Raw genomic sequence first — 117030 nt, 5'->3', positions numbered from 1 at the left:
CGGGTTGAGGGTCAGAAGGTTGTGAGTTAATAATAATAATAATAATAATAATAATAATAATGGCATTTATTAAGCGCTTACTATGTGCAAAGCACTGCACTGCAAGGTACCGTTCTAAGCACTGGAGACGTTACAAGGTGATCAGGTTGTCCCACGGGGGGCTCACAGTCTTCATCCCCATTTTCCAGATGAGGGAACTGAGGCCCAGAGAGGTTAGGGAAGCAGCGTGGCTCAGTGGAAGGAGCCCGGGCTTTGGAGTCAGAGGTCGGGGGTTCAAATCCCGGCTCCGCCCCTTGTCAGCTGTGTGACTTTGGGCAAGTCACTTCACTGCTCTGGGCCTCAGTTCCCTCATCTGTAAAATGGGGGTGAAGACTGTGAGCCCCAAGTGGGACAACCTGATCACCTTGTATCTACCCCAGTGCTTAGAACAGTGCTTGGCACATAGTAAGCGCTTAAATACCAACATTATTATTTATTATTAAGTGACTTGCCCAAAGTCACCCAGCTGACAATGGGCAGAGCCAGGATTTAAACCCATAACCTCTGACTCCAAAGCCCGGGCTCTTTCCATTGAGCCACGCTGCTTCTCCATTATCATTGAGAATTATTATTACTCATTATTGGAATAATGAGTTCCAATCGTCGCTCCGCCACTTGTCCGCTGTGGGACCGGGGGCGAGTCACTTCACTTCTCTGGGCCTCAGTTTACCTCTTCCGCCCAATGGGGATCGAGAGGGTGAGCCCCTTGTGGGACAAGGACTGGGTTCAACCCGATTTGCTTGCATCTACCCCAGTGCCGGGCCTATAAGAGGCGTTTAACGCTTAGCGTTAGTTGTACTAAGCGTTCAGGGGCTTAGTACAGTGCTCTGCACTCAGCGCTCAGTAAATACGATTGAATGAAAGTTTAACCAAGATCATCATTATTTTTGTTGTTATTGTTATCCACTCCCTGGTCTCCTCGGCCCCAGCCGCCCCCATCCCCTCCGACGGTGGGAGAGCGGGCCGCAGACGAGACGGAACCGGAGCCGGGACCTGAACCCTGCCCACGTGAGTCCGGAAACTTCCCAGCCGCTGGAATCCAGGACCCAGCCGATCCCGGGAGATGGTCTCGAAAGCGCAGCCGTCGGGGTGACCTCGGCTCCGTGGGCGAGGTCATCCGCGTGAGTAGGTCCCGGGGCGCATCCCCGAACCGGGAGCTGGGCGGAGCAGAGTGCCAGGTTCGCCGGTCTTCAATCGTGTTTATTGAGCGCTTACTGTGTGCAGAGCACTGTACTAAGCGCTTGGGAAGTCCAAGTTGGCAACATATAGAGACGGTCCCTACCCAGCGGTGGGCTCACAGTCTAGGATGCCCTGGCAGGTTGCTAGGCAACGTCCAGTTCTCACCACCAGTGTCTGGGGTCGGTTTTTTCAATCAATCAATCAATCAATCATATTTATTGAATGCTTACTATGTGCAGAGCACTGTACTAAGCGCCTGGGAAGTACAAGTTGGCAACATATAGAGACAGTCCCTACCCAGCAGTGGGCTCACAGTCTAGGATGCCCTGGCAGGTTGCTAGGCAACGTCCAGTTCTCGCCACCGGTGTCTGGGGGTGGTTTTTTCAATCAATCAATCAATCATATTTATTGAGCGCTTACTGTGTGCAGAGCACTGTTCTAAGCGCTTGGGAAGTACAAGTTGGCAACATATAGCGACAGTCCCTACCCGACAGCGGGCTCACAGTCTGAAAGGGGGAGACAGAGAACAAAACCAAACACACTAACAAAATAAAATAAATAGAATAGATATGTACAAGTAAAATAAATAAATAGAGTAATAAATATCATCATCAATCGTATTTATTGAGCGCTTACTATGTGCAGAGCACTGTACTAAGCGCCTGGGAAGTACAAATTGGCAACATATAGAGACAGTCCCTACCCGACAGCGGGCTCACAGTCTAAAAGGGGGAGACAGAACAAAACCAAACATACTAACAAAATAAAATAAATAGAATAGATATGTACAAGTAAAATAGAGTAATAAATATCATCATCAATCGTATTTATTGAGCGCTTACTATGTGCAGAGCACTGTACTAAGCGCTTGGGAAGTACAAATTGGCAACATATAGAGACAGTCTCTACCCAACAGTGGGCTCACAGTCTAAAAGGGGGAGACAGAACAAAACCAAACATACTAACAAAATAAAATAAATAGAATAGATATGTACAAATAAAATAAATATAAATATGTACAAACATATATACATATATACAGGTGCTGTGGGGAAGGGAAGGCGGTAAGATGGGGGGGATGGGGAGGTGATGGACAGCCTTGAAGCTGAGGGTGAGGAGTTTCTGCCTGATGCGCAGATTGACTGGTAGCCACTGGAGATTTTTTCCCCCACTTCGGCTCACCCCCAAACTGTAGGGATTGTGGGCAGACGTTGCCAATTTGTACTTCCCAAGCTCTTCGTCCAGTGCTCTGCACATGGTAAGCGCTCAATAAGTACGAATGACAGAGAGGGGCTGTGGAGAGCCTAAGCCAGAGCCAGAGGCCGGAGGATGAGGGGAGGGACAGAAGAGGAGGAGGAAGAAGAGGGCAAGGACAGTAGTGGCCTTTACTGAGCGCCTGCTCGGTGTATTAGGTTCTCAGAAAGTACAGAATAACAGCCAAACCACTTCCTGCCCACAGGGAGCTCGGACTTTAATGCGGAAGACAAAGGTGAAAACGTTTCCAGTTAGAGTGATGACAAATTAGGACGGACGTCGGGGCCTGTCAGGGAGGCCGTCGATCAATAATTGAGTGCTGGAGTGGGCTGATAATAATAATATTGATGGCATTTATTAAGCGCTTACTATGTGCAAAGCACTGTTCTAAGTGCCGGGGGGGGGGGATACAAGGTGATCAGGTTGTCCCACGGGGGGCTCACAGTCTTCATCCCCGTTTTACAGACGAGGTAAATGAGGCCCAGAGAAGTGACTTGTCCAAAGTCACCCAGCTGACAATTGGCGGAGCCGGGATTTGAACCCATAACCGCCGACTACAAAGCCCGGGCTCGTTCCACCGAGCCACGCTGCTTCTCTGATATCCAGGAAGGCTTCCTGGAGGAGGTGGGATTTCAGGGGGGCTTTGAACGCCGGGAGGACTGGAGGGTCTGTCGGACCGGAGGACGGAAGTGGGTGAAGTGGCGGGAGGGAGGAGAGGGAAGGTGGCGGGGAGAGCGGAGTGGGGCTGGACGGTGGATTAGACTGTGAGCCCACTGTTGGGTAGGGACTGTCTCTATATGTTGCCAATTTGTACTTCCCAAGCGCTCCGTACAGTGCTCTGCACACAGTAAGCGCTCAATAAATACGATTGATGATGACGATTGATGATGATGGATTTGGGAGGACGGGAGACCGGAGGAGATGGGGCCCGGTGGCAGACAACCCCGAGGTCGGCAGGACGCGGAGGGTTGGGAGGAGAGGAGGGTGAGAGTCCGGCCGACGGTTCGGAGGGACGTAATGGGCGGCTGTGGCCACGTACGGTCTCGATTGGCGTGTGGAGGCTGGAGTCCGGAATACCGGCGAGGACGTTAACGCAATATGGCGATCGTGGCGATGCAGAGTTTCGGCCGGAGTGGGGGCATTTGGGTTGAGTGGAAGGGACAGAACCGATGGATGTTGTGCGGGACGCCAGAGCAGCAGCGGGGCCTAAGAGCTGAGGCCTGGGCGTCAGAAGGATCTGAGTTCTAATCCCATCTCCGCCACTTGTCTGCTGGGCGGCTTTGGGCAAGTGACTTCACTTCTCTGTGCCCCTGTTAAGTCTTCTTAAGGCTGTGCGCTCCACGGACTATGTCCGACCTGATGATCTCGTATCTGCCTCAGTGCTTAGGTTCATCGTAAGCCCTCAAGAGATACTATTAAATTTTTAAAAAGTACCTAGTGGGCCCGGAAGTCAGAAGGACCTGGATTCTAACTCTGCTCCGTCCCTTCTCTGCTGTGTGACTTCGGGCGATTCACGTCACTACTCCGGGCCTCAGTTCCCTAATCTGTAAAACGGGAATAAAGACTCTGAGCCCCACGTGGGACGGGGACTGTGTCCAACCTGACAGTGCTCTGCACACAGAAAGCGCTCAGTAAATATGATTGAATGAATGAATATCCACCCCAGCACTTAGTACAGTGCCTGACATATATTAAGTGCGTAACATATACAATTATTATTATTAAGGGGCACTGGAGGGGCGAGGATGGGGGGGGACAGAGAGGAGGACGGGGAGGGGGCAGGGCTGAGGGTATGTGGGGGTCTTCCCTCGAACCAGGACCCCCATTCATTCATTCATTCATTCATTCATTCATTCACTCAATCACATCGCGTGCTTACTGTGTGCAGAGCACTGTACTAAGTTAAGCGCTTGGGAAGTACAAATTGGCAACATATAGAGACGGTCCCTACCCTATATATGTATATATGTTTGTACGTATTTATTACTCTATTTGTACTTATTTATTCTATTTTATCTTGTCAGTATGTTTTGTTTTGTTGTCTGTCTCCCCCTCCTAGACTGTGAGCCCGCTGTTGGGTAGGGACCGTCTCTATATGTTGCCAACTTGTCCTTCCCAAGCGCTTAGTACAGTGCTCTGCACACAGTAAGCGCTCAATAAATACGATTGAACGAATGAATCCAATTACAGGCTCACAGTTTGGAATCCAACTTTCCGCGGGGTTTAATGTGTCAAAAAGGGGAAGCAAGTGTGGCTTAACGGAAAGAGCCCGGGGCCGATTAGGGCACCTGTGTCTGTTTATTGCTATATTGCACTTCCCCAAGAGCTTAGTTATGATAATAATTATGGCACTTAAGTGCTTACTACGTAGCCGGCACTGTTCTAAGTACCGGGGTAGATACAACCTAATCAGGTTGGACACAGCCCCTGTCCCACATGGGGCTCACGGTCTCCATCCCCATTTTCCAGATGAAGGAACTGAGGCCCAGCGACGCGAATTGACTTGCCCAAGGGCACACAGCAGACATATATGTTGCCAACTTGTACTTCCCAAGCGCTTAGTACAGTGCTCTGCACACAGTAAGCACTCAATAAATACGATTGAATGAATGAATGAATCAGGTTGGACACAGCCCATCCCACATGAGGCTCACGGTCTCGATCCCCATTTTCCAGATAAGGGAACTGAGGCCCAGCGACGCGAATTGATTTGCCCAAGGGCACAGCAGACATTTTTGTTGCCAACTTGTACTTCCCAAGCGCTTAGTACAGTGCTCTGCACACAGTAAGCGCTCAATAAATACGATTGAATGAATGAATGAATCAGGTTGGACACAGTCCATCCCACATGGGGCTCAGTCTTGATCCCCATTTTCCAGATGAGGGAACTGAGGCCCAGTGATGCGAATTGGCTTGCCCAAGGGCACACAGCAGACATATATGTTGCCAACTTGTACTTCCCAAGCGCTTAGTACAGTGCTCTGCACACAGTAAGCGCTCAATAAATACCATTGAAGGCAGAAGTAAGTGCTCAATAAATATGATTGAATAAATGAATATGGCAGAGCGGGGATCAGAACCCAGGTCCTTCTGACTTCTCGTTCTGGGCTCTATCCACCGAACCACACTGCTTCTCTTCTTCGCAGACCAGAAGGGGTGAGAAGGGGAAGAAAAACAAAAAGGCCCATACACCAGCGCTGCTTGTTTTATTTTTCTTCTTTTATTTTGACGTTTTCTGCACAAATATTTTTTATATCTGAGTAAAAACAGAAAATAATCGATTTTATGTAAAATTGCCCCCCCGCAAAAAATGCAAAAGAACCACAAAGAAATACATAATTGTTATTACGAGACTATAAGTGTCTTTATTTAAAGATTAAAAACGTATGCAAAAGTTCTTCCCGGTTTTACAAAAGTTGGGGCCGGGACTGGCCCAAGCCCGGGCCCCGCGGATGATTTTATTTACACCTTTGAGGTCTGAAGCTGTCCAGTTAGTCACAAAATTCCTCCGGCCCCTCCAAACCAGCCCGGCCTTCAGCTCTCCAGTGGGTCAAGATGGGCTTTTGCCCCCCGGCCGAACGCGGAGGGCTCGGGTCTCCTTGGAGAGCGCACCTAGTTATTAAATACGGGGGGGATGAAGGGGTCTTGGGCTACTGGCGGTGCCTTATTTACAGGGGAGGAGGGGTCTTGGCTTGTTTGTCCGGAGACGGGCCGGGGCCTGTGGGCCTCGTGAGAGGGTCCGGGTTTGACCCCCGCTGGGTGTGGGAGGGGGGCCTTTACTTTTGGGGGACGCGTTCGCGGCACTCTCCGCACCCCATCTCCCACGCTTCGGCCCTCTAGCTTTCTTCGGACCTCGTGAGCGGACGGCACCAGGAATTCATTCCTCCCGCCAGCTTGCACCCAAAAAACGTTGTCGCCCCCACGTTTTGCTGCATTGGGGCTCTGCTAGAGGATTTCTTGACTGAAAGAGACCCCCTGACCTCCTGGAAGGGAGAGGCGGGGGGCCCCCCTGCTTTTCTAGAATTTGATTCCGCTTTCTGTTAGACCACGAACCCCCTCCCTGTGGGAAAAGGGCCAAAGGGACGTGCCGCCGTCTGCTCTGGACCTTCGAACCCCCTCCCTGTGGGAAAAGGGCCAAAGGGAAGTCTGCTCTGGACCTTCGGCCGAAAGCAGTTCTGGGGGACGATGGAAGGATTTTCGGCTGCTTTCTTGGGCGGTACGGAAGAAACTGGGACCGGGTGCCGGCTCGCGTCCAGATGGACGTCGGGCCACGCTTCCGTTTTCCTGGCACCCGTGACCATTTTTTCAGATCGTAGAAGGAACGGGAATCGGAAGCCCAAGTGGGGATCTGGCCCGTGCCCATCCTCACCTCCCTGTGGGCATTTCCGTCTCCCTCCCTGCCGGGTTGGGATCAGAACCGAGGCGGGAGTTGCCCGGCCTGCCCCGGTTGGCACCGGGAGGGGCCGGGGGGGGGAGTACCGATCCAGCCCCCCTGCCCTTTGAGGTATAGCTTTCTCCAGGCTCGAGTTCTCGGGGAGCGCTTTAACGACCCCGTCGCCGTCCGAGAAGGAAACGTCTCCGTCGCCGGTTGCGATTCCGGGCCCGGTGGGCGTGCCTGCCCTCTGTCTCGGGGAGGGGGGGGGGGTTTTGAGAGCGAGGGGGTCGCGTCTTGGGCCGGTGGGTCCCCAGGACGTCCCGTCCCGGGTGTTCGGGGAGCGGATGGGCCAGAGGCGGAGGACGCCAGAGCCGCCGGGACCGCGTCGGTGAGGGAATGTTTCGGTGCGCTCCGGTAGCCCGTGGTGATCGTCCCGTGGCCCTGAGGTGCGGGCCGCCGCCCCTGCCCGAGGTCCCCTTCCCCAGAAGTCACCTGCCCGCTGGGTTGGGAGGAGGAGGGACCCAGGGGGGCGGCGCTGCCGGAGGGGGGTGGGAGCGGGACTACTCTTTGTCCGCCTGCAGCGAGGCCGTGGCCAGGGCCATGGCGGCCACGGGCTGGGCGATGCCGTGCAGCTGCATCTTGGCCAGTTTCTTCTGCTCGCACTCGGTGACCAGCCGGTTCAGCTCGGCCGCGCTGTACCCGATGAGCGTCTTCAGGTCGCAGACGAACTTGTACACGAACCTCTTGCCTTGCACTTTGCAGATCATGTCCCCGTCGTAGTAATACCTTCGGGGACACGGAGGGAGGGAGGGAGGGAGGGAAGGCCGGCCGAGGTCAGGGCGGGCTCACCCCCGGGCCTCCGCGAAACGTCGCGTTCCCGCCTGGCCTTGTCGGTTGACTCCGGTTCTTGTTTCGGGGTGGGGATGGGAGAAAAGATTGGCGAGAGGAGTCGAGGACGGAGGCCACGAGGAAAAATAATGGGGGTCGGCGTGGGCGCGGGCAAGGAAACGATCCTAAGCCGTTGGCGTTTGCGTGATGGGGGGTGGGCTCTCTTGGCTGCCAGAGCTCGGGCAGAGCAGCGAGCGCCCAACGCCCGCTTGCTCCCAAGCCGTCAATGGGCCAGGCCCGCTAATAATAATAATAATAATAATTCTGGTACTCGTTAAGCACTTATTGAGGGCCGAGCACTGTTCTAAGGGCTGAGGTAGGTACATTCTCTGGGCTGGGCCAAATACGATTCATTTAATCGTATTTATTGAGCGCTTGCTGCGTGCAGAGCACGGTACTAAGCGCTTGGGAAGTCCAAGTTGGCAACATACAGAGACGGTCCCTACCCAACAATGGGCAGGTCACCCGACTCTCCCGTGGGCCGCTTTATAGGCGCCTCCCGGCTCATCCGTCAGAGCTCAGGGGAGGGGTCCCAGGCCCGGGGCGCCTTACCTCAGAGCGCGGCTGAGCTTCTCGTAGTTCATGGTGGGCTTGTTTTTGCGCTGGCCCCACTTCTGGGCCACCAGCTCGGGCTGGTTGAGCTTGAACTCCCCTTCGTCGCCCACCCAAGAGATGCAGTCCCGGGCGTCCTTGTCCGTCAGGAGCTCCAGCAGGAACTGCCACAGCTGGATCTGACCATTGTTCCCTGTCGGGGAAGGGGCCGGCGCGAGGATAGTCCCGTAACCGCCGGCCAAGGACGCGGTCCGCAGGCCGAGCTCTGCCCGGACACCTCGAGCCTCAGTTTCCCCGCTCTCTGAGATGGGGAGCGGATCCTGACGCCCATCGTCCTCATCATTGGTATTTATTGAGAGCTTATTCAGGGCAAGGCCCTGGACCAAGCACCTGGGGCCAGATATCACAACAGGCTTGGTAGGCACGTTCCCTGCCCACAACGAGCTTATGCTAACGATTATAATCATGGGTTTTGTCAAGCGCTTACTCTGGGCCGAGCACCGTGCTGAGCGCTGAGGGCGAGACAGGCGAATCGGGTTGGACAAAATTCCCGTCCCACACGGGGCTCGCCGTCCTCACCCCCATTTTACGATGAGGTCACCGAGGCCCAGAGAAGTGAAGTGACTCGCCCGCGGTCACCGGAACGACAGGTGGCCGAGCCGGGATTAGAACCCAGGTCCTTCTGACTCCCAGGGAGGGGCCCTAGCCACCGGGCCACGCTGCTTCTCCGGAAAGGGGGGAGCAGGCATTTAATATAAAACAATTTCTCCCTCCCTCTTAGACCGGGAGCCTCGTGTGGGACGAAGACCGTCTGAGCCGATGATCCTAAATTTGCCCCGGCGCTTAGCGAACGGTAGGCCCTTCTTCCCTAACCCGACGACGATTCTTTATTATTGCCGTCCCGGGGGTGCCGAGAGAGGGGCCTGGAGCGAGGAGGGGAGGATACCTGTGCGGTTCCCGGGGGAACTCCTGTCCTCCCCTGAGATTCTCGGGGCCCTCTGCACCTTAGCTGCTTTGGCGCTGCTGTTGATGACTTTGATGGTGGTGGGGGTGGCGGGCTGGACTGAGGCGGGGATAATCTGCACGGCTGTGGAGGAGAGGACACCGGGAGTGAGGGACAGGGCCTCCTTCCTACGGGGCCGCGTCGGAAGGAAGCCGGCCCCTCCCAGGGCTCGCTCGGGTGACCCTGTCCCCGGGTAAAAGGGTCGCTCGATGCCAAGGGACTCGCCTCTAAACTTTTAAAACGAAACCAGAGAGCACTGAGAGCCGGAGGAGGGTATAAAGGTAGTCGTAACTGTGGTCTGTGGTGTTTGTTGAGCGCTTACTATAGGCCCGGCACTGTACTAAGTGCTGGGATGGATCCAGGACCATCAGATTCCCACGGGGGGCTCGCGAAGTAGGAGGGAGAACGGAGATCGAATCTCCATCTTTCCCGTGAGGGAACTGAGGTAGAGAGGGGCGGAGTGATTGACCCAAGGCCACGCAGCGTCTGAGTGGAGCCGGGATTAGAACTCAAGTCCTCCGGGTCCCTGGCCCAGGATCTTTCCCTGAGGCCAGGCTGCTTCCCGGCTGACGAGACGCCCCGCATCCCCTCGATGACTCGGGAACCGGGCCGAGACAAACGCCTCCGCTCTTCCCCGAGCGACTGAAGAGGAGGGTCGGTAGCGGCCGGGATCAAAATGAGGCGTCTCCTCCGTCAGATGACCAAGCCGGCCCATCGGGAAGCCCGCCCGCCGCCCCTCCGGGGGGGCTCGCGTACTCACGCTGATCGATCGTGACCGTGGCGATCTCCCCCGTGTGCTCTTGGCTAGCCAGCACGTCTGCCGACGAGAAGAACAAGAACGAGTTCCCCGATGGCCCTAAGCGGGCCGAGCAGGCCGGCGGCCACCTCGCTCGGCTTGGGGCCTCGGAGAGCCGCCCCTCCCGGAGCCACGAGGGCTCCCACTCCTCGTCCCTCCCGACTCACGGGGCTCAAGCCCGGGAGGTGGGAGCCGTCCCTTCCGGAGACGAGGAGGGGGTCGTCGTGATGGGTCAACGGCCGCCCGAGGGGGAAGGTATTCCAAAGCGGGAAAGAGGAAGCGGGCCCCCTCCCCGCCCGCGACTTAGGAGGGTACCGGGCCTTGGGCCTAGAATCGTTGGTGGGGGGAAACGCGCCCACCCGCAGCGCCTGAGGGCCCCCGCTGAAGGCCCCAAGCCGAAATGTCTGCCTGGTGACTTCCCTTCCCCGGCGGGCGGCCCGCGAACGGGAGTTAGCGCTCGTCACGGGGAGGCCCCCGCTTTGGGAGGCCGGGAGCGGCGGCTCTCCGGGGTCCGCCGGCCGCCCCGGGACGACGGCGGGGGGCTGTGTACATTTACGCAGGAGCTCCAGGTGGCTCCAGAGGATCTCTCCGCGGGGGACGCGCTGGAAGAAGTCCTCCTGGTTGAGGCTACACAGCTCGCGGCCGGGCACGCTCAGCGTGTTGAGGTCGATGTCCGTCATGCTGAACTCCTTCATCACCCAGACCACCCAGTGGAGGACCTGGTCCGTCGACCACTGGACCGGATCTGGTGCGGAGGGAGAGAGGGGCGGGGACGGCACCCCGTTGGGGCAGGGCTCCCCGCCGGGCACCGCGGTCCCCCTCCGCCCCCCCCGACCGACGGTGGTGGTCCCCCGGGGCTCCAGCAGCCTTCTACAGGAAGCAGCGTGGCTCAGTGGAAAGAGCCCGGGCTTTGGAGTCAGAGGTCACGGGTTCAAATCCCGGCTCTGCCAACTGTCAGCTGTGTGACTTTGGGCCAGTCACTTAATTCCTCTGGGCCTCGGTTACCTCATCTGTAAAATGGGGATGAAGACTGTGAGTCCCCCGAGGGACAACCTGATCGCCTTGTATCCTCCCCAGCGCTTAGAACAGTGCTTTGCACATAGTAAGCGCTTAACAAATGCCATTATTATTATTATTATTATTATTATTATTATTATTATTATTACAGGAGTTGGCCGATAATAACGACGGTACCTATTAAGTGCTTACTACATGCCAAGCACTGTTCTAGGCACTGGGGTGGATGTATCAATCACGTTGGACACATCCCCAGTCCCGCATGGGGCTCACAGTCTTCGGCCCCATTTTACGGATGAGGGAACTGAGGCCCACAGAATAGTAATGATTGTGACATTTGTTAAGCACTTGCTATGTGCCAGGCGCTGCCCTAAGCACTAGGGTAGATACTCTCCCTGACCTACGTAAGCAGGGACACTCTTAATCCCCATTTTATAGATGAGGCAACTGAGGCCCAGAGAAGCGAACTGACTTGCCCCAGGTCGCAGCTCAGTGGAAAGAGCCCGGGCTTTGGAGTCAGAGGTAATGGGTTCAAATCCCGGCTGCGCCAATTGTCAGCTGTGGGACTTTGGGCGAGTCACTTCACGTCTCTATGCTTCAGTTCCCTCATCTGTAAAATGGGGATGAAGACTGAGCCCCCCGTGGGGCAACCTGATCACCTTGTCTCCTCCCCAGCGCTTAGAACAGTGCTTTGCACATAGTAAGCGCTTAATAAATGCCATTATTAATTAATTATTAATTAATTGAAAAGTGGCAGAACTGGGTTTAGAACCCAGGGCATTCTGAGTCTCAGGCCCGGGCTCCACCCACAAAACCACACTGATGCCTGAGGGCCCACCGCCCCGCCAGGTGAGGAGCATTTCGTCACCCTTTCTCCCTCTTTTTCTCCCTCTTTTTCTCCTTCCTCTTCAGGTTTACGAGCCAAATGGGAGGAAACTGGAGAAACCCACGAGAAAGGGCCGTGCCCAGGGGGCTTCCCGGGGCCGAAGAACGGTCCCTCCCCGCCCCACGGAGAGGCCCGTTACCGTAAGGGATGCCCAGTCGCTCCTGCTCCTTCCGGTAGCCTTCCAGGGCCGCCGCCCATCGGGTCACCTGCTCGGAGGTCTCGTCCGAGATGGTGGTGATGTGCTTGGTGCCGTCCAAGGTGATCACCTGGGCCTCCTCCACCAGGTGGGCCTCGGCCTCCGTCTGGTGGGCGTCGGGGTCGATGACCACCTCCACCGTCTCCACGGGCTTCACGATCTCAAGGATGTTCAGCTTCGGCTCTATCCCTAAACGCGGGGAGGAGGGAAAGAAATCAGGCCCGCCCGGCCGGCCGCCGGAACCCCGAAACGGTCCGGTCTGGAGGGAGAGAGTTGGGGCGATCCACCCGGAGGAGCCGGGGAGGGCTCGTGCCTCGCTGGACGCCTGGGAGGCTATAAAAGGTAGGGTTTGGCTTACAATCTCCGCTGCCCTTGGAGAAATTTCCACAGTCAACCCTGTTGGTCTGCCCTCAAACTCTCCCCTTGAGAATCTTTTAGGGCTTCGCAGAAAAACCCAGCGCAGATCTGGCCGCGTTGAAAGGGATTATCGGCCACCACCTTGGCCCGCTCTCCTGCGACGGTAAGCTGCCCAGCCTCCTCACTGAGAAACCCAGAGAGCCAGAGGTTGGGACTGACCGGCGAGGGCCGGGCAGAAACGAAACGGGAACCCCTTCCCAGCTCGCTTCCTTTTCCGTCTTGGATTTTTCCTTTCTGCCCTAGTACTCGTGAACCAAGGATGTTCTCTCAAATGGTATTGTGCCTGGAGTCACTTTCCTAGACGTCATGCCGACTCTGTCAGGAGTGACCCAAGTTTAGGACCCTGACCTTGAAGTTTCAGAGGGGTTAAGCCTGTGGTCGGGAGGCACCCCTCGCCCCGACTCACCCAGGCTTCCCTCTCCTTTCGGCCCCGATGGCTTTTTTCCTCCCCTGGCCCCTCGTCTATCTCCCCTCCGCGATTCTTGCGGACGAACGGACGGCGGTCTACCCTAAGGGGGTCTTGAAGGGAGAAACGCTTTCAAAACGCGATGAAAATTCAGGTTCTTTGAAAGAACGGACCCATGGAGAGCCAGGCAGCAGCTGCTTGGCAAGAATTTGCTCCCTGGAGAAATGCTACGAGGATAACGTCTCTAAAACCCGGCGAGAGATGATGCCGGGGGAAGAGGAGGGCGGAACCGGGAGACGGTGACCAGCCACGCTCCCACGTTTGGGGGAGGTCATCGGGGCCTCGACGAGGCCAATCCCGTTAGTCATTTGAAAGGCGGCAGGGAGCTCCGGGACCCTAACGTGGCTGTGAACGGACGCATCCCGGCCCTCGCTCCGCACGGCAGAAGGGACCCGATGCCGACGTTTCAGCCGCATCGCTTGCTAGAAGCCGGCGTTTAGCGGCTGGCCGCCGAGAAGGATCAGAAGAGCGTCAGGGAAGCAGGCCACGGCCGCTGGCTCGTCCCAGGTTTCGGCCGGACCAAGCTGCGAGCCGCCTTCAAATGCTTTCCGACCTTCTAGGGCCATCTTGAATTTCCTCAGGTGGGACGGAAGCCACGCGCTCTTTCGCACCGCCCTCGCCCCCACGGAAACCGGGCCGACACGGTGCGGGGAACGTCCCGCTGTCCGGTGAAGCGGCAATCTCCAAAACTTGCCGGGCGGGGAGGAGGGGGCCGGGAATGGGTGTGATAATAGAACGATAATAGTTACGATACCTGTTAAGCGCTTACCAAGTGCCCAGTTCTGTTCCGAGCGCCGGGGCAGATACAAGTCAATCAGGTTGGAGGCGGTCCCCGTCCCACGGGGGGGTTCACGTCTAATTAACGCGACACGGTGTTGGTTTCTCGGCTCCTGCGCTTACCTTGCCTGGAGATGACCTGCACGCTGAGCTGCACCGTTCCATCGGTCTTCACGCCCTGGTCGAATAGGCTGCGGTCCGGGTCCAGCTGGAGCCAAAGACAGGACAGACATCGTTTGAGCCTCGCGGGGCTGAAGTTTCCCACGGACCTCCAAGTGAGGATGACGACTGACGAGGTGAATTTTCTTTTAATGGTATTTAAGCGCTTACCATAGGCCGGGCACTATACTAAGTGCTGGGGTAGGGAATGATCATTATTAGGGTATTTGTTAAGCGCTTACTCTGCATCAGGCCCTGTCCTAAGCACTGGGTTAGATGGAAGCAATTCGGGCTGGACACAGAGAAGAAGTGAGGTGACTTGTTCAAGTTCACACGAGAGGCAGAGCAGGGATTCAAACGCAGGCCCGGGCTCTGGCTGCTAGGTCAATCAATCAATCAATCAATCGTATTTATTGAGTGCTTACTGTACCAAGCGCTTGGGAAGTACAAACTGGCAACATATAGAGACAGTCCCGACCCAACAGTGGGCTCACAGTCTAAAAGGTCATTGATTCAGTCGTATATATTGAGCGCTTACTGTGTGCAGAGCGCTGTACTAAGCGCTTGGGAAGTGCAAGCTGGCAACGTATAGAGACGGTCCCTACCCAACAGTGGGCTCACAGTCTAGAAGGTCGCGCCGCTTTCTTCCTGCCCTCTTTATTCAAAGGCCCTGGGCACTGACTTGGCGTGGAAGGTTGTGGCCGCTGAGAAGGGAGAAGCAGCCTGGAGAAAAGCTACAAGGATAACGTCTCTATGTCACACGGGTCAGCTGCGTGACCTTGGGCAAGTCACTTCACTTCTTGTGCCTCAGTTTCCTCAACTGTATAATGGAGATTACGACCGTGAGCCTTATACGGGACAGGGACTGTGCAACAATAATAATTGTGGTATTTAAGTGCTAACTTGGGGTCAGGCACTGTACTAAGCGCGGGGGTAGATACAAGATAATCGGGTTGGACACAGTCCCTGTCCCATATAAGGCTCAAGGTCTTAATCCCCCGTCCCACTTTATTTGTACCCATCCTCAGCACTTCTCTCTTGGCGAAGCAGCGTAGCTCAAAGAGCCCGGGCTTTGGAGTCAGGGGTCATGAGTTCAAATCCTGGCTCTGCCAATTGTCAGCTGTGTGACTTTGGGCAAGTCACTTAGCTTCTCTGTGCCTCAGTTACCTCATCTGTCAAATGGGGATGAAGACTGTGAGCCCCCTGAGGGACAACCTGATCACCTTGTAACCTTCCCCAGCGCTTAGAACAGTGCTTTGCACATAGTAAGCGCTTAATAAATGCCATTATTATTATTATTATTCTGTATGTGAATTGTACATTCAGTTATTTCTTCTAGACTGTGAGCCCGCTGTTGGATAGGGACAATCTCTAAATGTTGCCAACTTGTACTTCCCAAGCGCTTAGTCCAGTGCTCTGCACACAGTAAGCGCTCAATAAATACGATTGAATGAATTTTACAGATGAGGGAACTGAGCCCCACAGAAGTAAAGTTGACTTGCTCAAGGTCACAGAGCAGACAAGTGACAGAGCAGGGATTAGAACCCACGACCTTCTGACATGATGATAATGATGGCATTTATTAAGCGCTTACTATGTGCAAAGCACTGCTCTAAGCGCTGGGGAGGTAACAAGGTGACCAGGTTGTCCCACGGGGGGCTCACAGTCTTCATCCCCATTTTACAGATGAGGGAACTGAGGCACAGAGAATAATAATAATGACATTTATTAAGCGCTTACTATGTGCAAAGCACTGTTCTAAGCGCTGGGGAGGTAACAAGGTGATCAGGTTGTCCCACGGGGGGCTCTCAGTCTTCATCCCCATTTTCCAGATGAGGGAACAGGCACAGAGAAGTTAAGTGACTTGCCCAAAGTCACACAGCTGGCAATTGGCGGAGCTGGGATTTGAACCCATGACCTCTGCCTCCAAAGCCCGGGCTCTTTCCACTGAGCCACGCCGAGCTCTAGCCATGACACCCTTCGGCTCGTATCTACCCCACACGTGTACAGTGTCTGGCACATAAGAAATCCTACCACTGGGATTATCCTCCATCCCAGAGCCCCATCTGTGCAGCTTTCTCTCGTCACACACGAGTTCCTGGGGAAGAACTGATAACCCCCTCACCCCCTCCCGGGAATTCCTGCTGCGGCGGCGCTTGTTTATCACTTCCATCTCCCCAGGGATTGGTCCCGACGGAGGACTTGCTGCGGGCCTGATTTCCCAGAACCGGCGGAAACTGGAGAGCGGGCAGGTCCGGTCGGATTCCGCCCGGGATTTCTCCCCTCGGGGGATCTCCGGCGGCCACGTCTCGCTCGGAATTACCGGCTCTAACCGGACACCTGACCAGAGAGGGACCCTTTTCGGGACAGGTCTGGAGGGTTGGGGGCGGGAGGAAAAGGTTAAGCCGGACCGAAATTCCTTTATGACCGCTCAAATGATCGCTGGGATCCCATTCAAAGGCGTGGGACTCCTCCAGATACTCTCCGGCGGGGGCGGCCCTTCCCTCCCCCGCCTCGTCTTTCGGGAATTACCTGGATCATCATCATTTGTACTTCCCAAGCGCTTAGTACAGTGCTCTGCACATAGTAAGCGCTCAATAAATACGATTGATTGATTGATTGATTGATCAATCGTATTTATTGAGCGCTTACTATGTGCACAGCACGGTACTAAGCGCTTGGGAAGTACCAATTGGCAACATATAGAGACAGTCCCTACCCAACAGTGGGCTCACAGTCTAAAAGGGGGATATTTACAGATATCTGGATCTGTAAAGGGGGATATAGCGGGATATAAAGGGGGATATAAAAGGGGGATATAAAACCTGGATATCCTGCAGGCAGATCTCGTGGGCCTCCAACGAACACTGGAGCCTCGGCTCTAGCAGTTTCTTGAGATTGCCGACGGGTTCGTTGATGTCAATGGCCTGACTCACAAACTCGGCCGTGGCGTACGTCTGCTCCACGATGCTGGAGGGCAAACGACAGGACGGTTCGATCAGTCGGGGCCGTTTACCGAGCGCTCACCGTATGCGGAGCACTGAGCCGAGGGCGGTACAGTAGGGTCGGCAGACGCGAGCGCCGCTCGCAGCGAGGGGTTTCCAAGCCCAGGGTTAGCGGAGCAAGCGGCCGTCTCCCCCAGACTCGAGAGGCAGGCCGGGTTTTGCGGGTGACACGAAGTTTGGGGACTAAAAAAAAAATAAATCCAGGGTGGGGGGCAACTAGAAACAGCCACTCTGGATCTTCCGCTGCCCCGTCGGTTGTACGATACTCAACACGGAACTCGGTGGGGATTTTTCTGTTCTTGTCCGTCGAACAGGTGAGCTCCAGTTTCATCAGAGAGACCACCCCCGCCGTGATCCACAGGCTTTTTAGAAGGACGCGAGAGGTATTTACTGAGTGCTTACGACGGGCAGAGCACTGTACTAAGCGCTTGGGAGAGCGCGACGCAACCGCCACCAAAAGCAAGTAAGAAGGGCGCTCTCCTGGCTATTCCGTTTTTTTCATTTTTGTCTGACGGCATTCCCTCGTTTAATGCGATACGATCCCGCCCCGTCGACACTGGGATTGTTTCCCTCATCCTTTTTCTCTGATAATAATAATAATAATAATAATAATAAGGTAGGTATTTGTTAAGCACTTACTATGTGCAAAGCTATGTATTTGTTAAGCTTACTATGTTCTAAGCGCTGGGGGGAATACAAGGAGATGAGGTTGCCCCGTGTGGGGCTCACAGTCTTCATCCCCATTTTACAGATGAGGGAACTGAGGCGCAGAGAAGTGAAGTGACTTGCCCGAGGTCACACAGCAGACATGTGGGGGGGGGGGGGGGCGGGATTCGAACCCGTGACCTGTGACTCCCAAGCCCGCACTCTTTCCACTGAGCCACGCTGCTTCTCTAAGCATCATTCTCATGTCTGCAGAACGAAAAACCAACCTAAAGATAAAAAAAAATCAAGGGCCCTCACCGCAACCCAGCCATTTTCCTCTAATGTTTCGGCCGCAGGAATCGTCCAACTGGGAAGTCTGGAAGCATTTAGCGGTGCTTTTCCATGGGAAAAATGGCCTCTCGGCAACCCACTAAATGCACGCTGCTTGGAATATTAAATTACTCTCGAAATAAGCAAGGGAGCCTGGATGAGCAGTAGCTACCGCTAGCCTCTCGGCTTCTCGGGGCAGGTCCCAGCGGGAGCGGTGGGACGTCGGCGTGGCTCAGTGGAAAGAGCCCGGGCTTTGGGGTCCGAGGTCACGGGTTCAAATCCCGGCTCCGCCACCTGTCAGCTGGGTGACTTTGGGCAAGTCGCTTCACTTCTCTGGGCCTCAGTTCCCCCATCTGCAAAATGGGGATTAAGACCGCGAGCCCCCCGTGGGACCACCTGATCGCCCTGTAACCTCCCCGGCGCTTAGAACAGTGCTTTGCACGTAGTAAGCGCTTAATAAATGCCATCCTTATTATTATCAGGGGGAGGGAGACGCTACTTCAGTGCTTACTCTGTGCCAGCCCCTGGGGTAGATGCACGTTAATCAGGTTGGACGCTCTCCCTGTCCCACATGAGGCTCACGCTTTTAAGGTCACAGAGCATCATCATCATCATCAATCGTATTTATTGAGCGCTTACTATGTGCAGAGCACTGTACTAAGCGCTTGGGAAGTACAAGTTGGCAACATAGAGAGACAGTCCCTACCCAACGGCGGGCTCGCAGTCTAAAAGGGGGAGACAGAGAACAAAACCAAACATACTAACAAAATAAAATAAATAGAATAGATAGGTACAAGTAAAATAAATAAATAGAGTAATAAATCTGTACAAACCTATATACATCTATACAGGTGCTGTGGGGAAGGGAAGGAGGTAAGATGGGGGGGATGGAGAGGGGCAAGTGGCTGAGCCGGGATTAGAAACCAGGTCCTTCTGACTCTCAGGCCCTGGAAGAAGGGCCTGGGCTGCCCACGCCTCAGGGGACTCAGTCAGTCGGTCAGTTGTATTTATTGAGCGCTTACTTTGTGCAGAGCACTGTACTACGCACTTGGGAAAGGACAACAGAACAATAAACGGGCATATTCCCTGCCCACAAAGAGTTTACAATCCACGCTCCAAATAAGGAGAAGCAGCGTGGCTCAGTGGAAAGAGCACGGACTTTGGAGTCAGAGGTCATGGGTTCAAATCCCAGCTCCGCCAACTGCCAGCTGGGTGACTTTGGGCAACTTCGCTTCTGTGTGCCTCAGTTCCCTCATCTGGAAAATGGGGATTAAGACTGTGAGCCCCATATGGGACCACCTGATTACCTTGTTTGTTTGTTGTTGTTGTTACCTGATTACCTGATTACCCCCAGTGCTTAGAACGGTGCTTGGCACGTAGTAAGCGCTTAACAAATGCCATTATTATTTTTATTATTAAGGGGGACTCATTTCCCTCCATCTTATTCATTCATATTTATTGAGCACCTACTGTGTGCGGAGCACTGTACGACTCTCGGCCAGAAGCCGAGCGGAGCAGTCATTCATTCATTCATTCAATCGTATTTATTCACTCAATCGTATTTATTGAGCGCTTACTGTGTGCTGGGCACTGTACTAAGCGCTTGGGATACAAGAAGGTGTTGTACTACGGTTAATATAATAAAGATAACAAGAATTATATTAATCAATCGTATTTATTGAGCGCTTACTGTGTGCAGAGCACTGTACTAAGCGCTTGGGAAGTACAAGCTGGCAACGTATAGAGTCACCCTTAGGTCTGCTGAGTCCTGGCCCAAACACCCACCTCCTCCTTTTGTTACACTGTCATCTCCAAAGGGTTTAGTACAGCGCTCTGCACACGGGAGGTGTCCAATAAATACCACAGATTGAGCCAGAACTGCCCTTAAAGAAGACTTCAAGTCCCCAAATGGCCAAGTCTACTCTACTATCAATCAATCAATCAATCAATCGTATTTATTGAGCGCTTACTAGGTGCAGAGCACTGTACTAAGCGCTTGGGAAGTACAAATTGGCATCACATAGAGACAGTCCCGACCCAACAGTGGGCTCACAGTCTAAAAGGGGGGGACAGAGAACAGAACCAAACATACCAACAAAATAAAATAAGTAGGATAGAAATGTACAAGTAAAATAAATAAATAAATAAATAAATAGAGTAATAAATATGTACAACCATAATATGTAAATATGTACAACTCTACTAAAACCTCCCGCTTAGCAGGGAGAAAGTGGCTTGCGGCCGGGATTCGGCGCTTTCACCGTCGCGGCCCGGGTTCGATTCCCCGTCGGGGAAACTCATTTTGGACAAGGAGCCTGGCTCAGTGGAAAGAGCCCGGGCTAGGGAGTCCGAGGTCATGGGTTCTAATCCCGACTCTGCCACGTGGCAGCTGTGCGACTTTGGGCAAGTCCCTTAACTTAGGAGAAGCAGCGTGGCTCACTGGAAAGAGCCCGGGCTTTGGAGTCAGAGGTCATGGGTTCGAATCCCGGCTCCGCCACATGTCTGCTGTGTGACCTTGGGCAAGCCACTTCACTTCTCTGAGCCTCAGTTACCTCATCTGTAAAATGGGGATTAAGACTGTCAGCCCCACGTGGGACAACTTGATCACCTTAGAACAGTGCTCTGCACATAGTAAGCGCTTAACAAATGCCATCATCATTATTATTATTATTATTATTATTATTATTCTCTGGGCCTCCGTTCCCTCATCTGTCAAATGGGGATTAAGACTGTGAGCCCCGCGTGGGTCAACCTCTGTATCGATCCTGGCGCTTGGAACAGTGCTTGGCACATAGTAAGCGCTTAACAAATGCCACCGTCATTATTATTATTGTTCAAAAGAGAGCTTGCCGCCGCGTCTTACCTTTCCTCCGTGCATTCCTGTTTCTCCGTCCCGTCGATCTCAATTTCTATCAGCTCCTCCGCTTCTCGCTTACTCATGGCTGAAAATTCCCCCGGGATGAATCCTGCAAGATACATTCTGAAATGAAAGCCGGCCGTCACCCTGGTGGCACAGAATTAAAAGAAAAGGTTCCCTAAACATTCCCTAAAAGCCCCAGAGTGGTCCACTTCTGGAGGGGAAAAAAAAAACCCCAAAAAACCCAACTCCACCGCAGCTGTATCTACAGTGGTCCTGAATCCTATCTGGGAAAGTTCTTTTAAAAAAAAAACAAGAAAGAAGTTTCCAGTAAGCGCTCAAAACTCTTCCCCTAAGAGTTTTACACTGCCCTTGAGAGGTTTACAATCTAATTTAAAATGGGGAAATGGAGGGTGGTTGTTGGGGGGGCGGGGGAGGGAAATAATCAATCAATCAATCAATCAATCGTATTTATTGAGCGCTTACTATGTGCAGAGCACTGTACTAAGCGCTTGGGAAGTACAAATTGGCAACACACAGAGACAGTCCCTACCCAACAGTGGGCTCACAGTCTAAAAGAAGCAGCATGGCTCAGTGGAAAGAGCACGGGCTTTGGAGTCAGAGGTCATGGGTTCGAATCCCAACTCCGCCACATGTCTGCTGTGTGATCTTGGGCAAGTCACTTAACTTCTCTGGGCCTCAGTTACCTCATCTGTAAAATGTGGATTAAGACTGTGAGCCCCCCCGTGGGACAACCTGATCACCATGTATCCTCCCCAGTGCTTAGAACAGTGCTTTGCACATAGTAAGCGCTTAACAAATGCCAATTATTATTATTATTATTATTATAAAAGGGGGAGACAGAGAACAGAACCAAACATACCAACAAAATAAAATAAATAGGATAGAAATGTACAAGTAAAATAAATAAATAAATAAATAAATAAATAGAGTAATAAATATGTACGGGAATGTGTGGACACACCCCGTTGCTAAAATGTAAAATGAATTAAAAGTGTGTGAAGGCAGAGAAAATTGCCTCCCTGGGAGGTACTAAAGACCCCCCCCCTTTTTTTTTAAGTACCAGAGAACACAAGAAGTTCACTTGAAGTTTCCCACCTCTTTTTCTTTTATAAGATATTTGTTAAGTATTTACTATGGGCGAGGCACTGTACTAAGCGCTGGGGTAGACACAAGGTCATCAGGCTGAACCCAGGCGGGCGGGGCTCCCAGTCTTTATCCCCATTTTGCAGATGGAGGAACTGAGGCCCAGAGAAGTGAATTATAATAATAATGATAATGGCATTTATTAAGCGCTTACTAAGTGCAAAAGCACCGTTCTAAGTGATTTGTGTAAGGTCACACGGAAGAGAAGTGGCGGAGCCGGGATTAGAACCCAGGTCCTCCTCCAACTAGGCCACACCCGTGGCACACAGTAAGCGCTTCACAAGTACCATAATTATTATTATTATTGTAATTAGCAAATGGACGTTGAATTCCCATTGGGAATAGGCCTTGGAGTCGGAAGGACCCGGGTTCTAATCCCAGCTCCGCCACGTGCCTGCTGTGTGACCTTGGGTAAGTCACTCACCTCACCGGGACTCAGTGACCTCATCTGTAAAATGGGGATTAAGGGGGTGAGCTGGTTGTGGGCAGGGAGTGTGTCTGGTGTGTCCACCCCAGGTCTTGGTACAGTGTCTGGTTTAACCAAAACCACAGTTTTTTATTGTTGCATTGTACTCTCCCAAGCACTTAGTACAGTGCTTTGCGCATACTACGCGCTCAATAAACAGAATTGATTAATTTGTATCTACCCTAGTGCTTGGCACGGTGCTTGGCACATAGTAAGCCCTTAGCAAATACTTCAATTATTATGATTATTTGACAGAAGAGGAAGCCCTGCATCGGAGAAGCAGTCGAAAAAGCCTGGGCTTGGGAGTCAGAGGACGCGGGTTCTAATCCCTGCTCCGCCACTTGTCTGCTGTGTGACCTTGGGCAAGCCGCTTCACTTCTCTGGGCCTCAGTTCCCTCATCTGTCAAATGGGGATGAAGACTGTGAGCCCCACGTGGGACAACCTGATTATCTCAACTACCCAAGCGCCTAGGGCAGTGCTTGGCACATAGTAAGCACTTAATACTATTATTATTATTATTATTAACAGGCTTACAGTCTATAAGATTATTGTTGTTATTAATACCATAATTATTATTATTATTATTGTTATTAAAATGGGGGTGGAGGCCGTGAGCCCCATGTGGGACAACCTGATTTCCTCATATCTACCCCAGGGCTTAGCAAAGTGCTTGGCACATAGTAAGCACTTAACAAATACCATCATTATTATTGTTATTATGACCAGGCTTACAGTCTATAGGAGTATTATTATCCATAATAACATAATAATAGTCATTATTAAAATAGGGATGGAGGCCGAGAGCCCCACGTGGGGACAACCTGATTTCCTCCTATCTACCACAGCTCTTAGAACAGTGCTTAGCATATAGTAAGGGCTTAAACACCATCACTATTATTATCATTATCAAGCTTACAGTCTATAGGATTATTACTAATAATAACAATAATTATTATTAAAATGGGGATGGAGGCCGAGAGCCCCATGTGGGACCACCTGATTTCCTATCATCTACCCCAGCGCTTAGAACAGTGCTTAGCACATAGTAAGGGCTTAAACACCATCACTATTATTATTATTATTACAGGTTTACAGTCTATAGGATTATTATTAATAATAACATAATTGTTATTAAAATGGGGAGGGAGGCCAAGAGCCCCACGTGGGACCACCTGATTTCCTATCTACCCCGGCGCTCAGAACAGTGCTTAGCACATAGTAAGGGCTTAAACACCATCCCTATTATTATTATTACAGGTTTACAGTCTATAGGATTATTATTAATAATAACAAATTATTATTAAAATGGGGAGGGAGGCCGAGAGCCCCACGTGGGGACCACCTGATTTCCTATCTACCCCAGCGCTCAGAACAGTGCTTAGCACATAGTAAGGGCTTAAACACCATCACTATTATTATTATTACAGGTTTACAGTCGATAGGATTATTATTAATAATCATATAATGATTATTATTAAAATGGGGGTAGAGGCCGAGCGCCCCACGTGGGACCACCTGATTTCCTCCTATCTACCCCAGCGCTCAGAACAGTGCTTAGCACATAGTAAGGGCTTAAACACCATCACTATTATTATTATTACAGGTTCACAGTCTACAGGATTGTTATTAATAATAACATGATTATTATTAAAATGGGGAGGGAGGCCGAGAGCCCCACGTGGGACCACCTGATTTCCTCCTATCTACCCCAGTGCTCAGAACAGTGCTTAGCACATAGGAAGGGCTTAAACACCATCACTATTATTATAGGTTTACAGTCTATAGGATTACTATTATTAATAATAAAATAATTATTAAAATGGGGGTGGAGGCCGAGAGCCCCACGTGGGACCACCTGATTTCCTATCTACCCCAGCGCTCAGAACAATGCTTAGCACATAGTAAGGGCTTAAACACCATCTCTATTATTATAGGTTTACAGTCCATAGGGTTACTATTATTAATAATAACATAATGATTATTATTAATTAAAATGGGGAGGGAGGCCGAGAGCCCCACGTGGGACCGCCTGCTTTCCTCCTATCTACCCCAGCGCTTGGCACATAGTAAGGGCTTAATGGCTACCATTATTATTATTATTATTATTAACAGGCTCCCAGTGTAGTTATTATTATTAATATTATTATTAATACCATAATAACTATCATTGCAACAGGGATAGAGGCCGTGAGGCGCCCAGAGGACAAGGACTGCGTCCATCCCGCTGGGTGTTTCGGGCGGGGCCCTAGCACACTCGGTCGGTCCTATTTAGTGAGCGCTGACTCTGTGCTGAGCACCCCGTAGGCGCTCACTACACAGCAGGACGGTGACCACGACTGAGCCGGGCCTCCAACCCGCCGCCTTGTAGCCGACCGGGCGACGCGCGCATGCGCCTGCCCCCGTCCCCTCCGCGCGCATGCGCCCCGTTCTCTCTCCGCGCTCTGCCGCGTGTAGACGGCCCCACTCCGCCGCGCGCATGCGTCTCTTTCCCTCTCCACACCCCCCCCCACCGCGCGCAAGCGCCCGCCACCGTCTCCGCCGCGCGCATGCGCCCATATATCTCGCTTGCTCTCTGCCGCGCGCATGCGCCGCGTTCTCTCTCCGCGCTCTGCCGCGTGCAGACGGCCCCACTCCGCCGCGCGCATGCGTCTCTCTTTCCCTCTCCACCCCCCCCACCGCGCGCATGCGCCCATCTCTCTCTCTCTCTCTCTCTCTCTCTCTCTCTCTCTGCCGCGCGCATGCGTCTTTCTCTCTCCCCTTCCATCTCTCTCGCCCCGCCTCCCCTTCTCCGCCGCGCGCATGCGTCTTTCTCTCTCCCCTTCCATATCCATATCTTTATTTCATTTTATTTTGTTGGTATGTTTGGTTCTGTTCTCTGTCTCCCCCTTTTAGACTGTGAGCCCACTGTTGGGTAGGGACTGTCTCTATGTGATGCCAACTTGTACTTCCCAAGCGCTTAGTACAGTGCTCTGCACATAGTAAGCGCTCAATAAATACGATTGATTGATTGATCTCTATCGCCCCTCCACCGAGCGCATGCGCTGCCCCCCTCGCTCGGCCTCTGCCGCGCGCGTGCGCCTCCCGCTCTCTGCCACGCGCATGCGCTTCTCTCTCTCTCTCTCTCTCTCCTCGCTCTCCCGCGCGCATGCGCCTCCCGTTCGCCGCCGCGCAAATGCACCGCCCCTCCCTCCTTCCCCTTCTCTCTCTCTGTCTCTCTCTGTCTGTGTCTCTCTCTCCCCGCCGCGCGCATGCGCCCAGCTGGGGTTGGGGTCCGACGCCCTCTTCTCCCCCCCCCCCCACCGCGCATGCGGGGAGGGCGCGCGCGGGGACCGGAAATAGGAAGCGCCGGGCAGGCGGGTGGGGGGCGCAGGGAGGGAGGGTGGCGCGCGCCGCCGGCCCCCCCACCAACTCCAGCGCGTGCGCGTGCGCGCTCCCGCGGTCCCTCCCCCCCCCCGCCCTTCCCCCTCTTCCCCCTCCACCGGCCGCTCCCTCCCTTCCTCCCTCCCTCCCGGCTGTCCAGAAACGGAAATGGGAGTCGCTGCGGCGGGGACCAGCGGAAACAAAACAGAGCAGCCCGCGGGGCGGAAGGGCGGCCCCACCTACCCGCGCGGCCCCCGTCGTCGCCCCGGCTCCGGCTCCCCTCGGCGTCCTCCTCCTCCTCCTCCTCCGCCTATCCGCTCCGCTCCGCTCCGCTGCGGGGAGGCGCGGCCCCGGGTCCCTTCCCGCGGGATCGACGGACACCGCCCGCTCTCCCTCCCTCCCAGCCTCCCCCGGGCCCGGGACTACGACTCCCAGAAGCCCCCGCGGGCGCGCCCCCCCCCCCCCGCTCGGCCCCGAGGAGCGATCGCGGCGCCACTGCGCAGGCGCCGGGAGGAACCCGGAAGCGGTTCTGCGTCACTTCCTGGGCGGCTCCCTCCCCTTGACTGCTGTGTCCGCTGAGGGACGCGGGGGGAGTCCGCCGCCGTCCCACAATGCCCCGCGCGTTGGGCGGGGTGGGCGGGTCTATCCCCCACCGGAAGTCCCTCGGAGCTGCCAATCAAGGAGGGCACGACGACTTGGCCGCCCAAGGTGACTCCCTGACCCCGCGCGCGGACCCCGGCCCGCCTCCTCCTCCTCCTCATAATAATAATAATAATAATAACAATAATCATGGTATTTATTAAGCGCTTACTATGCACAAAGCACTGTTCTAAGCGCTGGGGAGGTAGCAAGGTGATGAGGTGGTCCCATGGGGGGCTCCCAGTCTTCATCCCCATTTTCTAGATGAGGTGACTGAGGCCCAGAGAAGTGAAGCGACTTGCCCAGAGTCACACAGCTGGTAATTGGCGGAGCCGGGATTCGAACCCATAATAATAACAATAATAATGGCATTTATTAAGCGCTTACTATTATGAAAATCACTGTTCTAAGCGCTGGGGAGGTTACAAGGCGATCAGGTGGCCCCACGGGGGGCTCCCAGTCTTCATCCCCATTTTACAGCTGAAGGAACTGAGGCCCAGTGAAGTGACTCGCCCAAAGTCACACAGCTGACACTCGGTGGAGCCGGGATTCGAACCCATAATAATAATAATGGAATTTATGAAGCGCTTACTACGTGCAGAGCACTGTTCTAAGCGCTGGGGAGGTTGCAAGGTGATCAGGTTGCCCCACGGGGGGCTCACAGTCTTCATCCTCATTTTACAGATGAGGGAACTGAGGCACAGAGAAGTTAAGTGACTTGCCCAAAGTCACACAGCTGACAAGTGGCGGAGCTGGGATTCGAACCCATAATAATATTAATAATTATTAATAGGCCTTCCCAGACTGAGCCCCCTCCTTCCTCTCCCCCTCCTTCCCCTCTCCATCCCCCCCGCCTTACCTCCTTCCCTTCCCCACAGCAACTGTATATATGTGTATATGTTTGTATGGGTTTATTACTCTATTTTATATGTACATATTTATTCTATTTCTTTTATTTTGTTAATATGTTTTGTTCTCTGTCTCCCCCTTCTAGACTGTGAGCCCGCTGTTGGGTAGGGACCGTCTCTATATGCTGCCAACTTGTACTTCCCAAGTGCTTAGTACAGTGCTCTGCACACAGTAAGCGCTCAATAAATACGATTGAATAAATGAATGAATTAATAATGGCATTTATTAAGTGCTTACCATGTGCAAAGCACTGTTCTAAGCACTGGGGAGGTTACAAGGTGATCAGGTTGTCCCACAGGGGGCTCACAGTCTTCATCCCCATTTTACAGATGAGGTCACTGAGGCCCAGAGAAGTGAAGTGACTCGCCCAAAGTCACCCAGCTGACAAGTGGTGGAGCCGGGATTCGAACCCATGAACTCTGACTCCCAAGCCTGGGCTCTTTCCACAGAGCCATGCTGCATCATCATCATCGGGGTCCCTTTTTCAGCACCTGCTGTGTGCCAGGCACTGTGTTAAGCTCTGGAGTGATGAGGGTATTTGTTAAGCACCTACTCTGTGCCAAGCACTGTTCCAGGCACTGGGGAGATACAAGGTGATCAGGTTGTCCCACGTGGGGCTCACTGTCTTCATCCCCCTTTTACAGATGAGGGAACTGAGGCCCACAGAAGTGAAGTGACTTACCCAAACCCACCCAGCTGACAATTGAAGAAGCAGCGTGGCTCGGTGGAAAGAGCCCGGGCTTTGGAGTCAGAGGTCATGGGTTCAAATCCCGGCTCTGCCACTTGTCAGCTGTGTGACTTTGGGGGCTCTCTGGGTCTCAGTTCCCTCATCTGTAAAATGGGGATGAAGACTTGGAGCCCCCCCACCGTGGGACAACCTGATCACCTTGTAAACTCCCCAGCACTCAGAACAGTGCTTTGCACATAGTAAGCACTTAATAAAATGCCGTCATCGTTATTATTATGTTTCGCCGGGGCTGGGAGGAAGGGTCTGGTTATGGCCAAGGTCGCCCGTCCGGTCACTCCAAGGCCGGCTAAACCCGGACCAATTATTCAGTGGCCCTGACCAAATGTGGAACTGTACTAAGCGCTCACCTGGGCTGGTTTTGCCTAAGGAGTCCACACAGTCACACCCTTTCCCTCCCACCTGGGAGGCTAGTGACTCCTTCCAGTTGGCTAACCGTGGTATTCAGCGCTTCCTTCGTTACGACCAGGGACCGGGGCTGCTGTTGTATTTTACTCTCCCAAGTGCTTAGTACGGTGCTCTGTACGGAGATTGACTTCCCAAGCGCTTAGTACAGTGCTCTGCACACAGTAAGCGCTCAATAAATACGATTGAGCGAATGAATTCCCGTATTGGAAAGCATCAGGGTAGGTAGAAAGTTGACAGATCACTTGAAGCTCACGATGTTAAAGGGAGAGCGGGGATCTTAGCCCAGTGAGAAAAACGAGGCTCTGGGGGTTGAAGTGATTTTCGTAGCGGAGCGATGATTCTAGCTCGTGGGTCCCCCATAATCAATCAATCGTATTTATTGAGCGCTTACTGTGTGCAGAGCACTGGACTAAGCGCTTGGGAAGTCCAAGTTGGCAACATATACAGTCCCTACCCAACAGTGGGCTCACAGTCTAAAAGGGGGAGGCAGAGAACAAAACCCAACATACTAATAAAATAAAATCCTCGCCGCTTCTCTTCTGAGCGGTCAGCACAGCGTTCCCCGGACGGCGGGAAAATCAGGGTGAGATCCGGTTTGAGGAAGAAGGGTTTGAACTCTCGTGGCTCTTTCTCTTTTTTCTTTTTCCCCCCGCACCGGCTAGCTGAACTGCCGGTAGGGTCACCATGATCCTCCAGAAGCTGTTCCGGCTTTCCTCCGTCCTCCGCTCCGCCGTGTCCGTCCACCTGAGGAGGAACGTGGGCGCCTCGGCCGTGGCGTTCAAGCAGCTCGATCCCATCCAGAAGCTCTTCGTGGACAAGATCCGAGAATACAGAACCAAGAGGCAGTGAGTGAACTGGTTGAGCTCAAAACGCCTAAGTGTGCCGGGCTCGGCGGGGTGCCCCGCTTGACCGTTTTCTGGGGGGGTTTTATTGGTGTTTAAGTGATGGTGATGACAGCATTTATTAGCGCTTACTCTGTGCTAAGCGCTGGGGAGGCTACAAGGCGATCAAGTCGCCCCGCGGGGGGCTCACGGTCTTCATCCCCATTTGACAGACGAGGGAACTGAGGCCCGGAGAAGTGGAGTGACTTGCCCCAAGTCACACAGCTGACAAGTGGCGGAGCCGGGATTTGAACCCATGACCTCTGACTCCAAAGCCCGGGCTCTTTCCACCGAGCCACGCTGCTTTTAGACTGTGAGCCCACTGTTGGGTAGGGACTGTCCCAAGCACTTAGTACAGTGCTCTGCACATAGTAAGCGCTCAATAACTACGATTGATGACGACTGCCTCTATATGTTGCCAACTTGGACTTCCCAAGCGCTTAGTCCAGTGTTCTGCACACAGTAAGCGCTCAATAAATACGATTGATTGATTCTCTATATGCCAGCCAGTGCACTAAGTGCTGGGGTGAATACAAATTAATCGGGTTGGACACGGTCCGTGTTCCTTGGGAGGCTCACTGTTTTAATCCCCGCCTTCAGGCAAGGGAATTGAGGCCAAGAGGAGAAAAAAAATAAAATAATGATATTGGTTAAAAAGCACTTACTGTGCACTAAGCACTGTTCTTTAAGACTGTGAGCCCACTGTTGGGTAGGGACTGTCTCTGTATGTTGCCAATTTGTGCTTCCCAAGAGCTTAGTACAGTGCTCTGCACACAGTAAGCGCTCAATAAATACGATTGATGATGTTCTGAGTGCTGGGGTAGATACCGGCTAATGAGGTTGGACGCAGTCCCTGTCCCATTTAGGGCCCAGAGGGACGGGTAGAAACGTGTTTTTGCCCCCCTTCATTTCCGCTTTTGTTCCGTCGGGCTCTGCTGCAAGCGTCCATTGTGAAGCCGCCTCATCGCGTGTGTGTATGTCCGTCCGTCGCTCTGTCTCCCGGGGAGTGATCTCGGCCTGGCTGCCCATAATAATAATAATAATAATGATGATGGCATTTATTAAGCGCTTAAAATGATGGCATTTTAGAGATGAGGGAACGGAGGCCCAGAGAAGTGAAGTTTCTTGCCCCAAATCACACAGCAGGCGACGTGGTGGAGCCGGAATTAGAACCCCAGGTCGTTCAGACCCCTTAGCGCTCAACAAATACCGTAATTGTCATTATTTTGATATTAGCGAAGGGTGTTGAATCCTCATTGAGCACGGATTTTGGAGTCAGAGGCCATGGGTTCTAAGCCCAGCTCCGCCACTTGTCTGCTGTGTGACCTTGGGCAAGTCGCTTCACTTCTCTGTGCCTCAGTTGCCTCACCTGTAAAATAGGGATTGAGACTGAGCCCCAGGTGGGACAGGGACTGTACCCAACCCGATTTGTTTGTATCTCCCCACCTCCCCACCGCCAGCGCTTAGTACGGGTGCCTGCCACATAGCACTTAACAAATAGCACAATTATTTTTATTATTACATGCCCTGTTCAGGTGCGAAGGGAAATTCTGTTTAATTTAGTGAGCACTTACTGTGAGCGTACAGGGCACTAGACTAAGTGTTTGAAAGAGAACAATAGAACCAACTCATCCCCTGCCCACAATGAGTTTACAGTCTAGAAGGGGAGGTAGACATAGAGATCGATAAAATTGCAGATATGGACATAAGTGGCGTGGAGGGGGTGAATAAATGGGGCGAGTCAAGATGACGCAGAAGGGAGTGGAAGAAAAGGAAAAAAGCGCTTAGGGAAATCTTCCTGGAGGACATATGCCTTCAATGAGGCATTGAATGGCAGGAAATTAATTCGATGTGAAGAGGGAGGAGGTGAGATGGAGACCCGGTGAGAAGGTTGGCATTAGAGGAGCGAAATGGAGTAGGAGAGGAGTGAGGTGAGGAAGGAGGGGCAAGGAGATTGAGGGTTTTAAAGCCCACAGAAAGGAGTTTCTGTTAGGTGAAACAGGCAGCCAGTAAATAGAGTGTAAGCCTCTGGAACAAACCCTCCAGCAGGGAAAGGGGAACGAGGACGCCGGGCATTCATTCATTCATTCAGTCATATTTATTGAGCGCTCAGTGTGTGCAGAGCAGTGTACTAAGCGCTTGGGAAGGACAAGTGGACAGCATATAGAGCCGGTTCCCTACCCAACAACGGGTTCACGGTCTAGAAGGGGGAGACACGACAAAACAGAACATGTTTACAGGTGTCGAGTCATCAGAATAAACGGAAATAAAGCTAGATGCACATCATTAAGAAAATGAATAGTAGATATATACAAGTAAAATAATAAGTCTGTACAAACATATATACAGGTGCTGTGGGGAGGGGAAGGAGGTAGGGCGGGGGGGTGGGGAGGAGGAGAGGAAAAGGGGGGCTCAGTCTGGGAAGGCCTCATGGAGGAGGTGAGCTGCCAGTAGGGCACAGGCCGTGGCTCGGCGAAGCCGCGGGAACCCGAGTCCCGTGCCGAGGAAGCAAGAGGGGCTCAAAGTGGGGAGGGGGCTTCACTCTGGGAGTCGGACCTGCTAGCTGTAGTCACCCGGGGCCCGGCGGGGCAGGGGGCGCGGCCCTTAACTCTGCCCGTGGCCCTTAGGACAGCCGGCGGGCCCGTGGACGCCGGCCCCGACTACCAGCAGGATCTGGACCGGGAACTCTTCAGGCTGAAGCAGATGTACGGCAAAGCCGACATGAACACGTTCCCAGAATTCAAGTTCGAAGGTGAGTCGGGAACGGGGTCCGGCGGGGGAGCGGAGGGCCACCGGCTCCCTCCCCGCCGACACGGGGTGGGGGCGGGTTTAGGCGGAGCGATCCCCTGGCTCGGCCCGTGGAGGTGTGTGGCCCCTTCCACCCGTCTCCCTGAGGGAACACCCCGTTGTTTGAAAAGAAAGCCGCCTTCAGAGATAGACGTGCAGGCCACCGGGGCGTTTCCCCAGATGAAAGGAACACATACGTACGTGTGTTCATTCACTCATTCAGTCAGTCAATCATATTTACTGAGCGCTTACTGTGTGCAGAGCGCTGTACTAAGTCCAAGTCGGCAACAGAGACGGTCCCCACCCAACAACAGGCTCACAGTCTAGAAGGGAGAGACATAACAAAACAACATGTGGACGGGTGTCAAAGTCATCAGAGCAAATAGAAATAAAGCTAGATGCACATTATTAACAAAATAAATAAAATCGGGCCGGTCGAAGCGCCGGCCCCGTGGCCTGCTTGGAACCCCCAAGGGTCTGGTAGAAACGTGTGCTGCCCTCCTTCATTTCCGCTTTTGTTCCGTCGGGGTCTGCTGAGGCGTCCAGTTTGAAGCCGCCTCATTGCGTGTGCGGATGTCATCATCATCATCATCATCATCAATCGTATTTATTGAGCACTACTGTGTGCAGAGCACTGTACTAAGCACTTGGGAAGTACAAGTTGGCAACATATAGAGACAGTCCCTACCCAACAGTGGGCTCACAGTCACAGACAGTATGTCCATCCGTCAGTCTGTCTCCCGGAGAGTGATGGGACGATCTCGGCCTGGCTGCCCGTAATAATAACAATAATGATGGCATTTATTAAGCGCTTACTGCGTGCAAAGCACTGTTCTAAGTGCTGGGGAGGTTACAGGCTGTTCAGGTTGTCCCACGGGGGGCTCACAGTCTTAATCGCCGTTTTACTGATGAGGTAACAGGCCTAGAGAAGTGAAGTGACTTGCCCAAAGTCACCCAGCTGACAGTTGGCGGAGCCGGGATTTGAACCCATGACCCCCGACTCCAAAGCCCGGGCTCTTTCCATTGAGCCACGCTGCTTCTCTGTGTTAGCGCAACAGAAGGAACAATAATAATAATAATGGCATTTATTAAGCGCTTACTATGTGCAGAGCGCTGGGGAGGTTACAAGGTGATCAGGTTGTCCCACATGGGGCTCACAGTCTTCATCCCCATTTTACAGATGAGGTAGCCGAGGCCCAGAGAAGGGACTTGCCCAAAGTCACACAGCTGATAGTTGGCGGAGCCGGGATTTGAACCCGTGACCTCTGACTCCAAAGCCCGGGCTCTTTCCACTGAGCCACGCTGCTTCTCTAAGGAAGGGAGAATGGCTGTCGGGGGGTGGTTTCTCCCTCCGAGAACCAGAGCCTGAGCTCCCCGGGGGCATCCTAGACTGTGAGCCCACTGTTGGGTAGGGACTGTCTCTATATGTTGCCAACTTGGACTTCCCAAGCGCTCAGTACAGTGCTCTGCACACAGGAAGCGCTCGATAAATACGATTGATTGATCCCCGGCGCCCGCTTCTTACCCAGCGGTCTCCTTTTCTCTTCCTAGACCCCAAGTTCGAAGAAGCGCCGAAGCCTCAGGCTTGAAGAGAGTCCGGGGCGTCCAGGTGGTCTAAGCGCGGGGAACCTTCCTTCGAACCTTTAATAAACTGGAATCTCCCTGCAGGCGCGTCCTCGCTTCCTGGAGGGCGGAGGCTGTCGGGGGGACGGAGGCCGGGCTGGGGGGGACCCGTGGTTAGAGGCCCCACGGCCTCCGTGCAGCCTAGGGACCCCCCGGGCCGTGGACGTGGGCGGACACCCCAAATGGGATTCGGCCAGGATCGCGAGAAGGTCAGTCCCCTGCTTCCATGGAAGTTCCCGTGCCCTACCCGCTCTCGTTTGCCTCGTTTTTCAGAAGCACCGCTCCACGCATACCCACGACACTTCGCCCAATCGATTGGGTAGGGCACCGTCTCTGTAGGTTGACAACTTGTACTTCCCATCATCAGTCATCATCAATCGTATTTATTGAGCGCTTACTATGTGCAGAGCACTGTACTAAGCGCTTGGGAAGTACAAATTGGCAACACATAGAGACAGTCCCTACCCAACAGTGGGCTCACAGTCTAAAAGGGGGAGACAGAGAACAGAACCAAACATATCAACAAAACAAAATAAACAGGATAGATATGTACAAGTAAAATAAAGAAATAAATAGAGTAATAAATATGTACAACCATGTATACATATATACAGGTGCTGTGGGGAAGGGAAGGAGGTAAGATGGGGGGATGGAGGGGGGGACGAGGGGGAGAGGAAGGAAGGGGCTCAGTCTGGGAAGGCCTCCTGGAGGAGGTGAGCTCTCAGCAGGGCCTTGAAAGCACTTCCCAAGCACTTAGTGCAGTGCTCTGCACACAGTAAGCACTCTATAAATACGATTGATTGATGGGATTTATTGAGCCCTTCTGAAGTGCACAGAACTGCGCTCAATAAATACGATTGATTGATAGGATTTATTGAGCCCCCCTGAAGTGCACAGAACTAAACATTTGTCATCATGATGATCAATTGTATTTATTGAGGGCTTACTGCATGCAGAGCACTGTACTAAGCGCTTGGGAAGTACAAATTGGCAACGTATAGAGACAGTCCCTACCCGACAGTGGGCTCACGGCCTAAAAGACTGTATGGGTATCTTTATGCCGTTTTAATTTAAATGGTATCTGTGAAGCTCTTCCTCTTTGCGGGGCACTATTCTAAGCGCTGGGGTAGATACAGGGTTATCAGGTTGGACTCAGTCCTCGTCCCACGTGAGGATTGCGGTCTTAACCCCCACTTTACAGGTGAGGGAACTGAGGCCCAGAGAAGTGAAGTGATTTGCCCAGGGTCCCAAAGCAGAGAAGCGGTGGAACCAGGGTTAGAACCCAGGTCCTTCTGGCGCCCAGGCTGTATCCCCTAGGCCACACGGCTTCTCTACTTTATGAGTTCCTCCTTCATGTGATTTAGCGTCTGCCTCTTCTTCCTCCCCGCTTTCCCCCACAACCAATCAGCCCCTTGAGGGCAGGCATCCGGTCAACATACTAATTGTTAGTAGTAGGGTTTAGTGAACGTCCCTTCGGTGTAGTGCCCTGTAATGCTGATAATAATGATAATAATGGTATTTGTTCACTCATTCAATCGTATTGAGCGCTTACTGTGTGCAGAGCACTGTATTAAGCATTTGGGAAGTACAAGTTGGCAACATACAGAGACGGTCCCGGCCCAACAGCGGGCTCACAGTCTAAAAGAGGGAGACAGAGAACAAAACCAAACATACTAACAAAATAAAATAAATTGAATAGATATGTACAAGTAAAATAAATAAATAGAGTAATAAATATGTACAAACATATATACAGGTGCTGTGGGAAGGGGAAGGAGGTTTGGAGGGGGAGAGGAAGGAGGGGGCTCAGCCTGGGAAGGCCTCCTAAACGCCTTTGTTAAGCGCTTACTATGTGCAAAGCACTGTTCTAAGCGCTGGGGTAGCTACAAGGTGATCAAGTTGTCCCGCGTGGGGCTCGCAGGCTTAACCCCCATTTTCCAGATGAGGTAACTGAGGCACAGAGAAGTGAAGTCACACAGCTGACAAGTGGCGGAGCCGGGATTTGAACCCATGACCTCTGACTCCAAAGCCCGGGCTCTTCCCACTGAGCCACGCTGCTTCGCTTGGGTGAGAGCAGTAGAGGTAAAAAGGCTACAGGTGAGGACACCTGAGGCCCCAAAAGTTTAGGTGACTTATTAAGCGCTTACTCTGACAGACACTGTACTAAGCGCTGATCAGGGTAGACCCAGCCCCTGTCCCCCATGGGGCTCAGGGTATTAATCCCCATTTTGCAGGTGAGGTAATTGAGGCCCAGAGAAGGGAAGTGACTTGCCCAAGGTCACACGGCAGACAGGCGGCAGGGCGGTGATTAGAACCCAGGTCCTGGTGATGCCCAGGCTCTATCCGCTAGGTCGTGCCGCTCCTTGGAGGGGGACACAGGGTATGGGCTCACTCTGGTGCATTACGACTTCTACCAAATTATTCCCGCTCATCAAGTTCCATTCCTTCGGGATACTGGACAGGTAAGCAATTCATTCAACCATATTTATTGAGCGCTTACTATGTACGAAGCACTGTACTGAGTGCTTAATTCCCCATCGTTTCTCAGAGGGAAGGCATCAATGCCCGGAATCTGAAAAGCGCTAACTCCCCCGAAGCCCGGATGATGTATCCCTTGGTACCGGCCCCCGGGAAACCCTCGTTTCCTTAGGAATGATGGGATTAAAATCACTGGGCCAGCTACTTGGGTTATTCCATCAGGATATTTATTGAGTGCTTTCTGTGCGCAGAGCACTATGCTAAGCGCTTGGAATAGTACAATACAGCAGTCGGTAGGCGTTGCCTGCCCACGAGGAGCTGACGGTCTAGCGAGAGCGAGCGGACATCTCCTTTCTAAAAAAAAAAAGCGATATTGGCAAATGGAGGTGCTAAATGTCTCAAAAGTTGCTGCAGAATTCATCAAGCTCCCGCCCCAATTCCAGAGTGAGAAAACACAGTTGGCGATCTGGTGTGGAATCGTTTTAATACGTTAAAAAAAAAATCGGTGTCAAAATACGCTTGCCTTCGTACTGGAGAATTGCCATTTCCGCCGCTATGGGCAGATCTTCAAGATGAAAGTATTCGAGCTCCGGAGAGGCCAAAAATATCCGCCTCGTGACTCTCCGGCTAGGGCCGCTTAATGCGGGTGTCTCCCGTGGCCTGGGAAAGGTGTCGGAGCTCGGCCGATGACCTCGATTTCAGGTTGGAAGCGGGTGATGGTTTGAAGGTCTGAGCGGGACTTGTGCTTTTTGAACGCGGATCTTTCAGCGGATAACCGGGATGGCCTGAGCCCCGATTGGAGCTCGCTGGTGTGGACGTTGGACGTTTGTGACCTCTCAAATGGCGACTTGGTTTGGACAGCCATCACCGGGGTGGGGGGACGGAGGAGATACCCCAGGCACTGGGAAAATCTAGGCTTGTTTGGGGCTGGAGCGCTAGCGTCTTGGATGAGACGATGGCGCTGCCACTTTTGGGAGTAGCGCCCTGCCTTGTGTCCGCGAGCTGACGAATGGGAGCGTGGTGCCCCGAAGGACGTCGGGAAAGATGACTTCCTCCTGGGTTTTGTAAAGTCAAGGTGCCAACTTGTTTTCCTGCAGTTGCGGAAGAAGATAGCGAGCCCGAAGGGTAGCGCGAATCCCCGCCTCGGCCCGGCGTCCTCCCTTGACGTCTCTCGGTCCGCACAAGCGTGACGTCGGGGCCCCGCTCTCGGGGGGCGATCACCCCCTCCCCACTGTTGGTCCAGATGGCGAGGAGATGGGGGGTCGGCTGGGACCGCCGGCTTCCCGGTGGCGCGGTCGAAATTCCCACCTTCTCTGCTTCCAGTCCGAGGTGTCTGTGCCCAGCAACGGGGGAAGGAGAGGATCTTTCAGGCCTGACCTTCCTTGGACGCTGAGGGACGTTTCCAGGGGACCCCACTTGGCAATCCACACGGAAGGAGAGGATCTTTCAGGCCTGACCTTCCTTGGACGCTGAGGGACGTTTCCAGGGGACCCCACTTGGCAATCCACACGCATCCCGGCCTGGAAACAAGGCTACCTCGTCTGCGGTGGGTGGCTACTACCGCCCCTCATTTTTCCTTGAGTTGGGGGAGACTGGCGTCCTTGGCAGAGCTGCCCGGTTTTCTTCCGGGCCAAACTCTTGACGGACCACGCGCTTCGGCGCGGGCCTTGTGTTAAGGTGCGGGTTGCCCGAGGCTTTCCGTTGGCCTCCCGCTCCTCCCTTCTCCGGGCCCGGAGCCAGCGAGGGGTCAGCCCTTCCTCGCCGGCTATTGTTCTCCCCGCTGGACGGTGGCGGCGGGATGGGCCGTTTGGACGCAGCGGTGTTAATTGTGATGGTGGGGGGCGGGCTGGCTTCCTGCCTTCTGCCCCAGCGGGCCGGACGCGGGCCCAGAACCAAAGCCGGACACCGAGGGTCCAGGGGCTCGGATCCCGGGTGGGCTCGGGGAAGCTGTCGTCCGGCCAGCCGGTCCGCGGGCCCGGGGGACGTCACCGGCTGTGGTGCGGGCTCGGCGGGACCCCCGGGCGGGGGTGACCGGCTCCAGAAGTGGCCCGGCGCACTTGGCAGAGAAGGGGACTTGGGGTTCTCCTCTTGGGGGGCATTTGGCGGGGGTGGGGGCTTCTAAATGACGAAGGATTTGGTGTGTCTGAAATCCTGAAGCGGGAGAGAGGCATCCATCCGCCTTGTGAAAGCACTCAGTCACCTTGCCTCCTTCAATCCGGCCCACACGTTTCGCTCCAACCTCTCCGCAGTACCCCAATCCCATCCGTCTCACCCTCGACCTCTCAACCGCATCCCTCCTCAAATCCAACATTCTCTCCCCGTCCAAAGCCTTGGCGAAGGCCCATCTCCTCCAGGAGGCCTTCCCTGACTACGGCCTCCTTTCCTCCTCTCCCCCTCCCTTCCGCGTCACCCTGCCTTGCTCCCTTTATTCATCCCCCGCTCCCAGCCCCACGCCACTTATGTCCCTATCTGTCATTTATTTGTTTATATTAGCATCTCTCCCTCTAGCCCGTAAGCTCGATGTGGGCAGGGAATGTGTCTGTTCACACCTCCTCCAGGAGGCCTTCCCAGACTGAGCCCCTTCCTTCCTCTCCCCCTCGCCCCCCCTCCATCCCCCCCATCTTACCTCCTTCCCTTCCCCACAGCACCTGTATATATGTATAGATGTTTGTACATATTTGTTACTCTATTTATTTATTTATTTTACTTGTACATATCTATTCTATTTTATTTTGTTAGTATGTTTGGTTTTGTTCTCTGTCTCCCCCTTCTAGACTGTGAGCCCAATGTTGGGTAGGGACTGTCTCTATATGTTGCCAATTTGTACTTCCCAAGCGCTTAGTACAGTGCTGTGCACATAGTAAGCGCTCAGTAAATACGATTGATGATGATGATATTTATTCTATTTATTTTATTTTGTTAATACGTTTGGTTTTGTTCTCTGTCTCCCCCTTCTAGACTGAGAACCCGCTGTTGGGTAGGGACCGTCTCCATATGTTGCCAACTTGTACTTCCCATGCGCTTAGTCCAGTGTTCTGCACACAGTAAGCGCTCAATAAATACGATTGAATGAATGAATGAATGAATGAGGAGGGGGAACAGGTATCGAATCCCCATTTGCAGTTGAGGGAACTGAGGCACGGAGAAGTGAAGTGACTTGCCCAAGGTCACACACAGCAGGTGAGTGGTGGGCAGGGAACGTGTCTCCCAACTCTGCTGCCTTGGACTGTCCCAAGCCCTTAGTTCAATCAATCAATCAATCGTATTTATTGAGCGCTTACTGTGTGCAGAGCACTGTACTAAGCGCTTGGGAAGTACAAGTTGGCAACATATGGAGACTGTCCCTACCAACAGTGGGCTCACAGTCTAAAAGGGGGAGACAGAGAACAAAACCAAACATACTAACAAAATAAAATAAATAGAACAGATATGTACAAGTAAAATAAATCAATAAATAGAGTAATAAATATGTACAAACATATATACAGGTGCTGTGGGGAAGGGAAGGAGGTAAGGTGGGGGGATGGAGGGGGGGAGGGGGGAGAGGAAGGAAGGGGCTCAGTCTTGGAAGGCTTCCTGGAGGAGGTGACAGCGCTCTGCACACGGTAAGCCCCCAAACGCTATTGATTGATGGGTTGATGACGATGATGGCATTTATTTAGCGCTTACTATGTGCAAAGCACCGTTCTAAGCGCTGGGGGGATACAAGGTGATCAGGTTGTCCCACGTGGGGCTCCCAGTCTTAATCCCATTTTACAGATGAGGTAACTGAGGCACGGAGAAGTTAAGTGGCTTGAGAATGGTGGCCTGGTGTACATGAGGGGCGAGAGAATTCCAGGCCGGGGAGAGGACGTGAGCGAGCCATCAGAGGTGAGGTAGGGGAACTCAAAGTAGATAGTCGGTTGGTGTTCAAAATGCAAATTATGCAGGTGGGTTTGCTTTCAAAAGACAACCAACATTAAATTAATGAAAAATTTTCAACTTCATATGCAGCTACCCAAAATCATCTTATTGAAATCTCAAAATACAGTCACCATCGGTCTTTGGACACATCTTAAGGTGAAAAAGAATGTGAAAGACTGGTCTTTCTCACAGCCACAGGTAGTAACTATTCATGTTATAATGAACAAAGTGTAGTTTGTGGTAAGATATCAGGGAGGTGAAGTATGAGGCGAGCTGATTGAGTGCCTTAAAGCTGATGGCTTGGAGTATCTACACTGAGCCCACTGGGTTGTCAGGCCCGTTCTCTATCCACTGGGCCGCACTACTTTCGTTCATCATCATCATCATCAATCGTATTTATTGAGCGCTTACTATGTGCAGAGCACTGTACTAAGCGCTTGGGAAGTACAAACTGGCAACATATAGAGACAGTCCCTACCCAACAGTGGGCTCACAGTCTGTTCATTCATTCACTCGTATTTATTGAGCGCTTCCTGTGTGCGGAGCACTGTGCTAAGCGCTTGGGAAGCACACTACTTCCCCCTAGTTCGGATGACTCAGTTTCCCCCCGGGCCCGCGGAGTCCCGGCCGTACTCACGCTTTCGTTCCCGGGAGCGGCTTTGGGGTCCGAGTCGTTCCTCCTGTTGGCGGGAAGTGGGAGGCAAAGCGGTTACCAGGTAGCCCCTTCTCGGTTGTCCGCGAGCTAGCCGTCCGTTCCCGGGCCGGGGGTGATCAATCAATCAATCGTATTTATTGAGCGCTTACTGTGTGCAGAGCACTGTACTGAGCGCTTAAGTGCGGCTCCCAGCTGCCCTACGCCCACAGCTGGGATATGGAGGGAGTTTGGTGCTGAAATGGCGAGGGGCCTCCATGACTCCTCTATTATATAAATTCTTTGTGGGCAGAGAACATGTCCACCCTTCTGCTGTCCAGTGCTCTGCCCATAGTAAGGGCTCCACAAATTGATCAGTCAATCAATCAATCGTATTTATTGAGTGCTTACTGTGTGCAGAGCACTGTACTAAGCGCTTGGGAAGTCCAAGTTGGCAACATCTAGAGACGGTCCCTTCCCAACAGTGGGCTCACAGTCTAAAAGGGGGAGACAGAGAACAAAACCAAACATACTAACAAAATAAAATAAATAGAATAGATATGTACAAGTAAAATAAATAGAGTAATAAATATGTACACACATATATACATATATACAGGTGCTGTGGGGAAGGGAAGGAGGTAACAGTCATCATCAATCGTATTTATTGAGCGCTTACTATGTGCAGAGCACTGTACTAAGCGCTTGGGAAGTACAAATTGGCAACATATAGAGACAGTCCCTACCCAACAGCGGGCTCACAATCTAGAAGGGGGAGACAGAGAACAAAACCAAACATACTAACAAAAGAAAATAAATAGAATAGATATGTACAAGTAAAATAAATAAATAGAGTAATAAATATGTACACACATATATACATATATACAGGTGCTGTGGGGAAGGGAAGGAGGTAACAGTCACTTATCTGTGCCTCAGTTCCCTCATCTGGAAAATGGGGATGAAGACTGGGAGCCCCCCGTGGGACAACCTGATCACCTTGTAACCTCCCCAGTGCTTAGAACAGTGCTTTGCACATAGTAAGCGCTTAATAAATGCCATTATTATTATTATTCTGTTGTACAGTGTTCTGCACATAGGGCTCAACAAATTGATGTTGAGGGAACTGAGTTTGGCGGGGGGGGTCTCATCCATGAGGTAGAGAAGCAGCGTGGCTCAGTGGAAAGAGCCCGGGCTTTGGAGTCAGAGGTCACGGGTTCAAATGCCGGCTCCGCCAATTGTCAGCTGTGTGACTTTGGGCAAGTCACTTCACTTCTCTGGGCCTCAGTTCCCTCATCTGGAAAATGTGGATGAAGACTGTGAGTTCCCCATGGGACAACCTAATCACCTCGTAACCTCCCCAGGGCTTAGAAAAGTGCTTTGCACATAGTAAGCGCTTAACAAACGCCATTATTATTATTATTATGAGACGCAAGGCAGGGCTGACGGGGGGCACCTCTGCTGAGTCTTGTTTTAAAGAGGGACGGGCTCGCTCCCAGGTGGCCCAGGAGCAAAGGCCTGTTGCCTCGTCCGCCTGAGGCCGTGGGACGGGGCGACTACCAGCTCCTTCCTCCCTCCTTGTGTGGGCGATGTGATGAGGTGGCAGGAGATGATGAGGTGACAAGGCCCCTTGGAAGTAGGACAGGGCAACCGCCGGCTCCTTCCTCCCTCCCCGAGCGGGGGATGTGGGGAGGCGGGAGGTGATGATGAGGTGACGGGGCCTGCAGACTGCCAGCTCCCTCCTCCCTCCCTGCCTGGGGGATTTTTCGAGGCCGAAGGAGGGGATGAGGTAGCACGGTCCACCAGCAATGGGACAGGGTGACCACCAGCTCCTTCCTCCCTCCTTGAAGGGGGAACGTTGTGAGGGGAAAGGAGGGGATGAGGTGACACGGCCTGCCGGGAGTGGGGCAGCGAAGGCCTCCGGCCCTTGCCTTCCTCCCTGTGTGGATGATGTGTTGTGAGGCGAAAGGAGGGGATGAGGTGACACGGCCTGCCGGGAGTGGGGTAGCAAGGCCTCCGGCCCCTGCCTTCCTCCCTGTGTGGACGATGTGTTGTGAGGTGAAAGGAGGGGATGAGGTGACACGGCCTGCTGGTAGTCGCGCAGCGAGGCCTCCGGCCCCTGCCTTCCTTCCTGTGTGGACGATGTGTTGTGAGGCGAAAGGAGGGGATGAGGTGACATGGCCTGCCGGGAGTGGGGCAGCGAGGCCTCCGCACCCTCCTTCCTCTCTATGTGGACAATGTGTTGTGAGGCGAAAGGAGGGGATGAGGTGACATGGCTTGCCGGGAGTGGGGCAGCGAGGCCTCCGGCCCCTGCCTTCCTCTCTATGTGGATGATGTTGTGAGGCGTAAGGAGGGGATGAGGTGACGTGGCCTGCCGGGAGTGGGGCAGTGAGGCCTCCGCACCCTCCTTCCTCCCTATGTGGACGATGTGTTGTGAGGCGAAAGGAGGGGATGAGGTGACACGGCCTGCCGGGAGTGGGGCAGCGAGGCCTCCGCACCCTCCTTCCTCTCTGTGTGGACGATGTTGTGAGGCGAAAGGAGGGGATGAGGTGACACGGCCTGCCGGGAGTGGGGCAGCGAGGCCTCCGGCCCCTGCCTTCCTCCCTGTGTGGACGATGTGTTGTGAGGCGAAAGGAGGGGATGAGGTGACACGGCCTGCTGGGAGTGGGGCAGCGAGGCCTCCGGCCCCTGCCTTCCTCCCTGTGTGGACAATGTGTTGTGAGGCGAAAGGAGGGGTTGAGGTGACACGGCCTGCCGGGAGTGGGGCAGCGAGGCCTCCGGCCCCTGCCTTCCTCCCTGTGTGGACAATGTTGTGAGGCGAAAGGAGGAGATGAAGTGACATGGCCCACTGGCAGGAGGACAAGGTGACTACCAGCTCCTTCTTCCCTCCCCAAAAGGGAGATGTTACAAGGTGGAAGGAGATGATGAGGCGACACGGCCCTCCAGCTGGAGGACAGGGCGGCCACCAGCTCCTCCCTCCCCAAAGGGGGGACGTTGTGAGGTGATAGGAAGGGAGGAGGCGACATGGCCTCTTCTCGACTGTGAGCCCACTGTTGGTAGGGACCGTCTCTATACGTTGCCAACTTGTACTTCCCAAGCGCTTAGTCCAGTGCTCTGCACACAGTAAGCGCTCAATAAATGCGATTGATTGATGGCCTGTTGGCAGTGGGACAGGGCGACCACCAGCTCCTTCCTCCCTCCCTGCGTGGGCCGTTGTGAGGCGGAAGGAGGGCCTGAAGTGACGCCTCTGTGGGGAAATGGCCCCAAACCGGGGGAGTTACCTCTCTGGCGGTCGGCTTGGCCTTATCTCCACCAGACAGGAGGATCCCTGCGGGCAGGAACTGTCTCCTAACTCTAGTGTCCGCAGTCCATCATCATCATCAATCGTATTTATTGAGCGCTTACTGTGTGCAGAGCACTGTATTAAGCGCTTGGGAAGGACAAATTGGCAACATATAGAGACAGTCCCAACCCAACAGCGGGCTCACAGTCTAAAAGGGGGAGACAGAGAACAAAACCAAACGTACTAACAAAATAAAATAAATGGAATAGATATTCTATAGTCAATAAAATAAAGTATAGTAAAATAAAGTATAGTAAAATAAAAGTATAGTAAAATAAGTATAGTACTAACAAAACATACTAATAAAATAAAATAAATAGAATAGATATTCTATAGTAAATAAAATAAAGTATAGTAAAATAAAGTATAGTAAAATAAAATAAAGTATAGTAAAATAAAATAAGTATAGTACTAACAAAACATACTAACAAAACATACTAACAAAATAAAATAAAATAAATAGAATAGATATTCTATAGTCAATAAAATAAAGTATAGTAAAATAAAGTATAGTAAAATAAAATAAAGTATAGTAAAATAAAATAAGTATAGTACTAACAAAACATACTAACAAAATAAAATAAAATAAAATAGAGTAGATATTCTATAGTAAATAAAATAAAGTATAGTAAAATAAAGTATAGTAAAATAAAATAAAGTATAGTAAAATAAAGTATAGTAAAATAAAAGTATAGTAAAATAAAATAAGTATAGTACTAACAAAACATACTAACAAAATTAAATAGAATAGATATTCTATAGTAAATAAAATAAAGTATAGTAAAATAAAGTATAGTAAAATAAAATAAAGTATAGTAAAATAAAATAAGTATAGTACTAACAAAACATACTAACAAAACATACTAACAAAATAAAATAAAATAAATAGAATAGATATTCTATAGTCAATAAAATAAAGTATAGTAAAATAAAGTATAGTAAAATAAAATAAAGTATAGTAAAATAAAATAAGTATAGTACTAACAAAACATACTAACAAAATAAAATAAAATAAAATAGAGTAGATATTCTATAGTAAATAAAATAAAGTATAGTAAAATAAAGTATAGTAAAATAAAATAAAGTATAGTAAAATAAAATAAGTATAGTACTAACAAAACATACTAACAAAACATACTAACAAAATAAAATAAAATAAATAGAATAGATATTCTATAGTCAATAAAATAAAGTATAGTAAAATCAAGTATAGTAAAATAAAATAAGTATAGTAAAATAAAATAAGTATAGTACTAACAAAACATACTAACAAAATAAAATAAAATAAAATAAATAGAATAGATATTCTATAGTAAATAAAATAAAGTATAGTAAAATAAAGTATAGTAAAATAAAATAAGTATAGTAAAATAAAATAAAGTATAGTAAAATAAATAAATAAATAAATAGAATAACAAATAAGTACAAATATATGAAACATATACAAACACATACAACATATATAAACATATAAACAACAATATATAAACATATACAAACATATAAAATATGTCCAGCGCTCTGCACACAGTGGGTTGGAAGCCCCTCGAGGGCAGGGATCTTTCCGTGATATTTATTGAACGCTTACTGTGTGCGGAGCACTGTACTAAGCCCTTGGGAGAGCACAGTATGAACAGACGCTTTCCCTGCCCACAACGAGCTTACAATCTAGAGGGGGAACTCTAGACCGTATTCTGTTCTCTCAAGCAGTCAGCCCAGTGCTCTGCACACAGTGGATTGGAAGCTCCTCGAGGGCAGGGATCTTTCGGTGATATTTACTGAACGCTTACTGTGTGCGGAGCACTGTACGTGGCTCAGTGGCAACAGCACGGATTTTGGAGTCAGAAGTCATGGGTTCAAATCCCCACTCCGCCAATTGTCAGCTGTGTGATTTTGGGCAAGTCACTTCACTTCTCTGGGCCTCAGTTACCTCATCTGGAAAATGGGGATTAAGACTGTGAGCCCCCCGTGGGACAACCTGATCACCTTGTGACCTTCCCGGCGCTTAGAACGGCGCTTCGCACATAGTAAGCGCTTAATAAATGCCATCATTATTAGAGAAGCGGCGTGGCTCAGTGGCAAGAGCACCGGCTTGGGAGTCAGAGGTCGTGGGTTCTAATCCCAGCTCCGCCACTTGTCAGCTGGGTGCTCTTGGGCAAGTCACTTCACTTCCCTGGGCCTCAGTGACCTCATCTGTCATCATCATCAATCGTATTTATTGAGCGCTTACTGTGTGCAGAGCACTGTACTAAGCGCTGTCAAATGGGGATGAAGCCTGGGAGCCCCACGTGGGACAGACTGATGATCTTGTATCTCCCCCAGTGCTTAGAACAGTGCTTGGCACATAGTAAGCGCTTAACAAATACCAACAATATTATTATTATTACTGTACTAAGCCCTTGGGGAGCATAGTATGAACAGACACTTTCCCTGCCCGCAGCGAGCTTACAATCTAGAGGGGGAACTCTAGACTGTATTCTGTTCTCTCAAGCAGTGGATTGGAAGCGTGTCAGGGGCAAGGATCACGTCTACTAAGTCTAAGACACTCCCAATTCACGTCCCACAATTTTCTGCATGTAATATATGTATATAATATATATACTATATATATAATACATATATAATATATATAATATAATATAATATATATTATGTATATGATATAATATATATAATACATATACATAATAATATGTATATATATACTGTATATATGTTTGTACATATTTATTACTCTATTTTATTTGTACATATCTATTCTATTTATTTTATTTTGTTAGTATGTTTGGTTCTGTTCTCTGTCTCCCCCTTTTAGACTGTGAGCCCACTGTTGGGTAGGGACCGTCTCTATATGTTGTCAATTTGTACTTCCCAAGCGCTTAGTACAGTGCTCTGCACATAGTAAGCGCTCAATAAATACGATTGATTGATTGATTAATAGGTGTTCCGCACCCCAGTTTCCACTCACGGAAAATCTGTGCTCTCCCTTCCCTCTGCCCCCGCTCCCCCCAATAAATGAAAATTGACAAATGCCAAGGAATCATACTTACTGGAGCGAGCTTTGTTCTACAAAAGAATAAGGGCACAGGATTAATGGCAGAGGAAAAAATCACGGAACGGAAAGGAAAATGGCCTTTTGCAAACCGTCTTTAAATTCCAGTCATGGTATTAAGCACTTACTATGTGCCAGGCACTGTTCTAAGCGCTGGGGTGGATGCGGGGAAATCGGGGTGGACACAGTCCCTGTCCCGCAAAGGGCTCACGGTCTTAATCCTCATTTTATAGATGAGGTCACTGAAGCCCGGAGAAGTGAAAGGGCCCGGGCTTGGGAGTCGGAGGTCGTGGGTTCAAATCCCGGCTCCGCCACTTGTCAGCTGGGTGGCTTTGGGCAAGAAGCAGCGTGGCTCATTGGAAAGAGCACGGGCTTTGGAGTCATAGGTCATGGGTTCGAATCCTGACTCCGCCACATGTCTGCTGTGTGACCTTGGGCAAGTCACTTAACTTCCTTGAGCCTCAGTTCCCTCATCTGGAAAATGGGGATTAAGACTGTGAGCCCCACGTGGGACAACTTGATCACCTTGTATCCCTCCCAGCGCTTAGAACAGTGCTCTGCACATAGTAAGCGCTTAACAAATGCCATCATCATCATCATTATTATTATTATTAAGTCACTTGACTTCCCCGGGCCTCAGTCCCCTCATCTGTAAAATGGGGATTTCAACTGTGAGCCCCCCCCCACCGTGGGACAACGTGATCACTTTGTATCCTCCCCAGTGCTTAGTACAGTGCTTTGCACATAGTAAGTGCTTAATAAATACCATCATTATTATTATTATTACCATTATTCTTAGTATAGCGCCTGGCCCCTAGGAAGCGCTTAAATACCACAACCATTATTATTCATTCATTCATTCATTCAATCGTATTTATTGAGCGCTTACTGTGTGCAGAGCACTGGACTAAGCGCTTGGGAAGTACAAGTTGGCAACATATAGAAACGGTCCCTACCCAACAGTGGGCTCGCAGTCTAGAAGGGGGAGACAGACAACAAAACAAAACATATAAACCAAATAAAAATTATCCTTATCCCGGCTCTGCCAATTGTCAGCTGTGTGACTTTGGGCAAGTCACTTCACTTCTCTGGGCCTCAGTTCCCTCATCTGTAAAATGGGGATGAAGACTGTGAGCCCCCCGTGGGACAACCTGATTACCTTGTAAACTCCCCAGCGCTTAGAACAGTGCTTTGTACATAGTAAGCGCTTAATAAATGCCATCATCATCATCATTACAGTACCTGGCACGTAGCGCTTAACAAATACCACAGTTAGGATTATTATTACAGTACCTGGCACGTAGCGCTTAACGAATACCACAATTGGGATTATTATTACAGTACCTGGCACGTAGCGCTTAACAAATACCACAATTAGGATTATTATTACAGTACCTGGCACGTAGCGCTTAACAAATACCACAATTAGGATTATTATTACAGCGTCTGGCACCTAGAAAGCGCCGAACAAGTACCATTTTCATTTCTTTTTTTAAAAAGGGGGGGAAATCTGTGTTTCTCCACATGTCTGGTAGGTGGAGAGAGCCGCCCGCCGAGGGGGACCCCGAGATGCCGGACTCCAAGCCGTTGGTTTTTCTTTTTCCGTGACATCTTTTGGCAACGCTCCCTTAAAGACCCCTTCCTCGCTTTTGGGCTGCGTGGAGGCCGCCAGGCCGAAATCCCATCGAAACTGCCAGCTTGTGCTTCCCAAGCGCTTAGTACAGTGCCCTGCACACGGTAAGCGCTCAATAAATACGATTAAATGAGCGAACTGCGTTTTTAACATGCTCCTTCCCTGTCCGAACCAAGTTCATCATTCTACAGGCACGGTAAAGCTTGAAGACTAGCTATGCGCCCGCAATTCAGCTCCGGGGAGGACCGTTTTTTGTTCAGGAATTGGCCCCCAAATCTAGGCCCCTTTTATCGGGTGTGTCAGCGTGGCCTAGTGGCATGGGAGTCAAGGTTGTGGGTTCTAATCCCGGCACCGCCACTTGTCTGCTGTGTGACCTTGGGCATGCTGCTTAACTTCTCTGGGCCCCCGTTCTGTCATCTGTAAAATGGGGATTGAGACTGTGAGCCCCATGTGGGGCAGGGACTGTTTCCAACCTGATTACCTTGTATCTATCTCAGCGCTTAAAACAGTGCTTGACACATAGTAAGCGTTTAACGAATACCGTAATGATTATTATCACTATTCTGCTCATCCCAAGCCTGGTTCCCCCTGAATCTGGGTAAAATACCTATTAAATTGCTTTCTCTTAATTAAAACTGTGAACCCCGTGAGAGACAGGGACTGTGTCCAACCCGATATGCTTGTATCTACCCCAGTGCTTAAAACAGTGCTTGACACACAGTAAGCGTTTAACGAATACCATAATGATTTTTATCACTATTCTGCTCATCCCAAGCCTGGTTCCCCCTGAATCTGGGTAAAATACCCATTAAATTGCTTTCTCTTAATTAAAACTGTGAACCCCGTGAGAGACAGGGACTGTGTCCAACCCGATATGCTTGTATCTATCTCAGCGCTTAAAACAGTGCTTGACGCATAGTAAGCGTTTAACGAATACCGTAATGATTATTATCATTATTCTGCTCATCCCAAGCCTGGTTTCCCCTGAATCCGGGTAAAATACCCATTAAATTGCTTTCTCTTAATTAAAACTGTGAACTCCGTTAGAGACAGGGACTGTGTCCAGCCCAATATGCTTGTATCTACCCCAGTGCTTAAAACAGTGCTTGACACATAGTAAGCGTTTAACGAATACCGTAATTATTTTTATCACTATTCTGCTCATCCCAAGCCTGGTTCCCCCTGAATCCGGGTAAAATACCCATTAAATTGCTTTCTCTTAATTAAAACTGTGAACCCCGTGAGAGACAGGGACTGTGTCCAACCCGATATGCTTGTATCTATCTCAGAGCTTAAAACAATGCTTGACACATAGTAAGCGTTTAACGAATACCGTAATGATCATTATCACTATTCTGCTCATCCCAAGCCTGGTTCCCCCTGAATCCGGGTAAAATACCCATTAAATTGCTTTCTCTTAATTAAAACTGTGAACCCCGTGAGAGACAGGGACTGTGTCCAACCCTATATGCTTGTATCTATCTCAGCGCTTAAAACAGTGCTTGACACATAGTAAGTGTTTAACAAATGCCGTAATGATTATTATCACTATTCTGCTCATCCCAAGCCTGGTTCCCCCTGAATCTGGGTAAAATACCCATTAAATTGCTTTCTCTTAATTAAAACTGTGAACCCCGTGAGAGACAGGGACTGTGTCCAACCTGATATGCTTGTATCTATCTCAGCGCTTAAAACAGTGCTTGACACATAGTAAGTGTTTAACGAATACCGTAATGATTATTATCACTATTCTGCTCATCCCAAGCCTGGTTCTCCCTGAATCCGGGTAAAATACCCATTAAATTGCTTTCTCTTAATTAAAACTGTGAACCCCGTGAGAGACAGGGACTGTGTCCAACCCGATATGCTTGTATCTACCCCAGCGCTTAAAAGAGTGCTTGACACATAGTAAGCGTTTAACGAATACCGTAATGATTATTATCATTATTCTGCTCATCCCAAGCCTGGTTCCCCCTGAATCTGGGTAAAATACCCATTAAATTGTTTTCTCTTAATTAAAACTGTGAACCCCCTGCGAGACAGGGACTGTGACCAACCCGATATGCTTGCATCTATCTCAGCGCTTAAACAGTGCTTGACACATAGTAAGCGTTTAACAAATACCATAATGATTATTATCACTATTCTGCTCATCCCAAGCCTGGTTCCCCCTGAATCCGGGTAAAATACCCATTAAATTGCTTTCCCTTAATTAAAACTGTGAACCCCGTGAGAGACAGGGACTGTGTCCAACCTGATATGCTTGTATCTACCCCAGCGCTTAAAACAGTGCTTGACACATAGTAAGTGTTTAACGAATACCGTAATGATTATTATCATTATTCTGCTCATCCCAAGCCTGGTTCCCCCTGAATCTGGGTAAAATACCCATTAAATTGCTTTCTCTTAATTAAAACTGTGAACCCCGTGCGAGACAGGGACTGTGACCAACCCGATATGCTTGTATCTACCCCAGCGCTTAGAACAGTGCCTGGAACATAGTAATAACAATAATAATAATAATGGCATTTATTAAGCGCTTACTATGTGCACAGCACTGTTCTAAGCGCTAGGGAGGTTACAAGGTGATCAGGTTGTCCCACAGGGGGATCACAGTCTTCATCCCCATTTTACGGATGAGGGAACTGAGGCCCAGAGAAGTGAAGTGACTTGCCCAAAGTCACACAGCTCACAGTCTTTTAGACTGTGAGCCCACTGTTGGGTAGGGACCAACTCTATATGTTACCAACTTGTACTTCCCAAGCGCTTAGTACAGTGCTCTGCACACAGTAAGCACTCAATGAATACGATTGAATGAATGAATGAATTGGCGGAGCAGAGATTTGAACCCATGACCTCTGACTTCAAAACCCGGGCTCTTTCCACTGAGCCATGCTGCTTCTCTAGTAAGCACCCAGCGCTTAGAACAGTGCTTTGCACATAGTAAGCGCTTAATAAATGCCATTATTTTTATTCAACAAATACCACAATTATTATTATTTTGAGGTAAAGCAGCCTGGTCTAGTGGAAAGAGCACAGGCCTGGGGGTCAAGAAAACCTGGCTTCTGGTCTTAGCTCTTCCACTGATCTGCTGTGAGACCTTGGGAAAGTCACTTCACTTCTCTCCATCTCAGTGTTCTGCTCAGTAAAACGGTGGTCAAATGCCCATTCTCCCACCCTTGTAATAATAATAATAATAATGATGGCATTTATTAAGTGCTTACTATGTGCAAAGCACCGTTCTAAGCGCTGGGGAGGTTCCAAGGTGATTAGGTTGTCCCACGGGGGGCTCACAGTCTTCATCCCCATTTTACAGATGAGGGAACTGAGGCCCAGAGAAGTGAAGTGACCTGTCCAAAGTCACCCAGCTAACAATTGGCGGAGCTGGGATTTGAACCCATGACCTCTGACTCCAAAGCCTGTGCTCTTTTAATAATAATAATAATAATAATAATAATGATGGCATTTATTAAGCACTATGTGCAAAGCACTGTTCTAAGCGCTGGAGAGGTTACAAGGTGATCAGGTTGTCCCACGAGGGGCTCACAGTCTTAATCCCCATTTTACCAACGAGGTAACTGAGGCCCAAAGAAGTGAAGTGACTTGCCCAAAGTCACCCAGCTGACAATTGGCGGAGCTGGGATTTGAACCCATGACCTCTGACTCCAAAGCCCGGGCTCTTTCCACTGAGCCACGCTGCTTCTGTAGTCAAGGGGCTTCTATAGCGTGTGTGCTCCGTATGTTTGGTTTTGTTCTCTGTCTCCCCCTTTTAGACTGTGAGCCCACTGTTGGGTAGAGACTGTCTCTATATGTTGCCAACTTGTACTTCCCAAGCGCTTAGTACAGTGCTCTGCACACAGTAAGGGCTCAATAAATACGATTGATGATGATGATGATGATGATGGTGTGACAGAAGCATGTTCCGACTTGATTATCTTGCCTCTAATTTGGTGCCTGGCACAGTGCTTGGCACATAGTAGATATAGCAGCCTGGCTTAGTGGAAAGAGCCCGGGCTTGGGAGTCAGAGGACGTGGGTTCTAATCCTGGCTCTGCCACATGTCTGCAGTGTGACCTTGGGCAAGTCACTTCACTTCTCTGTGCCTCAGTTACCTCATCTGTATAATGGGGATTAACAGTGTGAGCCCCACGTGGGGCAACCTGATTACCCTGTGTCTACCCCAGCGTGTAAAACAGTGCTTGACACATAGTAAGCGCTTAACAAATACCATAATTATTATTATACAGCAGATATTGTTAGTTGGGCTAGAAATAGAGAAGCAGCGGGGCTCAGTGGAAAGAGCCCGGGCTTGGGAGTCAGAGGTCGTGGGTTCAAATCCCGGCTCCGCCAATTGTCAGCTGGGTGACTTTGGGCAAGTCATTTAACTTCTCTGGGCCTCAGTTACCTCATCTGTGAAATGGGGATGAAGACTGTGAGCCCCCCGTGGGCCAACCTGATCACCTTGTAACCTCCCCAGCGCTTGGAACAGTGCTTTGCACATAGTAAGCGCTTAATAAATGCCATCATTATTATTATTCTTATTAATCCTGCCTCTGCCACTTGCCTGCTGTGTGACTTTGGGCAAGTCGCTTCACCTCTCTGGGCCTCAGTTCCCTCATCTGTAAAGTGGAGATGAAGGCTGTGAGCCCCACGTGGGACAACCTGATTACCTTGTATCTGCCCCGGTGCTTTAGAACAGTGCTTGGCACATAGTAAGCGCTGAACAAATACCATCATTATTTATAATAATAATAATAATGATACAAAAGACAGTTTTATTCCAGGATGGGGATTATTATTAATATTATTAATATTATCATACCATACACTATATTATTATTAATAATAATCACCAGTCCGGAATAATTAATAATAATTATCACCAGCCCAGAATAATTAATAATAATAATAATAATAATAATAGTATTTGTTAGGCATTTACTATGTGCCAAGCACTGTATTAAGACTCTGAATCCCATGTGGAACAGGGACTGTGTCCAGCCTGATTATCTTCTATCTACCCCAGCGCTTAGAGCAGTGTTCGACCCATAGTCAGCCAATGGTATTAACAAATCCCGTCATTATTATTATTACAGCAAGAAAGAGTCCCAAGTGGGACATGGACTGTGTCCAACCTGATGATCTGGCATCTACTCCAGCACTTAGTACAGTGCTGCCTCTCCCCTGTAGATTGGGAGCCAACTGTTGCGTAGGGATTGTCGCTATCTGTTGCCGAATTGTACTTTCCAGGCGCTTCGTACAGTGCACAGTAAGCGCTCAATAAATACAATCGAATGAATCAATCAATCAATCAATCGTATTTATTGAGCGCTTACTATGTGCACAGCACTGTACTAAGCGCTTGATTAGCTTTGCGACTGGGAGAAATGAATGAATGAAGCGCTTAACGAAAACCATTTTAAAAAGGCCAAAAAGAGTCCCGGGCAAGGGTGTCCCAAACTTACTGGAAAAGTATCCTTAATGAATGAACGAAGCGCTTAACGAAAACCATTTTAAAAAGGCCAAAAAGAATCCCGGGCAAGGGTGTCCCAGACTTACTGGAAAAGTATCCTTTTTTCTGAGCGTAGCAGACGCCCAGGCCGCAGAACGCCATCACCAAGATCACGACGACGGCCGCTGTCACGATTCCGCCCACGTTCAGATCATCTGGGAAGCGGGACAGAGTCGGGCGGAAACTCAGGGCGGGCGACGGGATGCCCTACGCGCCGGCTCGGCTTTGGCCAACCAGCCGGACGGGGCCCTGGGCCTCCTTTGTTTCCTCATCTGTGAAACGGGGATGCAATCCCCATTCTCCCCCCCATCCCTGATCCCAGCGCTGGGTGACCTTGGGTGAGTCACTTTACTTAATAATAATAATGGCATTTATTAAGCGCTTACTATGTGCAAAGCACCGTTCTAAGCGCTGGGGAGGTGACAAGGTGATCAGGTTGTCCCACGGTGGGCTCACAGTCTTCATCCCCGTTTTACAGATGAGGGAACTGAGGCCCAGAGAAGTGAAGTGACTCACCCAAAGTCACCCAGCTGACAAGTGGCGGAGCCGGGATTTGAACCCATGACCTCTGACTCCAAAGCCCGGGCTCTTTTCCACTGAGCCACGCTGCTTCTCTTGTCTGCAAAAGCAGAGTAGCATAGTGGAGAAAGCACGGGCTGGGGAGTTAGAGGGTCATGGGTTCTAATCCCACTCTGCCACTCGTCTGCTATGTGACCTTGGGCAAGCTACTTCACCGGGCCTCAGTACCTCATAATAATAATAATAATAATGATGACATTTATTAAGCACTTACTATGTGCAAAGCACTTTTCTAGGCGCTGGGGAGGTTACAAGGTGATCAGGTTGTCCCACGGGGGGCTCACAGTCTTCATCCCCATTTTACAGATGAGGTAACTGAGGCCCAGAGAAGTGAAGTGACTCACCCAAAGTCACACAGCTGACAAGGGGCGGAGCCGGGATTTGAACCCATAACCTCTGACTCCAAAGTCCGGGCTCTTTCCACTGAGCCACGCCACCTCAACTGGAAAATGGGGATGAGACTGTGAGCCCCACGTGGGACAGGGACTGTGTCCAACCCGATTTTCTTGTCTCCACCTCGGCCCTTAGTCCGGTGCTTGGTGCGTAGTAAGCGCTTAACAAATGCCATAATTATTATTATTTCTCTGTGCCTCATTTTCTTCAACTGTAAAATAGGGCTCCGATACCTGTTGTCCTCCCTACTTGGACTGCGAGCCCCCCGCGGGACAGAGATTGTGTCTGACCTGATTTACCCGTATGTACCTCAGAGCTTCGCAGAGTGCTTGACATCTAGGAAGCGCTTAACAAATACCATCAAAGTTGGATCTTTCTTGGACGTGGGTTGGAGTCTCGTTAAGCCAACCAGGCAAGTATGTGGGGAATTTGGGGGAAAGCCCCCCCTGTGCCCCCATGGGCATGGCCCAGCGTGGTTTTCAATGTCAATCATTCGATTATTGGAGACGCAGCGTGGCTCGGTGGAAAGAACCCGGGCTTTGGAGTCCGAGGTCATGGGTTCAAATCCCGGCTCCACCACTTGTCGGCTGTGGGACTTTGGGCAAGTCAATACACTTCTCTGGGCCTCAGTTCCCTCATGTGTAAAATGGGGATGAAGACAGTGAGCCCCCCGTGGGACAACCTGACACCTTTTAACCTCCCTAGCGCTTCGAACAGTGCTTTGCACATGGTAAGCGCTTAATAAATGCCATCGTTATTATTATTGTTTAATGAGCGCTTGTGCAGAGCACTGTACCGAGCACCTGGGAGCGTATGATCTGACGGACTTGTCTGGCGTTTTCACCCGTAGAGCGGGGGTCCCCACCCTGCTGCCCTCGGGGAGACCGGGACGCGGAGGGAAGGGCTGATGGAGGGGACCCCCCGGCCCCCCAAGCTTCCTCCCCGCGGAGCGATTCCCCGTCGGCCGCACGTACCGACTTGCATCGTCTTCCCCGGGCACCTGCGCGATCCGACGGCGTTGTGGGCCTCACAGACGTACACCCCACTGTCCAGCGCCGAAACGGTATTGAACTGCTGTCGGGGGGCCGGGTGGGGAGAGGGGAGAGAGAGCCATGGGTCCTCGGGCCGGGGGACGGGCCTCCGAAGATGGACCAGAGGCGAGGCCGCAGTCTGGCGTCGGACCACCGTGGCCTAGCGACCCCGGGGTCTCCCGACAGGCCTCTCGCCTTCCTTCTGCTCAACCCCGGCGGGGACAGTCCTGTCCAGCCTCTGGGCCCACGACCAGGGATGGGACCGCCCGGAGGTTGGACCCCCGGCCCTTCCTGTTGGGATCTGGTGGGCGGTGGAAGGGCCTGACTTTGTTTCCCTAAAGGGTCGTACTGGGGTGGAAGGGGCAGCTGAGAGAGGAGGCGGTGTGCGGGCCTGCGGGCTGGGGGCTCGGGGGGAGTTTGTCGGGGATGAAGGGCGTGAGCTGGGATGGAGTGGAGAGGTTAGAATAATAATAATAATAATGATGGTATAGACTGTGAGCCCACTGTTGGGTAGAGAGTTGAGAGTCTGAGTTCTTTCTCAGCAGAAGCACCAGGCATTTCAGACTGCCGGCGGGTAAACGGGCCTGGACGGAGCGTCAGCGGGTAGAGAGCGGAGGGTCGAGGGTGTGCGATGGTCCGGGCTGGGTCAATATGTTTGTATGTATTTATTACTCTATTTTATTTGTACATATTTATTCTATTGATTTTATTTTGTTAATATGTTTTGTTTTGTTCTCTATCTCCCCCTTCTAGACTGTGAGCCCGCTGTTGGGTAGGGACCGTCTCTAGATGTTGCCAACTTGGACTTCCCAAGCGCTTAGTCCAGTGCTCTGCACACAGTAAGCGCTCAATAAATACGATTGAACGAATGAATGGGGAGGGGAGAGGCAAGGCTGTTTAGAGGGTCCATCCTGGGACACCTGTGGAGAGTCAGGGCTGCGGGCCGGTCTGGGCTGGGTCACTTGGGGAGACTCAAGGATGGAGAGGGGAGAGTCAGGGGGGTGGGATGGTCTGTGCTGGGTCACTGGGGGAGAATCAGGGATGGAGAGGGGAGAGTCAGGGGGGTGGGATGGTCAGTGCTGGGTCACTGGGGGACAGTCAGGGATGGACGGGGGAGAGGCGGAGCTGTTTGGAGGGTCCATCCTGGGATGCCTGGGGAGAGTCAGGGCTGAGCTGGGTCCCTTGGGGAGAAGCAAGGATGGAGAAGGGAGAGTCAGGGGGGTGGGATGGTCTGTGCTGGGTCACTGGGGGACAGTCAGGGATGGACAGGGGAGAGTCAGGGGTGTGGGAGGGTCCGTGCTGGGACACCTGGGAAGAGTCAGGGCTGGGCTGGGTCACTTGGGGAGACTCAAGGATGGAGAGGGGAGAGTCAGGGGGGTGGGATGGTCTGTGCTGGGTCACTGGGGGACAGTCAGGGATGGACAGGGGAGAGTCAGGGGTGTGGGAGGGTCCGTGCTGGGACACCTGGGAAGAGTCAGGGCTGGGCTGGGTCACTTGGGGAGACTCAAGGATGGAGAGGGGAGAGTCAGGGGGGGTGGGATGGTCTGTGCTGGGTCACTGGGGGACAGTCAGGGATGGATGGGGGAAAGGTGAAGCTGTTTGGAGGGTCCATCCTGGAACACCTGGGGAGAGTCAGGGCTGGGCGCTGGTCTGGGCTGGGTCACTAGGGGAGAAGCAAGGATGGAGAGGGGAGAGTCAGGGGGGTGGGATGGTCTGTGCTGGGTCACTGGGGGACAGTCAGGGATGGACAGGGGAGAGGCAGAGCTGTTTGGAGGGTCCATCCTGGGACGCCTGGGGAGAGTCAGGGCTGGGCTGGGTCACTTGGGGAGACTCAAGGATGGAGAGGGGAGAGTCAGGGGGGTGGGATGGTCAGTGCTGGGTCACTGGGGGACAGTCAGGGATGGACAGGGGAGAGGCAGAGCTGTTTGGAGGGTCCATCCTGGGATGCCTGGGGAGAGTCAGGGCTGTGGGCTGGTCTGGGCTGGGTCACCTGGGGAGAAGCAAGAATGGAGAGGGGAGAGTCAGGGGGGTGGGATGGTCCGTGCTGGGTCACTGGGGGACAGTCAGAGATGGACAGGGGAGAGGCGGGGGTGTGAGATGGTCCCTGCTGGGTCACTGGAGCTGGGGGAAGTCTGGATGGACAGGGGAGAGTCAGGGGAGTTAGATAGTCCATGCAGGGTCACTGAAGAAAGTCAGGGATGGAGAGGGGAGAGCCGGGGTGTGGAATGGTCAATCAATCAATCAATCAATCGTATTTATTGAGTGCTGTGTGCAGAGCACTGTACTAAAAGCTTGGGAAGTACAAGTTGGTAACGTATAGAGACGGTCCCTACCCAACAGTGGGCTCACAGTCTAGAAGGGGGAATGGTCCATGCTGGATCACCGGGAGACAGTCTGGGATGGAGAGGGGAGAATCAGGGGTGATGTAGCGTGGCTCAGTGGAAAGAGCACGGGCTTTGGAGTCAGAGGTCGTGGGTTCGAATCCCGTCTCCGCCATATCTCTGCCGTGTGACCTTGGGCAAGTCACTTAACTTCTCTGAGCCTCAGTTCCCTCATCTGGAAAACTGGGATGAAGACCGTGAGCCCCGCGTGGGACAACCTGATCACCTTGTCAGCGCTTGGAACAGCGCTTTGCACATAGTAAGCGCTTAACAAATGCCATTATTATTATTATCACGTGATCGTTTTCCTTTGGAAGCACCGTCCCGTGGGCACCGGAGCCTGTCAGCCCCCCGCCCCCATGACCCGTCCCGCGCTCAGGCCTTACCAGGGTCCCCGACTTGCGGTCGAGCGTGTAGGAGCTGTTGGTGACGGCGAGGCGTCCCGCGGGGCCGTCCGGCAGGCGCACCCCATCCCGGAACCAGGAGTACTCGGACGCGGGGATGCCCTCTTCCTCTCGACACCTCAGCTCCACCACGGTCCCGCTCAGGGCGGAGCTGGGCACCTGGCACCCCGGGACGGCCGGGGCCACTGAAACCCCCCCGGGGCCGGGGTCACCAACGAGCCCGGGCCTGGCCCACCCACTCACCCTGCCCTCAGGGAGCTTACGGTCTCTCTGACTGATGCCCAGCTAGACAGGAAATCGGTAAGCCAACTCAAAACAGAGCAGCATCACCTTCAAAGGACTGACCTACAGTTTGGGCATCGAGCTTTGTACTCAATGCATGGCTCAGTGGTTAGAGCGTGGGCCTGGGAAACAGAAGGACCTGGGTTCTAATCCCGGCTCCGCCACTTGATGGTGGTATTTGTTGAGCACGCGCTATGTGCCGGGCACTGTTCTGAGCGCTGGGGTAGATACAAGGTCATCAGGTTGCCCCACGTGGGGCTCACAGTCTTCATCCCCATTTCACAGAGGCCCAGAGAAGTCAAGTGACTTTCCCCAAGTCACCCAGCTGATAAGCGGCGGAGCCGGGATCAGAACCCACGACCTCTGACTCCCAGGACCAGGCTCTTGTCACTAAGCTACGTCCGCTGCGTGACCTTGGGCAACTCACTTGACTTCTCTGTGCCTCAGTTCCCTTATCTGTAAAATGGGATTGAGACCGTGAGCCCCACGTGGGACGGGGACTGCGGGCAACCCGGTTTGCTTGTATCTACCCCAGTGCTTAGTACAGTGCCCGGCACAGCGTAAGCATTTAGCTAAAAACCGTCATTATTATTAAAGATTAGGCCAACAGAGCGACCGAAATGTCCATTCATATTTATTACTCTATTTATTTTGCTTGTACATATCTATTCTATTTATTTTATTTTGTTAGTATGTTTGGTTTTGTTCTCTGTCTCCCCCTTTTAGACTGTGAGCCCCTGTTGGGTAGGGACTGTCTCTAGATGTTGCCAACTTGGACTTCCCAAGCGCTTAGTACAGTGCTCTGCACACAGAACGCGCTCAATAAATACGATTGATTGATTGATTGATTGATTCAAGCAGTTAGGAGACCCAAATCTACAACAGGGAACACTAAGCCCTCCAGAGACAGGAACCTTCTTTTAGACTGTGAGCCCACTATTGGGTAGGGACCGTCTCTATATGTTGCCAACTTGTACTTCCCAAGCGCTTAGTACAGTGCTCTGCACACAATAAGCGCTCAATAAATACGATTGATGATAATAATAATAATTATGGTATTTGTAAAGCACTTACTATGTGCCAAGCAATATACTAAGCACGGGGGTGGATACATACAGATTGGGCGGGACACAGTCTCCGTCTCAAGTAGGGCTCACGGTCTCAATCCCCATTTTACAGACGGGGGCGACTGAGGCCCAGACTCGCCCAGGGTCACACAGCAGACAAGTGGCAGAGCCGGGATTAGAACCCACGACCTCCTGACTCCTAGGCCCGGCTGTAACCATTACGCCGCTCTCCTTGAGGCCCGGAATCGCGTCTACTGTTCTATTTTACTTTGTCGAGAGCTTAGTCCAAGTGCTCTGCACACGGTAGGCCAACAGAGTGACCGAAATGTCCATTCATATTTAATACTCTATTTATTTTGCTTGTACATATCTATTCTATTTATTTTGTTAGTATGTTTGGTTTTCATCATCAGTCGCATTTATTGAGCACTTACTATGTGCAGAGCACTGTACTAAGCACTTGGGAAGTACAAATTGGCAACATATAGAGACAGTCCCTACCCAACAGTGGGCTCACAGTCTAAAAGGGGTAGGCAGAGAACAAAACCAAACATACTAACAAAATAAAATAAATAGAATAGATATGTACAAGTAAAATAGAGTAATAAATATGTACAAACATATATACATATATACAGGTGCTGTGGGGAAGGGAAGGAGGTAAGATGGGGGGGATGGAGAGGGGGACGAGGGGGAGAGGAAGGAATGGCCTCCTGGATGGCAGCAATGCCATGCCCATGTAGCATGTGGCATGAGCCACGGGAAGCAGCGTGGCTCAGTGGAAAGAGCCCGGGATTTGGAGTCAGAGGTCATGGGTTCAAATCCCGGCTCTGCCAACTGACAGCTGTGTGACTTTGGGCAAGTCACTCCACTTCTTTTTGGTTTTGTTCTTTGTTCTCTGTCTCCCCCTTTTAGACTGTGAGCCCACTGTTGGGTAGGGACTGTCTCTATATGTTGGCAATTTGTACTTCCCAAGCGCTTAGTCCAGTGCTCTGCACATAGTAAGCGCTCAATAAATACGATTGATGATGATGATGATGGTAAGCGCTCAACAAACACCACCGGTCGATTCACCGCCGGGATAGCAGTCACAGAGTGCTCGCTCCGTGCCAAGCTCTGTTGTCCACACCAGGGTAGATGGAAGACAGGTGGGTCGGGCCCGGTCCCGAGTGAGAGACAGGGCGACGGGAGGGAACCAGGACGCCGGGGTCCCTACCGAGCACTTTCAGGAGGAGGGACTGCTCCTGGAGATGCTGCCCACGGTCCGAGGGCGCGCTGACCTCGCAGCGGTAGTGACCGGCGTCCCCGCGGCTCACGTTCTTGATTCGGATGTCCAGGCCGATCATCTCCGCCCGGGACCGAAAATCCCCTGTCCAGAGCAATCCCCCCGGCCGGGAGCGTCTAGTGAGCGCTTCCCTGGGCGCACAGCACTGGTCTAGACTCCCCCTTCTAGACCGTGAGCCCACTGTTGGGTAGGGACCGTCTCTATAAGTTGCCACCTTGGACTTCCCAAGCGCTCAGTCCAGTGCTCTGCACACAGGAAGCGCTCAATAAATACAATTGAATGAATGAATGAATGAATGGTCTAAGCGCTTGGGAGAGGACTATGTAACAAAGCTGGTAGACACGTTCCCAGCCCACAGCTAGCTTCCAGTCTAGAGGATAATCAGTCAACCAGTGGTACTTATTGAGTGCTTATTGGGAGCACTGTACTAAGCGCTTGGGAGAGGGCACAATAAAAAAGGCAGACGCGTTCCCTGCCCACAGTGAGCTTACAGTCTAGAGGATAATAATAATAATGATGGCATTTATTAAGCGCTTACTATGTTCAAAGCGCTGTTCTAAGCGCTGGGGAGGTTACAAAGTGATCAGGTTGTCCCCCGGGGGGCTCACAGTCTTAAGCCCCATTTTACAGAAGAGGGAACTGAGGCCCAGAGAAGTGAAGGGACTCGCCCAAAGTCACGCAGCTGACAATCGGCGGAGCCGGGCTTTGAACCCAAGACCTCTGACTCCAAAGCCCGGGCTCTTTCCACGGAGCCACGCTGCTTCTCAGATAATCAGTCAACCAGTGGTATTTATTGAGCGCTTATTGCGTGCAGGGCACTGTACTAAGTGCTTGGGAGAGGGCACAATAAAAAAGTCAGACACGATCCCTGCCCACAATTAGCTTACAGGCTAGGGGATAATCAGTCAATCAATGGTATTTATCGAGCGCTTACTGGGCACAGAGCACTGTACTAAGCGCTTGGGAGAGGAGATTATAACACAGATGGTAGACGTATTCCCTGCCCCCAACAAGCTTCTAGTCTAGAGGGAAATGATGAGGGGGCATAGGAGGGCGGGGGAGAGCTGTGCCATTATTCATTCATTCATTCAATCGTATTTATTGAGCGCTTACTGTGCGCAGAGCACTGTACTAAGCGCTTGGGAAGTCCAAGATGGCAACATACAGCGACGGTCCCTACCCAACAGCGGGTTCACAACCCCAGGGCAGGACAAGGCTGTGCCCACCCTAGGCCCCGCCGTGTCCTTGACTTGCGTGAGACTGGTGCCAGGGGTGGGTACCGTTTTTTAAAAATGATATTTAAGTGCTTACTAGGGGCCAGGTACGGGTGAGTTAATCAGTGAGGCTTAGTCCCTGTCCCACGTGGGGCTCCCAGTCTTAATCCCCATCTTCCAGATGAGGTAACTGAGGCCCAGAGAAGGTCCAAGGCCACGCAGCCGACAAGTGGCGGAGCTGGAATTAGAACTCGCTCTACTTGGGGGCCTCCTCCGCTGGACGGTGGGGTCTGTCGAGTCCTTTGGCCAGCTCTCCCTCATCTCTCAGGGGGGTCTCTGTGGGCCTGGGGTAGAAAGGGGGTCCCGTTGTCCACTTCTGCCCCCACCCTGGGGTCCGCCGGAGCCGCCCCTCACCTTGAAGCGCCTCTTGGTAGTATACGAAGGAGAGGCCGCGTCCCAGCTTCTTCCACTCTAACCTGGAGGCCGCCGCCTTCTTCGGGGCCTTGCACACTAAAATCGCCTCTGGGAAGAGAGAGGGGAATAATAATAATAATAACGCTGGCATTTATTAAGTGCTTACTATGTGCTAAGCGCTGGGGGAGGTACAAGGTGATCAGGTTGTCCCACGTGGGGCTCACAGTCTTCATCCCCGTTTTCCAGATGAGAGAACTGAGGCCCAGAGAAGCGAAGCGACTTGCCCAAAGTCACCCAGCTGACATTTGGCGGGGCCGGGATTTGAACCCATGACCTCCGACTCCAAAGCCCGGGCTCTTCTCCACTGAGCCACTGAGCAAATTAGACGGGTTTAATTCGACGGAACAGGAAACCCTCTCCGTCACCTAAAGGAACTGTTCTTTGTTCCCGAACAGGGGGAATAGAAGCACTGAGTTGCAGAAAAATCTCATTTTTAGCTTGGGTTTAGCTTGGGGTTTTTTCCCACAGGGGTAGGGGTCGGGGGCCGGAACCCGGGGTCCAAGGGAGGCCCTGTGGGCCGGGAAACGGATACCGAAGTCGGCCGGGTGCGGTGAGACCCCATGGGGGTCCAGTACAGAGCTCGGACCACTGTAAGTGCTCGGTGAATACTAGGTGCCGTGATGATGATTTTACTCACAGTATTTGCTAAGTGCTTGCTATGTGCTGGTCACTGCTCTAAGTGCTGTCATTTCTTTCTATTAATAATAATAATAATAATAATGTTGATGGCTCGGTGAATACTAGGCGCCGTGACGATGATTTTACTCATGATATTTGCTAAGCGCTTGCTATGTGCTGGTCACTGCTCTAAGTGCTGTCATTTCTTTCTATTAATAATAATAATAATAATAATAATGATGATGATGTTGATGGCTCGGTGAATACTAGGCGCCGTGATGATGATTTTACTCACGGTATTTGCTAAGCGCTTGCTATGTGCCGGTCACTGCTCTAAGTGCTGTCATTTCTTTCTATTAATAATAATAATAATGTTGATGGCTCGGTGAATACTAGGCGCCGTGATGATGATTTTACTCACGGTATTTGTTAAGCGCTTGCTATGTGCCGGTCATTGCTCTAAGTGCTGTCATTTCTTTCTATTAATAATAATAATGTTGATGGCTCGGTGAATACTAGGTGCCGTGATGATGATTTTACTCACGGTATTTGCTAAGCGCTTGCTATGTGCCGGTCAGTGCTCTAAGTGCTGTCATTTCTTTCTATTAATAATAATAATAATAATGTTGATGGCTCAGTGAATACTAGGCGCCGTGATGATTATTTTACTCACGGTATTTGCTAAGCGCTTGCTATGTGCCGGTCAGTGCTCTAAGTGCTGTCATTTCTTTCTATTAATAATAATAATAATAATAATAATGTTGATGGCTCGGTGAATACTAGGCTCCACAACGATGACTTTACTCACAGTATTTGCTAAGCGCTTGCTATGTGCCGGTCACTGCTCTAAGTGCTGTCATTTCTTTCTATTCATAATAATAATAATAATAATGTTGATGGCTCAGTGAATACTAGGCGCCGTGATGATTATTTTACTCACGGTATTTGCTAAGCGCTTGCTATGTGCCGGTCAGTGCTCTAAGTGCTGTCATTTCTTTCTATTAATAATAATAATAATAATAATAATAATGTTGATGGCTCGGTGAATACTAGGCTCCACAACGATGACTTTACTCACAGTATTTGCTAAGCGCTTGCTATGTGCCGGTCACTGCTCTAAGTGCTGTCATTTCTTTCTATTCATAATAATAATAATAATAATGTTGATGGCTCAGTGAATACTAGGCGCCGTGATGATTATTTTACTCACGGTATTTGCTAAGTGCTTGCTATGTGCCGGTCAGTGCTCTAAGTGCTGTCATTTCTTTCTATTAATAATAATAATAATAATAATAATAATAATAATAATAATAATAATAATGTTGATGGCTCGGTGAATACTAGGCGCCGTGATGATGATTTTACTCACGGTATTTGCTAAGCGCTTGCTATGTGCCGGTCCCTGCTCTAAGTGCTGTCATTTCTTTCTATTAATAATAATAATGTTGACGGCTCGGTGAATACTAGGCGCCGTGATGATGATTTTACTCACGGTATTTGCTAAGCGCTTGCTATGTGCCGGTCAGTGCTCTAAGTGCTGTCATTTCTTTCTATTAATAATAATAATAATAATAATAATAATGTTGATGGCTCGGTGAATACTAGGCGCCGTGATGATGATTTTACTCACGGTATTTGCTAAGCACTTGATATGTGCCGGTCACTGCTCTAAGTGCTGTCATTTCTTTCTATTAATAATAATAATAATAATAATAATAATAATAATAATAATGTTGATGGCTCGGTGAATACTAGGCGCCGTGACGATGACTTTACTCACGGTATTTGCTAAGCGCTTGCTATGTGCTGGTCACTGTTCTAAGTGATGTCATTTCTTTCTATTAATAATAATAATAATAATAATGTTGATGGCTCGGTGAATACTAGGCGCTGTGACAATGATTTTACTCACGGTATTTGCTATGCGCTTGCTATGTGCCGGTCACTGCTCTAAGTGCTGTCATTTCTTTCTATTAATAATAATAATAATAATGTTGATGGCTCGGTGAATACTAGGCGCCATGATGATGATTTTACTCACAGTATTTGCTAAGCGCTTGCTATGTGCCGGTCACTGCTCTAAATGCTGTCATTTCTTTCTATTAATAATAATAATAATAATGTTGATGGCTTGGTGAATACTAGGCGCCGTGACGATTTTACTCACGGTATTTGCTAAGCGCTTGCTATGTGCCGGTCAGTGCTCTAAGTGCTGTCATTTCTTTCTATTAATAATAATAATAATAATAATAATAATGTTGATGGCTCGGTGAATACTACGCGCCGTGATGATTTTACTCACGGTATTTGCTAAGCACTTGATATGTGCCGGTCACTGCTCTAAGTGCTGTCATTTCTTTCTATTAATAATAATAATAATAATGTTGATGGCTCGGTGAATACTAGGCGCCGTGATGATGATTTTACTCACGGTATTTGCTAAGCGCTTGCTATGTGCCGGTCACTGCTCTAAGTGCTGTCATTTCATTCTATTAATAATAATAATAATAATAATAATTATAATGTTGATGGCTTGGTGAATACTAGGTGCCGTGAGGATGATTTTACTCACGGTATTTGCTAAGCGCTTGCTATGTGCCGGTCACTGCTCTAAGTGCTGTCATTTCTTTCTATTAATAATAATAACAATAATGTTGATGGCATTTATGAAGCGCTTACTATGTGCAAAGCACTGTACTAACCGCTGTGGTAGATTCATTCATTCATTCAATCATATTTATTGAGCACTTACTGGGTGCAGAGCACTGTACTAAGCGCTTGGGAAGTCCAAGTTGGCAACATCCAGAGACGGTCCCTACCCAACAGCGGGCTCACAGTCTAGAAGGGAGAGACAGAGAACAAAACCAAACATACTAACAAAATCAAATATATAGAATAAATATGTACAAGTAAAATAGAGTAATAAACACGTACAAACATATATACATATATACAGGTGCTGTGGGGAGGGGAAGGAGGTAAGGCGGGGGGGATGGGGTAGATACAGGCTAATCAGTTGGACACAGTCCCTGTCCCCCGCGGGCCTCACATTCTTCACCCCCATTTTACAGGTGAGGTAACCGAGGCCCAGAGAAGTAACTTGCGTCAGGTCACCCAGCGGACGAGTGGCGGAGCCGGGATTCGAACTCGGGTCCTCCTGAATCCGCCACAGAGAAGCGGCGTGGCTCAGTGGAAAGAGCCCGGGCTTGGGAGCCAGGGGTCCTGGGTTCTAATCCCGGCTCCGCCACTTGTCAGCTGTGTGACTTTGGGCAAGTCGCTTCACTTCTCTGGGCCCCAGTTACCTCATCTGTAAAATGGGGATTAAAACAAGTCACTTTACTTCTCTGGGCCTCAGTTACCTCATCTGTAAAATGGGGATTAAAACTGTGAGCCCCACGAGGGACAACCTGATCACCTTGTATCCCCCCCGAGCGCTTAGAACGGTGCTTTGCACATAGTAAGCGCTTAATAAATGCCATTATTATTATTATTCTGAATCCCAGGTCCGGGCTGTAGCCATTAGCCCAGGTTGCTTCCCTCCAGATTCTCTTTGTTGCTTTCCTCCCTCCGCAGCTCTAGACTGTGAGCTCGTCGTGGGCAGGGATTGTCACTCTTTATCGTCGTACTGTAATTTCCCAAGCGCTTAGTACAGTGTTCTGCACCTATTAAGCGCTTAATATGACTGAATGAACGAGTCAGAGACGCTCAGGGGACTGGAAAGGCAGGAAGGGAGACAGAGATGGAGCAAGACACGGAGACAGAGACAGGGAGAAGACCGGTAGGGAGAGACGCGAGGAGAGCCGGGAGGAGGTGGCTGGTGGAGGAGGTTCATTCCTTCATTCATTCAGTGGTATTTATTGAGCGCTTACTCATCATCATCATCATCAATCGTATTTATTGAGCGCTTACTATGTGCAGAGCACTGTACTAACCGCTTGGGAAGTACAAATTGGCAACATCTAGAGATAGTCCCTACCCAACAGTGGGCTCACAGTCTAAAAGGGGGAGACGGAGAACAAAACCAAACATACTAACAAAATAAAATAAATAGAATAGATATGTACAAGTAAAATAAATAGAGTAATAAATATGTACAAACATCTATACATATATACAGGTGCTGTGGGGAAGGGAAGGAGGTAAGATGAGGGGGATGGAGAGGGGGACGAGGGGGAGAGGAAGGAAGGGGCTTAGTCTGGGAAGGCCTCCTGGAGGAGGTGAGCTCTCAGCAGGGCCTCGAAGGGAGGAAGTGTACTGTGTGCAGAGCACTGTACTAAGCGCTTGGGAAATAAAAGTCGGCAACATCTAGAGACGGTCCCTACCCAACAACGCGCTCATTCATTCAATTGTATTTATTGAGTGCTTACTGTGTGCAGAGCACTGTACTAAGCGCTTGGGAAGCACAAGCTGGCAGTTTCGCTGGGATTTCGGCCTGGCGGCCTCCACGCAGCCCAAAGGCGAGGAAGGGGTCCTTAAGGGGCCTTGCCAAAAGATGTCACGGAAAAAGAAAAACCAACGGCTCGGAGTCCAGCGTCTCGGGGTCCCCCTCGGCGGGCGGCTCTCTCCACCTACCAGACATGTGGAGGAGCACTGATTTTTCCCCCCCTTTTTAAAAAAAGAAATGAAAATGGTACTTGTTCGGCGCTTTCTAGGTGCCAGACGCTGTAATAATAATCCTAATTGTGGTATTTGCTAAGCGCTACGTGCCAGGTACTGTAATAATAATCCTAACTGTGGTATTTGTTAAGCGCTACGTGCCAGGTACTGTAATAATAATCCTAACTGTGGTATTTGTTAAGCGCTACATGCCAGGTACTGTAATAATAATCCTAACTGTGGTATTTGTTAAGCGCTACGTGCCAGGCACTGTAATAAGAATAATAATAATGGCTGTGGTATTTAAGCGCTTTCTATGGGCCAGGTGCTATACTAAGAATAATAATAATAATGGTGCTTATTAAGCGCTTACTATGTGCAAAGCGCTGTTCGAAGCGCTGGGGAGTCTAGACGGGGGAGACAGACAACAGAAGAAAACATGTGGGCCCCAGGTCCCGGAGGGCCACGCTGACCAGTGGTCTGCTCGGCACATAGGAAGCGCTTAACAAATAGCACGATTATTATTATTATTATTACTCTGCGGCCTTGTCTCCGAGGAAGCGGTGAACTGGCCGCCGTGGGCAGCGGAGGGAGGGGCAGGAGGCGGGTGGGGGGCCGGGGGCCGGGTGGGGACCTTCCTGTACCGCGGCCTCTCGGTCGGGTTTCCTTCCCAGCCCTTTCCGCTGCTATGTCTTGGACCTTTTCGGCGCTCCCGGCCCTCCCACATCCCACATTGGCACGCAACCCGGGCTCTTTGTGGACCCCCGGCCCCCCGGCCTCGGAGATTCCCCCACTTTGTGCTCAGAGATTACTCCCTTCCTGTGCTCAGAGATCCCCCTTCATATGCTCAGAAATTCCCCCCCCCATATGCTCAGAAATAATAATAATAATGGCATTTATTAAGCGCTTACTATGTGCAAAGCACTGTTCTAAGCGCTGGGGGGGTTACAAGGTGACCAGGTTGTCCCACGGGGGGCTCACAGTCTTCACCCCCATTTTCCGGATGAGGGAACTGAGGCCCAGAGAAGTGAAGCGACTCGCCCAAAGGCACGCGGCTGACAATTGGCGGAGCGGGGGATTTGAACCCATGACCTCTGATTCCAAAGCCCGGGCTCTTTCCACTGCTTCTCCCATCCATGTGGGACTGTCTCTATATGTTGCCAGCTTCTACTTCCCAAGCGCTTAGTCCAGTGCTCTGCGCACAGTAAGCGCCCGATAAATACGATTGATTGATTGATCCACGTGCTCAGAGATTCATTCATTCATTCAATCGTGTTTATCGAGCACTTACTGTGCGCAGAGCACTGGACTAAGCGCTTGGGAAGTACAAATCGGCAACATATGGAGACGGTCCCTACCCAACAGCGGGCTCACAGTCGAGAAATGCCTCTTTCCTGTGCCCAGAGACGCCTCTTCCCTGTGCTTAGAGATGTCCCTGGGCTCAGAGATAATAATAATAATAATAATAATGGCATTTATTAAGTGCTTACTATGTGCAAAGCACTGTTCTAAGCGCTGGGGAGGTTCAAGGCGATCAGGCTGTCCCACCAGGGCCCATAGTCTTCATCCTCACTTTACAGACTAGGGAACTGAGGCCCACTAGCCCAAAGTCACCCAGCTGGCAATTGGCGGAGCCGGGATTTGAACCCGTGACCTCTGCCTCCAAAGCCCGGGCTCTTTCCGCCGAGCCACGCTGCCCGCTCCCTAGGCGCAGAGATCCCCCCCATACTCAGAGATCTTCATTCTCTGGACTCAGAGATCTCCCCACGTGGTGCTCAGAGACTCTCCCGTGCTCGGAGACCGGCCAGCGGGCTGGAGAGACTCAGTCTGGGCGAGCGTCGGTGGGCAGGGTTGGAGGGAGACCCCATCCCCTCCCCTTCGGCCTGTGTTTGTGGCGTCCTCACAATTCCCCCGGCCGCCGCAGGCCTGAATCCCAGATTTGAGACGTGACCTGTCAAGTATTGGCAGCTTCCGTGGAGAGCGGGGGCCCCTGAGGACTCCAGGGGGAAACAGAGTCAGGGTTTGGCGGGGGGAGGCCGGAGCCCGCCGGGTCGGGCCCAGCCGTGGACGGGAGCCCGCTGGCGGATCCGTGGGATGAGACATTCAACAGGAGCTGGACATCCTGGAGTCTCCAAGGAGACGTACGGGAAACACGGCCCTGCGGGGGGATGGGGAGAGCGGAGCCGGCCCGCGTGAAAAAGCTTGGCGAAAGCTTTTGTGGACGGTCAGTGGCCGTCAAAAAGAAACGGGGAAATCAAGGAATAACCATGACGATGAATTTTGTTAGGACGTTTGGTTTTGTTCTCTGTCTCCCCCTTTTAGACTGTGAGCCCGCTGTTGGGTAGGGACCGTCTCTATACGTTGCCAACTTGGACTTCCCAAGCGCTTAGTCCAGTGCTCTGCACACAGTGAGCGCTCAATAAATACGATTGACGATGATGACGATGAATTGTCAAGCGCTTACTATGTGCCAAGCATCGGTCTAAGCGCCGGGGGAGATGCAAGGTCATCAGGTGGGGCTCGCCGTCTTCCTCCCCGTTTTACAGGTGAGGTCACCGAGGCCCAGAGAAGTCAAGTGACTTGCCCAAAGTCACACAGCCGACAAGTGGCAGAGCTGGGATTAGAACCCACGACCTCTGACTCCCAAGCCCGGGCTCTTTCCACTAGGCCACGCTGCTTCTCCGGATCATCATCGTTATGGTATCCGTTGAGTGCTTACTCTGTGCCGAGCGCTGGGGCCTTCACCCGATCATCAGGTCAGTCGTGGTCCCTGTCCCCTAAGTGTGAAGCAGCGTGGCTCAGTGGAAAGAGCCCGGGCTTTGGAGTCAGAGGTCGTGGGTTCTAATCCTGGCTCCGCCAGTTGTCAGCTGTGTGACTTTGGGCAAGTCACTTCACTTCTCTGGACCTCAGTTCCCTCATCTGGAAAATGGGGATGAAGACTGGGAGCCCACCATGGGACAACCTGATCACCTTGTAACCACCCCAGCGCTTAGAGTAGTGCTTTTCACATAGTAAGCGCTTAATAAACATTATTATAATTATAATTATTATTATTATTATTATTATTATTATCTCTGAGCCCAGGGGCATCTCTAAGCACAGGGAAGAGGTGTCTCTGGGCACAGGGAAGAGGCGCCTTTGGGCACAGGGAAGAGGTGTCTCTGGGCACAGGGAAGAGGCGTCTTTGGGCACAGGGAAGAGGTGTCTCTGGGCACAGGGAAGAGGTGTCTCTGGGCACAGGAACAGTGCTTTGCACATAGTAAGCACTTAATAAATGCCATTAAAAAAAAAGGCCATGTTCTTCTGACAGCTAGGCCCGGGCTCAGTCCATTATGCCACGCTGCCGCCTCACTTAAGAATAATATAATAATGGCATTTATTAAGCGTTTACTATGTGCAAAGCACTGTTCTAAGCGCTGGGGAGGTTACAGGGTGATCAGGCTGTCCCAAGGGGGCTCACAATCTTCATCACCATTTTACAGATGAGGTCACTGAGGCCCAGAGAAGTGAAGTGATCTGCCCAAGGTCACACAGCTGACAAGTGGCGGAGCCGGGATTTGAACCTGTGACCTCTGACTCCCAAGCCCGGGGTCTTTCCACTGAGCCACGCTGCTTCTCTCGTGCTCACTTCTACTGAGGTTATTCATTCATTCAATCGTATTTATTGAGCACTTACTGTGTGCAGAGCACTGTACTAAGCGCTTGGGAAGTACAAGTTGGCAACATATAGAGACGGTCCCTACCCAACAGCGGGCTCACAGTCTAGAAGAATAATGACATTTATTAAGCGCTTACTATGTGCAAAGCACTGTTCTAAGCGCTGGGGAGGTTACAAGGTGATCAGGTTGTCCCCCGGGGGGGCTCACAGTCTTTCATCCCCATTTTCCAGATGAGGGAACTGAGGCCCAGAGAAGCAAAGTGACTTGCCCAAAGTCACCCAGCTGACAAGTGGCAGAGCTGGGATTTGAACCCGCGACCTCTGACTCCCAAGCCCGGGCTCTTTCCACTGAGCCACGCTGCTTCTCTCGCGCTCACGTCTACTGAGGTTATCCGAGAGAGCCGCCCGCCCATGGTAGGTGCCCAGTTCGATGCCCTGTACAATGCAGCTGGGGGCAAAGCCACCGCCCCCCATGCCCATCGGAGCCACCCCCCATGTCCTGGCACAAATCTTATCACCCGCCAGGAAGGCCTACACCCTTGCCAGCCGTAAAGCCTACTGTCTAGACGGCCGGCTCACAGCCAAAGAGGAGGCAGTGAGGCCTAATGGATAAACCCCGGGCCTGTGAGTCCGAAGGACCTGGGTTCTAATCCCGCCTCGGCCGCGTGGCGGCTGTGTGACGTTGGGCAAATCCCTTCACTTCTCCTGGCCTCGGTTCCCTCACCTGGAAAACGGAGGTGAAGACTGTGAGCCCCCCGTGGGACAGGGGCTGTGTCCGCTCGGATCACCTCGTACCTACCCCGGCGCTCAGGACGGTGCTTGACACAAGGTAGGTGCTTAACAAGTGCCATAATTATTACGTGGGACAACTTGATCACCTTGTATCCCCCCAGCGCTTAGAACAGTGCTTTGCACATAGTAAGCGCTTAACAAATGCCGTTATTATTATTATTCTTATTATTAGACACCGACCCGGCAGACCTACCTTGGAATTCGGTGGCGGTAACGACGTACCTGGGCTCTTCCTCCTCAGACAGCCCGCAGGCTTTGGGGCCTGCAGGGAGGGAAAAAGCAGGAGGCGAATTAGTACTACTACTAATAATGGCATTTATTAAGCGCTTACTATGTGCCAAGCACCGTTCTAAGCGCTGGGGAGGTTACAAGGTGATCAGGTTGTCCCACGGGGGGCTCACGGTCTTCATCCCCATTTTCCAGATGGGGTCACTGAGGCCCAGAGAATAATAATAATAATAATAATAGTAATAATAATGGCATTTATTAAGCGCTTACTATGTGCAAAACACTGTTCTAAGCACTGGGGAGGATACAAGGTAATCAGGTTGTCCCACGTGGGGCTCACAGTCTTCATCTCCATTTTACAGATGGGGTCACTGAGGCCCAGAGAATAAGAATAATAATAATAATGGCATTTATTAGGTGCTTACTATGTGCAAAACACTGTTCTAAGTGCTGGGGTGGATACAAGGTAATCAGGTTGTCCCATGTGGGGCTCACAATCTTCATCTCCATTTTACAGATGAGGGAACTGAGGCCCAGAGAAGTTAAGTGACTTGCCCAAAGTCACACAGCTGACAGTTGGCAGAGTCAGGATTTGAACCCATGACCTCTGACTCCAAAGCCCATTCTCTTTCCACTGAGCCACCCCGCCCGCCCCCAGTGACCCAGCGCGGACCCTCCAACCCCCCTGCCTCCCCTCGGTGACCCGGCATTGACCCTCCAACACCAGAATCTCCCCCGGTGACCCAGCACGGACCCCCCCAACACCCCTGACTCTCCCCTCTCCAACCCTGACTGTCCCCCAATAATAATAATAATGACATTTATTAAGCGCTTACTACGTGCAAAGCACGGGGGAGGTTACAAGGTGATCAGGTTGTCCCACGGGGGGCTCCCAGTCTTCATCCCCATTTTCCAGATGAGGTCACTGAGGCCCAGAGAAGTGAAGTGACTTGGCCAAAGTCACAGAGCTGACAATCGGCAGAGCCGGGATTTGAACCCGTGACCTCTGACTCCAATGCCCGGGCTCTTTCCACTGAGCCACGCTGTTAAATAATCATAATAATAATGGTGGCATTTATTAAGCGCTTACTACGTGCCAAGCACTGTTCTAAGCGCTGGGGAGGTTACAAGGTGATCAGATTGTCCCACGGGGAGCTCCCAGTCTTCATCCCCATTTTCCAGATGAGGGAACTGAGGCCCAGAGAAGTGAAGTGACTTGGCCAAAGTCACAGAGCTGACAATCGGCGGAGCCGGGATTTGAACCCGTGACCTCTGACTCCAAAGCCCGGGCTCTTTCCACTGAGCCACGCTGTTAAATAATCATAATAATAATGGTGGCATTTATTAAGCGCTTACTACGTGCCAAGCACTGTTCTAAGCGCTGGGGAGGTTACAAGGTGATCAGGTTGTCCCACGGGGGGCTCCCAGTCTTCATCCCCATTTTCCAGATGAGGGAACTGAGGCCCAGAGAAGTGAAGTGACTTGGCCAAAGTCACAGAGCTGACAATCAGCGGAGCCGGGATTTGAACCCGTGACCTCTGACTCCAAAGCCCGGGCTCTTTCCACTGAGCCACGCTGTTAAATAATCATAATAATAATGGTGGCATTTATTAAGCGCTTACTACGTGCCAAGCACTGTTCTAAGCGCTGGGGAGGTTACAAGGTGATCAGGTTGTCCCACGGGGGGCTCCCAGTCTTCATCCCCATTTTCCAGATGAGGGAACTGAGGCCCAGAGAAGTGAAGTGACTTGGCCAAAGTCACAGAGCTGACAATCGGCGGAGCAGGGATTTGAACCCGTGACCTCTGACTCCAAAGCCCGGGCTCTTTCCACTAAGTCACGCTGTTAAATAATCATAATAATAATGGTGGCATTTATTAAGCGCTTACTACGTGCCAAGCACTGTTCTAAGCGCTGGGGAGGTTACAAGGTGATCAGGTTGTCCCACGGGGGGCTCCCAGTCTTCATCCCCATTTTCCAGATGAGGGAACTGAGGCCCAGAGAAGTGAAGTGACTTGGCCAAAGTCACAGAGCTGACAATCGGCGGAGCTGGGATTTGAACCCGTGACCTCTGACTCCAAAGCCCGGGCTCTTTCCACTGAGCCACGCTGTTAAATAATCATAATAATAATGGTGGCATTTATTAAGCGCTTACTACGTGCCAAGCACTGTTCTAAGCGCTGGGGAGGTTACAAGGTGATCAGATTGTCACACGGGGGGCTCCCAGTCTTCATCCCCATTTTCCAGATGAGGGAACTGAGGCCCAGAGAAGTGAAGTGACTTGCCCAAAGTCAACCAGCTGACAATCGGTGGAGTCGGGATTTGAACCCGTGACCTCAGACTCCAAAGCCCGGGCTCTTTCCACCGAGCCACGCTGCTTCTCTATATCCCAGCACGGATTGTCCAACACCCTTGACTCTCCCGTCTCCATCCCTGGCTCTCCCTCTGCGATCCCGCAAGGACTCTGGTCCATGTTTCCGTCCACGCCGCCAGAACCGGGTGGTGTTTCCAGTTGCGCGGCTCCACATGAAAACTGATTCATTCATTCAATCTTATTTATTGAGCGCTTACTGTCCCTACCCAATCAAACAATCAATCGTATTTATTGAGCGCTTACTGTGTGCAGAGCACTGTACTAAGCGCTTGGGAAGTCCAAGTTGGCCACATATAGAGACGGTCCCTACCCAACAGTGGGCTCACAGTCTAGAACGGGCAGAGAACAAAACAAAACATATTAACAAAGTTAAATAAATGGAATAAATATGGACAAATAAAATAGAGTAATAAATCCGTACAAACATATCATCATCAATCGTATTTATTGAGCGCTTACTGTGTGTAGAGCACTGTACTAAGCGCTTGGGAAGGACAAGTCGGCAACATATAGAGACAGTCCCTACCCAACAGTGGGCTCACAGTCTAGAAGGGGCAGACAGAGAACAAAACAAAACATATTAACAAAGTAAAATAAATAGAATGAATATGGACAAATAAAATAGAGTAATAAATCCGTACAAACATATCATCATCAATCGTATTTATTGAGCGCTTACTGTGTGCAGAGCACTGTACTAAGCGCTTGGGAAGTCCAAGTTGGCAACATATAGAGACAGTCCCTACCCAACAGTGGGCTCACAGTCTAGAAGGGGGAGACAGAGAACAAAACAAAACATATTAACAAAGTAAAATAAATAGAATAAATATGGACAAATAAAATAAATAAATGAGTAATAAATCCGTACAAACATATCATCATCAATCGTATTTATTGAGCGCTTACTGTGTGCAGAGCACTGTACTAAGTGCTTGGGAAGTACAAGTTGGCAACATATAGAGACGGTCCCTACACAACAGTGGGCTCACAGTCAAGAAGGGGCAGACAGAGAACAAAACAAAACATATTAACAAAGTAAAATAAATAGAATAAATACGGACAAATAAAATAAATAGAGTCATAAATCCGTACAAACATATATACATATAGACAGGTGCTGTGGGGAAGGGAAGGAGGTAAGGCGGGGAGGATGGAGAGGGGGACGAGGGGGAGAGGAAGGAGGGGGTCAGTCTGGGAAGGCCTCCTGGAGGAAGGCCTCAATAATGAGTAAGCACTCAATAAATACGATTGAATGAATGACCGAATGAAGTGGCGGAGTTGGGATTAGAACCCATGACCTTCTGACCCCCAGGACCATTCTCTCTCTCCACTAGCAGCACGGCTCAGCGGAAAGAGCCCGGGCTTTGGAGTCAGAGGTCGTGGGTTCCAATCCCGGCTCCAACAATTGTCAGCTGTGTGACTTTGGGCAAGTCACTTCACTTCTCTGGGCCTCAGTGACCTCATCTGGAAAATGGGGACTAAGACTGTGAGCCTCACGAGGGACAACCTGATCACCTTGTAACATTCCCAGTGCTTAGAACAGTGCTTTGCACATAGTAAGTGCTTAATCAATGGCATTATTATTATTATTATTATTATTATTATACCTTGCTGTTTCTCTTACTAACTTACCCCGACTTATCCCAGCCTTCCAGAACCGGGAAAGGTTGACGTTCGGCCTTCCTCTCCCTGCTCACCTCCCGGTCTCCCCCAGCCCCCCAACCACCCTCCGTCCCCCGAACCTCGTCCCTCGCCTTACTTCCTTCCCCTCCCCACAGCACCTGTATATATGTATATATGATTGTACATATTTATTACTCTATTTATTTTACTTGTACATATCTATTCTATTTATTTTATTTTGTTAGTATGTTTGGTTTTGTTCTCCGTCTCCCCCTTTTAGACTGTGAGCCCACTGCTGGGTAGGGACTGTCTCTATATGTTGCCAATTTGTACTTCCCAAGCGCTTAGTACAGTGCTCTGCACACAGTAAGCGCTCAATAAATACGATTGATTGATTTTACTTGTACATATCTATTCTATTTATTTTATTTTGTTAGTATGTTTGGTTTTGTTCTCTGTCTCCCCCCCTTTTGGACCGTGAGCCCGCTGCTGGGTAGGGACCGTCTCTAGATGTTGCCAACTTGGACTTCCCAAGAGCTTAGTCCAGTGCTCTGCACACAGTAAGCGCTCAATAAATACGATTGATGATGATGATGATGTATATATGTATTTATTACTCTATTTATTTATTTCTTTTATTTGTACATATTGATTCTATTTTATTTTGTTAGTATGTTTTGTTCTCTGTCTCCCCCTGCTAGACTTGAGCCCGCTGTTGGGTAGGGACCGTCTCTCTACGTTGCCCACTTGGACTTCCCAAGCGCTTAGTCCAGTGCTCTGCACACAGTAAGCGCTCAATAAATACGATTGAATGAATGAATGGCCAGAGTCCAACCCTCGCCTCAGACCCCCGGCTGTCCTCACTCCCGCCACGGTCCGGCAAGAGACTTCCTCCCACGGACTCGTGAACGCACGGGATCGGATTCCCGGACGGAGTCCAGAGACAGCTGCTGAACGGTCCCGGCCCCCGGGAATCTCTCGGCCCACCCTCTTGGCCAACATTTCAGGCCTGGGCTTCACAGCAGGTGTGAAGCCTCCAGGAGCTAAGACTTTTTATTTAGTTTAGTTTTTAATTATAGTTTTATAATTATTTTTAATTATAGTTTTATTATTATTAGTTTTAATAATAATAATAATAATGGCATTTACTAAGCGCTTACTACATGCAAAGCACTGTTCTAAGCGCTGGGGAGGTTACAAGGTGATCAGGTTGTCCCACGGGGGGCTCACAGTCTTCATCCCCATTTTACAGATGAGGGAACTGAGGCCCAGAGAAGTCAAGTGACTTACCCAAAGTCACCCAGCTAAGTGGCGGAGCCAGGATTCGAACCCATGACCTCTGACTCCAAAGCCCGGGCTCTTTTCCACTGAGCCACGCTGCTTCTCTTGAGCCAGGTGGTTGGCACCCTCCCAGGCGCTCAGTACAGCACTCCGCACGGCGTAAGTGCTCGGTAAATACGACCGAATGACTAAACGAGGACCCAGAGGGCCTAGAGAAGCAGCGTGGCTCAGTGGAAAGAGCACAGGCTTGGGAGTCAGAGGTCATGGGTTCAAATCCCAGCTCCGCCACTTGTCAACTGCGTGACTTTGGGCGAGTCACTTCACTGCTCTGTGCCTCAGGTCCCTCATCTGGAAAATGGGGATGAAGACTGTGAGCCCCACGTGGGACAACCTTGATTACCTTGTATCCCCCCCCAGCAGTTAGAACAGTGCTCGGCACATAGTAAGCGCTTAATAAATACCAACATTATTATTATTATTACTGGAAACCTACCTTGTATCCCCCCCCCCCCCCCCCGTGCTTAGAACAGTGCTCGGCACATAGTAAGCGCTTAATAAATACCAACATTATTATTATTATTACTGGAAACCTACCTTGTATCCCCCCCCCAGTGCTTAGAACAGTGCTTGGCACATAGTAAGTGCTTAATAAATACCAACATTATTATTATTATTATTATTATTATTATTATTATTATTATTCTTACTGGAAACCTACCTTGTATCCCCCCCCCAGCGCTTAGAACAGTGCTTGGCACATAGTAAGCGCTTAATAAATACCAACATTATTATTATTATTACTGGAAACCTACCTTGTATCCCCCCCCAGCGCTTAGAACAGTGCTTGGCACATAGTAAGCGCTTAATAAATACCAACATTATTATTATTATTATTATTATTATTACTGGAAACCTACCTTGTATCCCCCCCCCCCAGTGCTTAGAACAGTGCTTGGCACATAGTAAGCGCTTAATAAATACCAACATTATTATTATTATTACTGGAAACCTACCTTGTATCCCCCCCCAGTGCTTAGAACAGTGCTTGGCACATAGTAAGCGCTTAATAAATACCAACATTATTATTATTATTATTATTATTATTATCATTATTACTGGAAACCTACCTTGTATCCCCCCCCCCCCAGTGCTTAGAACAGTGCTCGGCACATAGTAAGCGCTTAATAAATACCAACATTATTATTATTATTACTGGAAACCTACCTTGTATCCCCCCCCCAGTGCTTAGAACAGTGCTCGGCACATAGTAAGCGCTTAATAAATACCAACATTATTATTATTATTATTATTATTATTCTTACTGGAAACCTACCTTGTATCCCCCCCCCCCCAGTGCTTAGAACAGTGCTTGGCACATAGTAAGCGCTTAATAAATACCAACATTATTATTATTATTACTGGAAACCTACCTTGTATCCCCCCCCCAGTGCTTAGAACAGTGCTCGGCACATAGTAAGCGCTTAATAAATACCAACATTATTATTATTATTATTATTATTATTATTACTGGAAACCTACCTTGTATCCCCCCCCCCCCCCAGTGCTTAGAACAGTGCTTGGCACATAGTAAGCGCTTAATAAATACCAACATTATTATTATTATTACTGGAAACCTACCTTGTATCCCCCCCCAGCGCTTAGAACAGTGCTCGGCACATAGTAAGCGCTTAATAAATACCAACATTATTATTATTATTATTATTATTATTATTATTCTTACTGGAAACCTACCTTGTATCCCCCCCCCCCCCCGTGCTTAGAACAGTGCTCGGCACATAGTAAGCGCTTAATAAATACCAACATTATTATTATTATTACTGGAAACCTACCTTGTATCCCCCCCCCATTGCTTAGAACAGTGCTCGGCACATAGTAAGCTCTTAATAAATACCAACATTATTATTATTATTATTATTATTATTACTGGAAACCTACCTTGTATCCCCCCCCCCCGCCCAGTGTTTAGAACAGTGCTTGGCACATAGTAAGCGCTTAATAAATACCAACATTATTATTATTATTATTATTACTGGAAACCTACCTTGTATCCCCCCCCCAGTGCTTAGAACAGTGCTTGGCATATAGTAAGTGCTTAATAAATACCAACATTATTATTATTATTATTATTACTGGAATCCCAGGTTCTAACAGGATGGACCGGCGCTGCGCCAACAACATCCCACCGTCCTTCCACCGCAGTCTGTCCGGAAGGCGTCCTAGAAACCTGCTTTCCATCAGGAGAGGGTGGGCCGGCGTCCTCAGGAGGTGGACGAGAGCCAGATCCGTGACTCTGTGTTAAATGCCACAGGATATTTGAACTCAACGCCCAAAGTTCAAGTTTGTCGGAGGCAAAACAGGAAACTCCGACCGAACCTCCTCCCACCCTAGGAACAATCGACGCCGTCGGGCGGCTAATTTCAGCTCCCGGGACAAGGCCACGGAGGGCCTGGGTCCACCCGGCGTTGAGTGGGGAGGATGGGGTCGATCGGGTTAGCGAAAGGGACACGATTCTGTCAGCGTGTGGCCCCCGGGCCGGCCTCGTGTGACACGGCATCATCATCGTCATCATCCATCGTATTTATTGAGCGCTTACTGTGCGCAGAGCACTGTACGAAGCGCTTGGGAAGTACGGATTGGCAACATATAGAGACAGTCCTTACCCAACAGTGGGCTCACAGTCTAAAAGGTCACACGGATGCTGCACGTGCGACACGGCATCAGGCCTCGGTCCCCGGAGACGCCCAAGTCCAGGGAACGTCTCCCGGGGACCCCCCCGGTCAATCAATCAATCAATCAATTGTATTTATTGAGCGCTTACTGTGCGCAGAGCACCGTACGAAGCGCTTGGGAAGTACAAGTCGGCAACATATAGAGACGGTCCCTATAATAATAATAATGATGATGATGGCATTTATTAAGCGCTTACTACGTGCAAAGCACTGTTCTAAGCGCTGGGGAGGTTACAAGGTGATCGGGCTGTCGCACGGGGGGCTCACACTCTTCATCCCCATTTTCCAGGTGAGGTCACTGAGGCCCAGAGAATAATAATAATAATAATGGTGGTATTTGTTAAGCGCTTACTATGTGCCAAGCACTGTTCTAAGCGCTGGGGAGGTTACAAGATGATCGGGTTGTCGCACGGGGGGCTCACAGTCTTCATCCCCATTTTCCAGAGGAGGTCACTGAGGCCCAGAGAATAAAAATAATAATAATGGTGGTATTTGTTAAGCGCTTACTATGTGCCAAGCACTGTTCTAAGTGCTGGGGAGGTTACAAGGTGATCGGGTTGTCGCACGGGGGGCTCACACTCTTCATCCCCATTTTCCAGGTGAGGTCACCGAGGCCCAGAGAATAATAATAATAATAATAATGGTGGTATTTGTTAAGCGCTTACTATGTGCCAAGCACTGTTCTAAGCGCTGGGGAGGTTACAAGGTGATCGGGTTGTCGCACGGGGGGCTCCCAGTCTTCATCCCCATTTTCCAGGTGAGGTCACTGAGGCCCAGAGAATAATAATAATAATAATAATGGTGGTATTTGTTAAGCGCTTACTATGTGCAAAGCCCTGTTCTAAGCGCTGGGGAGGCTACAAGGTGATCAGGTTGTCCCACGGGGGGCTCCCAGTCTTCATCCCCATTTTCCAGAGGAGGTCACTGAGGCCCAGAGAATAATAATAATAATAATGGTGGTATTTGTTAAGCGCTTACTATGTGCCAAGCACTGTTCTAAGCGCTGGGGAGGTTACAAGGTGATCGGGTTGTAGCACGGGGGGCTCACAGTCTTCATCCCCATTTTCCAGGTGAGGTCACTGAGGCCCAGAGAATAATAATAATAATAATAATGGTGGTATTTGTTAAGCGCTTACTATGTGCAAAGCCCTGTTCTAAGCGCTGGGGAGGCTACAAGGTGATCAGGTTGTCCCACGGGGGGCTCCCAGTCTTCATCCCCATTTTCCAGAGGAGATCACCGAGGCCCAGAGAATAATAATAATAATAATAATAATAATAATAATAATAATAATAATGGTGGTATTTGTTAAGCGCTTACTATGTGCAAAGCACTGTTCTAAGCGCTGGGGAGGCTACAAGGTGATCGGGTTGTCCCACAGGGGGCTCCCAGTCTTCATCCCCATTTTCCAGATGAGGTCACTAAGGCCCAGAGAAGTGACGTGACTTGCCCAAAGTCACCCAGCTGACAAGTGGCGGAGCCGGGATTTGAACCCATGACCTCTGCCTCCAAAGCCCGGGCTCTCTCCACCGGGCCACGCTGCTTCTCCCTACCCAACAGCGGGCTCACAGTCTAGAAGTTTTGTCGTCTGTCTCCCCACTTCTAGACTGGGCAGGGATCGTCTCCATGTGTTGCCAACTTGTAATTTCCAAGCGCTTAGTTCAGTGCCGTGCGCACGGTAAGTGCTCAATAAATACGATTGATTGATTGATTGCCGTGCACATAGTGAGCGCTCAATGGATACGACTGAATGAATGAATGAACGACACAGACCACGGCCACTGCAGGTGACCACAGCCCGGGGGGTGCCAACCCGGCGCGATACAGGTCACGACAACCCCCCACACCGCACCATCATCATCATCATCATCATCAATCATATTTATTGAGCGCTTACTGTGTGCAGGGCACTGGACTAAGCGCTTGGGAAGTCCAAGTTGGCAACATCTAGAGACGGTCCCTACCCAGCAGTGGGCTCACAGTCTAGAAGGGGGAGACAGACAACAAAAAGAAGGCATATTAACAAAAATAAAATGAATAGAATAGATAGGTACAAGCAAAATAAATAAATAAATAAATAGAGTAACAAATATGTACAAACATATATACATATATACAGGTATATATATATACACACACACATATACACACATATATACATATATACACATAATACATATATATATACATATATATGTACATATACATATATATACATATATATGCATGCATATATATATATATATATACACATACATACATATATGTACATATATACACACCGCACCACAACCGAGCCCAAGAGCCACCTCCTTCTTTGCCCAAGGGCCCGGCCACCCCCGGAGGTGGGAAGGGAAGGGATGGGGACTGGCTGCTGCCCGTGGCTGGGTGGAAAAAGCCCGGGCTTTGGAGTCAGAGGTCATGGGTTCGAATCCCAGCTCCGCCACATGTCTGCTGTGTGACCTTGGGTAAGTCACCTCACTTCTCTGAGCCTCAGTTCCCTCATCTGTACCTTATCGGTTGCCTCATTCATGAGAAGCAGCGTGGCTCAGTGGAAAGAGCACGGGCTTTGGAGTCAGAGGTCATGGGTTCGAATGCCGCCTCCGCCACATGTCTGCTGTGTGACCTTGGGCAAGTCACCTCACTTCTCTGACCCTCAGTTACCTCATCTGTACCTTATCGGTTACCTCATTCATGAGAAGCAGCGTGGCTCAGTGGAAAGAGCCCGGGCTTTGGAGTCAGAGATCATGGGTTCTAATCCCGCCTCCACCACATGTCTGCTGTGTGACCTTGGGCAAGTCACTTCACTTCTCTGAGCCCCAGTTACCTCATCTGTAAAATGGGGATCAAGACTGTGAGCCCCCCTCGGGACAACCTGATCACCTTGTATCCCCCCCAGTGCTTAGAACAGTGCTCTGCACATAGTAAGCGCTTAACAAATGCCATCATTATTATTATTATCTGTAAAATGGAGATGAAGACCGTGAGCCCCACGTGGGACAACCTGATCACCTTGTATCCCCCCCAGCGCTTAGAACAGTGCTCTGCACATAGTAAGCACTTAACAAATGCCATTATTATTATTACTATCAGCTGTGTGACTTGCGGCAAGTCACTTCACTTCTCTGGGCTTACAGTTCCCTCATCTGGAAAATGGGGATGAAGACTGTGAGCCCCACGTGGGACAACCTCGTGGCTAACCCAGCGCTTAGAACAGTGCTTGGCACATAGTAAGCGCTTAACAAATACCAAAATTATTCCCTTCTAGACTGGGAGCCCGTTGTTGGGTAGGGACCGTCTCTATACGTTGCCAACTTGGACTTCCCAAGCGCTTAGTACAGTGCTCTGCACGCAGTGAGCGCTCCATAAATCCGATTGAATGAATGAATGAATGAATGCCCGGGCGCTTGGCAGACTCCCGGCTCCTAGCAGGGGTGGCACAGCTCTTAGGACAGTGCTTGGCACAATGTAAGCGCTTAACAGATGCCAACATTATTATTATTAGAAGGAGGAGGGGGACAACAAGAGGTGGGCATCAGTGTGAGCCCGTTGTTGGGAAGGGACTATATCTGCTACCGACTTGTACTTCCCAAGCGCTTAGTACAGTGCTCTGCACACAGTAAGCGCTCAATAAATACGATTGAATGAATGAAGGAATCATCACCCCCACTTCTCTGGGCCTCGGTTCCCTCATCTGTAAAATGGGGATTAAGACGGTGAGCCCTATGTGGGACAGGGATTGGGTCCTAAACCCGATTACCTTGTATCTACCCCAGCGCCTAGAACAGTGCCTGGCACATAGTAAGTGCTTAACCAATTCTATTATTATTATTATTTGGCCCAGCTCTGCGGGTCCAGGAGGGGGTTTCAGGACGTGGCTCAGTGGAAAGAGCCCGGGCTTCGGAGTCAGAGGTCATGGGTTCAAATCCCGGCCCCACCAATTGTCAGCTGTGTGACTTTGGGCAAGTCACTTCACTTCTCTGCGCCTCAGTGACCTCATCTGTAAAACGGGGATGAAGACTGTGAGCCCCCCGTGGGACAACCTGATCGCCTTGTAACCCCCTCCACCAGCGCTTAGAACAGTGCTTGGCACCTAGCAAGCGCTTAATAAATGCCGTCATTATTATTATTCCCGGAGCCAATTTCCAGATTGGGAAAGACACTTAAATTCTTCCAGGGAAAAGTCCCGGCTGTCCTGGAATGAACCTCCCCGGTGGTCCGGCGGCATCCCGGCCGCCCTGCGCCCCCTCCCCACCCTCTCTCTCAATCAATCAATCAATCAATCAATCGTATTGATTGAGCGCTTACAGTGTGCAGAGCACTGGACTAAGCGCTTGGGAAGTCCAAGTTGGCAACTTAGAGAGACGGTCCCTACCCAACAACAGTGGGCTCGACCAAGCTGAGCCTCCGGAGGACTGGGGCACATCCCTGTCCTCTCCCCTCCAACCGTCCCCCCCAGGCCCAGGGTCTCGGGGCCAGGCCCAGGTGGGACTAGTGGGGGACTGGGAAGGGGGGGGGATACCAACCGGGCCGGTCCTTCGGTCCCCCCCCCCCTCGGCCCGGTGCCCACCCACCCCGGGGCAGGGGGGGGGGGAGAGGAGGAGGAGGAGGAGGAAGAGGAGGAGGAGCCCCTCCCCGGGTGGCTGCCCCCCGGGTCCCGGGCAGGCAGGCAGGACTCACAGCCCAGGACCACCACCAGGCAGCGGAGCAGCAGGAGGAGCCGGGGGTGGGCTCGGGCTGGGGGGCCGGCTGGGGGGCCCCGGCCCCGGCCCCCCTTCTCCATCTCGGCCCGGGACAATGGGCCCACCGGGCCAACGGCGGAGGCACCCGTCGGTGGGTGGATGGATGGAGGGATGGGTGGGTGGGCGGGTGGATGGATGGGTGGGTGGGTGGATGGGTGGGTGGATGGGTGAGTGGATGAGTGGATGGGGTGGGACGCCGGTCTGGGCTGGTTTTGGTGGGGAGGGGGGTGGAGGGAGAGGGGCAGGGGCCCCGCCGGAGGTCCGGAGCCCGAGGAGGGGACTTTGGGGCCAGCACGGGGCCCGGCTGCGCCGCCCGCCCCGGGGGAGGGGACCCAGCCGGGAGGGGAGGGGGAGGAGGTGCGATGGAGGAGGGATGGAGGAGGGATGGAGGAGGAGGAGGGGGCTGGGAGGGGAGAGGAGCAGGAGGGACGGGGAGGAGGGGGCTGGGAGGGGGGAGAAGGAGGAGGGAGGAGGACGGGGGCTGGGAGGGAGGGGGAGGAAGAGGGGGATGGGGAGGAGGAGGGGGCTGGGAGGGAGAGAAGGAGGGGGAGGAGGGAATTGGGAGGGGAAGGAGGAGGAGGGGGCTGGGAGGGAGAGGAGGAAGGGGTGGGACGGGGAGGAGGAGGGAGGGAAGAGGAGGAGGAGGGGGCTGGGAGGGGGAGGAAGGGGATGGGATGGAGGGGGAGGGAGAGGGGGCTGGGGAAGAAGGAGGAGGGGGACTGGGAGGGAGAGAAGGAGGGGAGCCTGGGATGCGGAGGAGGAGGGGGCTGGCGGGAGGAGGAGGGACTTGGGAGGGCAAGGAGGACGGGGTTGGAAGGGAGAGGAGGAGGGGGGTGCGATGGGGAGGAGGAGGGAGGGAAGAGGAGGAGGAGGGGGGCTGGGAGGGGGAGGAGGGAGCCGGGAGGGGAAGAAGGAGGGGCCTGGGAGGGGGGAGGGAGGAGGAGGAGGAGGAGGAGGAGGAGGGGGGGGTGGACCCAGGCCGGAGGGACTTGGGCAAGTGTCTGGTCCCCGGGTGGGGGGGGGGGGGGGCGGTCCTGGCCCCGCGGCCTGCAGCCCTGGGGACCCCCCGCTGTCAGTCATGTGGGCCCGGAGCCCGTCGTCGGGCAGGGGTCGGCTCCACCTGGGGCCCCATCCGACGGTCCGAGCGCTCCGGCCGGTGCTCCCCCCCCGGGAGCCGCTCGGGGCGGAGCGGGCACGGGCCGGCTTCCCAGCACGGGACAGCCCTGCGCACCGGGCACCGGGGGCGGCCACTACGGCCGGAGGAGGAGGAGGGCCGGGAGGAGGGGGAGGAGGGGGAGGAGGGGGAGCAGGGAAGGAGGAGGAGGAGAAAAGGAGGGAAGAGGAGGTAGAGGGGGAGGAGGAGGAGGAGGAGATGGTAAAGGGGACGAGACGGAGACAAGGAGGGGAGGAGGAGGAGACAAGTACAAGTAACTTGTACTTCCCAAGCGCTTACCACGTTCATTCATTCAATCGTATTTATTGAGCGCTTACTGTGTGCAGAGCACTGGGCCAAGCGCTTGGGAAGTCCAAGTTGGCAACATCCAGAGACGGTCCCTACCCAGTGCTCTGCACACAGTAAGCGCTCAATAAATACGATTAAATTGAACTGAATTGAAGGAGGGGAGGAGGAGAAAAGGAGGAGGAGGAGGAGACAAGGAGGAGAAGACAAGGAGGGGGAGGAGGGGAGAGGGAGGAGGCAAGGAGGGGAGGAGGAAGGGGAGCAGGAGGAGACAAGGAGGGGAGGAGGAGGAGGAGGAGACAAGGAGGGGGAGGAGGAGACAAGGAGGGGAGGAGGAGGAGGAGAAAAGGAGGAGGAGGAGGAGAAAAGGAGGGGGAGGAGGAGACGGAGACAAGGAGGGGAGGAGGAGGAAGAGAAAAGGAGGGGAGGAGAAAAGGAGGAGGGGAAAAGGAGGGGGAGGAGGGGAGGAGGAGGAGACAAGGAGGGGGAGGAGGAGACGGAGACGGGGAGGAGGAGGAGGGGAGGAGGAGGAGGAGACAAGGAGGGGAGGAGGAGGAGGAGACAAGGAGGGGAGGAGGAGGAGGAGGAGAAAAGGAGGGGGAGGAGGAGACGGAAAGAAGGAGGGGGAGGAGGAGAAAAGGAGACAAGGAGGAGGAGGAGAAAAGGAGGGGGAGGAGGAGACGGAAAGAAGGAGGGGGAGGAGGAGAAAAGGAGACAAGGAGGGGGAGGAGGGCGAGGGGGAGGAGGAGACAAGGAGGGGGAGGAGAAAGAGGAGGAGGAGGAGGAGGAGGAGAAGTGGGGGAGGAGGAGGAGAAGTGGGGGAGGAGGAGGAGAAGTGGGGGAGGAGGAGGAGAAGTGGGGGAGGAGGCGGGCGCCCCCTGGTGGGGCTGGCGGGCCGTGCCTTGGGCGGGCGGGCGGGCGGGCGCCCCCTGGCGGGAGGACGCGGGGTGAGCGCGGGCGGAAGTGCCTGTGGCGGCGGCCGCCGCTGTAAAAGGGCACCCCCCCCCCCCCCCCCCCGGCGGTGTCGCGCATGCGCACACACAGACACATACGTTCCTGTCCGTCCCTCAGGTCGGAATGGCGGCGGCGGCGGCGGCCTGCGCGGCGGCTCCTCCCCGTGAGTGGGGCCCCGGGACCGGACCCGGTTTGGGGCGGGGGGGGCGACGGCACCGCCACGGCCGGTCCAGTCCGGTCGGTCGGTCGGTCGGTAGGACTGGACTGAGCGCTTGGGAGAGGACAGTGGGGCGACACTCAGAGGCACGGGCCCTACCCCCTCACGCGCACTCACTCACTCATTCACTCACTCACACTCATTCATTCCCTCACTCAGGCGGGTAGGCAGTCATGAAGCCAGGGGTATTTCTTGAGCGCTTCCCGTGTGCAGAGCGCTGTGCTGAGCGCTCGATATTCACTTTCACTCAGTCACTCACTCATTCGGTCGTGCATTCATTCACTCACTCACTCACTCATTCATTCATTCATTCCCTCAGCCATTCGCGCAGTCAGGCAGCCAGGGGTATTTCTTGAGCACTTCCCATGTGCAGAGCACTGTACTGAGCGCTCGGGAGAGGGCCATATTCACTCACACTCAGTCACTCACTCATTCAGTCATACATTCATTCATTCACTCATTCATTCAGTCATTCACTCACACTCACTCACTCATTCATTCATTCCCTCAGCCATTCGCGCAGTCAGGCTGCCAGGCGTATTTCTTGAGCACTTCCCGTGTGCAGAGCACTGTACTGAGCGCTCGGGAGAGGGCCATATTCACTCACACTCAGTCACTCACTCATTCAGTCATACATACATTCATTCATTCACTCATTCATTCAGTCATTCACTCACACTCACTCACTCATTCATTCATTCCCTCAGCCATTCGCGCAGTCAGGCAGCCAGGGGTATTTCTTGAGCACTTCCCGCGTGCAGAGCACTGTACTGAGCGCTCGAGAGCGGGCGATATTCACTTTCACTCAGTCACTCATTCAGTCATACATTCATTCACTCACTCATTCAGTCATTCACTCACACTCACTCATTCATTCATTCATTCCCTCAGCCATTCACGCAGTCAGGCTGCCAGGCGTATTTCTTGAGCACTTCCCGCGTGCAGAGCACTGTACTGAGCGCTCGGGAGAGGGCCATATTCACTCACACTCAGTCACTCACTCATTCAGTTATACATTCATTCATTCACTCATTCATTCAGTCATTCACTCACTCACTCACTCACTCATTCATTCATTCATTCCCTCAGCCATTCGCGCAGTCAGGCAGCCAGGGGTATTTCTTGAGCACTTCCCGTGCGCAGAGCACTGTACTGAGCGCTCGGGAGAGGGCCATATTCACTCACACTCAGTCACTCACTCATTCAGTCATTCATTCATTCACTCATTCAGTCATTCCCTCACACACTCACTCATTCATTCATTCCCTCAGCCATTCGCGCAGTCAGGCAGCCAGGGGTATTTCTTGAGCACTTCCCATGTGCAGAGCACTGTACTGAGCGCTCGGGAGCGGGCGATATTCACTCACACTCAGTCACTCATTCAGTCATACATTCATTCACTCACTCATTCAGTCATCCTCTCACACTCACTCACTCATTCATTCATTCCCTCAGCCATTCACGCAGTCAGGCAGCCAGGCGTATTTCTTGAGCGCTTCCCGCGTGCAGAGTACTGTACTGAGCGCTCGGGAGAGGGCCATATTCACTCACACTCAGTCACTCACTCATTCAGTCATACATTCATTCATTCACTCATTCATTCAGTTATACACTCACTCATTCATTCATTCATTCCCTCAGCCATTCATGCAGTCAGGCAGCCAGGCGTATTTCTTGAGCGCTTCCCGTGTGCAGAGCACTGTACTGAGCGCTCGGGAGCGGGCGATATCCACTTTCAGTCACTCATTCAGTCATACATTCATTCATTCACTCACTCATTCAGCCATTCACGCAGTCAGGCAGCCAGGGGTATTTCTTGAGCACTTCCCGTGTGCAGAGCACTGTACTGAGCGCTCGGGAGCGGGCGATATTCACTCACACTCAGTTACTCATTCAGTCATACATTCATTCATTCACATTCATTCAGTCATTCACTCACACTCACTCATTCATTCATTCCCTCAGCCATTCATGCAGTCAGGCAGCCAGGGGTATTTCTTGAGCACTTCCCGTGTGCAGAGCACTGTACTGAGCGCTTGGGAGAGGGCGATATTCACTTTCACTCAGACACTCATACATTCATTCACTCACTCATTCAGTCATTCACTCACACTCACTCATTCATTCATTCATTCATTCCCTCAGCCATTCACGCAGTCAGGCAGCCAGGGGAATTTCTTGAGCGCTTCCCGTGTGCAGAGCACTGTACTGAGCACTCGGGAGCGGGCGATATTCACTTTCACTCAGTCACTCATACATTCATTCATTCAGTCATTCACTCACACTCACTCATTCATTCATTCATTCCCTCAGCCATTCACGCAGTCAGGCAGCCAGGGGAATTTCTTGAGCGCTTCCCGTGTGCAGAGCACTGTACTGAGCACTCGGGAGCGGGCGATATTCACTTTCACTCAGTCACTCATACATTCATTCATTCAGTCATTCACTCACACTCACTCATTCATTCATTCATTCCCTCAGCCATTCACGCAGTCAGGCAGCCAGGCGTATTTCTTGAGCGCTTCCCGCGTACAGAGCACTGTACTGAGCGCTCAGGAGCGGGCGATATTCATTTTCACTCAGTCACTCATTCAGTCATACACTCATTCCTTCATTCATTCACACACACTCATTCATTCATTCAGTCATTCACTCGGGCAGTCAGGCAGCCGAGGGTATTTCTTGAGCGCTTCCCGTGTGCAGAGCACTGTACTGAGCGCTTGGGAGAGGACAACTGGGCAACATTCAGAGAGACGGCCCCTACCCCCTCACGCACACTCACTCATTCACTCACTCATTCATTCCCTCAGCCATTCACGCAGTCAGGCAGCCAGGGGTATTTCTTGAGCGCTTCCCGTGTGCAGAGCACTGTACTGAGCGCTCGGGAGAGGGCCATATTCACTCACACTCAGTCACTCACTCATTCAGTCATACATTCATTCATTCACTCATTCATTCAGTTATACACTCACTCATTCATTCATTCATTCCCTCAGCCATTCATGCAGTCAGGCAGCCAGGAGTATTTCTTGAGCGCTTCCCGTGTGCAGAGCACTGTACTGAGCGCTCGGGAGCGGGCGACATCCACTTTCACTCAGTCACTCATTCAGTCATACATTCATTCATTCATTCACGCAGCCATTCACGCAGTCAGGCAGCCAGGGGTATTTCTTGAGCACTTCCCGTGTGCAGAGTACTGTACTGAGTGCTCGGGAGTGGGCGATATTCACTTTCAGTCACTCATTCAGTCATACACTCATTCCTTCATTCATTCACGCACACTTATTCATTCATTCAGTCATTCACTCAGGCAGTCGAGGGTATTTCTTGAGCGCTTCCCGTGTGCAGAGCGCTGTACTGAGCGCTTGGGAGAGGACAATTGGGCAACATTCAGAGAGACGGCCCCTACCCCCTCACGCACACTCATTCATTCACTCACACTCATTCACTCATTCATTCATTCCCTCAGCCATTCACGCAGTCAGGCAGCCAGGGGTATTTCTTGAGCACTTCCCGTGTGCAGAGCGCTGTACTGAGCGCTTGGGAGAGGGCGATATTCACTCATTCAGTCATACACTCATTCATTCACTCACTCTCAGTCATTCACTCATTCATTCACTCATTCATTCACTCATTCAGTCATTCACTCACTCATTCATCATTCACTCAGTCAGGCAGGTAGGCAGCCATGCAGCCAGGGGTATTTCTTGAGCACTTCCCGTGTGCAGAGCACTGTACTGAGCGCTTGGGAGAGGGCGATATTCACTCATTCAGTCATACACTCATTCATTCACTCACTCTGTCATTCACTCATTCATTCACTCATTCATTCACTCACTCATTCAGTCATTCACTCAGTCAGGCAGGTAGGCAGCCATGCAGCCGGGGGTATTTCTTGAGCGCTTCCCATATACAGAGCACTGTACTGAGCGCTTGGGAGAGGATGATATTCACTTACACTCAGTCAGTCATACACTCATTCATTCATTCACTCACTCATTCAGTCATTCACTCACTCATTTAGTCAGGCAGGTAGGCAGTCAGACAGGGGTATTTCTTGAGTGATTCCTGTGTGCAGAGCACTGTACTGAGCGCTTGGGAGAGGGCAATATTCACCCACATGCATTCACTCATTCACTCATTCAGTCATTCACTCAGTCACTCATTCACTCAGGCAGGTAGGCAGTCAGACAGGGGTATTTCTTGAGCACTTCCCGTGTGCAGAGCACTGTACTGAGCGCTTGGGAGATGGCGATATTCACTCACACTCATTCATTCAGTCACTCATTCAGTCATACACACTCATTCAGTCATTCAGTCACTCATTTAGTCAGGCAGGTAGGCAGTCAGGGGTATTTCTTGAGTGCTTCCCGTGTGCAGAGCACTGTACTGAGCGCTTGGGAGAGGGCGATATTCACTTACACTCATTCATTCACGCAGTCATTCAGGCAGTCAGGGGTATTTCTTGAGTGCTTCCCGTGTGCAGAGCACTGTACTGAGCGCTTGGGAGAGGGTGATATTCGCTCAGTCATTCATTCATTCAGTCATACACTTAGTCAATCATTCACTCAGTCAGGCAGTCATTCATTCAGTCGTATTTATTGAGCGCTTACTGTGTGCAGAGCACTGGACTAAGCGCTCGGGAAGTCCAAGTTGGCAACATATAGAGACGGTCCCTACCCAACAGCGGGCTCACAGTCTAGACGGGGCTACTTCTTGAGCGCTTCCCGTGTGCAGAGCACTGTACTGAGCGCTTGGGAGAGGGCGATATTCACTCTCAAGTCATTCACTCACTCATTCAGTCATTCTTACTCATTGTCAGGCAGGCAGGGAGTGGTATTTGTTGAGCGGTTAGTTACTGTGTGCCGAGCACTGTACTGAGCGGTTGGGAGAGGATGATAGAAGGGTAGGGCAGAGGCAGGCATTCATTCATTCATTCAATCGTATTTATTGAGCGCTTACTGTGTGCAGAGCACTGTACTAAGCGCTTGGGAAGTCCAAGTTGGCAACATAGAGAGACGGTCCCCACCCAACAGTGGGCTCACGGTCTAGAAGGGGGAGACAGAGGCAGGCCTCGGCCTGCGGGGCCTCAGTCAGTCCATCAGGGAGTGGTATTTATTGAGCGGTTACTCTGTACAGAACACTGTGCTGAGCGCTTGGGAGAGGGCACTGTCATTGTTATTTCCCCAGTGCTTAGAACAGTGCTAGGCACATAGTAAGCGCTTAACAAGTACCACCATTGTTATTATTATTGCCCCAGTGCTTGGCACATAGCGCTTAACAAATACCACCCTTATTATTATTATTGCCGCAGTGCTTAGAACAGTGCTTGGCACATAGTGCTTAACAAATACCACCCTTATTATTATTATTGCCGCAGTGCTTAGAACAGTGCTTGGCGCATGTCACTTAACAAATACCACCATTATTATTATTATTACCCCAGCGCTTAGAACAGGGCTTGGCACATAGCGCTTAACAAGTACCACCCTTATTATTATTAGTGCCGCAGTGCTTAGAACAGTGCTCGGCACATATCACTTAACAAATACCACCATTATTATTATTATTGCCCCAATGCTTAGAACAGTGCTTGGCACATAGTAAGCGCTTAACAAGTACCACCCTTATTATTATTATTATTGCCACAGTGCTTGGCACATATCACTTAACAAATGCCACCATTATTATTATTATTGCCCCAGCGCTTAGAACAGTGCTTGGCACATAGCAAGCGCTTAACAAATACCACCCTTATTATTATTATCGCCCCAGCGCTTAGAACAGTGCTTGGCACATAGCAAGCGCTTCACAAATACCACCGTTATTATTGCCCCAGTCCTTGGCACATAGTAAGCGCTTAACAAGTACCACCCTTATTATTATTGCCACAGTGCTTGGCACATATCACTTAACAAATACCACCATTATTATTATTATTATTACCCCAGCGCTTAGAACAGTGCTTGGCACATAGCAAGCGCTTAACAAATACCAGCCTTATTATTGCCCCAGTGCTTGGCACATAGCGCTTAACAGGTACCACCCTTGTTATTATTATTGCCACAGTGCTTGGCACATCTCACTTAACAAGTACCACCGTTATTATTATTATTACCCCAGCGCTTAACAAATACCACCCTTATCATTATCATTGCCCCAGCGTTCAGAACAGTGCTTGGCACATAGCAAGCGCTTACCAAATACCACCCTTATTATTGCCCCAGTGCTTGGCACATAGTAAGCGCTTAACAAGTACCACCCGTATTATTGCCTCAGCGCTTGGCACATCTCACTTAACAAGTGCCACCGTTATTATTATTACCCCGGCGCTTAACAAATACCACCCTTATCATTATCATTGCCCCAGCGTTCAGAACAGTGCTTGGCACATAGCAAGCGCTTACCAAATGCCACCCTTATTATTGCCCCAGTGCTTGGCACATAGTAAGCGCTTAATGATTACTATTATTATTATTATTATTAACAAATCCGCCAAGAAAGGTGTGGGGCCCAGGGCGTGGACGGCGGGCGCGCTGGCCGGGCGGCGAGGGGGCGATGGGCGGGTGGCCGGCCGGGGGGCTCGGTGCCCGCGGGGGCTGACGGGGGCCCGTCCGGCGTCTCCCCCAGGGTGGGCGTCCACGGCGGCGGCCGGCACGCGGCGGCCCGGCGTCCTGTTCGAGCGGGAGAAGGAGCGGCAGCGGGCCCTGCACCCGCGCGTGGAGAAGATAGAGGTCCGACACCTGGGCGCCCTCCAGCCCGGTGCCACCTTCGTGCTCAACAAGCACCTGTCCACCCCCCTCACCTGCGCCACGCGTGAGTCCATTCATCCATCCATCCATCCATTCATTCATTCATTCAGTCGTATTTATTGAGCGCTCACTGTGTGCAGAGCACTGTACCAGGCGCCTGGGAAGGACAAGGCGGCAACATCTAGAGACGGGCTCACAGTCTGGAGCGGGGAGACAGAGGGCAAAACGTACTAACAAAGTAAAATAAATAGAATCAAAGTACGTACGAATAGAATAAATAGGAATAAGGAAGAAATAAAGGAATAAATAAATGAAGAGTAATAAATACGTCCAAATATATATACATCCCCCCCGCCTTACCTCCTTCCCCTCCCCACAGCACCTGTATATTTGTATGTGTGTTTGTACATGTTTATTACTCTATTTTATTTGTACATATTTATTCTATTTTGTTAATATTCATTCATTCAGTCGTGTTTATTGAGCGCTCACTGTGTGCAGAGCACTGTACCAGGCGCCTGGGAAGGACAAGGCGGCAACATCTAGAGACGGGCTCACAGTCTGGAACGGGGAGACAGAGGGCAAAACGTACTAACAAAGTAAAATAAATAGAATCAAAGTACGTACGAATAGAATAAATAGGAATAAGGAATAAATAAAGGAATAAATAAATGAAGAGTAATAAATACGTCCAAATATATATACATCCCCCCCCGCCTTACCTCCTTCCCCTCCCCACAGCACCTGTATATTTGTATGTGTGTTTGTACATATTTATTACTCTATTTTACTTGTATGTATTTATTCTATTTTGTTAATATTCATTCATTCAGTCGTGTTTATTGAGCGCTCACTGTGTGCAGAGCACTGTACCAGGCGCCTGGGAAGGACAAGGCGGCAACATCTAGAGACGGGCTCACAGTCTAGAGCGGGGAGACAGAGGACAAAGCGTACTAACAAAGTAAAATAAATAGAATCAAAGTACGTACGAATAGAATAAATAGGAATAAGGAATAAATAAAGGAATAAATAAATGAAGAGTAATAAATACGTCCAAATATATATACATCCCCCCCGCCTTACCTCCTTCCCCTCCCCACAGCACCTGTATATTTGTATGTGTGTTTGTACATGTTTATTACTCTATTTTATTTGTGCATATTTATTCTATTTTGTTAATATTTATTCATTCATTCAGTCGTGTTTATTGAGCGCTTACTGTGTGCAGAGCACTGTACCAGGCGCTTGGGAAGGACAAGGCGGCAATGTCTAGAGCCGGGCTCACAGTCTGGAACGGGGAGACAGAGGACAAAACATATTAACAAAGTAAAATAAATAGAATCAAAGTACGTACGAATAGAATAAATAGGAATAAGGAAGAAATAAAGGAATAAATAAATGAAGAGTAATAAATACGTCCAAATATATATACATCCCCCCCGCCTTACCTCCTTCCCCTCCCCACAGCACCTGTATATTTGTAAATGTGTTTGTACATATTTATTACTCTATTTTACTTGTACGTATTTATTCTATTTTGTTAATATTCATTCATTCAGTCGTGTTTATTGAGCGCTCACTGTGTGCAGAGCACTCTACCAGGCGCCTGGGAAGGACAAGGCGGCAACATCTAGAGACGGGCTCACAGTCTAGAGCGGGGAGACAGAGGACAAAACGTACTAACAAAGTAAAATAAATAGAATCAAAGTACGTACGAATAGAATAAATAGGAATAAGGAATAAATAAAGGAATAAATAAATGAAGAGTAATAAATACGTCCAAATATATATACATCCCCCCCCGCCTTACCTCCTTCCCCTCCCCACAGCACCTGTATATTTGTAAATGTGTTTGTACATATTTATTACTCTATTTTACTTGTACGTATTTATTCTATTTTGTTAATATTCATTCATTCAGTCGTGTTTATTGAGCGCTTACTGTGTGCAGAGCACTGTACCAGGCGCTTGGGAAGGACAAGGTGGCAACATCTAGGGACGGGCTCACAGTCTAGAGCGGGGAGACAGAGGACAAAGCGTACTAACAAAGTAAAATAAATAGAATCAAAGTACGTACGAATAGAATAAATAAGAATAAGGAATAAATAAAGGAATAAATAAATGAAGAGTAATAAATACATCCAAATATATATACATCCCCCCCGCCTTACCTCCTTCCCCTCCCCACAGCACCTGTATATTTGTAAATGTGTTTGTACATATTTATTACTCTATTTTACTTGTACGTATTTATTCTATTTTGTTAATATTCATTCATTCAGTCGTGTTTATTGAGCGCTTACTGTGTGCAGAGCACTGTACCAGGCGCTTGGGAAGGACAAGGCGGCAACGTCTAGAGCCGGACTCACAGTCTGGAACGGGGAGACAGAGGACAAAACATATTAACAAAGTAAAATAAATAGAATAAAAGTACGTACGAATAGAATAAATAAATAGGAATAAGGAATAAATAAATAAAGGAATAAATAAACGAAGGAATAAATAAATAGAGTAATAAATATGTCCAAATACATATACATCACCCCCCGCCTTACCTCCTTCCCCTCCCCACAGCACCTGTATATTTGTAAATGTGTTTGTACATATTTATTACTCTATTTTACTTGTACGTATTTATTCTATTTTGTTAATATTCATTCATTCAGTCATGTTTATTGAGCGCTCACTGTGTGCAGAGCACTCTACCAGGCGCCTGGGAAGGACAAGGCGGCAACATCTAGAGACGGGCTCACAGTCTAGAACGGGGAGACAGAGGGCAAAACGTACTAACAAAGTAAAATAAATAGAATCAAAGTACGTACGAATAGAATAAATAGGAATAAGGAATAAATAAAGGAATAAATAAATGAAGAGTAATAAATACGTCCAAATATATATACATCCCCCCCCGCCTTACCTCCTTCCCCTCCCCACAGCACCTGTATATTTGTATGTGTGTTTGTACATATTTATTACTCTATTTTACTTGTACGTATTTATTCTATTTTGTTAATATTCATTCATTCAGTCGTGTTTATTGAGCGCTTACTGTGTGCAGAGCACTGTACCAGGTGCCTGGGAAGGACAAGGCGGCAACATCTAGGGACGGGCTCACAGTCTAGAACGGGGAGACAGAGGACAAAACGTACTAACAAAGTAAAATAAATAGAATCAAAGTACGTACGAATAGAATAAATAGGAATAAGGAATAAATAAAGGAATAAATAAATGAAGAGTAATAAATACGTCCAAATATATATACATCCCCCCCGCTTTACCTCCTTCCCCTCCCCACAGCACCTGTATATTTGTATGTGTGTTTGTACATGTTTATTACTCTATTTTATTTGTACATATTTATTCTATTTTGTTAATATTCATTCATTCAGTCGTGTTTATTGAGCGCTCACTGTGTGCAGAGCACTGTACCAGGCGCCTGGGAAGGACAAGGCGGCAACTTCTAGAGACGGGCTCACAGTCTAGAGCGGGGAGACAGAGGACAAAGCGTACTAACAAAGTAAAATAAATAGAATCAAAGTACGTACGAATAGAATAAATAGGAATAAGGAATAAATAAAGGAATAAATAAATGAAGAGTAATAAATACGTCCAAATATATATACATCCCCCCCCGCCTTACCTCCTTCCCCTCCCCACAGCACCTGTATATTTGTATGTGTGTTTGTACATATTTATTACTCTATTTTACTTGTACGTATTTATTCTATTTTGTTAATATTCATTCATTCAGTCGTGTTTATTGAGCGCTCACTGTGTGCAGAGCACTCTACCAGGCGCCTGGGAAGGACAAGGCGGCAACATCTAGAGACGGGCTCACAGTCTAGAGCGGGGAGACAGAGGACAAAGCGTACTAACAAAGTAAAATAAATAGAATCAAAGTACGTACGAATAGAATAAATAGGAATAAGGAATAAATAAAGGAATAAATAAATGAAGAGTAATAAATACGTCCAAATATATATACATCCCCCCCGCCTTACCTCCTTCCCCTCCCCACAGCACCTGTATATTTGTATGTGTGTTTGTACATGTTTATTACTCTATTTTATTTGTACATATTTATTCTATTTTGTTAATATTCATTCATTCAGTCGTGTTTATTGAGCGCTCACTGTGTGCAGAGCACTGTACCAGGCGCCTGGGAAGGACAAGGCGGCAACATCTAGAGACGGGCTCACAGTCTAGAACGGGGAGACAGAGGGCAAAACGTACTAACAAAGTAAAATAAATAGAATCAAAGTACGTACGAATAGAATAAATAGGAATAAGGAATAAATAAAGGAATAAATAAATGAAGAGTAATAAATACGTCCAAATATATATACATCCCCCCCGCCTTACCTCCTTCCCCCTCCCCACAGCACCTGTATATTTGTATGTGTGTTTGTACATATTTATTACTCTATTTTACTTGTATGTATTTATTCTATTTTGTTAATATTCATTCATTCAGTCGTGTTTATTGAGCGCTTACTGTGTGCAGAGCACTGTACCAGGTGCCTGGGAAGGACAAGGCGGCAACATCTAGGGACGGGCTCACAGTCTAGAACGGGGAGACAGAGGACAAAACGTACTAACAAAGTAAAATAAATAGAATCAAAGTACGTACGAATAGAATAAATAGGAATAAGGAATAAATAAAGGAATAAATAAATGAAGAGTAATAAATACGTCCAAATATATATACATCCCCCCCCGCCTTACCTCCTTCCCCTCCCCACAGCACCTGTATATTTGTAAATGTGTTTGTACATATTTATTACTCTATTTTACTTGTACGTATTTATTCTATTTTGTTAATATTCATTCATTCAGTCGTGTTTATTGAGCGCTTACTGTGTGCAGAGCACTGTACCAGGCGCTTGGGAAGGACAAGGTGGCAACATCTAGGGACGGGCTCACAGTCTAGAGCGGGGAGACAGAGGACAAAGCGTACTAACAAAGTAAAATAAATAGAATCAAAGTACGTACGAATAGAATAAATAAGAATAAGGAATAAATAAAGGAATAAATAAATGAAGAGTAATAAATACATCCAAATATATATACATCCCCCCCGCCTTACCTCCTTCCCCTCCCCACAGCACCTGTATATTTGTAAATGTGTTTGTACATATTTATTACTCTATTTTACTTGTACGTATTTATTCTATTTTGTTAATATTCATTCATTCAGTCGTGTTTATTGAGCGCTTACTGTGTGCAGAGCACTGTACCAGGCGCTTGGGAAGGACAAGGCGGCAACGTCTAGAGCCGGACTCACAGTCTGGAACGGGGAGACAGAGGACAAAACATATTAACAAAGTAAAATAAATAGAATAAAAGTACGTACGAATAGAATAAATAAATAGGAATAAGGAATAAATAAATAAAGGAATAAATAAACGAAGGAATAAATAAATAGAGTAATAAATATGTCCAAATACATATACATCACCCCCCGCCTTACCTCCTTCCCCTCCCCACAGCACCTGTATATTTGTAAATGTGTTTGTACATATTTATTACTCTATTTTACTTGTACGTATTTATTCTATTTTGTTAATATTCATTCATTCAGTCATGTTTATTGAGCGCTCACTGTGTGCAGAGCACTCTACCAGGCGCCTGGGAAGGACAAGGCGGCAACATCTAGAGACGGGCTCACAGTCTAGAACGGGGAGACAGAGGGCAAAACGTACTAACAAAGTAAAATAAATAGAATCAAAGTACGTACGAATAGAATAAATAGGAATAAGGAATAAATAAAGGAATAAATAAATGAAGAGTAATAAATACGTCCAAATATATATACATCCCCCCCCCGCCTTACCTCCTTCCCCTCCCCACAGCACCTGTATATTTGTATGTGTGTTTGTACATATTTATTACTCTATTTTACTTGTACGTATTTATTCTATTTTGTTAATATTCATTCATTCAGTCGTGTTTATTGAGCGCTTACTGTGTGCAGAGCACTGTACCAGGTGCCTGGGAAGGACAAGGCGGCAACATCTAGGGACGGGCTCACAGTCTAGAACGGGGAGACAGAGGACAAAACGTACTAACAAAGTAAAATAAATAGAATCAAAGTACGTACGAATAGAATAAATAGGAATAAGGAATAAATAAAGGAATAAATAAATGAAGAGTAATAAATACGTCCAAATATATATACATCCCCCCCGCTTTACCTCCTTCCCCTCCCCACAGCACCTGTATATTTGTATGTGTGTTTGTACATGTTTATTACTCTATTTTATTTGTACATATTTATTCTATTTTGTTAATATTCATTCATTCAGTCGTGTTTATTGAGCGCTCACTGTGTGCAGAGCACTGTACCAGGCGCCTGGGAAGGACAAGGCGGCAACTTCTAGAGACGGGCTCACAGTCTAGAGCGGGGAGACAGAGGACAAAGCGTACTAACAAAGTAAAATAAATAGAATCAAAGTACGTACGAATAGAATAAATAGGAATAAGGAATAAATAAAGGAATAAATAAATGAAGAGTAATAAATACGTCCAAATATATATACATCCCCCCCCGCCTTACCTCCTTCCCCTCCCCACAGCACCTGTATATTTGTATGTGTGTTTGTACATATTTATTACTCTATTTTACTTGTACGTATTTATTCTATTTTGTTAATATTCATTCATTCAGTCGTGTTTATTGAGCGCTCACTGTGTGCAGAGCACTCTACCAGGCGCCTGGGAAGGACAAGGCGGCAACATCTAGAGACGGGCTCACAGTCTAGAGCGGGGAGACAGAGGACAAAGCGTACTAACAAAGTAAAATAAATAGAATCAAAGTACGTACGAATAGAATAAATAGGAATAAGGAATAAATAAAGGAATAAATAAATGAAGAGTAATAAATACGTCCAAATATATATACATCCCCCCCGCCTTACCTCCTTCCCCTCCCCACAGCACCTGTATATTTGTATGTGTGTTTGTACATGTTTATTACTCTATTTTATTTGTACATATTTATTCTATTTTGTTAATATTCATTCATTCAGTCGTGTTTATTGAGCGCTCACTGTGTGCAGAGCACTGTACCAGGCGCCTGGGAAGGACAAGGCGGCAACATCTAGAGACGGGCTCACAGTCTAGAACGGGGAGACAGAGGGCAAAACGTACTAACAAAGTAAAATAAATAGAATCAAAGTACGTACGAATAGAATAAATAGGAATAAGGAATAAATAAAGGAATAAATAAATGAAGAGTAATAAATACGTCCAAATATATATACATCCCCCCCGCCTTACCTCCTTCCCCTCCCCACAGCACCTGTATATTTGTATGTGTGTTTGTACATATTTATTACTCTATTTTACTTGTATGTATTTATTCTATTTTGTTAATATTCATTCATTCAGTCGTGTTTATTGAGCGCTTACTGTGTGCAGAGCACTGTACCAGGTGCCTGGGAAGGACAAGGCGGCAACATCTAGGGACGGGCTCACAGTCTAGAACGGGGAGACAGAGGACAAAACGTACTAACAAAGTAAAATAAATAGAATCAAAGTACGTACGAATAGAATAAATAGGAATAAGGAATAAATAAATGAAGAGTAATAAATACGTCCAAATATATATACATCACCCCCTGCCTTACCTCCTTCCCCTCCCCACAGCACCTGTATATTTGTATATGTGTTTGTACATATTTATTACTCTATTTTATTTGTGCATATTTATTCTATTTTGTTAATATTCATTCATTCATTCAGCCGTGTTTATTGAGCGCTTACTGTGTGCAGAGCACTGTACCAGGTGCTTGGGAAGGACAAGGTGGCAATGTCTAGAGATGGGCTCACAGTCTAGAACGCGGAGACAGAGGACAAAACATACTAACAAAGTAAAATAAATAGAATAAAAGTACGTATGAATAGAATAAATAGGAATAAGGAATAAATAAAGGAATAAATAAATGAAGAGTAATAAATATGTCCAAATATATATACATCCCCCCCGCCTTACCTCCTTCACCTCCCCACAGCACCTGTGTATTTGTATGTGTGTTTGTACATATTTATTGCTCTATTTTATTTGTACATATTTATTCTATTTTGTTAATATTCATTCATTCATTCAGTCGTGTTTATTGAGCGCTTACTGTGTGCAGAGCACTGTACCAAGCGCCTGGGAAGGACAAGGCGGCAACTTCTAGAGACGGTCCCCACCCAACAGCAGGCTCACAGTCTAGAACGGGGAGACAGAGGACAAAACATATTAACAAAATAAAATAAATAGAATAAAAGTACGCACAAATAAAATAAATAGAGTAATAAATACGTCCAAATATATATACATCCCCCTGCCTTACCTCCTTCCCCTCCCCACAGCACCTGTATGTTTGCATATGTGTTCCCCTCCCCACGGCACCTGTATATTTGTATATGTGTTTGTACATATTTATTACTCTATTTTATTTGTACATACTTATTCTATTTTTTGTGTTTTGTTAATATTCATTCATTCAATCGTATTTATTGAGCGCTTACTGTGTGCAGAGCACTGTACCAGGCGCTTGGGAAGGACAAGTCGGCAACATCTAGAGATGGTCCCCACCCAACAGTGTGCTCACAGTCTAGAGGGGGGAGACAGACAACAAAACAGAACATATTAACAAAATAAAATAAATAGAATAAGTATGTACAAATAAAATAACATAAATAAATGGAATAATAAATACGTCCAAATATAGATACATCCCCCCGCCTTACCTCCTTCCCCTCCCCACAGCACCTGTATATTTGTATATATGTTTGTACATATTTATTACTCTATTTTATTTGTACATATTTATTCTATTTATTTTATTTTGTTAATATTCATTCATTCAATTGTATTTATTGAGTGCTTACTGTGTGCAGAGCACTGTACCAGGCGCTTGGGAAGGACAAGTTGGCAACATCTAGAGACGGTCCCCACCCAACAGCGGGCTCACAGTCTAGAAGGGGGAGACAGACAACAAAACAAAACATATTAACAAAATAAATAGAATAAATATGTACAAGTAAAATAAATAAATAGAGTAATAAATACGTACAAACGTGTGTACATAGATACAGGTGCTGTGGGGAGGGGAAGGAGGTAAGGCGGGGGGGATGGAGAGAGGGAGGAGGGGGAGAGGAAAGAGGGGGCTCAGTGTGGGAAGGCCTCCTGGAGGAGGTGAGCTCTCAGTAGGACCTTGAAGGGAGGAAGAGAGCGAGGTTGGCGGATGGACAGAGGGATTGGGGGCATTCCAGGCCCGGGGGAGGACGTGGGCCAGGGGTCGACGGCGGGACAGGCGAGAACGAGGTACAGTGAGGAGATTAGCGGTGGAGGAGCGGAGGTTGCGGGCTGGGCAGTAGAAGGAGAGAAGGGAGGTGAGGTAGGAGGGGGCGAGGTGATGGACAGCCTTGAAGCCCAGGGTGAGGAGCTTCTGCCTGATGCACAGATTGATCGGTAGCCACTGGAGATTTTTGAGGAGGGGAGTGACATGCCCAGAGCGTTTCTGGACAAAATCTGGGCAGCAGCATGAAGTATGGATTGAAGCGGGGAGAGACACGAGGATGGGAGATCAGAGAGGAGGCTGATGCAGTAGTCCAGACGGGATAGGATGAGAGCTTGAACGAGCAGGGTAGCGGTATGGATGGAGAGGAAAGGGCGGATCTTGGCGATGTTGCGGAGCTGAGACCGGCAGGTTTTGGTGACGGCTTGGATGTGAGGGGTGAACGACAGAGCAGAGTCGAGGATGACACCCAGGTTGTGGGCTTGTGAGACGGGAAGGATGGTGGTGCCGTCAACGGTGATGGGAAAGTCAGGGAGAGGGCGGGGTTTGGGAGGGAAGACAAGGAGTTCAGTCTTGGACACGTTGAGTTTGAGGTGGCGGGCAGACATCCAGATGGAGATGTCCCGAAGGCAGGAGGAGATGCGAGCCTGGAGGGAGGGGGAGAGAGCAGGGGCAGAGATGGAGATTTGGGTGTCATCGGCGTAGAGATGATAGTTGAAGCCGTGGGAGCGAATGAGGTCACCAAGGGAGTGCGTGTAGATCGAGAACAGAAGGGGACCAAGAACTGACCCTTGAGGAACCCCTACAGTAAGGGGGTGGGAGGGGGAGGAGGAGCCCGCAAAAGAGACTGAGAATGAACGACCGGAGAGATAAGAGGGGAGAGGATGGAGTATGTGAAGCCAAGGTCAGATAGCGTGTTGAGGAGAAGGGGGTGGGCCACAGTGTCGAAGGCAGCCGAGAGGTCGAAGAGGATTTGTCAAGCAGGAGGTCATCGGTGACCTCTGAGAGGGCAGTTTCCGTGGAACGTAGGGGACGGAAGCCAGACTAGACGGGGTCGAGGAGAGAGTTGGTGTCAAGGAATTCGAGGCAGCGCGTGTAGATGACTCGTTCAAGGAGTTTGGAAAGGAATGGTAGGAGGGAGATGGGGCGATAACTAGAAGGTGATGGGAGTCTCCCGGCTGCGGGGCGGGCACCGAGGTGTGTTCTCCCCCAGACCTGAGCGAGTGGCAACGCCACAACTCCATCCTGGCGCTGGTGGACGGGCAGCCCTGGGACATGCTCCGGCCCCTGACCCGCTCCTGCGACATCCGCTTCCTCACCTTCCGAGACCGCGACCCCGAGGTCGTCAACCAGGTGAGGCCCGGCGGGCAGCGTGCCCTCTCACCTGGGGGTCCCGTGGAGGAGGGGCCAGGGCGGGGGGCCGCCGAGGAGGAGGAGCCCCTTGGACGCATCCCCCCACATTGGCTTGTGCTCTCCCGGTCGGTGGTGATAATAATAGTGATGGCATTTATTAAGCGCTTACTCTATGCAAAGCACCGTTCTAAGCACCGGGGAGGTTATGAGGTGATCAGGTTGTCCCCCGAGGAGCTCACAGTCTTCATATCTGTTCTATTTATTTTATTTTGTTAATAAATTTGTTAATATGTTTTGTTTTGTTCTCCGTCTCCCCCTTCTAGACTGTGAGCCCACTGTCGGGTAGGGACCGTCTCTGTATGTTGCCAACTTGGACTTCCCAAGTGCTCAGTCCAGTGCTCTGCACACAGTCGGCGCTCAGTAAATACGATTGATTGATTGATTGATTGACTCCTGGCCCGCCCCTGGGTTTGTCGCAGGCTTACTGGCGGTCCTGTGCCATGATGCTGGGCTGTGCCATCCAGCGGGCGTTCAAGGACGAGTACCCCGTCACCCTGGTCCGGGCCGCGGAGACCCCAGGTGGGCCTGGGGGGGGGGGGGGGGGCGGGGGCCGGACCGGACTCCCCTGGGGGACGGTGTCCGTCCGGGGGAGGGTCCCTGCTCGGCGGGGGGCCGGGGGTCACGTCCGGAGGGGCGCTGACCGCGGCCCCCGCCTCTCGGACCCCGCAGTGAGCGCCGGGGCCTTCTGCTACGACGCGGCGCTGGACGGCCGGCTGCACCGGTGGACGCCCACCCAGGTGAGTGCTGGGGGGTTTGGGGGGACTCCGGGCACCCCAATCAATCAATCAATCATATTTATTGAGCACTTACTGTGTGTACTAAGCGCTTGGGAAGTCCAAGTTGGCAACATATAGAGACGGTCCCTACCCAACGGTGGGCTCACAGGCTAAAAGGGGGAGCACCCCACCACTGTGCCCCCCGGCCGCCCCCTCCCTCGAGCCCCGAGAGGCAGTGCTCACTGTCCTCGGGACGTAGCCGGGGCTCCCGGCCGGTCACTCGTATTTATTGAACGCTTCCCGAGCGCTTGTTAGTATGTTTGGTTTTGTTCTCTGTCTCCCCCTTTTAGACTGGGAGCCCACTGTTGGGTAGGGACCGTCTCTAGATGTTGCCAACTTGTGCTTCCCAAGCGCTTAGTACAGTGCTGTGCACACAGTAAGCGCTCAATAAATACGATTGAATGAATGAATGAATGAATGTTGGGTAGGGACCGTCTCTATATGTTGCCAACTTGGACTTCCCAAGCGCTTAGTACAGTGCTCTGCACACAGTAAGTGCTCAATAAATACGATTGATTGATTGATTGTGCTTGTAATAACAATAATGATGGTATTTAATAATAATAATAATAATAATAATAATAATGATGTGTGAGCCCACTGTTGGGTAGGGACTGTCTCTATATGTTGCCAGCTTGTACTTCCCAAGCGCTTAGTACAGTGCTCTGCACACAGTAAGTGCTTACTAAATACGATTGATTGATTTGTTAAGCGCTTACTATGTGCCAAGCATTCATTCGTTCAGCAGCGTGGCTCAGTGGAAAGAGCCTGGGCTTTGGAGTCAGAGGTCGTGGGTTCAAATCCCGGCTCCGCCAATCAATCAATCAATCGTATTGAGCGCTTACTGTGGGCAGAGCACTGTACTAAGCGCTTGGGAAGTACAAGTTGGCAACATCTAGAGACGGTCCCTACCGAACAGTGGGCTCACAGTCTAGAAGGGGGAGACAGAGAACAAAGACAGAGAACAAAACAAAACATATTTGCCACATGTCTGCTGTGTGACCTTGGGCAAGTCAATTCACTTCTCTGAGCCTCAGTTCCCTCATCTGGAAAATGGGGATTAAGACTGTGAGCCCCACGTGGGACAACTTGATCACCTTGTATTCCCCCCCAGCGCTTAGAACAGTGCTCTGCACATAGTAAGTGCTTAACAAATGCCATTATTATTATTATTATTCATTCAATAGTACTTATTGAGCGCATACTGTGTGCAGAGCACTGTACTAAGCACTTGGGAAGTACAAGTTGGACTGTTCTAAGCGCTGGGGGAGATAGTAGGTGATCAGGCTGTCCCACGGGGGGCTCACAGCCTTAATCCCCATTTTACAGATGAGGTCACTGAGGCCCAGAGAAGTGAAGTGACTTGCCCAAAGTCACACAGCTGACAATTGGCAGAGTCGGGATTTGAACCCATGACCTCTGACTCCAAAGCCCGGGCTCTTTCCTATGTGCCAAGCACTGTTCTAAGCATGGGAGCCCTCGGGAGAGGACAATATGGCAGACACATTCCCTGCCCACAATGCGATCAGAAGGGGACTCAATAAGGGCGGGGAGTGTGTCTGCTAATTCATTCATTCAGTCATTCAGTTGTATTTATTGAGCGCTTACTGTGTGCAGAGCACTGTACTAAGCGCTTGGGAAGTCCAAGTCGGCAACATCTAGAGCCAGTACCTACCCAACAGCAGGCTCACAGTCTAGAAGGGGAATCAATAAGGGCGGGGAGCGTGTCTGCTCATTCATTCATTCATTCAATCGTATTTATTGAGCGCTTACTGTGTGCAGAGCACTGTACTAAGCGCTTGGGAAGTCCAAGTCGGCAACATCTAGAGCCAGTACCTACCCAACAGCAGGCTCACAGTCTAGAAGGGGAATCAATAAGGGCGGGGAGCGTGTCTGCTCATTCATTCATTCATTCAATCGTATTTATTGAGCGCTTACTGTGTGCAGAGCACTGTACTAAGCGCTTGGGAAGTCCAAGTCGGCAGCATCTAGAGCCGGTCCCTCCCCAACAGCGGGCTCAGTCTAGAAGGGGACTCAATAAGGGTGGGGAGCGTGTCTGCTCATTCATTCATTCATTCATTCAATCGTATTTATTGAGCGCTTACCGTGCGCAGAGCACTGTACTAAGCGCTTGGGAAGTCCAAGTCGGCAACGTCTAGAGCCGGTCCCTCCCCAACAGTGGGCTCAGTCTAGAAGGGGACTCAATAAGGGTGGGGAGCGTGTCTGCTCATTCATTCATTCATTCAATCGTATTTATTGAGCGCTTACCGTGTGCAGAGCACTGTACTAAGCGCTTGGGAAGTCCAAGTTGGCAACATCTAGAGACAGTCCCTACCCAACAGTGGGCTCACAGTCTAAAAGGGGGAGACAGAGAACAAAACCAAACGTACTAACACAATAAAATAAATAGAATAGATATGTACAAGTAAAATAGAGTAATAAATATGTACAAACATACATACAGGTGCTGTGGGGAAGAGAAGGAGGTAAGATGGGGGGGATGGAGAGCTCGGCACATTGTAAGCGCTCGATGAGTGCGATGGATTGATTGATTGATTGATGGATCGGCACATAGTCAGCGCTCGATGAGTGCGATGGATTGGTTGATTGATTGATGGATGGGTGGGTTGATGGATTGATTGAAGGAGAACCTGCGGTCTCTGACCAAGGAAGCCCACGGCCTGATCCGGCAGGACCTGCCCTTCGAGACCCTGGACGTCGACGCCAAGGTGGCCCTGGAGATGTTTGAGGGCAACAGGTGAGCGCTTTGCTCCCTGGGCGAGCCTCGCCGGCCCCCAGGCCCCCCAAGCGAAGAGACCCCGCTCGGGGTAATCGGATTTTACCCAACACCTGGTGTTGTGGGGGGACCGAGCTTTTACCCAGAGCTTTGTCTTCTGGGGGGGGCAAAGTTTTACACAGGGTTTGGGGGTTGCGAGCTTTTACGGGGGGCTTTCTCTTTTGGGGGAGCGGGCTTTTCCCCGGACTTTTGGGTTAGTGAGCTTTTAATAATAATAATAATAATTGGAGAAGCAGCGTGGCTCAGTGGAAAGAGCACGGGCTTTGGAGTCGGAGGTCATGGGTTCGAATGGCGACTCCACCACAGCTCTGTCGTGTGACCTCGGGCAAGTCACTTAACTTGTCTGAGCCTCAGTTCCCTCGTCTGTAAAATGGGGATTGAGACTGTGAGCCCCACGTGGGACAACTTAATCACCGTGTATCCCCAGACAAGCGAAGTGGTTTGCCCAAGGTCACACAGCAGACAGGTGGCGGAGCCGGGGCTCTGTCTAAACCCGTCTCCCCTCGCCCAGAGTCACCCAGCTGATAAGTAGCGGAGCCGGGATTAGAACCCACGACCTCTGACTCCCAAGCCCGGGCTCTTTCCACTGAGCCACGCTGCTTTACGCAGGGCTTTGTCTTTTGGGGTGGTGCAGTTTATACCTGGGGCTTTGAGCTTTTATGACCGTTAGAATTTTGTTTTGGGGGGGAATTTCATGCTTCCGTTTCTTTTTTTTTTTTCATTTTCCTATGGTATCTATTAAGCGCTAGCTATGTGTCCACCGCTGCTGTAAGCGCTGGGTTGGATACAAGTGACTCAGGCCAGACCCAGTGCCCGTCCCGCATGGGGCTTGCAGTCTAGGTGGGAGCGTGAACGGGTATCTAGAATCTCTGTGTGTGAATATGGGAGAGCAAAACTGGAAAACGATCTCTCTCCTCTCTCTTCCCTTCTCCCTCTCCTCGGCTTTCCCTCTTCTCTCCCTTCTCCCTCTCCTCCGGCTCTCCTTTCCCCTCTCTTCTCTCTCTCCTATTTCTCTCCTCTGTCTCTACTTTCCCCTTCTCTCTCCTTTCTTCTCTTTCCCTTTCTCTCCTTTCTTTCCTTTCTCTCCTCTTTCTCTTCTCTCTTTCTCACCTTTCTGTTCTCTCTCCTGTTTCTCTTCTTTTTCTTTTTCTTTCTCTTCTCTTTCCTTTCTCTCCTCTTTCTCTCCTTTGTCTCCTCATTCCTCTTTCTCTCCTCTTTGTGTCCTCTTCCTCTCCTCTTTGTCTCCTCTTTCCTCTGTCTCCTCTTCCTTCTCTTCCTCCTCTCGTCTTCCTCCTCTCCTCTTCCTCCTCTCCTCCTCTACACTTTCTCTTCTCTCTCACCTTTCTCTTCTCTCTCCTCTTTCTCTTCTCTCTCCTCTTTCTCTTCTCTCTCCTATTTTTCTCTTTCTCGTCTCTCTTTTCTCTCCTCTTTCCTTTCTCTCCTCTGTCTCCTCTTTCCTCTGTCTCCTCTTCCTTCTCTTCCTCCTCTTGTCTTCCTCCTCTCCTCCTCTACACTTTCTCTTCTCTCTTTCTCACCTTTCTCTTCTCTCTCCTCTTTTTCTCTCTTTCTCGCTTCTCCTTTCTCTCCTTTCCTTTCTCTCCTCTTTGTCTCCTCTTTCCTCTTTGTCTCCTCTTTGTCTCTTCTTCCTCCTCTCCTCTTCCTCTCCTCTGTCTCTCCTTTCCCCTTCTCTCTCCTTTCTTCTCTTTCCCTTTCTCTCCTTTCTTTCCTTTCTCTCCTCTTTCTCTTCTCTCTTTCTTGCCTTTCTCTTCTCTCTCCTCTTTTTCTTCTCTCTCTTTTTCTTCTTCTTTCTCTTCTCTTTCCTTTCTCTCTTTCTCTCCTTTGTCTCCTCTTTCCTCTTTCTCTCCTCTTTGTGTCCTCTTCCTCTCCTCTTTGTCAACTCTTTCCTCTCTGTCTCGTCTTCCTTCTCTTCCTCCTCTCGTCTTCCTCCTCTCCTACACTTTCTCTTCTCTCTTTCCCACCTTTCTCTTCTCCCTCCTCTTTTTCTTTCTCTTTCTCACCTCTCCTTTCTCTCCTCTTTGTCTCCTCTTTCCTCTTTGTCTCCTCTTCCTTCTCTTCCTCCTCTCCTCCTCTACACTTTCTCTCCTCTCTCTACCTCCTACATCGCTCTCTCTTTCTCACCTTCAGGTACAAGACAGAGCTCATAGAGGAGAAGGCATCACAGAACCCAGAGCGGACCGTCTGCTTGAACAGGTGACCCTGGCCCGGCCGTGGCCTTGGGGGCCGGGCCATCGGTCCTGGGGAAGCGGGGAGGCCTGGGCCGCCGGCGGGAGGGGGGGTCTGCTTGGAACCAGCTGAGCCGGCCGCTGACTCTGTGTGTGTGTGTGTGTGTGTGTGTGTGTGTGTGTGTGTGTGTGTGTGTGTCTGTCTGTCTCTCTCTCTCTCTGGCGGGGGGCTCTCTGTGCCGGCCACCCAGGTTCGGGGACTTCGTGGACGTGAGCGAGGGCCCAGTCATCCCAAGGACGGGCATCTGCTTCCAGTACGAAGTGTCGGCAGCCCACAGTCTGCCCGGCGGCGAGGGCGTCCTGCACAGGTTCCAGGGCCTCTCTCTGCCCGTGCATATGAGGGTGAGGCCCGGCGCCACGGAGGGAGCGCCCATGGACCGCGACTGCCAGGGGCGGTGGGGGGACGGGCATCTGCCCCTGACCCTCCCAATCTGTCAATCAGTCGTATTTATTGAGCGCTTACTGTGGGCAAAGCCCTGTCCCGGTTCCACCACTTGCCAGCTCTGTGGCTTCGGTTAAGTCACTTAGCTTTTCTGGGCCTCAGTTACCTCATCTGTAAAATGGGGATTAAGACTGTGAGCCTACCGTGGGACACCCTGATCACCTTGTAACCTCCCCAGCACTTAGAACGGTGCTTTGCACGTAGTAAGCGCTTAATAAATGCCATCATTAATTACTAAGCACTTGGGTGTTACCCTCGGAGCTGGGATTAGTTCTCCAGAGAAGCCACGTGGCCTAGGGGATAAAGCCCAGGCCCGGAAGTGAGATTATTCCGAGTTCATTCAGTCGTATTTATTGAGCGCTTACTGTGTGCAGAGCACTGGACTAAGCGCTCGAGTTCTAACCCCGGCTCTGCCACTTGGCTTTAACACGGCCTCGGGCGAGTCACCTCACTTCTGTGGGCCTCTCTTCCCTCATCTGATAACTGGGGATTAAGACCCCCGAGCCCCAGGTGAGACGTGCACTTTGTCCAACCTTTCATCCACCCCGCTGCTCAGTACAGTGCCCGGCACACAGTAAGCGCTTACAAATAACGCCCCCCCACCCCAAAACCCTTGTAGCTGGAGGCCCCAAGGGGGGCTGGACAGATTGTGTGTGTGTTGGGGGGTTAGGGGGAGGGTGTGTGCGCACAAAGCCACGCTCATTCCCGACTCCGTTCACCAACCTCCTGCCTCCGCAGGCCCATCATGTCATCTGGAATCGACTCCTGGGGAGATCCCGGAAGCTGGTGAGTCCAGTTGGCAACTCCGGACGCTTTTTTTTATTATAATGGCATTTATTAAGCGCTTACTGTGTGCAAAGCACTGTTCTAAGCGCTGGGGGAGGTTACAAGGTGCTGTCCCACGGGGGGTTCGCAGTCTTCATCCCCATTTTACAGATGAGGGAACTGAGGCCCAGAGAAGTGAAGTGACTTGCCCAAAGTCACACAGCTGACAGGTGGCGGAGCCGGGATTTGAACCCGTGACCTCTGACTCCAAAGCCCGGGCTCTTCTCCACTAAGCCACGCTGCTGCCAGGCTCCCTCCCTCCCTCCGTCCCTCTCTCCTTCTCTCCCTCCCCCCTCTCTTTTTGGTATCTGTTAAGGGGCAAGAGGTGGCATCGGGGGCGGGAAATGACAGACGGACGGATGCCCGGCTCTGCCTTCCAGGTACCGGCGGGTGGACAGAAGACGACAGGGCAAGCCACCGCCGGCCAGGAAGCCCGGGACGAGACGGAAGCCACGGCCCCGGGTCTGTCCGTCAGCGGACAATAAAGCCTTTCCCAGTTTGAGCTACCCGGCTCCCACCTGGCGGCGTGCCCGGACCCCGGGGTTCCCAGTCTTCCCAGATTCCCGGCCTCCTTGGTTTGGGGAAGAACCCCCTCCCTCCCTCCCGGGCCCTGGGGGCCCGAGGGTCTCCCTCCCCTTGCCCTCCCCAACCCCGGGATGGATCGGGATGCGGCCTTGGGAATGGGCATCCGTGTTCCGGGCCCGGTGGGGTGGGGGCCGCCTACAAAGGGGCGGCGGGCGCACCGAGGCAGCCCCTTTGCCAGATCTGGCATCTGTGGGCTCCTCCTTTTGGGGGTCTCTTTCCCCCAACGGAACTGTCTTACCCCAAAGATTGGGGTGGGCAGAGCTGCCCGTTATTTGTCAGCAAATCCTCGCTGCGGGTGAGCGGCTGCCAGTTTGTCCAGTCAGTAGGGGTACTTACTGAGCACTTTGTTGTTTTTTTTTAATGGTATTTGCTAAATGCGTAGTATGTGCCGGGCACCGTTCCAGGCACTAGGATAGATACAAGATAACCAGGTTGGACTCAGTCCCCGTCCCACATGGGGCTCACAGTCTTAATCCCCATTTTACAGATGAGGGAACTGAGGCCCAGAGAAGTGAAGCGGCTTGCCCAAGGTTGTATAGGAGACACGTGACGGACCTTGAGTTGGAACCCAGGTCCTCGGATGCCCAGGGCCAGGCTTGTCTTGAGTTGCAGGGGCCACGGGGTCTTGAGTCCTGGGTGTTGGGCTGGGGGGTTTGTGGGGGCTCCAGGGTCACAAACCCTGTGTCCTGGGCTTGGGGGAGTTTGTGGAGTCACAGAATCTCGAACCCCGGTTCCTGGGCTGGGGGCGTTTGTAGGGGTCACAGAGCCTCGAGCCCCGTGCCCGGGGCTTGGGGGTTTGCGGGGGCTCTGGGGCGCCAAGCCCTGTGCGGGCAGATGAACGATGTGGACGGAGTTGACAGGAGTCCCGATGGCCAGTGGTCACCAGAGGCCTCAGCGGCTTGTGAGGCCCCGTGTCCGCCCCGCCCGACCGTCGGCCCCCGTTTTACAGTTGCGGAAACTGAGGCTCAGTGAGGTGAATCGCCCGAGGTCGCACGGGAAGCAAGTGGCAGAGTCAGGATTAGAACTCGGGTCCTCCTGACTCCTGGGCCTGGGCTCTAGCCGCTGGACCGCGCCACTTCTCCGCGTCTGTCCATCCTGAAGCGTCGGTGGTCCGTGCCGGGAGACGGTAGCCACCTCGGACGCTCAGTTGCCTCGGCCACCAGACTCCCAGCTCCGTCGCCCCCTCCCCAGCCCCGGTGACTTGGTCGGGGTCTGCGCGCGTCCCTCCGTTGTCACCCCCACCCTCCCCCGGGCCCAGGGACAGGAGACCCCGTCGTCTCTTCAGAGCGGAGGTGGTGACCCCCCTGAAGGGAGGCGGGTGGGAGAGGTGCCCCCCGGGTGCCAAGCACTGTGCTGAGCGGTGGGAAACGTGCGGGTGCCTCTCTCCTTCCGTCTGCCCGCTTCGAATCATTCCTGCTGCTGAACCTCTTCGGCTGGGATTGTCGTGCCTGACCCACAAAACCCGGGGGACGAGATTTCACGAAACTCAGCCAACCAGGCCCGGGGGCACTATAATAATAATAGTAATAATAATAATGGCATTTATTAAGCGCTTACTATGTGCAAAGCACTGTTCTAAGCACTGGGGAGGTTACAAGGTGATCAGGTTGTCCCACGGCGGGGCTCACAGTCTTCATCCCCATTTGACAGATGAGGGAACCGAGGCCCAGAGAAGCGAAGTGACTTGCCCAAAGTCACACAGCTGACACTTGGCGGAGCCGGGATTTGAACCCACGACCTCTGACTCCAAAGCCTGGGCTCTTTCCACTGAGCCACGCTGCTTCTCTCAACATTTGTTAGAGCAGCATTTATTCTACGCGGACAACGGAGTAGTGAACTTAAAGAGCTGTTGTTAAGAGTTCAAATTCGTGAGCATTTCCTTGGCTCGCCTGGGGTGAAATGCAAAATGTATCCTGCCGTCACGGATGGCTTTTGCTCGGTCCCAGAGCTTGGGAAAATCAAACCGACAAAACTTCAGTTTTAATCCGTTTTTTCCCCCTAAAACAAGTGCAGTGAAAACGCCCAGTGAAAGAGGTCTTCTTGAGGTTATTTCAATCCGTCTTTGATCATTTTACCCTGTGGTATTGGCGTGCTTCAGGGTATTGCCAAATCTAAGCATTTAGTACTGATCAGTGGATCGATCAATCGGATTTGCTTTGCACACAGTAAGCGCTTAATAAATGCCATTATTAGTTTATTATTTTATTTATTGGACGCTTACTATGAGCAGAGCACTGTACTAGCCACCTGGGAGAGGATGTTGCCGCAGAATCAGCAGACGTGTTTTCTGCCCAGGAGCTCGGTCTGGATGGGGAGGTGGATACTGATCGACTTTCCTCCGACTGGAAACGGGATTTTCCTTTGGATCTTTGGATTCAAACCAGAAGGAGTGTGATCTTGAGGTCCGCCACTAAATGGTAACCGTACATGGTAATAATCTTCTTCTAGACTGTGAGCCTGCACTCTTTCCACTGAGCCACGCTGGATAGACCATGGGCTGGGAAGTAAGAAGGATATGGGTTCTAATCCAGGATCCACCGCTTTGCTGTGTGACCATGGGCAGGTCATTTAACTTCTCTGTGCCTCACTTACCTCATCTGAAAAATGGGGATTAAAATTATGAGCCCCATGTGGGACAGGGCCTGTGTCCAATCCTATTATCTTGTATCTACCCCAAGCTTAGTACAGTTCCTGGAACAAAGTGCTTAACAGATATCATGACCAAAAAAAAGGTAAAATTTATTGGGTTTTCAGAGAGTAAATAGTCTTATCTACATATGTATATACATATATACCTGTATATATGTTTGTACATATTTATTACTCTATTTATTTTACTTGTACATATCTATTCTATTTATTTTATTTTGTTAGTATGTTTGGTTTTGTTCTCTGTCTCCCCCTTTTAGACTGTGAGCCCACTGTTGGGTAGGGACTCTCTATATGTTGCCAATTTGTACTTCCCAAGCGCTTAGTACAGTGCTCTGCACATAGTAAGCGCTCAATAAATACGATTGATTGATTGATTGATTGAGCCCGCTGTTGGGAAGGGGCCGTCTCTAAATGTTGCCAACTTGTACTTCCCAAGCGCTTAGTCCAGTGCTCTGCACACAGTAAGCGCTCAATAAAT

The 117030-nt window shown here is 50.5% G+C and overlaps 4 protein-coding genes across 9 annotated transcripts; 2 read left to right on the top strand and 2 right to left on the bottom strand.

Moving 5' to 3' along the window:
* Positions 1–7384: 7384 nt before the first annotated feature.
* GABPA (GA binding protein transcription factor subunit alpha) lies at positions 7385–26153 on the bottom strand. Of its 2 annotated transcripts, none has more exons than XM_038766116.1 (10): positions 26079–26153; positions 20848–20950; positions 16830–16974; positions 13969–14053; positions 12129–12374; positions 10637–10831; positions 10051–10107; positions 9234–9374; positions 8288–8480; positions 7385–7633 (listed from the first exon to the last, which is right to left on the bottom strand). In XM_038766116.1, the coding sequence occupies exons 2-10, from the start codon at positions 20922–20924 to the stop codon at positions 7408–7410; spliced, it is 1365 nt and encodes a 454-aa protein (XP_038622044.1). In that variant the 5' UTR covers positions 20925–20950; positions 26079–26153; the 3' UTR covers positions 7385–7407. The 2 variants fall into 2 exon arrangements, with proteins under 2 accessions (XP_038622044.1, XP_038622043.1); XM_038766115.1 differs by lacking the exon at positions 26079–26153 and adding an exon at positions 24629–24685.
* A 314-nt stretch (positions 26154–26467) lies between these two features.
* ATP5PF (ATP synthase peripheral stalk subunit F6) lies at positions 26468–33871 on the top strand. Its single transcript, XM_038766118.1, has 4 exons — positions 26468–26543; positions 29199–29381; positions 32045–32169; positions 33756–33871. The coding sequence occupies exons 2-4, from the start codon at positions 29221–29223 to the stop codon at positions 33791–33793; spliced, it is 324 nt and encodes a 107-aa protein (XP_038622046.1). The 5' UTR covers positions 26468–26543; positions 29199–29220; the 3' UTR covers positions 33794–33871.
* Positions 33872–36523: 2652 nt separating this feature from the next.
* JAM2 (junctional adhesion molecule 2) lies at positions 36524–86230 on the bottom strand. 5 transcript variants are annotated; one of them, XR_005456147.1, is made up of 10 exons: positions 86086–86230; positions 73346–73414; positions 63429–63536; positions 61732–61884; positions 59149–59351; positions 56325–56424; positions 54426–54533; positions 40846–40888; positions 37763–38456; positions 36524–37682 (listed from the first exon to the last, which is right to left on the bottom strand). XR_005456147.1 is itself a non-coding variant. In XM_038766122.1 (10 exons), the coding sequence occupies exons 1-10, from the start codon at positions 86186–86188 to the stop codon at positions 38424–38426; spliced, it is 936 nt and encodes a 311-aa protein (XP_038622050.1). In that variant the 5' UTR covers positions 86189–86230; the 3' UTR covers positions 38347–38423. The 5 variants fall into 5 exon arrangements, 4 of the variants coding, with proteins under 4 accessions (XP_038622048.1, XP_038622049.1, XP_038622051.1 ...); XM_038766122.1 differs by lacking the exon at positions 36524–37682 and adding an exon at positions 47233–47248 and having other exon boundaries at positions 38347–38456; XM_038766120.1 differs by lacking the exon at positions 36524–37682 and having other exon boundaries at positions 37749–38456.
* MRPL39 (mitochondrial ribosomal protein L39) lies at positions 86188–113817 on the top strand. Its single transcript, XM_038766119.1, has 11 exons — positions 86188–86238; positions 88678–88723; positions 95408–95593; positions 106033–106172; positions 106652–106751; positions 106902–106969; positions 109654–109766; positions 111951–112016; positions 112240–112390; positions 113229–113276; positions 113696–113817. The coding sequence occupies exons 1-11, from the start codon at positions 86203–86205 to the stop codon at positions 113798–113800; spliced, it is 1059 nt and encodes a 352-aa protein (XP_038622047.1). The 5' UTR covers positions 86188–86202; the 3' UTR covers positions 113801–113817.
* Positions 113818–117030: the final 3213 nt, after the last annotated feature.

The sequence above is a fragment of the Tachyglossus aculeatus genome, chromosome 24 (genome assembly GCF_015852505.1).
Source record: "Tachyglossus aculeatus isolate mTacAcu1 chromosome 24, mTacAcu1.pri, whole genome shotgun sequence".
In the NCBI taxonomy this organism is placed as follows: domain Eukaryota; kingdom Metazoa; phylum Chordata; class Mammalia; order Monotremata; family Tachyglossidae; genus Tachyglossus; species Tachyglossus aculeatus.
Note: the sequence above shows the minus strand (reverse complement) of the source record. Positions and strands in the feature narration are given on the sequence as shown.

Coding starts and splice junctions, on each gene's coding strand:
- ATP5PF (XM_038766118.1), top strand. CDS start 29,221: ATGATCCTCCAGAAGCTGTTCCGGCTTTCCTCCGTCCTCCGCTCCGCC. Junction 29,382..32,044: donor GAATACAGAACCAAGAGGCA/GTGAGTGAACTG, acceptor CGTGGCCCTTAG/GACAGCCGGCGGGCCCGTGG. Junction 32,170..33,755: donor CCCAGAATTCAAGTTCGAAG/GTGAGTCGGGAA, acceptor TTCTCTTCCTAG/ACCCCAAGTTCGAAGAAGCG.
- JAM2 (XM_038766120.1), bottom strand. CDS start 86,188: ATGGAGAAGGGGGGCCGGGGCCGGGGCCCCCCAGCCGGCCCCCCAGCC. Junction 63,537..73,345: donor TACCGCCACCGAATTCCAAG/GTAGGTCTGCCG, acceptor CTCTCTTCCCAG/AGGCGATTTTAGTGTGCAAG. Junction 38,457..40,845: donor CCGCTCCCGGGAACGAAAGC/GTGAGTACGGCC, acceptor CTCCCGCTTCAG/GATTTCAGACACACCAAATC.
- MRPL39 (XM_038766119.1), top strand. CDS start 86,203: ATGGGCCCACCGGGCCAACGGCGGAGGCACCCGTCG. Junction 109,767..111,950: donor GAGATGTTTGAGGGCAACAG/GTGAGCGCTTTG, acceptor TCTCACCTTCAG/GTACAAGACAGAGCTCATAG. Junction 112,391..113,228: donor CTCTGCCCGTGCATATGAGG/GTGAGGCCCGGC, acceptor CTGCCTCCGCAG/GCCCATCATGTCATCTGGAA.
- GABPA (XM_038766116.1), bottom strand. CDS start 20,924: ATGAGTAAGCGAGAAGCGGAGGAGCTGATAGAAATTGAGATCGACGGG. Junction 12,375..13,968: donor GCAGGTCATCTCCAGGCAAG/GTAAGCGCAGGA, acceptor CCCCGCGTTTAG/GGATAGAGCCGAAGCTGAAC. Junction 10,108..10,636: donor CCTGGAGCTCCTGCGTAAAT/GTACACAGCCCC, acceptor TCTCGTCGGCAG/ACGTGCTGGCTAGCCAAGAG.